This window comes from Canis lupus, chromosome 2 (genome assembly GCF_048164855.1).
Source record: "Canis lupus baileyi chromosome 2, mCanLup2.hap1, whole genome shotgun sequence".
Classification (NCBI taxonomy): domain Eukaryota; kingdom Metazoa; phylum Chordata; class Mammalia; order Carnivora; family Canidae; genus Canis; species Canis lupus.
This window is the reverse complement of record NC_132839.1, coordinates 63858722-63998164: the sequence shown is the minus strand read 5'-3', so window position 1 is coordinate 63998164 and position 139443 is coordinate 63858722. Positions and strand designations below refer to the sequence as shown.

The 139443-nt window shown below is 56.6% G+C and overlaps 4 protein-coding genes and 1 long non-coding RNA gene across 22 annotated transcripts; 1 reads left to right on the top strand and 4 right to left on the bottom strand.

Moving 5' to 3' along the window:
* Nucleotides 1-37631: 37631 nt before the first annotated feature.
* Nucleotides 37632-71239, bottom strand: FAM53A (family with sequence similarity 53 member A). 11 transcript variants are annotated; one of them, XM_072804580.1, is made up of 6 exons: nucleotides 70431-70768; nucleotides 61063-61170; nucleotides 60571-60810; nucleotides 53750-53804; nucleotides 51383-52056; nucleotides 44081-44943 (listed from the first exon to the last, which is right to left on the bottom strand). In XM_072804580.1, exons 3-6 carry the CDS (start codon nucleotides 60646-60648, stop codon nucleotides 44638-44640), a joined length of 1113 nt encoding a protein of 370 aa, XP_072660681.1. In that variant the 5' UTR covers nucleotides 60649-60810; nucleotides 61063-61170; nucleotides 70431-70768; the 3' UTR covers nucleotides 44081-44637. The 11 variants fall into 11 exon arrangements, with proteins under 11 accessions (XP_072660704.1, XP_072660681.1, XP_072660662.1 ...); XM_072804561.1 differs by lacking the exons at nucleotides 61063-61170; nucleotides 70431-70768 and adding exons at nucleotides 64938-65125; nucleotides 70123-70392; XM_072804543.1 differs by lacking the exons at nucleotides 61063-61170; nucleotides 70431-70768 and adding exons at nucleotides 64938-65125; nucleotides 65228-69751.
* Nucleotides 71240-75859: 4620 nt separating this feature from the next.
* LOC140620359 (uncharacterized) lies at nucleotides 75860-83123 on the bottom strand. Of its 2 annotated transcripts, XR_012020164.1 has the most exons (3): nucleotides 79316-82298; nucleotides 78606-78996; nucleotides 75860-78142 (listed from the first exon to the last, which is right to left on the bottom strand). It is a non-coding gene; the product is annotated as an uncharacterized lncRNA (long non-coding RNA). The 2 variants fall into 2 exon arrangements; XR_012020163.1 differs by lacking the exon at nucleotides 75860-78142 and having other exon boundaries at nucleotides 78190-78996; nucleotides 79316-83123.
* Nucleotides 83124-83895: 772 nt separating this feature from the next.
* Nucleotides 83896-98257, bottom strand: SLBP (stem-loop histone mRNA binding protein). 2 transcript variants are annotated; one of them, XM_072804512.1, is made up of 8 exons: nucleotides 98101-98257; nucleotides 97885-98001; nucleotides 94012-94116; nucleotides 91320-91379; nucleotides 90714-90851; nucleotides 89939-90088; nucleotides 88242-88323; nucleotides 83896-84847 (listed from the first exon to the last, which is right to left on the bottom strand). In XM_072804512.1, exons 1-8 carry the CDS (start codon nucleotides 98157-98159, stop codon nucleotides 84731-84733), a joined length of 828 nt encoding a protein of 275 aa, XP_072660613.1. In that variant the 5' UTR covers nucleotides 98160-98257; the 3' UTR covers nucleotides 83896-84730. The 2 variants fall into 2 exon arrangements, with proteins under 2 accessions (XP_072660613.1, XP_072660624.1); XM_072804523.1 differs by lacking the exon at nucleotides 94012-94116.
* A 618-nt stretch (nucleotides 98258-98875) lies between these two features.
* Nucleotides 98876-104023, bottom strand: TMEM129 (transmembrane protein 129, E3 ubiquitin ligase). 4 transcript variants are annotated; one of them, XM_072804486.1, is made up of 4 exons: nucleotides 103626-104020; nucleotides 101181-101655; nucleotides 100420-100693; nucleotides 98876-100308 (listed from the first exon to the last, which is right to left on the bottom strand). In XM_072804486.1, exons 1-4 carry the CDS (start codon nucleotides 103828-103830, stop codon nucleotides 100060-100062), a joined length of 1203 nt encoding a protein of 400 aa, XP_072660587.1. In that variant the 5' UTR covers nucleotides 103831-104020; the 3' UTR covers nucleotides 98876-100059. The 4 variants fall into 4 exon arrangements, with proteins under 4 accessions (XP_072660587.1, XP_072660589.1, XP_072660591.1 ...); XM_072804488.1 differs by having other exon boundaries at nucleotides 100420-100579; nucleotides 103626-104006; XM_072804490.1 differs by lacking the exon at nucleotides 100420-100693 and having other exon boundaries at nucleotides 103626-104023.
* A 315-nt stretch (nucleotides 104024-104338) lies between these two features.
* Nucleotides 104339-116601, top strand: TACC3 (transforming acidic coiled-coil containing protein 3). 3 transcript variants are annotated; one of them, XM_072804482.1, is made up of 16 exons: nucleotides 104339-104497; nucleotides 106220-106382; nucleotides 106533-106675; nucleotides 108202-109134; nucleotides 109880-109946; nucleotides 110152-110269; nucleotides 112263-112315; nucleotides 112606-112709; nucleotides 113064-113163; nucleotides 113259-113363; nucleotides 114022-114098; nucleotides 114176-114219; nucleotides 114702-114862; nucleotides 115874-115980; nucleotides 116095-116215; nucleotides 116398-116601. In XM_072804482.1, the coding sequence occupies exons 2-16, from the start codon at nucleotides 106221-106223 to the stop codon at nucleotides 116461-116463; spliced, it is 2361 nt and encodes a 786-aa protein (XP_072660583.1). In that variant the 5' UTR covers nucleotides 104339-104497; nucleotide 106220; the 3' UTR covers nucleotides 116464-116601. The 3 variants fall into 3 exon arrangements, with proteins under 3 accessions (XP_072660583.1, XP_072660581.1, XP_072660582.1); XM_072804480.1 differs by having other exon boundaries at nucleotides 109880-109955; XM_072804481.1 differs by lacking the exon at nucleotides 104339-104497 and adding an exon at nucleotides 104524-104677 and having other exon boundaries at nucleotides 109880-109955.
* The last annotated feature ends 22842 nt before the right edge of the window (nucleotides 116602-139443 follow it).

The window sequence follows — 139443 nt, the reverse complement described above, 5'->3', positions numbered from 1 at the left end:
ACAGGGCAGACAGGGGACAGGACAGGGTGGCTGCCCTGCCTTCTGGGTCCTGTCCCTGCTGATGTGGGACGTGGGGGTCCCTGCTCCTGAGCCTGGCTAAGGACCCACAGAGACAGGCCAGGAAAAGGAAGACAACACGGGCTCAGGGCCATCCCAGGCTGCACCATAGAGGCACCCTTGGGCTCCCGGTAGGGGGTCGTGGCACAGCCCCCATGGCAGGGCTGGAGGGGACCCCACATTCCCCATGCACACCTCCCAGAGCCCCACCTACCACTCAGCTTCTCCTGCCAGTACATCCAGGCTGTGGCCAGCCCTTGGTTCCTCCGCACATTTGCACATGTGTCCCCCACTAAGGGGAAGCCGTGGGGGTTGAGCCCTCTCCACACCGCACACCTCTGGCCCCCAGTCCCCTGCTGGGCCACCTCACCCTCTCTGGGCGGCCTGCGCTGCCTCTGGGAAAGGCGTCCAGGAGCCGCCAACACACAGAACAGGGCAGACACCTGGGGGCAGGTGAGGGGGGCTCCAAAATCCCCTCCCTATGGGGCCTGAGCCCCCCAGAGCCTGGGGCTGTCCACACCGCAGAGCATCATGGGGGGCTGAGTGGGAGCTCTCCATCCCTGGGGTGTCTCACCTGCTGCTCGAGGGCCTGGGCACTGGCGGGTGGGGTGCTCTCCCTCTGTATGTTCACTTCTTACTACCTCTGAGGTAGTACAACTTGCTTTTTGTTTTCTCCAACTAGCTTTTAATTAACTTCTTATTTTGAGAAAATTATAGATTTGCATGAACTTATAAGAAGCTGTATCTGGGCAGCCTGGGTGGCTCAGTGGTTTAGCACCGCCTTCAGCCCAGGGCCTGATCCTGGAGACCCGGGATCAAGTCCTGCGTCAGCTCCCTGCATGGAGCCTGCTTCTCCTTCTGCCCGTGTCTCTGCCTCTCTCTCTCTCTCTCTCTCTCTCTCTCTGTGTCTGTCATGAGTAAATACATAAAATAAAATAAAAAATAAACAAACTGTATCAAGAGATCCAATGTACTCTTTGCCCACTTTTCTCCAAGACTACCGATCCCAAGGGCAACCCCAACATGGCCTCGATGGGGAGGCAGAAGGCCCCACGGGGGTCCCTTAGGGCCCACTCCCTTGGCCCTCCAGCAGCAGACACACCTCTGGGACTGACTGCTTCCTGGGGAACCCCAGCCGGGCTCGCCCCTTCTCACCAGGCTGCATCAAGGCTGGGGACACCTCCCTGTCACTCTCTGCAAGACATAGAGCTGCTTCCAGCTTTGTGGCGCAGGTCTTCTGAAATAACACTTGTTCCACAAGGGGACAGGGACATGGCATCAGGGCCTTTAAAGATTCATGCGTGAGCCACACCAGTCAGCACTCTGCCCTCTGCCAGGTGCTCCATCGGCACAGCTGCCACCCCTGCCCACAAGGCTCTGAGGGGGGACAGCCCCTTTCTGAGTCTCTGGTGGGCCAGGCAGCTCCTCTGAGAGCCCCCCACAGGCCTGGCACAGAGCAGCCACCCCGGTAGGCTCCCCAGGCCCCAGAGGTCCAGCCCCCACCTCAGGACATCTATAGGTGTCTCCCCACCACCTGGACCCTGCCGGGGTGCTGCTTGGGGCCCCTGCTCCCCCTGCCCCCAACCCTCTGCAGGTGTCTCCCACCACTGCCCTTGGGATACCAGGGCTTCTAGACTCCCATCCAGCCCTGCCCCTCCCCACGGGCCCCACCATGAGCCCCGGCACGTGGGACCCAGTCTTTCCCCGTGGTCACGCCCTCCCATGGCAGGGACTGACCCAGTGCTGACCTCCGGCCCACGACGCACCTCAGGACTGAGCACATGCAGACGGTGCCTGTCCTCCGCGGTGGGCAGGTCAGAGGAAGGGGCAGGCATGGCCAAACCTCCTTGGGGACCATCAGCCCCCCAGGACCTTGGCTCCCACAGCTCTGTCAGGCAAGACCCCCACACACCCCCTCGAGGCTTCAGAGGTGACTGAGGTGGGGGGCCATGTCCGGCTGGTTGTCTCCAAAAAAGGTGAAGCTCTTGGTGAGAGGGACGGCCACAGCCAGTTCCCCAGCCCTGCGGCCCCCGTGCTCAGGCCACGGCATGAAGACGGCCAGGGAAGCCGCTCCACGTGGCTCTGGGACAAACCGCACCGTGACCGTCACTCTGCACCCACAGACAGCAGCAGGAAGGGGACAGCCAGAGGTGGCAGCGTTTGCGAAATCTGGGGACAGACTGCACACACGGGGTGGGGGGGCAGACTCCGGCTCCCAGCCGTTCCCGCCTCCCATCCTCAGACCCGGGGCTGCTCTGGAGCAGGTGACCCCAAACCACGAGGGCAAGAGCAAAACTGGAAAAACACACAGAGGGAGGGGAGAAGGGAGGCGCAGAGGGCGCCCTCGCAGGCAGCACGTCTCCCGCAGACAATTTTTAAGCGTGAAGAATTACTGCTGCCGGATCCTTCTGGAAGACCCCCTTCCTGCGAGGGGGACTTTTCTCTGCATAGTAATGTGTCTTTAAAAAAACAAGAGCCACTGATATATGTTACAAGAAGTGTATCTCTTTCACCGAGACAGAACATTTTAATTCCCCGACACCTTTTAGTGATTGCTTCAATTTCCGAAGATTTTGATAAAATCGTGCGGTTTAAGAGACTCGGGAAGGAGCGCCCGGCGCGGGCAGAGCGTAATGAAATGCTCCGGCTTCACAGTCTTCATTTGACACAGCCCAGCTCCGGGGGCTAATAAACGCTGCGTGATAAATGTTGGAGCCACGATTGTAAAAATATACTTGTAATTGAGTTAATATGCCTTAAAATACTGCCCATCAGTTACCTTTCTTTCTCCTCTTTGTGGCGTGCGCAGGGTGCGTGTGGGCGAGGCACCGCCTCTAGTCCCACCCTGGCCTGCTTTTCTCCTGCTTCCCTCCGCCCTCCCCTGCCTGGCCCACCCTCCAACACCCTGCTGAGACCATCCGGGGGCGCTGGAGGGCCGAGGTGCACCCCAAGCCACACTGCACACTCAGCGGGAGCAGACACCTAGTGGGACATGGGGGCCAGGTGTCCTCAGGTGGGAGAGGTGGGTGCTGGCCCCATGACCCTGAGGCGTCAGTAAGGGCCTCGCTCCCTGGAGCGGGGGATGGCCCTGCTCGCAGACTGTGGGGTCTCAGGATAGGGCCTCCTTCACCCCATCCTGACTCTGGACTGTCCCGGAGGACCCCCGGCTGGAGACCCACCAGGTCTTGGGTATGCGGGAGAGGCAGATGGGGTTGTAAGCAAGGGCCCTTTCCTCTCTGCTCTGAGGGGCAGCCCAGGCAGGAGCAGGGCCACGTGCCCAGGACGACTGGGCTCTGCCCCAGAGCAGGGGTTAAGAGAGACACACGCAAGCTGAATTGAGGGGCTCAGATGGGACCCTAGGTTGGACCCTAATGACCCCATGGTGAAGGCACCAGGCCCAGCCCAGCCCTTCCACCTCCCTGTTACCTGTTCCTGCAGGAAGAGGTGGAGTCATGAGACAGTACTGTGTTCTGTCAGTACAGTAGCTGAGACCTTGGAACTCACCCTCTGGATTCCCAGTGCCTAGACCATGGCCCCATCAGGGTCCTACACGTTTATGGACTCACTGATTGGATGGGTGGATGGATGGATGGTTGGATGGAAGGATAGATGGGTGGATGGACAGATAGATGGATGATGGAGGGAGGGAAAAAGGAATGGTGGATGGATGGATGGATGGATGGATGGACAGATGGGTGGATGAAGGGATGGATGGATGATGGAGGGAGGGAAGAAGGAATGGTGGGGGAATGAGTAGACAGGTATTTGAGTGGGTAGGTGGGTGGCGGTGGTGGTGGAGGGAATGATGATGGATGGCTATCGTGCAGCTCTATGAAGCACCTAGGTTCAACCTGGAGCAGTGGGAGAGGTTGGGAGCTACTTTGTGGAGGCCAGAGTGTTGGGAGGGCCTTGACTAAGACCAGGAGGGGCTCCCTCATGCCCCCAGCTGCCTGGCCCCTGCTGCCAAAACTCATAACTCACTCCCATCTTGTTCCCACTCTGGTCCTGCTCTCAGCTGACCCCCTGCCCCCACGTCCCTGAGGAAGCAGATGTGTGAGCTCCAAGATGCGGTAGAGACTGGCAAGGACCAACTGGGGCACCCAAGGAGGACCAGAGGCTCAGAGCCAGCTTTGTGAGGAAGGGGCCCCTGGCCAGTGGAGCTGGTGGAGAGGAGGGGCCACAGAGATGAGGGGGGGTGGGAGTGGTCAGCAGAGCCACAACCCAGCTGTCTCAGCTCCACCCTGGCCTCACTAAGACATCTGGAATCTTCTGGAAGCTCCAGCCCTGAGGGATGGGCCAGCCAGCTGGGAGCCCACTGACTGGACTGTTCCCTGGGCCAAGGTAAGAACACATGACCTGCACATTTCTTGGTCCATTTCACAGACAAGGAGGCGAAGCCAAGTGAGTAAACTCTGTTGCGAGGCCTGTGGACCTGCCAGCCTCACCCAGCACCAGAATGTGTTCTGAATGAAAAATAATCATGTGAATGGCAGGATATGTTCAAGAAGGACGACTCTAGCCTCACCCTGGATGATCTAGGGCCTATCCAGCCCATTGCTCCTCTACAAGAACTAGAGCGATGCAGGCAGCTTGGCCCTGCCAGGAGGTCACACTCCTTCCCTGGCACACACCCGACAGACAGACAGACACACACACACACACACACACACGCACACACGCACCACCCTATCATTGCAGGGCCCTGGTTCTACCCCACAGACACATCCGGCTACTCTCACCCAGGCCTCCCACCCAAACACTCACCCAGCTGGGACACCTCAAGCCTTCTTCTTTAGCTAACTTCTGGGGAACCCTGTGGCTTCCAACAGTTTCCCCCAGAAAGAGAAGCTTCGAGGGGACCCTGGAACAGCCAGAGCAGATGGGGGTGGGAGGGGACAGGCAGCAGGTAGGAAGCCGAGCTGGGCACACCTGGGCCCCCCCCTCAGCCTCACCCCAGACCAGTGGGCACAGAAGGCCACACATCCCACCCAGAGCCCCTGGGCCAGCCATCCCACTCTGGAGACTCATCAGACCCGCTATTGCCAGCACCATGCTAGGGCTTCCTCATGCCATTTTGGGGCCAACCGGGCAGGTGGGCAGGTCCCACAAGGTTTAAAGAGCAAGGGGCTCTGGCTGGGCTGGCCCTGCGTGTGCCTGGCAGGGGGGCTGCCCAGGAGAGCAGGGATCCCAGCAAGGGTCCTGTAGGGACCAGAAAGGACTAGGCCATGGCTGGGATGTATGCTCACCACCCAGTGTCACCCAGGAACTGGGGGGTAGAACCCACATCTCAGGGCTGGCTCTCCCTACTACTACCCACCAGGGACAGACTGCAGACAACCGGGCACTGGGCAGCCCAGCGGGCAGAGAGCAACTCTCCCTCATTCCGGGGACCAGGCCCTGTCACTACCATTCTGGGCCAACATCAGTGGCCTGGCATGATGCCTGAGGCTCTATGGATCACCTGCTAACTATAGGCACTGGGGGCGGGGATGATCCCACAGGTGAGGGAGGCAGGCTGGTTCCCTGTGCTGGGGCTGGGGGAGCCCTGCCCTCTGTGGGGGTGCCAGGGGAGAGGAAGAGATAGGCCAGGCATGTTACCCCAGTGGGGGTCTCAGCACCCAGGAGCACACGGAAGCAGATGCTCGTGTGAACAGGTGGGTACAGCAGCCCCACGGGCCAGAAGGAGCTGGAAACACCACATCTGCAGGCAATCTCAATACTTCTGTTGTCCCCCACAACCCGATGCAGCCCTAGTCCCAGGGAGCTGCCACCCAGTGCACCTCCACCCTGCCCTCTAGTCCCTCAGGGACAAGGCTCCCAGGCCAGGCATGAGCGGGGTCCTCCTGTCCATGTGCTGTGGACCATGCTGCCCGGACCCCCACCACATGCTGCCGACCCCGTGCCCTTGGGCCCCATTACCCCACTGCCCTTGCCAGGGCCACCACATTTGTGGCACCTTCCTGCCTTCCAAGCATCCCCACCTGCTGCTGTAAGTCATGTCCAGAGCAGGTGGGCTGTAAAGACAGATCCATCAGGCTTAGGCCATGCAGTGCACTAGACATCAGGGACCCCAGAACCCAGCCCTGCCCTTGGGGCCCGTGGTCTGGAGGCAGGTGGAGAGGGGGCATGAAGCCCCCACACCAGCGATGGAGATCTCCCAAAGCCCCAGAGGCCCCCCAGCGCCACCCCTGGAGGCAGCAAAACAAGAGCCACCTAGTCTCTGGGACCCAAGCCATCTCCCCAGTCTAGGCTTCACTGCGGGGTGGTCAGCCCAGCCCTGCTCTGGCCACTGCAGAGACGCAGCCCCCCGCTGAACGTGGAGGGATCTGCCCCCTTCCTGTCCTTCCCTCGGAGCCCCAGGCCGCCCCGGCCCCACCCGCAGCCTCGCATCACATCTGGGGCCAGTGCAGCCCCGCCCCAGAGCCGCCCTGGTGGACGAGGATGAGGGGCCAGGGGGAGGCAGAGCCCAGGGCAGGGCAGGTAATTGGATAATTCTGTCTTAAGAGACCAGGCAAACGAAGGGCCACGGGGGGCTCTGGCTCCCAGAAAGGCCTCTGAATGAAAGTCTGTGTAGGCTGGGGAGGCGGGCAGTGGCGCAGGTTGCCTGGGGCGAGTGGGAGGCTGCGACCCACCCACAGGGGGTGACGGCCTTGCTGTCGATTCCCAGGCCGGGAAGGAGACGACAGGCCGGGCCTCTGGCCCACACAAAGGCAGCAAATGAAATGGTGTTTGCCTGCTTATGTGCAGTGATGAAACTTTAAATGAATCGCTGACCTTTCTGGAATGACAGGTGACCCGAGCCATATCTGAGGTGGGTATCGAAAATTGCCACTGCTGCCCGAAAATAAACAATAAGACAGCAAATGTGGTTTGAAAGAATTGACTCACTTCAACACGGGGTGAGGGGGGTGGAGGGAGTGAATTATTTCGGCAGCTGCTCAGAGCCCTCAGCTCGGGCCCTCCCCTCGAGCCACCGAGGCAGGCCTGCCAGGAGACTACCCCCCCCAGGGCCTCACCCCCAGGCCCCAGGGTACTGGCTGCCCAGCACGGGAAGGAGGGGGCAGAGGGAGGGGACCACGTGCAGCCCCGAGTCCCTGAGTCTCCCAGAGACACCTTCCCGGGAAGGCCTCTCAGTTCCCGGTGGAGACTCTGCAGGCAGAGGTGTTGGGGGGCCGGCGTGGGAGCCTCCTGCCCAGGTCACAGCCCAGCTCCGGGAGCATGACCCAGGGGAGTCGAGGACCGCTCTGCGCTCTTCACTTCCCTCCACTGAGCCATGGGCGCCAGTGCGTGGGCTGCTCCGAGCAGGGAGCTCAGGTGAGGGGGGCCCCCTCTAACGGCGTCCATGTCACATGCCAGGAGGCAGAGCCAGCGGGAACCTAGGGGCAACCTAGCCTCTGCGGTCCAGCAGAGGGCTGAGGATGCCCCCTGCACAGGTGAGCAAAGGCCTCTGAGAGGTCAGGGGCCCTGGGTGCGTGGCAGAGGCAGGGCTGCGCCAACCACGCCTATGGTCAGAGCAGGGAAGGCAGAGGCAGGTGCTCTGCTGGGTGCCCCGATGATGGGCTGGTCAGGCGTCCCCCTGGGAAGGCAGGAGCACAGCATATCATCCTTCTGCCTTGGGTTCTCTCGTGCTCCCCCTGCCCCTCACCCTCCGGAGAGGCCCTGATCCCTTGCACCAGGACCCAGAGGGGTCCAGGCTGGCTTCCCTAATGCAGGCAGCCCCCACCCCCTCCCGAGGGTCTCTGATCCTGGTGCTCCAGCTCCCACAACAGGAGCCCCCTGCCCTTGGCAGCCCATATCACCTGCACACGACCATTGGCATTGCCCCTAAAGCCCCCACCTGCCCCCCTCACCACCTCCTCCATCCCCTTCCTGGGGAACTGGTTCTGACAAGTGTCCCAAACCTGATGGCCCTGCCAAGGGGGCCATGGCTCCCAGGTAGGCCTGAATGCAGGACCCAATGTGGGGGGGGTCCCCTGGGGGCTCAGTGGAGGGAATCATCCCCCCACCCCACCAGAGCCTTTGGATGCCCTGAGGTCATCCCACACCCCTCCTGTGGGGTCTCCAAAACTGGCAGCCCCCAGGCCCTCCATCCAGGTTGCTATACCCAGAGATGGGCCAACCCAGGTGAGCCCCTGTCCACTTTGTCCCACAGGGCCGGGTCCCACCAGCGGCCCTCGTGTCCTCTGCAGGGACTGGCCTCCCCAGTGGAGCTCCTGAGCACACGGCCGAGGGAAGGCCTCCCCTGGGCAATGGCTACAGCCCAGGGACTGCATAAACCTGAGAGCTGCCAGCCAGCTTCCCAAGACCCCCAGAGCCCGGGCCTGCATGAGCGGCTTCCCGTCGCCCACCATTCCTGGTTCCATGGCCGCTGGCCACATGGCTGGGCCTGCAGGGTGTGCATGTTCCTACTCTGTCCTTCAGCCCAAGACCCTCAGAGCTCCCCCACGTGTACCTCCACTCCCTGAGGGCAGTGCAGCCACCTGGAGGGCCCCCACCTACCCCAACTTGGGCCCCAGGTCTGGCTGTGGGAGTCCTGAAGGCAGGACCCACACACACAGCAGCAGTCCTGGGGCCTGGCCCACAGAGCCATAACATTCAGGCTGCCAGACAGCCACTTCCCCGGCCCTGTGGTCCACCCACGGGGCCCACGAGGCTGGCGTCCTATGGGCTTGGGCATTTCCACATAGGACTTGGTGGACACTTCTGGCCACTTGTCAGAAGAAAGGATTAAAGCAAATTTAAAGAGGAAGAAGCCATGTCACGAACTGGGCTCCCCAGGGAGAGGGAGGCCCCCAGGGCAATGGCTGCTGCTGTGAAACGTGGGCAGTGAGGTCCACCCCAGAGTCTGCGGCAGCCAGCACAGCACAGCATCACCTCTGTGCCCTGCCAGGAATGCCCCAATCTGCCAGGGGCTGCCACCGAATCGCCCTCCATGCCCAATGCCAAGCAGAGCCCATGGAGCAGCCGGACAGTGGACAGCAGGGTCCTTCCCCAGCCTGGCTGCCCACCCAGGCAGAAGACATTGGGCACCCTGCGGGCCAGCAGAGGGCTGAGGACGCCCCCTGCACAGGTGAGCAAACCCCCACAAGGGGGTTAAAGCATGTGGATAGGCATGTGTCTGCCTCTCCACATATTGGGCTGCGGGTGGGAGCCCCAGAAAGGCCTTGCAGAGACCCAGGACGGTGCTCAATTCTGCTTATGCCCCAGGCCCTGGGCAGAGGGCACCTGGGTCTGCAGGCTGCCCTGGCCAAGGGTTCTACCAAGGCACCGGGCCCCACACTGTCATGAGTTTCTGGGGCATGAGGCCCCGAGGCCTTGCAGACGAGGACACAGAGCTCAGAAAAGAGGGGAAGCATGGCGTAAGCTCAGGTTGGGGGGGGCAACAGCTTGCAGGGAAAGAGGTAGCACCCCCAGACCGGCACATCCCCATCAGATGCCAGGGAGCACCCCACACACGGGGCCCTTGCCCTGGAGCCCATCCTCACAGCACACACCCGCGGCCCCTGATGCCCCCAGAGAGTCACACACTGGCAGCTGACCCCCTTCACCATGGCCCTGTCCACCCTGGCGACTCTTGCCATGGGGGCTGCCCCTCCGGCAGCCCCCTGCCCTCCAGACAGAGCTGGCCCATCTAGAATCTCCAGCCTCCAGCCCTGCACCAGACACCTTGTCCCCACCCTGTCCCATCTACTCGGCTCTCAGCATCTGCCACCCCCATCCTGTCTATACAGCCTTTAGCCTCTGCCCCCCTACCCCATCCTGTCTACACGGCCCTCAGCCTCTGTGCCCCCCTCCTGTCTACAAGCCCTCAGCCTCTGCCCCCCACTCGTCCAGCACCCCTACAGCTTCCCCACAGCTGAGGCTCACCCCCTCCAGCTTACCACTACAGCCAACCCCGCTCCTCTCAGCTTCAGGGGCGCCCAGTTCTGTGCCCTCTGCTCCCCACATGTGTAGACACAAATGCCCCGTGCTCCCTCCAGCCCTCTCTCTGTCTACACTAGCCCACTGGTGTCCCATCATCCTACTGCAGCAAACAAGCCACTCCCACACCAAGTAGCACATGCCGCCAACTTAGAAAGCTCGCAGACATGGTCAAGAGCCCAGACAAGACCCAAAAGAACCACCTGGCTCTCTGTCCCCAGTGTCTGAGCCTTGACTGGAGAAGCTCAGCGTCTGGACCTGACACGAGGCCAGGGCCAAACCCCTGCAGTATTGCCCCAGCATCTGCGGCTGGGACCTCGGGTGGGGCCGGCCACAGCTCCCAATGCTGCCACAGGGTGCCAGGCTCCCCCCCCGCCCACCGCACGGCCTGGGTCCCAGGAACCCCATCCTGAGAGAGCCAGGAGGAGTGGTCACCCAGCTGCCAAAGCCCCACCTCTAGGGTCAGGGGTCAGGCCACAGGAAGACAGCCTGTGGGGCAGAAAGCACCCTTGCAGCCATCTACAAATGGGAGTGACAAGTTCGCCCTGTGGTCACGGCTCCCCCAGGGTGCACAGGGGATGCCCCTCACCCCAGACCCCCAGAGGTCATGACGGCTCCAGCCCACAGTACCTCACCTCTGTGTGTCCAGGTATGGGTGGCACTCCTCAGGGTGGCCCCAGGGGACATCCCCAGAGTCCTGCCTTACAAGGGTGGCAGGCAAACAGCGGGCACTCGGCCTGCAGGGGACCCATGCCTTCCTCCCCGGCTCCACAGCTCGCGGGCTCTTGCTCAGCCCTCTTGAGGGCCCCCCTGTTTTTTAAAATGCAGCCCACATTAGTTACTAAGGGGTTTCTCATCTTGCTTCGGCCCAGGTTCAGGGGCCATACACAGTCTTCATTTTGTGTCATCTCTGCCCCTTTCTTTCCCAACAGGAAGTGCTTCCTCCTCTTTGAGCCACTTTCCTGAAGAGTCCGGCAGCCACTTGGGCTCCTGCTCCCGGCCTCCTCCCTCAGTGGCCTCTTCAGCCAGAAGCCCCGATGCTCTGTTCCCTGCTGCCTCTTCGGTCTGCACAGTGGTTCCCAGGGGGGTGCCCCACCTCACCTGAGCCACCGGCACAGAAGCTGGTCCACAGGTTAACGTGGACACATACACTCATGCTCCAGAGCATTGCATCACCCGGACAGAATTCACATACCATGTACTTCACCCATTTAGAGTACATAACCCATTGGCTTTGGATATATTACATTAGTTTTTTAATTGTGGCAATATATATAATATTTTATAATAAAAATAAAATAAATATCAATAAATAAATATAATGGATATATATATATTTTTTTTTTTTAATTTTTTTTTTTTTTTAATTTTTATTTATTTATGATAGTCACAGAGAGAGAGAGAGAGGCAGAGACACAGGCAGAGGGAGAAGCAGGCTCCATGCATCGGGAGCCTGATGTGGGATTCGATCCTGGGTCTCCAGGATCGCGCCCTGGGCCAAAGGCAGGCGCCAAACCGCTGCGCCACCCAGGGATCCCGGATATATATTTTTTACCACTATAACCGTCTTTAAGCGGGAAGTTCCATGGCATCAGGCACACTCATGGTGGACAGCCCCACCCTTCACCCCCAGAACTCTCATCTTCCCAAACTGCCCCCAAGAAACACAAGCTCCCCACCCTCCCCCATCCCACCCCTGACACCCACCACCCACTGGCCCTCTCTGTGGTCTGACCCCTCCGTGGGCCTCAGAGAAGTGGCATCACACGGTGTCATCCCTGGGTGGCTGGCTCACCTCACAGAGCAGTGTCCATGGGGTTCATCCAGGTGGTGGCAGGTGGCAGTCTCCTTCCTGCTTAATGCTGAGTAACACTCCATCGTGTGTATTGTGTGTCCATTTTGTTTATTTATCTGTCCATCCATCTACCAATCCATCCATCTGTCCAAGCATCTATCCGTTCATCTACTTGTCCAACCGTCCCTCTATCCATCTATCCATCTATCCATCCGTCCATCTATCGATCTGTCCATCTGTCCATCAGTCCCTCCAGCCATCCACCCATCCGTCCCTCCATCCATCTGTCCGTCCATCCGTCCATGGACACATGGGTGCTTCCATGTCTCAGCTGCTGTGCCTAATGCTGCCGTAACCATGGGGACCCTGCCATCCGTTCTGGGAACATACCCAGATGTGGAATGGCTGGGCCCTGTGGTCATCCTGTGCTTCATTTTTGAGGACTGTCCATGCTTCCATGCTGTCTTCCATGGTGGCTGCATCCCGTTACCCGCTGCCCCCGCCCCCCCCAACGGTGCTCAGGGTCCATTTCCCCACGTCCTCGCCAAGGCTTGCTGGTGTCTGCTCCTTGGGGAGCAGCTGTCCCACAGGGGGTGAGGTTCTGACCTGCACTGTTACAGAAACACTAACCATCCATGGAGTAGAGAGGTACGTGTGCCCTGGACATGGTGCCTGCTGGGACCCGGTCTGTCCCTGGCCCACCTCCATCCCGGGCTGCCTGGAAGGGACTTCTCCACACACCCTTTCATCCACATGTGCTTCAAGGTGTATTTCTAAAAGCTAAGGAGACTTTGACCGAAACGAACCACAACACCATCCACTAAAAACGAGCCCCACTAACTCCCCAGTTGGGGTGGTGACCAGTGCCTCCTGATGCCCTCCCGCCTCCATACCAGATGCCACCTAACACCTTCCCTGCAACTGAGAACCAGATCCCAGGATCCCTGCTGCCCCCATTCATCCTACCCTGAACCACGTGGTGTTGCAGCTGTGTCCGTGTTCCCCGCCCCCTCCCCAGGGAGATCCTGGGGGCAGGGTCCCGGGCCCCCTGGGCCATGTGAGGTCAGAACCCACCAAAACTCCAGCAGGACCCTAGCCACAGCAGCACACAGTAGGTGCTCAATAAAGGCCCCCACATTGCCTTGAAAGGTTCCAAACCTCCAAGCACCGTAGGCTTGGATGCAGCCAGTCTGCCAGGGGACCTGGGCCAGCCCCGGACGGGTGGACAAGTAAACAGAGAGGCCCCTGCACCTGGTATAAGGGGCAGGGGGCTGGGAGAGGAGGCCGTGAGGGTGCTGGAGGCAGGCCTGCCACCCAGAAGCACTGCATGGTTGGGCACTCTGCCCCCAAGGCCCTCCCAGCTTCCCAAGGGCCAGCAGAAGTCCCCTGCTGGTTCCCATACCCCGGGTCCCTGTCAGATCAGCGGTGCCCCTGCCCACAAGGCACCTGGATCCCACCCCCTCACCCCCCACCCAGCACTCACCTAGCCAGGTAGGAGGGCTGAGGGCGGGCAGGGCCTGGTGCTCTGAGTTCCCGTGGGCATCTGTAGGCCTCTACGGAGGCTGGGACGTTTATCACCCGCCGTCCTTCACCGGCCTCCTGCTCCTCGCCTGAGGGAGAGCCATTTGGACCTGCCCAAGCTGAACAATACAATATTTCTGTTGAGCTGTGAAGTTGATTAATAATTTGGAAATGAAATCAATATGGGCTCTGCTTTTCATTCCTGGAGTATCCCCGCACACAGGGACGCTGCCGCCTTGCTCAGGCAAGGGCCACCAGGCGGGGCTGGGGCAGCTGGCCCTGACAGGATCTGCTGACCAGACTCACCTCTGGCGCCTGGCCTTGGGGAAGGCAGCTGTCCAGACTCCGTGGACAAGTCGGTGGCAGGGAGCCTCTACTTGGAGACCTGGCAGGGACTCTGTCCCCTGACCCATGTCCCAGCAGGGCCCATGCCCTCAGCTCACCGGGATCCCCTGACTGCACCCCCACAGGGGTCTCTCGAAGCCCGGGCTTCCACAGAGGACATCAACATGGGTAGCTCAGCCGCATTCACTGGGGCTTCCCTAGGCCTGTGGTCATCTGTGACCCTGGGGGTCCCTGCTGAAGCCCCCTACCCTTCCTCACTGCGGCACTCATGGGCTGCTCACCACCCCAGGACCCTCCTACACCCCACCTGCTGCGCTCACTCCGCAGGCACGTACAGAACGCAGGCACACAGCCATACCTACGCCGCTCCCTGGAGCCCCCACACCTCAACCCACCTGCCAGCTCCTGACTCATGGTCCTTGTCGGACAGGGTCAGGGTTAGTCCTCCAGAGCCAGAGCTGCTTGAGGGAAGACCTGCAGGTGCACCCCAGGCACAGAGGAAGCAAACAGATGAGGGGTGAGGGAATGAATGAATGAATGAATGAATGAGTGAATGAATGAATGAACTAATGAGCAAAATACATCCAAGAGGTTGAGGGAAGGGTCCAGAGGATCACAGGGGTGGGGAGGGGGGGGCCAGAGGAGGTGGGCAGGTCCTGGGATGGGGGAGGGGAAAACAGCCTGAGGGCCACCCCGCCCCCGCCCCAGGGTTGGTACACTGGAGCCATTGCACCTGGTCCAGAGGTGGGGCCCTTGAGTCCACAGTCCAAGGCCACTGCACCGGACGCCCCTCCTGGTCACCCTGAAGTCCCTCCTCATCATGTCTTCCACAGCTGACTGGGCTAGCAGGAGGGGCCATCCCTCCTACAGCAGTGAGTGTCCAGCAAGCCCCTGTCCAGGGCGATACATGGAGGCTGTCGGGCTTCCAGGCACTGTGATGGCCACCACGGTCCCTCACGATGCTGCCCAAATGGCCCGGCCTCCCCTGTGCATGCCAGCTGCACTGCATTAGACTATACCTCATGACTTTGCCCCTGACCAGTGGGCCTCCAGCAGGTCCCCGAGGCCCGGGCCACCTTCCCTGGGAAATGGGGGCACTACACAGAGGCCCGGGGCTACCCTGCTCATGGGTTTCACACTTAGCCCAGGCCAGGGGCAGGAAGCACGTAGCAGGGACAAACATTTCTTTCCTCTAGATCACTGGCTCAGCTCGGTCGGGGTACAGGGGGCTGTGGGGCCCAGCCCTGGACTCTCCGGCTGACAAACACCCAGGCTGATACCTCACGTCCGCAGTCAACCTCCCCACCTCTCAGAGCCCAGCCCTCAGATCCAGGAGGGCGGCTCTGGCCCAAATGCTGCTTTACCAGCTCCCAGGGTGGTGACCCATGGGCCCGACCAGCACAGTGGATAGGGTCTCTGCAGAGGATCCTCAGCCCAAGAGAAGACAGACAAGTTCCCAGCTAAACAGTCCTGAGTGTCCCCTGGGTAGGCCCAGGCTGCACTGTGTCAGCTGCAGGGCAGGGCTTCCAGGAAAGCCCCCCACTCCCCGAGCCGTGGGGTCTCGTCCACTCAGCAGACACCAGGCCAGCACGAGTGGGGAAGGGCTCCCCCACTGGCCCCTGGGTCAGCCTGAGACTCTCGGTGGGCTGGGGCACCAGGTCCCCTGTGCCGGGTGGGCCTCAGCACATGCAGAGGCCAGTGACCCCAGCCGAGCACCGCACCCATTGGCCGGCGGCTCCCCGAGAGCCAAAGTTCCTTGACCCGCGCCGGGCGGGGGAGGCGGTTTTATAGGAGCCATTGACCGGCAGCATTGATCCCCGAGAATGTATCGCACAAATCATTTTGCACTAAACTGCGGAATCGATGGAGAAATCTCCCGGAAAATTTATATTAAAAGTCTCTGTTTGCCTAAATGAGTTCTCTGTGCCCCATATTGAATATTTGGCTGATGAATTGAATGGGTTTAAATTTGAACATTGCAGACCCATTAAAGAATGAATTCTTAAATCAAACCCTGCCATTTATGATTGAAATGAGATTTCCTCTGTGATGGGCCAGCCGTTATATAAATCAGCTGTGCATTTTATACCGAACCATAAACAAGATATAATTCTTTTAATACACAACAGGTGCCTTAAATCTTTTGATGCATCTTGTATTTATCTGAAGTTGGGATTGCTGTATTTACACCAGGTCCCATGGGGGCCTCTGTTGGCGCCGCCCAAGTGAAGGTGATGGTGGCCATGGCTGTGGGGTCTCGCCCCAAGGGCCCTCCGGGGCCCCCCCGTCACTTGTGAACAGGCACATACACACATGCTCATATGTGCCACGCACAGGCCACATGTACACACACATGCGCACACACAGGCCTTGTGCACGTACACATGAAAGTGTACACAAGCACATGTGTACCCACGTTTGAATGTGCTTGACTCACCTGCAGGCATGCACATATGTCTGTATAGGTCAACAGTGTAAGCAAGTCCTTGTGTGAACAAGAATGCACACACTAGCACGTGTACTTGGGCACATGTACACACAGAGTAGATTCACAAACACACACAGGTACATGCTGCCCCATTCTCCTGGACAAACGTGCATGTGCATGCAGGTCACTCAGGCATGCCCACAGACATGTGCTTATACTCTCATATGTACACTTGCTGGCACACACACACAAGGCAGCTGGCCAGGTACACATATGTGCACAACCTCACAGATTCACTAACACGGGAATGCACACACGTGCACGCATGCACTTGCCCCAGGAGCCGTGCAGTGGCAAAGCAGGGCCACGCAGGCACTCTCCACACTGACCCTGCCTCATCTCGAGCTCAGCCCCTCCTCGGTGTGGTGGGCTCTACACCCACCTGGCCTGGGCTTCTGGGGGCTGACAGGAACCCCCCACTCCATCAGTACTGAGCTAACCCATGGCCCATGCCTGGCAGGACCTACACACAAGGGCCTCCAGCCCCCATAAGCCTCACCCTCCCACACACCAACATGTCCTCTGAGAAGAGCAAGGCCGGACACCAAAACCTCCAAGTCATGAGAGATGCCAGCTGGGCACCCAGGAGAGCTTCCCGGGGGAGGTAATGCCAGCATGGAGCCCAGGGATGAGTGGTCTCCCTCTCTTGGTTCAGGGGCAGAGAAGGGCTCCAGTCCAGCAGGCATGTCTTTCCTCTCTCCTGAGCTTCTCTAGCCAGACACCACTGCAGAATTAGTATCCCCCCAGTGCCCGGGCCTTCTACTCCTGGGCCCTCACCACCAGTGCTAAAGACCTCAGGTGCATGCCCCCAGTGGCCCCAGAACCCCCACTGTGTCCAGCCAGCACCCCAACCACTGCACCCGGCCAGGCTGATTCTCTGCCCCAAGCCTACTTGGCAGAGCCCAGTCCTGGTGTCCTCACACCCAGAGCTATACTCACACTTCTCACCGCTCACCATGGCCCCTCACCCAGGTGGCCTTCCAGTGCATGGCCCCCAGAGCAAGTACTTAAAAGGCCATCCAGAAAATGCATCAAAGTGGGTGTTTTGAAAAGTCCACCCTCCTCTTTGCAAGGCCCCAAGCCGGCCTGCTCCCAGGCTTCTCCGGTGGCTCAGATCTCCCTGCCCACTACAAGTGGCTCCAGAAAACAAAAAAGGGAAATTCCCACCTGAGTTCACAAGGTAGGGATGACCCCGCTGCCAAAATAAAGCACCTGCAGACAGCACAGAACAGAAAATCCGAAGTACACAGATACCTGTGTGCACACGTGTGTGTGTGTGTGTGTGTGTGGATATGCATGCACATGTACAGATATGTGTGCATACAGGTACACACATGTGTTTCACAATTACAGATGTACACGTTTTAAGTGAAATGCTTCTAACTTCTACCTTCTGACCAGCAGGTGTCCCAAGGGGCACCTCATGACCACGTAGGAGGTGCCTAAGGAAATATGTCGTCGGTGTGACTCAGCTCCGCCAGGAGCCTAAGGCAGAAAAACCACATGATCATCTCAAAAAATACAAAAAGTGTACTTGGTAGACATCTCTTTCTGTTTTTTTTTTAACCTTTCAAACACTAGGAATGAAGGGTGATTGGATCATTATATGGAGAACAACAGAGCTGACTTCAAGCTCAGACCTTAGGCGAAGATGTAGGACTAAGGCCACATCAGCAAGCTTTGGAAACTGATATGAAAAAGCTGGAAAACTGAGCAGAATAAATGAGCAGGTAACTCACAGGGGGAGGCAGACCCCTTTGTGAAGAGGTTGACCCTGACGGGAGTCAGATTCATGCAACATCAGCCACACCAGTGCCCAAATGGTAACACTGGCAGAGCCTTGAGGCCTGGCCAATGGGGTGTGTGCACTCCTCACGCTGGGTACACTCCCCATCCAGGCCCATCATGTGTGGGGTCACTGGCTGCCTGGTATCCGCCATCACCGGAGGAAAGAGAGAGTGCATAAGATGCATCCACACCAGGGATCTTCACTCGAAGGTCACGTGGAAGGTAGCAAAGGGTGGCCCCACACCACACATGAGTTCAGATGGTGCAGTCCATACTCACACCCCACAACGGTCACACTCCGGAACTGGGAACACAGGAGTCCTGTCCATTCTCACCACACACGTGGTCACAGCCCAGAACTGGGAATAAGGCAAACACGGAACCAGGGCTCCTGGGGAAATGCAGGGTCAGCCTCCTGGGAGCCTCTGGTCACAATGCTCTTACCAACGGGTCAACACAGAGCCCTGTTTCATGTGGCTTCCATTTAAAATCGCCTCATCAAAGACACTGAAGATGCATAAGGAACCCTTGCACCAGCATCACCGACCTCAGGCCTGAACGAAACCCACCTAGCTCATGGTTTTCTCCGCAGGTCCATCACAGCCTCCCGTGCTTGGGGCCTTGGTGGATCTTCAGCACCACGCAGGGGGCAGGTAAAACCATGGAATCACCAACCAAAAGCATGAAAATGCAGGAGAAGTGGCACTAGATAGACCACAAAAAGGACACTCGTTTCCAGCGTGAGCTCGGCTTCGTCTCGTTCTGCTTCTGCCGGAGACACCAGGTCACTCTCATTTCTCGCTGCCAGGTGCATGTCCTCAAATGACCATGGAAGTGCGGGGAGTGTGGACTGTGGACTTACAGACAAGTGTTCGTGAGTGGGCAAGTTCGCGATTCCAGGACCCATGAATATTGAGTATCAGCCACAGAAACAGCACGTACTATTTCAAAGAGCAGCATGCAGAGCGCAGGGAGGTGGCGAGGAGAACCTCAGCCACACACTCCCCAAACTCGGTCAAGTGGCCATGAGACGGACCACAGGCCAACTTCAGGGGCTCTGTTTTGAAAAGCAAGGAGAGGGCGGATTCCCAGAGGACCGTGAACCACAGTCAAATGAAATATAACACGAAACAAGAAGTGGGAGACGGGACCCTCGCCGACTGGTGGGGGAAGAACCACAAGTGTGATTTGCTCTGCTCTCACCTCTGCGCCCAGAAACATCGCCAGGTGTGGCAGGCGACCCAGCAGGTGCATGTGCCAGGGTCCTGGGGCAATGAGGGAACTGCCCCAGGGAGTGGTTCGAAGGCCATTCATTATTTTCCATGTTTGTTTCATTTAATATCCAGATTTAACCCCAGAGCGCGTGAGTTTTGATGTGTAATGTTCTCAATATCACTAGTGTCTAAATTGCCTTTAATGGCTGGGCTTTTGTTTCCTCTTTGAATCAATGGTTATTTAAGGAATAAAGAAAGAGATTAAATTTTTAGCTGGCTGTGAGGATGTTTAGTTGGTTCAGCTTTCGTTATTGATTCTTAGCATTATTATATTGTGGCCAAAGAATATAAATGGTGTTACTTCTGTTTGAGGAATTTGCTGAGATTTTCTTTGTGGACCATTAGATACCTCTTTTTATTTTTTTGTTATTTAAAAGATTTTATTTATTTGAGAGAGAGAGAAAGTGCAGGTGTGAAGGGAGGGGAGGGCAGGAGGAGAGGGAGAAGGAACCCCCAGCAGGCTCCCATTGAGAGCAGACCATGAGATCAAGACCTGAGCCAAAACCAAGAATCAGAGGCTTAACCAACTGAGCCACCCAGATGCCCCTAGATACATCTTTTCAATTAATAATGTTCCTTAAACGCTTAAAGTAAAGGTATTCCAAGTGTACAGTACAAGGTTTGACGCATCTTCATGCACCTCATCTGGCCAGAGCCTCTCACTACACTGTCCTCACTAGAGTTTCCTCTGCTGTTATAAGAGCTGTTCTTTAAAATACTTTGATGCTGGGGCACCTGGGTGGCTCAGTGGTTGAGCGTTTGCCTTCGGCTCAGGTCATGATCCCAGGGTCCTGGAATTGAGTCCAGCATGGGGCTCCCCACAGGGAGCCTGCTTCTCCCTCTGCCTGTGTCTCTGCCTTTCTCTGTGTCTCTCATGAATAAATAAAATCTTTTTAAAAATAAAATATTAAAATAGAATACTCTGATGCTATATTGCCCATCACATCAAAATTTATACCTCTAATTTCTTCATTGTGGATTTTACTTCTTATCAACATAAACTGACTTTTTCTCCATTTTACTGCTTCCTACCTTTAATTACACTTGGTCTGTGGACATTCTTAAACACCTACAGATGCTTCAGAACTCTTGCTTTCAGGACAAGGCATCTAATTCCTGTCCCCCGAGTGTGGACTGGACACAGTGACCCGCTTCTCACAGAGCAAAGGACAAGTGATCACATGTGACTTCAGAGATCATGTGGGCATCCCCTCCAGGAGGCCTCAAGCCAAGGGATGACAAGGTGAGCAAGGCATCTTGGGAGCAGACCCCAGTCCCAGCCAAGCCTTCTGATAACACAACTGACAGCTTACCCATCACCCAGCGAGAGACCCTCAACCAGAACCCCACAGCTCTATGTCTCCCCAATTCCTGACCTGCAGAAACTGTGAGGGAATCAAAGCTTACTATTTGAGCAGCTGAGTTTTAGGGTTAATTTATGGCACAGCAAAGGATAACTACTTCAGTTTGGTGACATTTGTCCCTCCCTTGCTTCCTCCACACTTGGTGGGATATAACTCTGTCTGGGGTGCAGAGATGGGGATCCCAGTGGGAGCATGTGCTAGAGGGGCATCTGCACAATTGCTTGAGCCAACGCCAGCACACTGCACCCTGCACAGCGGCAGATGCTCACCACCTGGGCACAGACACAGCCGTTATGTCACAGGCACACTTAACTCACCCACACTTGTCCTATCCCACAGGATTCTTCCACACCTGGTCCTTCGCACTTCCCATTCTCTCCACTTCTGCCATTGGCCTAAGAGTTATGATGTTCTTGCTTTTTTCTCATTCACTAATGAGAACAAATTTAAAAAGAAAAGAATTAAAAGTAAACATGCATCCTGTGTTTTAGAATTTATGTGTGGTTACACTTGCATTAAGAACGTGACCTTAAAAAAGAAAAAAAAAAAAGAACATGACCTTGAACTCCATTTCTCTGTTTATAAGTTATCCTGATTTGAAAAAAAAAAAAAATAAGTTATCCTGATTTGGATTCATCATTCAGGAGAACATCTTTAAGTGATTTTTAAGGGAAGGGTACACAGAGGGATATTCTCAGAGCCCTTTCATATCTAAGAGCATATTTCAACACCTGTACACAACATGGAAATGATTAGATCATAATCTTGTTTCAAGATCTTATCATTTATTCACTGAGGACATTCCCGCTCCCGTGGAATACCACGGCCTGTGAAGAAGACGATAAGACACTGCAGTGCTCACACCTGACATGCTCTCCCTCAGTGTGCACTGGATCTAGTGACCAGCATCTAACAGACAGAATCATGCAGGTGACAGGCGTCACTTCTGGGATTCAGCCACAAAAGACTGTGGCTTCCTTCCTGAGAACCCCCCCTTTGGCCACTCAGCTGGGGAGTAGCAGCCATGTTCAAAGGAGGGCTCCAGGGGGGCCTCAGGCGGGGTTTGGAAGTGGATCCCCATCCACCCCAGGGGAAGCCATCAGATGAGACCATGGCCCAGCCCACAGCTTGTTTTGTGAGACCTTGAACCAAAGGCCCCCAGTCAGGCCATACCTGCTATTGACCCTTAGAAATTGATATCACAAATAGCTATTGTTTTAAGCAAATAACTTCTGGGAATGATTTGCCAAACAACTATAAATAACTAATATAATGGGGAATCCACAAAACAATGAATAGAACTGACAAATGCCTCTAGTGAGATCACAAAATACAAGGTCAATACATAAAAATTTTTTTTTTTAAGATTTCATTTAAAAAAAATTAAGAGGGCAGCCCCGGTGGCCCAGCGGTTTAGCGCCACCTTCCGCCTGGGGTGTGATCCTGGAGACCCGTGATTGAGTCCCACATTGGGCTCCCTGCATGGAGCCTGCTTCTCGCTCTGCCTCTCTCTCTCTCTCTCTCTCTCTCTCTGTCATGAATAAATAAATAAAATCTTTATAAAAATAAAAAAAATAAAGATTTCATGTATTCATTTGAGAAAAAGAGAGAGAGTGCACACAAGTGGGGGAATAGGCAAAGGGAGAGAGAATCTCAGGCAGACTCCCCATGAGTGTGGAGCCCAACATAGGGCTTGATCTCATGACCCTGAGGTCATGACTGAGCCAAAGGCAGAGGCTTCACCAACTAAGCCACTTAGTTTTATTTACATAAGCGGTGTTAACAATTAGAAAAATGAATTTTTTAAAATCTATTGAGGGGCACCTGGGTGGCTCAGTCAGTTAAGCCTGTGACTTTTTAAGATTTCTTTTATTTATTTATTCATGAGAGACACACAGAGAGGGGCAGAGACATAGACAGAGGAAGAAGAGGGCTCCCTGCAAGGAGGACTCGATTCCAGGATCGAGTGATCATGCCCTGAGCCAAAGGAAGATGCTCAACCACTGAGCCACCCAAGCATCCTAAGCCTGTGACTCTTTTTTTTTTTTTTTTTTTTTCCTAAGCCTGTGACTCTTGATTTCAGCTGAGGTCATGACCTCAGGGTCATGAGATCAAGCCCCATGTTGGGCTCTGCACTCATGGGGAGTCTGCTTGAGATTCCCTCTCCCTTTGCCCCTCCCCTATCTGTGCTCACTCTCTAAAATAAATAAATCTTAAAAAAAAAAAAAAAAAAACCTCCTTAAGTCAGCATCAAAAATAAAATGCATGGGAATCAATCCAACAAAACATGTGTGAGACCTCACATGGATGACTGAAATCACAGAAGACAAAAATAAGCAGAGATACAAACCGTGTCCATGTGTTGGAAAACTCAATCACATTAGGACAGAAGTTCTCCCCTAAACTAGTATGTAGATTTAGCATAATCCCAATCAAAATATGCACAGACTTTTTAAATGGTAAAACTTGCTGAGTCACAGGGAAATCCAGAAAGACTAGAATAGCCTACACTGTTTGAAAGAAAGGAAAAGACTGAAGGACTCCACTATCAATTCTACCACAGGAGTCCAGGCAGGGCGACAGGGCAGGCATGGCCAAGAGATCAAGGCCACGAACACGGGCGCAGGTACACACACGGCCCATGTACTCCGGACAAGACACCAGTGCTCGTCAACAGTGCAAAGAAAGTCTTTTCCAAAAATGGTGTTGGGACAACACACAAGTGTGTCACCTCCCTCATTAACACACCCCTGATTACATCAAGACAGGCTGAAGATCCAAACCTAAAGCCACAGGAGATTATCTCCATGACTTTGGGGATCACATATGGGTGATCTAGAATGATTTTAGGTGTAACCCTTTATAGACCTCTTTAGGTTGTTATTTAGAGGTGGCTCGTCAGTTTGTGCGTGTCTACACTGGGCCAGAGTGTTCATAGAGAATCACACCTGTGCTGTGGTTGGGCTGCAGCCATGGGAGGGAATGCAGGCCTCGGGGTCAGGATCAAGGGCCAGTGGGGTGGGGGGGGGCAAGCCCTACAGGCTTACAGCTGCCACACCCCCTGTGCCTCCCGCCTGACTCAGGCACAGCTAGACACTAAGCTGGTGGCAAGGAGGCACCTGAGCTGAGGCTGGGCTCCAGGGTGCAAACCTGCTGACAGTTTGAGCCCCAACTCAGCACCCCAGATGTCCACAGGAACACGGCCCACCCCTCTATGCGCACAGCAGGTGGACCCCGACAGGTGAACCCCAGACCATGGCCATGCCGGCTGGGAGAGGGTCTTGGAGTGTGGGGAGACAGGAAAGGCTGCTTGGTAGCTTAGGTAGACTGGCCGGCTGCGAAGTGGTCACCAAATCCCTCCCTTGTCCCCAGCACGGAGCGACCCCTACAGTCTGGTGTGAACAGGAGAACGTGCCAGAACCACTGACCCAGTCCCAGAACTGGCCGTGCACACCTTCCGGTGTACCCCTGGGAGGACCCTGGCATGACCTTGGGGGTCTCCTGTTGGCAATGTGCCTGAGCAGCAGTGCCCTTGCTGGGCCACACTGAGAGGAGAGACCCTCCTCAGGTTGTTGGGACCCCAAGGGCTCAGGGATGATATGCAGCATCTGTGACGCATACCTTGAACTGATACAACAAATAAGCAGTTTCCTGCTTCAAACACAGGACACCCAGGCCTGAGTGGGGGCCCGGGGAGGCTGCAAGGAAGACAGTGGGTGGTGCTGAGGGAGGGGGCAGGCGTCGGGGACCCCAGGGCCACCCTGGCAGCTGCACCAGGCCATGCCCTTCATCCTCTTGTGAGGCCCCAGAGGCGCTCAGCCACCCTCTGGACTCCAGCACCTTCTACACTAAACAGCTCACTGGTTCCAGCAAACTGGGGAGGGGGTGTTCTCCCCCCTGCCTGACGGATGAGGAGCAGTGCGTGCTGGGTGCCGTCCAGCAGGTCCCTTCCCCAGGCGACAACCCAGTCCTCACCCCCACCCTGAGCTCACAGGATGAGGTGGGGGATTGCCCAGAGCAGCTGTGTAGCTGCTTCTGCCTGCACCCAACCCCCCAGAGCCAAGGCCCTGAAACCATGGGGTGAGGTAGGGAGGTAAGGAGGGGGAGGTACCGGCTGGATCCTGGGGTCCCAGGCTGAGTCCAGGTCAGGGGCCACACCAAGGCTGTCTGACCCTTCCCAAGTGTTCCCAGCCTTCATGCCACCTCTGGCCTGGGGATGCAGGTGCTTCTCCTCTGGGACAAGATCCCCTCCCAGCCACCGCTGGCCACTTCTGCTCCTCCCATCACCTGGGCCCTCAGCCCTTCCCATCTCCCCCACACCTTCACTCCCCCACCGGGCAGCCATCCGGGTTCTCCTCCAGACCTCCTGCCACCTCCTTCTGCTGCTGCAGCAGCCACCCCCCTACCTGCACCTCTGTCTCTGACCAACATGGCCCAGACAGGAGGGGCCGGGGACCTCCCACAGGCCAGGGAAGCTACCTGTCCAGAGGGGACCAGGAGGGAGCAGAGGGCCCTGAGCCAGGAGAGTGCAGACAGGCCAGCTGGGGTGGGGGTGGGGGGCTATGGCTTCAGTGTCCCCACAGGTCCTGCAGCCCATGGCATCCCTGTGACCCGAGCTGGCTCCCCTCTGATGTCTCACGTAGACACCTCATCTCCACGTTTTGTCTCCACGTTTCCTGACATTGTGTTAAAAACCCAGTGAAGCCTCCTACCACGTGGTTTGTTTCTCACAGTAGACTGGTCCTGTGCTTGGCCACTGCCACTGAATGAAAGGATCCCTCCTTCTGCTGAATCTCCCACAGGACCCAGCCCGTGCGTGTTCCTCTCACCCTGTGCCGACAAGGGAAGCCTGTCCAGGGAGCTGTGTTCAACATAGGGTGGAGTGTCTTTGCTTTCCTGCCTCAGTCGGGAACTGTGCTAGCTTGATCCCCCACCAAAAACATCAACACCAGAAACACACCAACCAAGTGGCTTCAGTAAGTAATGAGTTCATTTCTCATGGAGGCAAGAGCTGGCCTGGGTCCCACAGTCATCAGAGAGCCAGGTGCCTCAGTCTTTCTACTCCCTCTCCTCATACATGGCTTCCTGCCTCAAGGTTGCCTCCTGGGGCAAATGGCTGCCAGAGCCCCAGCCATCAAATCTCTGTTTGGGAAACAGGAAAGAAGAAATGCAGAGAGTAGGGGTGCTTTTCCCAGGTGGGTCAGACACTTATAAGTAGCTTTCCCTAAAGTTCTGTCCAACACTCCCATGTGCCAGAAGAGTCACACAGCCCCACCCAGCTGCAAGGAAGAATCAGGAATGCGGTCCTGGGAGGGTATCTGGCTTGACTGTGATGAGCCTGCCCACCAGCTGCAGAGAGCAAACACAGGGTTGGGATGAGCCCCCACGGGGTCCCAGCCAAGGACACAGAGCCAACACCAGCCCCTTCCTGCAGGAAGGGTGGGGACCCCCATGTCCTCTTCCTCACCGACTCACAGCCCCATCCTCTCCAGCACTCAGGCCCCAACAGGGCCCACAGACTGGGGCAGATGTCAGGGCTTGCACAGTCCCTATCGAGGCACACAGGGCTGACATCCCACCAACTCCAGTGTGACCCCTGCGGTCAGCTCAGGATACAGGCCCACCCTCGGGTCACGCCACTCAGCCAGTGTGATGGTGAAAGCTCTGGACTGGATGCCTGGACTGAGGGGGCTCTTGGCCCCTCGGGTTCCCAGTCAGGCCCTGGAGGGGTGGCACCCCACTGCCTCATCCCCTGGGCCTCAACCCCATGCAGATCCTGCCCACAGCCATTGTGCCTCATTCTGGCCCAGCTCGGGCTCCAGCCTTTGGGGTTCCACAGCAGGCACCACACTTCCAACCCCCCTGAGGATCTCCAGGACCCCCCTTGAGGTCAGCAGGCAGTGCACAGGCCCCCCATGGGTCCCAAGGCAGGAGTAGGACAGAAGCTGCCACCTCCCCTGCAGATCAGCAGGCAGCAGGAGGGACCTGGACAACACGAGCCAAGAGGAGAGGCCCCATGCAGGGGTTCGGAGTGTCCAGAAAGAACCTTGGGCTTCGCGACCACCTTACCACCAAGGGGAGGCACGATGCTCTTCCACTTTACAGGAAACCAAGGCACAGAGTGCTAAAGTAACCCACGTGGTCTCTCGGCTGGACCATCCCCATGGTGGTCGTCAGCCAGGTCTGGCCCCACGCTGAGAACTGGCCACCTGCGCTGCACCTCACGCTGTGGGTCATGTCCTTGAGTGACTCCTTCAGGATGGTACCTGGTGAGAACATGTGGGAAGGAGCATACCTGCTTCACTAGGCCCCAAGGGCAGCACTGGCCAATGCTGGGGTGGCATTCTAGGCCAGCTTTCTGGGGAAGATCCAGCACCCTTGGGATCCCTGGATGGCGCAGCGGTTTGGCGCCTGCCTTTGGCCCAAGGCGCGATCCTGGAGACCCGGGATCGAATCCCACGTCGGGCTCCCGGTGCATGGAGCCTGCTCCTCCCTCTGCCTGTGTCTCTGCCTCTCTCTCTCTCTCTGTGTGTGACTATCATAAATAATAAATAAAAATTAAAAAAAAAAAAAAGATCCAGCACCCTGGCCCCTCAGGCCTGAAGGGGGCTCCTGGAGATCCTCAGGGGGGTTAGAAGTGTGGTGTCTGCCACAGACCCTGAGGCCTGGCGCCCAAGCTGGGCCAGAATGAGGCACAATGGCTGTGGGTGAGATCTGCTTGGGGAGGAGGCCCAGGGGATGAGGCAGTGGGGTGCCACCCCTCCAGGGCCTGGCTGGGAGTCCAAGGGGACAAGAGCCCCTGCGGAAGGGCTGTCAGAGCCTGTGCCCATCACGGCTGGGTCACTGGGAACCAGTCAAGACTCTCAGGACACAAGGCAGCTGCTCCATGCTGGTCAGTGCTTCTCTAGGGATGAGGCTGGCACCCCTGCCCCTTCTTGAGGGTGGCCGTGGGTATAAACCCAGATGGGCTTCTAATCCCTCGCGAGGCGCAGCCGTAGCCTTGGGCAACACGGCCCTGCGGCCTGCTCACCTGGCTTTTACTGGGCACAGCTCTGTTCCGTTGGCCGCCGGCCGGGCAATTTTCGGGAGTCCACTCGGCCGCCCACCTTCCCGCGCATCGGAGGCCGGGCCAGCCCCTCCCGCGGCGGGTGGCGGCTGCGCCAGTGACCTTGTGATAACCCGAGTGCCATCCGTCAGCGGCCGGCCGCCAGGCTCCGGAACACTGCGGCAGCTCATCTGAATTCAAATTACCCTGGGAGACGCGCGACGGTGCCAGCCATAACTCAGCGCGGCAGGAGGAGCGCGGCCCGCCCGCAGATTGGACATTACCATACATTCCTGGGGCGTCGGACAGGGCTGCTAATGAAAATATCAATCAAAAACTCGGCTGACTTAATGGTCAATTTAAATTAATTAATTGGGGAGGAGAAAAAAGTCGAGGGGGCAGCGCTGACGGGCTCCGTCTCCAGCGGGCAGTGAGAAGCTCGGTGCCGGCTGGGCACAGCCCCCGGCCCGGGAGACAGGGTGTCCCCCCTCCCCGGGTGGTGCGAGGGCCCAGGGTCGGCACACCCTGGGAAGGGGTCTGAGACGGGCCTTCCCATCCCAGCAGCTCCTGGTTGGCTCCAGGCAGCCTGTCGGACTGTCCAGCTTCAGCAGCACAGGGACAGCCAGCTGCCTCCTGCCACATCCCCTCCCAGGGCCGAGGAGTAGGGAAGCCACATAGCCCACAGTACCAGGGCAGAGTAACGCTGGGTGAGCCAACCCCACGTCAAGCCCCCCTGGGAGCTGGCCACCCTGCCAGGCCTTACCTCCGCATGTACAAAAGGGATAGGGGCGCCCACTGCCAGGGCACTGCAGGGTGCAGGGCCGAAGGGCACGGCAGGGCTCTCGCAGTGACTTCTGAGGTCGGACACCCCTGGGGCTCCTTGGGAGGGTCAGTAAATTGCTTTCAACATGCAAAGAGAGGGGGCAGATCCGCAGAACACAGCCTCAGTACGGCAGCAGCCGCTGGAGCCCACGCGTACCCAGCGTCCCTCTTAGCCAAGTGGGGAAAAGCCCCATGGGAGCCCTGGGTGACAGGAGGGCAGGGCGCCAGGCAAGTCCAGGTACTCCACTGCCCAAGGAGGACACGGAGCTTGAAGCAGCGACGACCCAGGGGTGGCAGGCAAACCACCAGCTGCCAGAGATGGGGTTCGGGAGGAACTGGATCCCAGCCAAGCCCACCAGCAGATTCCCACCCCGGACCCTCCAGGAGGTTTTCAGCCCTCAGAAGCAACAGCACCATCCTACACATGAACCAAAGGGGAGAGACAACAGCACCCCTGCAGGGCACGGGCCAGGCTGCTGCATCTTCCCCAGAAAGTTAGCCTAGAATGCCGCCCCAGCATTGCCTAGTACTGCCCTTGAGGCTTGGTGACAGGAGGAACACTCCTCCCTATGGGTTCTCACTCGACACTGCCATTCATCCAACAAAGGCTAACAGAGTGCCCAAGGCAGGGATGGGGTCTCTGTGTGTGTCCCCCAGGCTGCCACATGGGCAGGCTGCCCCAAAGCCAGGCGCTGGGACAGGACAGGCACCCAAGGCTTGGCCCACAGAAGCAGAGCAAGGCCCCCGGCTGAGAGCAGGTCACCGGATCCGGGGTTGGGACTCCCCCCAGGCCCCCAGGCCCCCAGTGCCCCCAGTCTGTCTCACTCCATCTCCACAGGCTGCAGCCACAGTCAGGATGTGGGCAGCCCTCGCTTGGGAGGCTGTGGGGAGAGCAGAGGGGGTCCGGGATCCGGGAGTAGTGAGTCCTAGTGAGTTTAGCAGAGGGTAAGATAGGTTGGGGTGGGCTGGGGGTGGGCTGGGGTTTGGAATCAGCACTGGGGCCGCTGCTGTGGTTAGGCCGGGGTCCCAGGTGGGCCCCAGGTAGCCCCACCACCACACACACACAGGAATCTTCCAAGGGAAAGGCCCATGCTTCTGCCGGACCCAGTGCCTCAGGGAGACCAGGTTCCAGAGAGGGTCACTGAAGGACTCACGGAGGCCTTGGTGTCTGGTGCTGGGTCAGTAGGGCGCTGGAGGCCACATCTGCCCATGAACTATTAGGCCCCTGACAGGCCTGCAGAGGCTGTGGCTCCCTTGCCCAGTGCCCACCCAGCCCTGCCTGGCCTGGCCCTGAGTCCCCCACACAGTGTCCCTGCACCTGGTCCAGCAGGTGGAAGGGACTCCACCCCAAAGTGCTGTGTCTGGTCTGGCCAGACCTGATCCTGCCCAAGCCACAAGCGCTGATCAGCTGGTCGCTGACTAACTCCTCAAGTGACAATTGGGATCAGCCATGGACCACCTATGGATGGCACACTTCCCTGGACCCTGACATGTCATGGCCTCTTCTCCAATAGCCTCAGGATCAGTGGCATCAGGGGTCCCAGACTGAGGGAGACTGTGGGGTGCCTAGCCTGCTGCCCTGAGCCCCACCTCCATACGGCCTGGGTCTGATCCTACTTGTACTCTCCTGCCCATGACAAGAGCCAGTGTGCACACCATGCCCAAAGGCCAGAAGCTGCAGCCAAAGCTAGCTTGGAGTAAGGAGGGAGCCTAGGTCCCCAACTGGCATCCGCCCTCTGCAGCACCCCATCCAGAGGTCCCAAGCCCCTCAGGCCTCCCCTGTGGTCCCAGCAGCAGACCCTCCCAGGGTCTCCCCTCAGTGGGGTGGTTCCTCCTGAGGTCATGCTGCAGGTCAATGGGAGCTTAGGGCTTGAAACTCAATTTTCCCAGAACCCATATGGCTCCCACAACCATGGAATGATCCCTAGAAGATTCCAGCTCTGCTGTGAGCTACGTGGCTTCAGGCAAGTCATCTCAACTCTCTGGGTTCAGGGTCCCCTCCATAAATTATACCCACCTGGGACCACCTCCACAGCCAACTGGGACCACAGCCACAGCCCACCTGGGACCACTTCCACAGCCACCTGGGACCATAGCCACAGCCCACCCTGCCCCACCCCACCCACCGCTGGTGCACTCAACAATCCCCTGGACGGCTGGGCTTCCCTGAGGGGGCTGTCTCTTCCCCATCCATGTGCCCAGGATGCCAAACACCCCTCTGGGGACAGCGCCACATTCGCCTCCTCAGATCAGCCTTGCCTAGGGAGTAGAAAGAGCCACCAGAGAGCTGGGGTCCTGGGACTGGCGGGACTGATGGGAGTCCCCAGAGGGTCTGTGCCCCCAGCCCCTGGGCTCCAGGCCACACCACAGGCCCTGCCAACCCCAGGCAGGCTGAGGGGGAAGGTTCTGCCAGGGGCGATCTTTGCTGCCACCCAGCGGCTGCCAAGGGCAGCACGGCTGCGGCCACCAGCCACCCAGGACCACCCAGCCCCAGGGTGGGAGACGGTAGGGGCCTCCCAGGGCCTCCCCTGGCCTGGACCATGCACCCTAGAGGCCATGTCAGAGGACACCTGGGGCCAAGGTTGGGGCAGGTCAGACCAGCTCTGGGCAGAACAGGACACCGCCCTTCCTCAGCTTTGGCTGCACTGTGGGGGGGGGGGGGGGGGCGCCCCCTCCCCCTTCCCCCCTTCCTCTGGGAAGAGAAGGCAAGCCCCCTGCTGCCCAAGGCGTGCACTCTCCCGTTCCTGCAGTGTTTGCTGCCCCTGGAGCACCAGACTCCACAGCACTTGGCATCACACACACTCACACGTGACAGGCATATCCATACTGTGACACACACAGCCCCCAATAGAGCAGCAGGTTCTTGGAGACAGGGGCCCCCATGCCCCAGCCTGTGGGTGACTCCTGGCCCTTAGTCCTGAATACACACCTCAGGGACATCACCCCGCTGCACCCCCATTCTGAGGATGGTGAGGGAGCACTCCCATCATGACCCCAGCCACCCTGGCCTTACCTGCCTCCCAGCCTGAGGGGCCAGGATATCCATGCGCTCCTAGGGGAGCATTTGGGGGTGGGGGGATAGACCTTATTCACTACAGAACCCAGCTGTGAGGGAGCCTCTTGTGGCCACAGCCTGAGATGCTGACAAATCTCCCCCAGCCCAGCTCAGGGGGGCTTTGGTAGGCTGGGGGATATGGAAGAAGCACAAGGTGGCAGCTGATGCCCAGCAGGCAAGATGAGGCCCAACATCCCCCCACCCAACCCGCAAAAGGACAAAGCCCAATATTCACAGCCTGCAGCCCCATGCTGGGGCTGAGCCACCCCTATGGCCACAGTCTGCACATTTGAGTGGCCCCCCTGTGCTCAGACACCAGTCAGGATTCAGCTCTGGCTTAACCGCAGCCTCCTGGCATGGCCCTGGGCCAGGGTGAGGCAGCTAGCCTGGAGCTATTCTGGCAGGGGAGGTGTTGCAACAGGAGCAAGGTAAGGCCTTAGGGCCTGCATGAGGGACCACAGCAAGTTCTTGTTCCCCAAGGCCCCCATGATGGGACAGTGCAGCCTGGCCTCACTCCCAGAGGTTAGAGCCATCCCCAGCAGGCAGGAACTGGGGCTTGCCCAGGGTCACCCCGCACGGCCAGGCCACCTCCCATAGGGTCAGGGCTGGCTGACCCGGGTCCAGGATCCTGTGTCCCATATCTGGCAGGAGCTAAGCCAGCAAGGCAGTCATATGTCTGGGAAGGCACCTGGGCCTCCTGGCAGCAGAGGCTGGGTGCCTGAAAGGGCACAGCGTTGACCCAAGGGTTGGCAAACTTAGGCGTCAAGAGCCAAAGTCCATGTTTTCATTTCACGGGCTGCATGGCATCTGCCGAGAGGCACAGACCATATGCAGACTGATGGGCACATTCCCATAAAGCCCTCCTTGCTAACACCCCAGTGGGCTGGGATTGGCCTCAGGGCCATGACCCAGCCAGCCTGGATGGTGTGAGGACATACCACAGGAACAGGTTTGGATGCTCAGCCCAGAACCGCCCCCCCAGCACAAGGCCACCACACCTGAGCTCCCCACCACCACCCACTCTCCAGACACACAGGCCCTGCTCCAGTGTCCACTCCTGTAAAGTGTCTGGAACACGCAAGGGCAGGGGGACCATGCCTCAAAACCAGATGGTGGTGGTGGCTGCACAACCTGGTAAGCACACGAGATGCCACCTTAACATGGTCAGAGCTGATTTTATGCCATGAATTTCACCTCAAAAATAAGTTTTTAAAAAAGGCAATTAATTTGGATGTATCGTAATGTGTAAAATTATTACTGAAATCAATAAATCCCTGACACGCTAACTATAAAAAGGATGTTTTCAATAAATGATTGTTAACACTTTAAAATCACAATAATGTAACGGACAGAGGATGGCTTCTGCCCTGGGGCTGCTGCGTTTGCCTGGCCCAGCACCCTCCAGCGCCCTCCAGCCTATCACTTGGGCTCCCTGGGGGGCCAGCAGTGGGAGCCTCCCCACACAGCTGCACCCTGCAGTCAATAAGTGTCCCCGTCGTTCCCGCTGCATAGGTGCAGACTTGACTCCCAGGCACCTGTGACGTGCTCTCGCCCTCTGCAGGGCCGGACTCATGGGGTCTCACCTCTCACTTGGCATCATGGCTTTCTGTTCCCTGAGTGCCTTACCAGATAGACAAGGAGCTCCTCGGGAAGGGCCCAGCATGCAGCACATGGTGGGCAGTGAGGTCCTCTGAGTTAAGAGAGCGTTCACCAGAGACAGGAAGGCTCTGTACCTAGGGCACATTGGGTGGCCTCTGAGACACCCAAGGACCCCACTTCCTGGGGCTCCCACTGAGCGTGGGCCTCATCCAGTGGCTTGTGTCCAAGCAAACTGTGTGGTAGGGCCTAGGCGTCACTCCCGAGATTAGGCTGCATAGACCATGGCCTCCATCGTGGGGGCACCATCCCTGCTGGCTAGCCTACTCTTCCTGGGGAGACGTGGCAGGGACCCAGGGCAGCCTCAGAGGAAACATGCACACGGGAAGCGCAGGGGATGTGACCACAGCAGAGAGCGCACAGGGACACCAGATGGCACAGGAGTGGCAACATCTTGTGGGGTTGAGAACAAAACTCCACAAAACACAAGGGGAGAGTAAAAGCAAGAGGGAAGCGGCCAGAATTCAAGTGAACCCAGGTTCTGGTTCTGTCCAGGAGGAAGGTCAAGACCTAGGTGATGACCTTAACACTTTATGACGTGAGGGTGCTTGTTACTATTTCTGGCGTCCCCACTTACAGATCAGAAATAGAATTTATAGCATCACAAATAAAGAACAAAAGGCACCAGCTCAGGTGACAGAAGTAATACATGCAAACCCTGCCAGTAGAAGTTGAAGGCCAGGTTAAGAAAACCACTCTAGTCCACCAAAGACCTACTGTGTAAGGCTCCAGAAGACTCAGCAGAGGAGCATGTAAAGTGTACACCTGCTGAGTTCCACTCCTGCTTAGAAAGGCGGTGGAGCCCTTGGTCTTGTGGTAGCTGCAAGAGAGACGCTGCCAAGTCAAGCCCTGCCTTGTCACAGGGCAGGGGAGGGGCTGGGCTCCAGCGAGAGGGCAGCATTTCCCGGCGAGTGGACGGGGTCTCATGAGCAGCCTCCACACCAGGGCAGGCACCCAGCTGGCCCTGCACCTGCAGAGACCAGGGGAGTCAGCCAGGCTTGAGCCACATATGTGAAGCTGGAGCCCAGGGGGAAGAGGAGAGGGGTGCTGTAGAAAGAAAGCTACCCTGAGCTAATGCAAGATCATTCCCAAATATGTCATGGCCAACTTGCTGGAAACCAAAAAAAAAGTAGAAAATCTTAAAAGCTTCCAGGAACAGCAAAACAAAACAAACATTATATACAGGGAAAACTAGGAAACCACCCACTCTGACTTCTCATGGAAAGCTACCCAAGCCAGAAAGCAATGGAACTGTTTCTTTAAAACACAGGAAGGAAGAACCAGTCAGAATTCTGTATCTGGCAAAGCTATCCTTCAAAAATTAAGGCAAAAGGAATGTATTTTCTGATAAATGAAGGCTGAGACAGTATACCTGATCAAAACTAACGTTAAAGAAAAATTTTCAAAAAAAAAAAAAAAAAAAGAAAGAAAAATTTTCAGGGGCGCCTGTGTGGCGCCATCGGTTAAGCATCCAACTCTTGGTTTCAGCTCGCCACATGTCAGGCTGTGTGCTGAGTACAGAGCCTGCTTGAGATTCTCTCTCACCCTCTCCGTCTGCCCCTCCCTCTGCTTGCTCGCTCTCTCAAAATAAATAAGTAAATAAATCTTAAAAAAGATAAAGGAAAAAATTTCAAGGGCACCCAGCTGACTCAGCTGGTGTGACTCTTGATTTCAGGGTTGTGAGTTTGAGCCCCACACCTGGTGCAGAGATTACTTAAAAACAAAATCTGAAAGAAAAAAACAAAAAAAACCAAAAAATTTCAAGCTGAAGACAAATGATACCTGAAGGAAACTCAGATCCACTGGAAGGAATGAAGGGCTGGCAAACATGGCAACCAAAAGAAAGAAAGCGCATTTACATCAACATGAGGCCAAAATAGAACATAAGCAAAAGTATCACTAGAGACAGACAGGGTCAGCATATAATTAGAAAAGGTTCAATGCAACAGAAATACATAATAAGGGCAGCCCGGGGGGCTCAGCAGTTTAGCGCCGCCTTCAGCCCAGGGCCTGATCCTGGAGACCCGGGATCGAGTCCCATGTTAGGCTCCCTGCATGGAGCCTGCTTCTCCCTCTGCCTGTGTCTCTGCCTCTCTCTCTCTCTCTCTCTGTGTCTCTCATGAATAAATAATAAATAAAATCTTAAAAAAAAGAAATACATAATAATCCTAAATGTGAAGGTAAGCACAAGCCACCAGGAAAAATACACCAATCAGCCACCAGAGTCTAACCATGATCAGCTAGACAAAAAACCCAGTAAGGATGTAGAAGATCTGTACAATCAACCTGGACCTTACAGACATATGGAATGCTGTAGATATTTTTAGAATATCTCTTCAAAAGATATTTTTAGAATATCTCTTCAAACACAGGTGGAGTATCTATAAAAATTGGCCATGTTAGGCCATACAGTTTCAATAAATTCCCTACTATAACGCAGCTAAGTTAGCTATCCACAACAAAAAAACCTCACAGACCCACCTCACACCCCGTGGGACAGCTGCTCTCCAAGGCACAGACACCAGCAAGCCTTGGCGAGGACGTGGGGAAACTGGACCCAAGCACTGTGGGGGCGGGTAACAAGGTGCAGCCAGTATGGAAGACAGCATGGACAGTCCTCAAAAATGAAGCACAGGATGACAACATGGCCCAGGCATTCCACATCTGGGTAGGTTCCCAGAACTGAAGGCAGGGTCCCCACGGTCACGGCACCATTATGCACAGCAGCTGAGACATGGAAGCACCCAAGTGTCCATGGATGGATGGACAGATGGAGGGACAGATGGACAGACGGACAGACAGATGGACAGATAGACAGGTGGACAGACAGATAGATGGAGATATGAAAGGATGGATGGATGGATGGATGGATGGATGGATGGATGGATGGACAGACAGTAGGATGGATGGATGGATGGATGGATGGATGGATGGATGGATGGATGGATGGACAAATGGATGGACAGACAGTAGGATGGATGGATGGATGGACGGACGGACGGATGGATGGATAAACAAAAGGGACACACAATACACACGATGGAGTGTTACTCAGCATTAAACAGGAGGAGACTCTGCCACCTGCCACCACCTGGATGAACCCCATGGACACTATGCTCAGTGAAGTGAGCCAGCCACCCAGGGATGACACCGTGTGATCCCACTTCTCTGAGGCCCACGGAGGGGTCAGACCACAGAGAGGGACAGTGAGTGGTGGGTGTTGGGGGTGAGGACGGGGGGAGGGGTGGGGAGCTTGTGTTTCTTGGGGGTAGTTTGGGAAGATGAGAGAGTTCTGGGGGTGGAGGGGGGGGCTGTCCACAACACCATGAGTGTGCCTGATGCCACAGAACTGCCTGTTTAAAGATGGTTACAGTGGAAAATGTTATGTTATATATATTTTACCACAATAAAAAAAAATGGAGATAGGGTCTTTAAAGCAGTTGTTAGGGTAAAATGAGGTCACTGGGGTGGGCATTAATCCAATCTGACCTGTGTCCTTATAAGAAAAGATTAGGACACGGACACACACAGAGGGATGATCGCATAAAGACATGGAGAGAGGATGGCTGTCTACACAGCATGGAGAGAGGCCTCAGAAGGAAGCCACCCACCCACACCTGGATCTCAGCCTCCCAGCCTCCAGGGCTCTGAGAGAATAAATGTCTGCTGTTGGAGCTCCCTGGGCCATGGTCACTATTACAGCAGCCCTAGGAAATTCATATACAGATTAAAGAGGAAATATCATATGGTCATCTCAATAGATCAATAAAGACAATAAAATTAACATCAAAACAAATAAAATTAACTCATCATCTTGTATAATTAGCAAACTAGGAATTAAATGAAACTTTGTTTGAAAATCGCCCAGGTCCTCTCCAGCACTGCACTCACATGCTCAGGCTGCTCCAGGTCAGAGGGACCATCTGAGCCACCTGACAAGCCTGCCCTCTGCTGCAGCCTATGCCTGACACCACCTCCCCTGAGTCACTCAGTGACAGGCCCTGCAGACACCTTGGGGCCCTGTCAACAAGCAGACTGGGCCACCCAGCCCGAAGCAGGTGCATGGAATCAGGTATACCTGTTGTAAGCACAGGGGGGTGCCAGCTCCACCATGAGGAGGCAGGCCTGTCAGCCTTCCCCCAGAGACACAGGATCAGGGAACAAAACTGGAGTCCTCTCCTGGAAGTCCTTGACAGGGTGGCACTCGCCTGGTCAGAAACCACAGAACATGCTACATGCCCATACATGTATACGTGTGCAAGCATATGGGCAGAGCTGTACACACATGCATGGGGACGCATGCATGGGCGTGCATGCATCTGGCACACACACAGAGTGTGCACATGTGTGTGCTTGCTCACAGACACAGGTGCACACACATGTATGTGTACCTCACTACCTTCTGAACAGTAGAACATTTATAGGCCTCATTATTTAAACCAATACAAGAACCTAAACATTAATAAAAGGATCTAAAAGAGAAGCCAGATGATTTGGAAATTCAAAAGTGCTCGTCTAGGTCAGAGAGTAAATAAAAGTTGCCAGGACAGGCGATTTACAACCATCCAGAAAGGGAGACTGCACGTCCGCGGAGCCCGCTTCAGGAGGAGCTGGCGGGGAATTCACACCCTTAAATGCTTTTATTACCGAGCAAGAGGGACTGATAATAAATGCACTAAACATTCGACGAAGGAGGGAAAACAGAACAATAAAGTAAATCCACGGGAGCAGGAGGGGTACAGATAACAGCGAATTAATGAATTGGAAACAAGAAAAATGGAAGAACTCATCAGTAAATCCAAGAGCCGGTCCTCAAAATAAACAAAATAAAGCAACGCTGGCCAGAGAGGGAGAGAACTGGCGCCGTCAGGGCCGTGACAGGGAGCAGGAGCCACAGAGGCATGGTGACAGGCACTGATGGCTAACGTTCTTGATGAAATGCACGATTTCCTAGGACAACAGAAATTAACAGAAGTAACTTAACGAAGCTTAAAGAAGCTACATCCACAACTGCAGAAGCAGAGAAAGCATGGGACTTGCCATGGGGTGACAGGGACGGGCTTCCTGACCAAGGTGGACACCTGGGTCGGGGTCGGGAGGCTTCGGGGGGGCCCCGGGGGCACAGATGGCGGGCAGGGAGAGGGTGTAAGGGGCTCAGCTCTAGGGACTGGCACCCCTGCGGGGGAACCAGGGCTCCTCCCCAGCTGTCAGGACTGCAGGGCCAAGGCAGCAGGAGCCAGACCCTGCTTGCCCATGACCTTGACCCTGGGGTGCCATGGGAGCGTCCAGAGCTGCTTCACACACCTGGCCCCCCACACAGGTGGCAGTGGAGCAGGTGGGAAGGGTGGCCTCAGGGCCTACTACTTGGTCAGGCCCTGCTGAGGCTCCCGACGACCCCCAGTCCCATCCATGCCATCCAGAAGTCTGGGGAGCTGGGAGAGAGGGCACTCAGGGGCCAGGCCCAAGGGGCTTCCCCCTCCACCTCAGCCACCACAGCAGGCCCCGCCCCTGCCCCCTTGGCCCATGCTCGGATTTAGTTGGGATCACCCTTGTGGATTTTGCAGGACTTGCCTCCAAAGTCGGCTGGCGTTGTGCTTTCCTCCTGGGAAGGCATGAAACCACAGCTTCCTCAAAGGATGGTTCCCAGGACCAGCCCTGGCATCTCTGCTCTGCTCAGTTGTTGACAATACTTTCCCAGAAACATGTCCATCTCTTCCAAGTCGCTCCTAACACCTCATTGTGCTCATGGCCAGTCCTCGTTCCTGAGAACCTACTTGGCCCCTGGCCCTGGTCAGTGCAGCCCCCGCTGCAGTGGTTCCCCACGCGTCTGTTCCAGGCACGGGGTCCCCTCCCCCTGGTTTCTCGTCTGCTTCACTCGCTGCTGCTCTTAACGAACCTTCTCCTTCTTTTCCCTTTGGCCTTAACTCTTTCATTCCCCAAATTCGGGGATCAGCACATGACGCTGTGGGGATGAAATCAGAGGGGGGAGGAGGGGAAAGAATAGACCTGCCATCCTCAAAACCCAGAATATCAACTGTCTGGCCCATTCAAGGAAGTTTGCTAACCTCGGCCTCATTCTTTTTTTTTTTTTTTTTAAGATTTATTGGGTAGCCCCGGTGGCCCAAGGGGTTTAGTGCCGCCTTCAGCCCAGGGTATGATCCTGGAGACCCAGGATAAATAAAAAATCTTTATTCATGAGAGGCACACAGGCAAATGGAAAAGCAGGCTTCATGCAGGGAGCCCAACGTGGGACTCAATCCTGGGTCTCCAGGATCACACCCAGGGCTGAAGGTGGCACTAAACCACTGGGCCACTGGGGCTGCCCACCTTGGCCTCATTCTTAAGTTGGATGTTCGCTTGATTTCTGACTTTTATTTCTTCTAACTAGTCATGTAGAGTTATAGATGTCCTCTATTTTTATCTTTTAAAGATTTTTATTTGAAAGGGCGTGCATGAGAGCGTGAGACAGTGCATGCATGTGTGCACACAAGAGTGGGGGGTAGGGGCAGCAGGAGAAGCAGACTCCCCACTGAGCAGGGAGCCCGATGCAGAACTCGATCCCAGGACCCTGAGATCATAACCTGAGCTGAAGACAGATGCTTCACCAGTGGGAGCCCTCCAAGCGCCCTAAATGTCTTTTTTACAACTTGGTATATTTGGTAAGATTTGATACGGACCATTTTCACAATCATTCAGTTCTAATACCATCTAACTTGTATCCTGGTTTCTTCTTTGGTCTATGAGTTACGTAAAGTGCATTTCTAAATTTCCTAAACACATGAGGTTTTGTTTGCAATCTTTTTGTTATCGAGGCATGGCAAGAAAACATGATCTGGGTGATACCAATTCCTTGAATCACAAGGACTTCTTTCTGGCCTGTTCACGGTCAATTTTGGCAGCTTCAGCCCATGCTGTTCCCCGTTTTTGCAGGTGCGCTCCACAGGTGCATGGGCAGCTGGAGTTCACCCCCGCAGGGGGACCAAATCTGGTAAGTCTGTATTGTTTACTCTTGGGTCTATGTAACTACTACGAGGGGATTAATAAAACTCTCCAACGAGAATGTCAGATTTGTGAGTTCCTACTGGTAATTGTTAGGTCTTGCTATGGACATATAGCTTCTGGAAATAGTTATAGTTGCAGGTTTCCCTTATGCTCCCTGGAAACTCTGGTCCCTTTTCTTTCTTTCTTTTTTTTTTTTTTTTTTAAGAATTTATTTATTCGTGACAGACAGAGAGAGAGAGAGAGAGAGAGGGAGAGACACAGGCAGAGGGAGAAGCAGCTTCTATTCAGGGAGCCCGACATAGGACACGATCCCAGGACTCCAGGATCACACCCCAAGCCAAAGGCAGATGCTCAACCGCTGAGCCACCCAGGCGTCCCTCTGGTTCCTTTTCATAGAGTGTGCAAACCAGTGTGTCTGAGCTGACTATTCCCCCCACCCACCCCCTCTCCACTCAAGCCCCCAGATGCCTCCCACCTCACGGCTCTTGTTCGCATATGGAACAGGATTCCCAATACCTGCCCTGGTTCACCTGCTCAAGCCGCTGCAGTGCCCAGCCATCATTCAGCAACATCCACCCAAAGAGCAAGTACAGGAGTTCCTGAGACCTGCTCTCTGATGTTCCTACAGAGGGGTCTGCATCTGCGTCTCTGGCCAGGTGTCAGCCAACCACTGGGACCGGCAAGGGTTCAGGGTCCTCCAGGGAGTCCAGACAGGCAGGGGGTCACCCGCTGGGTGGGATGCCTGCAGACACTCTGCTCAAGGTGTTGCCTGGCTCCAGTGTGGAGGATCTGGGCACTGGCACTCAGGCAGAGGTGGCCAGAGAAAATCCAGGACGAGGGACGAGAGGTGGGAGGGCAGGGTCCACACATGAGGTGGACTGTCCCCGCTGGCCCCAGGCTGTGCCCCTGTCCCTCAGAGCCACCCCAAGCCACCTAGTGGAGGAACCTATACCTACAGAGGCACAGATTTGGCCAGGACCACAGCCGTGGAGGGTTCAGTGCACAGACCAGCAAAGAGGTGGCTGGTGCTGTGGGCAGGGGTCTCAGGGCTGGCCCATCCCCAGGGGGCTGCCTTCCCTGAGCCTGGTTTCCCAAGGACACTGAGGGAGTCACAGTGGGCCAAAGCAGGGAGGGGACAGGTACTGCAGGATCAGCCCAGGAGTGAGGCCAATCCTCCAGGGGGGCTGAGGGTGATGTATGAAGGCCTAGACAGGGATACAGAGAGCCTGGACAGTGAGGGCTAGTGAAGGGGGCTGCTGTCCAGCTCCTCAGCAAGAGGCCCCATCTCCATCTCCCTCTGCCCCCTGTGCTCTGTGAGGCCTAGAGTGGGGGAGGGGACAGGGCCTCCAGGAAGAGCAAGAGTCCTGGGGTGGGGGGGGGGGGCACTCTCTGCAGCCCAAGCCACCAGGTGAAGAGGGGCCTTTCGAGACTCCCAGCCCAAGAACATGACTGTCCCCAAGGGCCCGGGATGACCCCTGCCCACTTCCCAGGGCCATGGTGTCTAGCCCTCCAGTCACTTCCACCCAGGCAGGGTCTGCCTCAACCTGGAAGGCCTGCTGAGGAATGACTGCTGAGGTAGACCCATGGAGGCCCCCACTTGGCTTTTCATGTGGCTTCAGTGAGAGGACTGCAGAACCTCAGCCACTGGTCCCACGGCCAGTGTAAGGGCCCAGGGAGGCCACCTGGATCCCATATGGCTGCAGGGCCACAGTTAATGGAAGTGAGACCCAGGCTAAGATAGGAGGGGCTCTTTATCCTGGCCCCCTGAGCAGGGCATGGGGGGAAACTGAGCGAGAAGTGAGGAGATGCACAAGGAGGATGTGCAGAATGGGGGAGGCAGTCAGGCACAAGCTCAAGTGCTCCTTGTGGGGGGCATCACAGTCCCCCACCCCCCCAGCAGGAGTCCCCTGGACAGGTGCTGAGGCAGGACCCAGGGGCCAGGCGGGGCCAATTCACATTCAGCACCCTGTCCCTCACTACCTCCTGCCCAGGGCTGGGCTCAGAGCCAGCTGCATACGGCCAGCAGGTCCTGTCCTGGGTGGGGACACAGAACAAGCCCACCAAACCCTCTGTCTGCTCCTGGCTGAGGGAGGGTTCCATTCACAACAACAGGTGGGAAGTACTCTAACCCCAGTGCTCCAGGGGCACTGAGCTGGGGGTGCCTCCCCAAGCCTGCTCACCATCCAGCAGGAGGGGACACTGGGCAGACCCCTGGAGGGTCACCAACAGGGACAGCAGGGTTCCTCCATGATGCAGGGGATGAGGGGCCCTCAAAGAGGACTGACCTCTGGGCCCCTTGACTGCCATGGCCCTACAGTGTCCATACTCCTGCCACCACACAGCCAGACCTGACTCAGCCTGCCCTGGCTCTCCCCCCACCCACCTGCCACCTGCCCAGAGTGCCCAGGTCAGGGGGGCAGCTGGGCTTCCTCATACCTACAGTACAGCCCCTCTGTGTCTGATCCTCTCCTGTTCTTTCCCAGCCTGGGACCTCAGCAGACACAGCCAGGCCAGGACCCCCACCCAGCTGCGGCCAAGGAGACATCCCAGGCAGGTTCTCCTGCAGCCTGACGCCACCTCCATGATGCCCCCCAAGGCTCCTGTGGCTGTCCAGGCTGCCCCATCCCGGAGGGCATCAGTGACCTTGCCCACACCCAACAATCTGGTAGCATCACCCACCCCCCACCCCATCGGATCCACAGGTCAACCCCAAAGCAAAGTTCTGAGTTGGGACCACTGGTTTTATGCAGGTAAGTATACAGAGCCTATCTCCAGAAATTCAACCCAAAACACAACCTCCTAGTGGAGAATCTGGCATTTGTGCGGAAATTCAATGCACGGGTCCCAGGGCCCAAGTCCTGTGCCCACCAAGAGCCAGTCTGCAGGTCCCAGGGGCTCTCTGGGCCCCTCCACCTCATGTGTAGCCAGGTGGTGGCTCTGGGGATGCTGGTGACACTCTAAGGCACCAGCATGACCCCAAAGTCCCCTCTCAGAAACCGCCAAAGGCACCTCTGCATTGCAAGTGGCCCTCTGGCTCTGGTCCCACTCCAGACCCATACTCAGCCAAAGGTCTGCCAGCCCTGGGATACGCTGAGCCACCCATACCACTTCTCTATCCTCTTCAGGCTAAACCCAGACGGCTGCAAACAACACCCCTCCCCTGCCAGGCAACACCCCAGAGGGGCCCAGATGCCAGTATTTTTGTAAACTCCCCCACAGTTGAGAGCCACTAACTAGACAGGGGGACTATTCTAGAACAAAGCACAGGTGGCTTTCTGCACCTAACTCTGGCCACAGCACACCTGCTGAACCTTTTGCCCCTCCACACAGATGCCAGGCGCCTGCTCCCTCAGGAGGCTCGCCAGCGAGCTAACAAAGTGGAACTGGGCACCTCCACAAGTCTCAGGGACCCTCGGACTACAGCCTAGAGCTTAAGAGGAAAAACGTTCTCCGACAGTCATCAAGAAGCCATCGTGGCCACTCCTGGCTCCCACGAATCAGTGGGATTCGCGGGAGCCAGCCCCATGTCAGCCCCGGTGCCACTGGCTTTATCCCACGTGATGGGAGTTCAGAGCAGGGCAGGGCAGGCTGTAGGACCCCCCAGCCTGCAGGGAAGGGGCCAGCAAGCAGGCCTGAGAAAGCCTGGTACCTCCTGCCTCGTCCTCCGCCCACCGACAGTCTACCCAGGGAGTTGGACACCATTAACAGCTATGACGTGAGGAAATGTTCTCAGGGAGAAAAAAAACATCAAGATCTCCCCAAAGGTTCTTACTGTATTCTTTTGCTACCACAACCTGCGTCCTCTTACCCAAAGCTCCTGGGGTTGGAGTCTCTAGTAGAAATCCCCATGTCATTAGAATCAGGAGTGAAACACCAGAGACAACATGCTCTGTCCTGTGCTGCACCCACACCTGGGGCCCAGCTGCTTTACACCAGGAATCAACACAGCAAAGTAAACGTTTTTTATTGAAGTCATATCTGGTGCCGCCAGGACCACCATCCTCAAGGCCCATCCCACAGCTCCTGGTGCAGAGACCACTGTCTACCGCCCCCAAAGGGCAGACAGAAGGAGGCAGGCACACATGGAGGACAGAGACTACTGGAGGGGCCAGACACCTCACCCAGACTGCCATCTGGACCCCCTTGCCTGGACCCTCTACCTGGACCTCCTAGACCACCCACCTGAATCCCCTGTCCAGACCCCGCCGCCCAGACCTCCCACCCAGATCTCCTGGACTCTGCCCGGCAGGCATTTTACAAAAGGAACACAAACCCACAAACCCACATTGGGATCAGCCCATGGGCCTCCATTCCATAGAATGCCCTTCTAAGAATTCATTCAAAATGGAGCAGCTCTCTCTAAAAGCATAAAAGCCATAAAAATCCAAAACACATCTTTAGGGAAGACTAGATCAAAATGAGACCTAATGTTTAAAGTTATGCACAGCCCCGCTTCTGTCCATGTGCTGGGAAGAGACCGGATACCCAACCCACCTGCCTGGGGTCAATTGTTCTCAATCTGCCCCAGGTCCAGCTCACCGCGGCTGGGAGGGAAGACGCCTTCCTCCCCAGCACTATCCCAGTCACTGGGGTCTCCACTGCTCCCACCCTCTCCCTCAGTGGCCATGGGCTCCCCAGAGGCCCACGGGCTGGGGCAGCAGGGCCTGGGGCACACCCTCAGTGGGTTGGAGCCAGGTGTGACAATGCCCGTGAGGCCGTGTGGGTCATACGGGGTCAGCTTCACTTGGGCGTCATCCTCCTCTTCATCTTCATAATCAAGGGAGCAAAGGCTTTTTGAATTTTTTAAAGTCTGCAACAGAAAAGATATCAGCTTAAAGCATTTCCAGGAGGTTATGCAGGAGGCAGCATCCTACTGACCCAGGGTACTGCCCCGCTGAGACCCAACTCCCCAGCTGGGCCAGCACTGCCACTTCCTGCCTCCTGCAGCCAGTTCTTCCCCATGCTGCTAAAGATGGGGGCTCCCAGGGCAATCGCTGCAGAGCCCTGTCCACTCAGGTGGCACCTCTCCTTGGCTAGTCCACCAGGGCCCACGACCCAGCAGGCCACTCCACCCGTTAAGGCTTCTGCTCCAGGGCTACACACCAGCAGTGTGTACTGGCCTCCTCCCCTCCACCTCCTGGCCACAGCCTACCTCCAGACCACACATGACAGCAGCCCCCCTGGCATAGACAGGGCCCCTGGTACATCCCCACCATCCCCTGGTCCTGCACTTTTGGGTAGCACCTGTGTGTTGCCCACTGCGCAACCACACCTCTGCTGGAGCAGCCTCTCAACCTGGCCTAGGTGTGATCTCAGCAACCCGAGGATCGGGCTCCCCTCCTGGGCCACACCCACAGTGCCCTCAGACAGGTGCCACCACACGGTTCAGGGCCTTTAAAGGGCATCACTCTCACCCAGCTCCAGTACACTGGCACCTACAAATGTGGGCTCAGAACACAAGCTGACTGATGCCACACAACCCAAATCCAAACCTGCTGGAGCCAGGACATGCCTCATACAATCTGTCTCCATGGTTAGAAAATGTGCTGGAAACAGTCCCACAGTGAATTATAGTAAATAAACACTTCCCTTAGGGGAGCAGAGCTCCTCTTTGAAATCAGCACGTTTAAGGAAATTATTTGGCTCTATAAAATACACTGACTTCTCTTGTGCAGAATTACTGACTGAGAAGTAAAATTCTAATGATTCCATCTTTTTTTTAAAGATTATTTATTTATTTATTCATGGGAGTCACACACACAGAGAGAGAGAGAGAGAGGCAGAGACACAGGCCGAGGGAGAAGCAGCCTGCATGCAGGGAGCCTGATGTGGGACTCCATCCCAGGACCCCAGGATCACGCCCCAGGCTGAAGGTGGCGCTAAACCACTGAGCCACCTGGGCTGCCCTAATGATTCAATCTTTAAAGGTACAATTGATCACATAATTTGGTCACAAAATGAGGATTCATGAAATAACTTCCTCTTTATTCAAATCAAGGTGGATTTGACAGGTAAGGTCACTTCTTTATGCAAACACTTGGCCCAGCATGTCTCCGCAGGCTGGTAGTGACATAGGCAGAGCACGCAGCCCCTCACCAGGCTCCCCCGCCACCTACTCTCGTTCCGCCCCTGCCCTGGTCCACATGTGGACAGCGCTCACCCCACAGCACACCCACGAGCTAGCAGGAATGTCATGGGGCAGTGACTGGACAGGTGGCAGGAGAGCTGCTGTGGAGAGGTCTTCTGTCACTGGGACATGAGCCCATCTACAGGTCACAGATGTAAAACCAGTCCACTCCAGCCACTTGTTAAAGAGATGTGGTGGCCGTTCAACAAAACTGCTCGTGCAGAGCTATATGAACCTGCTCTAGGCAGCAACCACCTGGCCCCAAAAGGGGTGCCACCTGCCACCTCGCATAGAGGTGCGCCATCACACAAAGCTGGGGATGACAGGAAAGCAGGGTCTGAGGCCCACTGGGAGCAGCCTGGGGCCATGCTGATATGTGTGACCCTCAGCACTGGACAGTCCTGCTTCTGCTACTGTCATTCTGGTTTCAGGTTCCCTGAATCTAAGCAGATGAACGTAAGATATTTTTTTCAAAAATCAAAGGTCAAGACTTTGAATTCTAAATCAGGGGCTCTAGATTTTAGAGGGTCCACCAACTTGTGTACCTCTGCAGCAGCCCCAGAGACAGGCCCCGACTTCCTAGGGCAGTGAGAGCACATGCCCAGTGCCTCCTTCACCCCAAGCCAAGGTCATCAGCTACAGGTAAGCTGATGAGATTCTGCAGGAAAAACAGAATTGTGCCTGTGAGCCATCCCAAATTCCTTTCAAGGAACATCCAGCACCTAGCCAGCCACATGTGCACTGGCAGAGGCAACAGGCCATCTCCAAACCAGACCACATGGTTCTGCATTCCTAGACAGCTCACAGCATCTCTGCTCAACCAGAGCAGACCCTGCCCATGAGGTCACATTCATCCCAAAGGCGAGGGCTGAGCAGGAGCCCTGGGGGGTCTCCAACTGCCTGCAGGCGCCTGGACCCCAGCACCCATCTGGTTGTCGTGTCCAACCAGGGCTTCAGCTATGCCCCAGAGAAACCAGAAGCCCCACAAGGCAGATGTGGCAAACCCAGGCGCCTTCCTCAGCCAGCAGAGGGAGAGGGAGGCCTGGCCCAAGCCACAGTGGCTTGCGGGGCTTGCAAAGTCCACACCACAGGTGGGGGCAGAGACAGCCAGAGGTGGGGGTGTGTGTATGCACAGGAGCGCTGAGTGTGTCTGCATGTGTTGGGCGAGGGAGCTGTAATAAGGAAGCCAGCTGACAAGCAACTGATCCCTAGACCTCCTCCCTCACTTTGGGGTGAGTGCCCTCGCAATCCTGCAAGAGAGTGGAAGTCGTTCACACAGCAGGGATGGAGGGGGGGGCTCAGCTGGAGGAAAACCAACAAAAACCAGCACGCTCACATGACAGAGTGATAGAAACCTACAGCTGACCAACAATGCTCAGGCCTCCCCAGGCCTGCCAGGCCACACGGGACAGGCAGGTGGCTCCAGGCATCTGGAAGCACACGTGCACACCCCTTCCTCTACCCCCGGCTACAACCACCCTCCTTGGGACACCAGGCCAGGGGATAGGGCTGCATCTCGGGCTGGCAGGGAGCTACATGTCCCAACCACAGGCTGGAGCACTCTTCAATTACACCATAGGCAGCTGAGGATCTCCTCTACATCATAAAAGCTTCTGAAAACATACAATTTCATGAAAACTGGTACCTGTTCCCATACCCTACTGGAACCATAACTGATCAGCACATTTTCAGTAATGATATTTTAATTTCAATTTTGAGACCTAGCTTTGCCAATAAAAATAGAAAATTCTGTATGTTTTCCCGTATAAATAATCACTCAGAATGAAGATTCAGGTGGCAGTAGTGTCCCCTCCCTGATGACCAAAGCCACCCCTCAGGCCCTGCTTGGCTCAAGACAGAGCAGATTCAGGGGCTACTAGGCACTCTGCATCACATGCCCACTGTAGGGGGCAGGGCAGTGGGCTGCTCAGCACCCAGCACACCACATCCAGGCCCGAGGTCAAGGACCCTGTGCTCCCCACCGCACCACTTCAAGTTAAGACACAAAACCAGTATGCTGATGTCAGGACCACCAGGCTGGAGTGTGCACACGCAGGATGGATGTGGTCCCAACTGTTCTTGCACAGAAAGCGGGAGCCACAGAGAATCTCCTGGCATTGCTCACTGCCACACTGTCACATGGACACCTGACACACCTGAAGGCAGGTCCCAGGGCTTTGCCCGTGCCTGCTCTGAGAAGTCTCATGTAGAAGTGAAATCACCTTGAGAGGAAACAGTTGGGGTCTCCATTTCCCAGAGGGGACACCACGCCCCTGGGCAGGGTGCACAGGATGTCTAGGCACACACGTGGCACCTGGCAATGCTCAGGGCCTCTGCACCCCTTGCTGCCTGCAGAGCCAAAGGCCTGCACCTACCTCCCACTCACACAACAGCCGCCTACACATGGCTGGTCCTCTAGGGTTCAACGGTCACATCCATGCTTCCAAAGTATTTTTAAGTCTTCTGCTCCCTTCCATTTGCATGCTAACCACAAGTACCCATGAGTGCCCATTCTACTTGTAGGTGACAGTGAGTTGAACACGCGGCACCACAGAGAAACCTCATGGGTCTCGCCCAAAACATCAAGAGTCACCAAACCTGGCCACTTAACCATTAACAGCTAGACTACCGCTTCTACCTCCTTGTATGTTTAAGACAACCAAGTTTCCTAGATCTGTGGTGATACAGTAAGAGGTGCGTAGCTGGCCTTTGTTCATTCCTGGTTCTGATCCCTACAAACCTTGGAACTTCCTGAGTGATAGGGTGAGGACCATCTTCTGTGATTCATAAAGAGCCCCATTCAACCACACCTCAGTTTAGGTGAATATGACCCCTGTAGGTCCCCAGCCAGTATTGGGGTAGGGCAGTGGACAGAAGGATCACACCAGGCTTAGTGAGTTGGACTTTAAGTCCCCCGCCCAGAGGATGGAGAACGGAAGGAGACTCGGTCCATCTCCATAGCCAGTGATCTCATCAGTCGCACCCGTGCACTAGAACTTCCATAAAAATCTCTGCACACTTGGTGGGATGAGCACTGGGTGTTATGCTATATGTTGGCAAGTTGAACTCCAATAAAAAAAAAAAAGAATTAAAAAAAAATCTCTGCACAGAGGGTTGGGGGATCTGGAGGTGGGTGAGCACATCTGGGTGCTGGGCACTGGGCACAGATGCTCCCAGAGAGGTGTGGGGGCTCTGCACCCCCTGCCCCATACCTTGCCCTGTGCGTCTCTTCCCTCTGGATGATCCTGAGTTGTGTCCTTCATGATAAATGGGTAATTAGTAAGGTGCTTTCTAGAATTCTGTAAGCTGTTCTAGCCAAGCACAGAAACTGAGGAGGGAGTCGTGAGAACCCCAGTTTGTAGCTGGCCAGTGGGGTACTGAGGCATCTGAAACAGGGGTGGTCTTATGAAGCTGAACTCTTAGCCCACAGGTCTGCATTCTCTGCAGCTCATGTCAGAATGGTGCCAAACTGTCAGACACCTGCCAGTGTCTGTAGAGAGCCCGGGATCTTGGGGTATGAGAGCCATACACAGTGCACAAGGAGGGGTATGAGTAGAAACAAGCCCTAATGGTGACCACTGACCATAGCTGCACATGAGATGCCTTCTGTCTCCAGAGGCAGCCAGGAGCTGGTGAAGGACGGGGCTGGAAGCTGGCCTCCATCCCCCAGGTCACGATCAGAAGTGTCAGCCAGCTATCATGACTGCTCACCATGCCTCTATCTGCATACAGTTCATCATTCACAACATCAGGAATAAGAGACAGTGAGGGACACACCAGCTCAGAGACTTTCAAAGTTCTAAGAGATACAGTAAGCAACTTTGTGCCCCAAACTGACACCTTAAATGCAATGCCACTTCCCATAAATGTGTAACTTTGGAAAGCCTTAGCAGATTCCCCCAGAGACACTGAGCATGCAGGTTTGTTCACCTCCACACCACACCCCAGGCCCAGATGGCTTCCCGGTAAGCCCACAGCAAATCTCACATGTGATAGCTTGGAAGTAAGTGGCTCGTCCGGCCTGTTGAGCCTGCAGGTGACACAGCCCTGCAGAGCACGAGCGTGCAGGGCACCCTGAGCAGAGCCACCCAGCTGAGCTGCTCCCGGACACCTGACCTGTGGAAGCCATGTCGTAACAAATGGGCATCACTTACAGCTGGTAAATGTGGGCTGTTTGTTATGCAGCAATCCTGGTGAGTGCCAGGCTAACCAAGGCAACAGGCCACTGAGGCCAAGGAGTCAGGCAGTCAGAAGCCTGGGGCAGGGCATGGGGAGCTCAAGGATCCGGGGGCCAGGGAGGGGGTCACAGCAACATACCAACAATGAGGGAAAATGTTCTAGAAAGATAAGCGGGAGGGGGTGGCGCCGCCCAGGTGGCTCAGCTAGTTGAGCATCCGATGTTGCTTTTGGCTCAAGTCATGATCTCAGGGTCATGAGATGGAGCCCCACATGGGACTCTGGCTCAGCAGGGAGTTGGCTTGGGATTCCCTCTCTCCCCTGCCTCTGGCCCTCCCCAGCCCACCTCATACCACTCACACTCTTTAAAAAAAAAAAAAAAAAGACAGACAGATATGCAGGCTTCTCATCTACTGGGCTTTGTTTCTTTTGGGCTGCCAATATCAGCACCCTGCTGACTCTGCACCCTGTCCTTCTGCTTCTACTGGGCCAGCCCACCTGACCACTGAAGCCCATTCAGATTTGCCCTGTCCTGTACCCTGGCTCACCGATTTTGCTCCACAGCCTCCCATACAGACAGGTGGTCATAGCCATCCCACACCCCAGGGAGCACAGGGGACATGAGGACCATGGGAACCTGGGGGCTGGGATCCTGACATGTCCACCTGCACATGCGCACCCACATGCACACACACACCCACACGCACAAGCAGGGCTGAGGACAGCTCACACCTCACCAAGGCAGGCAGGTTACGGGCCATGGGAGCTGGCGCTGGGGACGCTGCAACCTCAAGCCCACCCAGGCCCAGAGCGCAGCCCAAGCAGTTCATCCCCTACAGGGTGCAGAGGCACCGAGACCGCTGGCAGGCCAGTCTCACCACAGAACCACCCCAGGGTGTGCGCAGCACCAGCAAGCCGAGGACACCGGACACAAGACAAGCCTCACCTGTGTCATTTTGAGAAAGTCCAAGGATGGGCGCGGCCAGCGAGTGCCCTCCTCACGCCTGCGCTTGCGCTGCCACTTCCTCCCGACGAGCACACACGGTTGTGAGCAGCACCGGAGCAGGCCCAGTCGCCGGTCCAGCTCGGGGGTAGACGAGGGGCTGCTGCTGGTAGAGGGCAGTGCCGTGCCCACTTCTGCCAGGTGCTCCTGGGACAGCGACAGGCGGTGCCTCCAGGATGGGACGCGGGGTCGCCTAGGCAGGCCCGAGCTGCCCTCACAGCTGTCCATGCAGCCGCCACTGGCTGAAGATGGCTGGGGTGCTGGGGGCGAGGTGGGCCCAGCCACCAGGAGGGTGCGGTCGAGCGGTGCAGCATCCCTGGGCAGACTGGCACCCAGGCTTTCCTGCAGCGTGGCATTCCCACCGCTGTGGCACCACCTCTTGGACACCGGCGTCCAGACCCTGGAGCAGCTGGGGCGCCACAGGGAGTGGCAGTGCGCCAGCTCCGACAGGGAGCGGCAGTGTCGCTTGGTAGGTGGTGCCGAGGGGGGCCCTGAGCTCTCCTTCAGGTCTATGGTGCTCACCGCACCCAGGACTGTGTTGGGGCCCCACGTCCCTGTGGCTGTCTGATTTCCAATGGGCCATCCGCCACTTAAGACCTTCCAGGGGCACCTGTCTTCTGAGGAGACACAAAAGAGAAGAGACAAGTGAACAGGAGACAAGGCACGGTCTTTGCTGTGCCCTGAGACACCTGCCCAGCTGGGGACACTGCCTGACGCAAAGCCTCATGCCTTGCAAGAGCTGGGGGATGTGGTCAGCACAGGCCCCACCGGCATTCCCTGGTCAGACAGCTAGCCATTCCCTGAAAATGACCAGAGCATGCTGTTCCCCATTCAGTTTCATGAAAAGACTGGCCCCACATCCCCTACTTCTCTGCGGCCAAGTAATCTTATAGGTATGCAAGCAAGCCCCCCACCAAGCCGCTTCTTCCAGGAAGCCAGTGCCACGTAAGCACTTGGGCAGAGCAGCAGCTATGGTGTCCCTCACCTCCTGTCCTCCTGAAACGTGAGGCACGGCCCCCAGCACACATCAAACAGGGACCTCTTTCCAGCTTCCACTCCCCCACTCCACACAGCCACCAGGAGGGTCACAGGAGACACTGAGTGTCCAGGGGTCAGCACTTGGCATCCACATGTGAGAACACACTGTACAAGCACAGCACAAGGGGCTCCCTCTGCCCACCTGCCTCCAACACCACAGAGTAGCCCACCCGACCACCTGAGGAAGGTCACCTTCCTCAGACCCTTCACAAAGCCCTTGGGTGCCCAGACCCTGAATGTGCCCATCAGGGCCGCCATCACAAGCTCTGCTGTATCCCAACTGCCATCGAGGGCAGAGCAGTATGAATGGGTCTCCTCTGACTACTCATGTGGAGGCAGGGTGGACGGCAAAGCCTTGACTCCCACCAGCCTGGCCATAAGTCTTTTCAGCATCTCCCAGCCTCCAGTGGGTATGGAGGCAGTGGGACCCAAGGGATGGGGCCAGGACCCCTGTGGTAAAAGGCACAAGCAAAGGATGATCCTGCTGAGGACTGGCCCCGTGTACAGATGGACCACCACTGAGGACACAGTACCAAGGACCGGTGCTGGCCTCACAGTTTCTACCTCCACAAGTTCACAAAAGAATTTATTAAAAACCTTCACTTTGGTAGTCTGGAGAGCCATCTAACACAGTGAGTGCTTTCCTACAGCCACGGTGACCAGGGCCGGCGGGGGAGGACTGGCACTCAAGTCAGGCCTGTCTGTCCCTAAAGATCACAACTAACATGTTCACCACAACCCATGACATGGAGCCAAGGTCACCAAGAGTGTAGGGCAACAAGCTCTGCACACCCAGGCTCAGTTACACACTCGTGTGGGGTGGCCTTTCCAGTCATAGGCACACGTGTAGGACACATGCACTGGCAAGAGGTGTCCTCCGTGCTCCAGGGCCTGAGCCCCAACCACACCAATGGCCCAGAGTGTGCCACACCGGAGCTATACACCCACCGCGTGCTGAGCCCAACCCCACCGTGTTCTGCCCTCAATGCCCACAGGCCCCCCAGGGCGAGCCTCCACCTCCACACTGCCAGGCGCCTTTCCAGAGGGGCCCGGTGGCCCGGCACCTGCCGTGTCCTAAGGCAGAGGCCCAGCCATGCCCTGACCCATAGCCCAGCATGGAGAAGACTGCTGTGGGCAACCTTCACTGTGCGGGTGGACTTTCTTGCAGAAGTCAGCATCATGTGCCAGTTCCACTTCCCTCACCTTCCGTTCCATCCCTGGCCCATGGCCACAGAAGCCCAGGAAGACCAGCAGGGACTTTTCAACACTTACCATTGCTCTCAAAAGAGAACACATGGCCACTGCTGCTCAGTGTCCTGCCAGAATGCTGAAAATGTTAAGAAAAACCAGCATGAACACAGTGGACACAGATGCTGAGCTCACAAACAGCACAGAGGTAAGGATAACGCTGTATTCTCATCCCTGCAACCAATTCCACTCTTCCCCAACACTGCCTTTTTTGGAGATTAAAAAGAAAAGGACTGACCTCAGAATATGTTTTTTTCTTAATCAAAATTCTTAAAAGCCTAACAATACTCCAGTGAGTGAAGGGAACCCAAGTGTTGTGCATGTGCATCTGTGCTCCCACAGCCCGAGCAGCCCTTGCCGCAGCCAGGCCTCCTCACAAACCTCCCCACTCAGCTACGCCACCAGGCCCTCCCCCACATGCGCCAGCCCCAAGGCCAGGCTCCCCAGGGCAGTGGGGCTTAGGAGGGCTGGAGCCAACAGATGGCTGCCCTGGGGCTGCATCACCCAGCAGCTGCACAGAGCTAGAGAGACCTGGCCATGCTCAGGAGGACCAGGTGACCAGCAGTTCCCCAGGCCCAGGACCCGGTCAGGTGACAAAATGAAGAAACAGCTCCAAAACTCCCAGGAAATTGTTGACACACAAGCTGGTCATCTACATCATCAGGGAATCCTACCTCCCTCTTTGTTGCTATAAATACCCCTGAAGAACTATGGCCCAGCCCCCACCACAGCCCTTCCAGCACCCCCAGCACCCCCAAAGACCCCCACAGCCCTCCTGGCACCCCCAATGCCCCCACAATGCCCCCCATGGCCATCCCAGTGCTCCCAGCACCTCCAACGCCACCACAGCCCTCCCAGTGCCCCCAGCACTCCCCACATCCCTCCCAGTGCCCCTAGCAGCCCCACAGCACCCCCATATCCCTCCCAGTGCCCATAGTATCCCCATGGTGTTTCCCACAGCCTTCCCAGCACCTACAGCACCGCCACATCATCTCCCATGTCCCCCCACAACCCCTCACAGACCTCCCAGCACCCCACCCCACCACCTACCCCCAGACCAGGTTGGCCAGCCACTGTCCCCCAGGTGAGTAGCAGGCACAAGCACCCTCCCAGAGCTGTGATCCCCACACACAGCAGGACACCTGAACAGAGCCACTATCCATCAGGGAAAGGTTCCAATGGCTCCCACATAGGAGGCCCAGGTTCCAGCTCAGTGCAAAGGTGCACAAGCGGCCATGGGGAACAGCCAGAGGACATGGGTTTTATGGACAGCACCCGTGCTGGGGCGCAGAGCAGGGTTGGCCCGGGCCTCTCTATGGGAGGACAGCTGTGGCGTCGAGGGCCTCCATGCCCGGGATGGGCTGTATAGTCTGCCTCACGCTGAGGAGTCCTGACCAGAAGAGGCCACCAGGGGGTGTGGAGACCACAGGCCGGCCCCCAGGCAGGCCTGGCCACACCACATGCACCCTGACACCGTCCAGCATGGAGCCCAGGCATAGCCAGTGCAGCCTGCGGCCTGCAATCCACTGCCCTGAGCAGCCCTGATGGGGGCAGCCTGGTTCCTCTGTGTAAGCCTTGGTCTCCCCACCTGGGGCTGGAGTGAGAGTGGGACGCACATGTGGGATGGCTCCAAAGCTCTGTGACAGTGATGGAACCCATTGACGAATGGTGCAGCAAGCACAGCCATTTCCAGAAAGGGCATGGGGTTCACCACACATCCATGCAAGAAAAAAGAAAACCCACTGTTGGCCTAGTCTCATCCCACACACAAGACTCCACTCCAGAGTATAGTCTTTGAACTAAAGTAACACAGATGCTTCTAGAAAAAGACACAGAAGAGCATCTTCAAGACGCAAGGTAGCAAAGGTTTCTTAAGTGAGATACAAAACACACCAACTTACATGGATGCTTCCATCCACATTGAAATGAGAATTTCTGTTCATTGAAAGTCACCCACAATGAGGCAAACCACAGGACAGCAGAAAATATTTGCAAAACATGTATCCAAGGGCAGCCCCGGTGGCTCAGCAGGGCGTGATCCTGGAGACCCAGGATCGGGTCCCACGTTGGGCTCCCTGTATGGAGCCTGCTTCTCCTTCTCCCTGTGTCTCTGCCCCTCTCTCTGTGTCTCTCATGAATAAATAAATAAAATCTTAAAAAAAAACAAACATGTATCCAAGAAGAGACTCGTGACAGGACCCAGCAATGACTTCCTACAGATCAATAAGGAAAAAGGCACATGACCCAATGGCAGAGATCTGAAGTCACTCCCAACTGGCCAGTGAGCAGAACATAAGGTGTAGATCTCCCTGGTTATCCAGGGAATGAGGTCAGAGCCCAGACGACATGGCACCTGGTGTGACCAGTGGCCAGGCCAAGCTGCAGGCCTGGGTGCTGCAGGCAGATGCCTGCGGGCAGCCCCCACCAAAACCTGGGAATGGCCCAAATGTCCCTCAGCAGGGACACAGATTGCACGGCAGAGTAAGCCACACCACTTACATCGTGAGTCTCTGAAGAGTTCTCGTCAGGGAAAGAAGCCAGAGCACAGGCCGCGCAGCCACGCCTCTGTGATGTTCTGGGACACGCTGCACCATGTGGGGCAACCAAAGGGTCAGAACCTGTCCAGGTGATGGTGACAAGGCTAGCAGTGCACACCACCTGCAGAACTCATCCAGCTGAACATCACCCAAGCTGCACGTTCACTGTATGAAACAATACCTCACTAAAAGAGCACATTTTTGACAAAGTTTTTTAAAAGCCAAACTCCCCACCACCCAAGCCTGCACCTGTACAGCTGGACACACAGCGGATGGTGCTGAACCTCCTGACCATCCACCCCCCACCACCACACTTCCATCCCACAACCCACCCCTCAGTCCCCCACACCCACTCCCACCCCCAGGTGCACGCGGCTCTCCACCCACTGAGGGTCGGGTCTGGCCCCAGCCGCCCTAGGACAACTCTCAACACCCTCACACCACCTTCTTATTCTACTGTCCACCAGCACAGACTAGGGGGCCCCTTGGCTCTCTGCTTACTGAGACAGCACGCTCCCACCTGACATCTGGGGCTGCCCACCTGATGGCTGCTCGTCCTCTTCCCGAGGCCCCAAGCGTCCACCTGCCCACCAACAGACAGACCCCTCCCGCCTCTGCAGTGCACAGTCTGCACCACACCTCCCAACCTCTCTGCCTCCCCTGCAGCTCCACCAGACCCTGGCCATGGTCCCAGGGCCACTGTGTCTATCCTCTCATGAGAGCACAAGCCCCTCAGGGACAGCATGCATGTCCACTCATGCATGGTGGCGCCATGGCCTCAAGTCGTAAACGAATGAATCAGGGAACCTACAGCTCATTTGAGAACTCTAGAGTCAGCCTGCCAAGTTCCACAAATATTGTAGTGGGATTTTTATCGGAATTACAACAATCCTTCAATGGGTAACTGGTACACCCTTACACGTGTGTTCCTCAGCAACCCAAAGGAGTGAACCACTGAACCACAAAACCACCTGGATGCATCTCTAGGGCATCGTGCTGAGTGAAAAAACCGTCACATACTCCGCACAGATCATTTTGGAAATGACAAATCATAGAGATGAAAGAGCTTGTTTGGAGGAAACCAGGTGTGGCTACAGAGGGGCTACATGAGGGCACAGCTTACGGCCACTGAACACCCATGATGCTCTCCATCTGCGCTGCCCCATGGGACAGCCAGAGCCACAGGCTGCTGCTGAAATTTAAACTTCAACTATATAAAATACAAATTCAGCTCCCATCACCCCAACCAATCTCAGGGCTTAGTAACCACATGCTTTAAGTAGCTATATGCTTGGACAGCGACAAAGGAGCCTTCCTATCAGCACGGAGTATGCTCCTGAACAGAGCTGCCCCAGGTCCCCCATCCACACTCGCTGACAACCAGCATTTGCTGACATGACCCAGTGCACTAGCTATGGAAAACACCAGAAGCTCTGCCCTGGTTCTCAAGGCACTCACTGTCCTGTTTGGGTAGGAGACACAAACCCATGTGCTTCTAGGCCTTTGTGGTCAGTTAGACTAGCCTATGTCCCCCAAGCATCACAGAGGCAAAATGGGAAGAGCTGACCTCACCCTGGTAATCAGAAGACTTTGTAAGATACCAGGAGCCTTGACAGGAAGTGGGAATTCACTTGAGGCCAGAGAAAGGAACAGAGAATAAAGAGCCAGCCACACTGAATGGGTGAGGACAGAGAGGACATGGGGTGGCCCAGAACATCCACGAGAAGGCGCTGAGTGCAGCATGGCCACACAGTGGACACTAACAGGGCAGAGACCTCAGAACTGGATGAAAAGCCCCCCTGGGCCTCCCACTCCCAGCACTTCCTCCTGACCAACAACCTCCTCACTTGACACTTGGCATGTGGCAGTGCCCAGGGAAGGACATGTGAGTGACCAGGTTGGCACATGGCTAGAGAGACAAAGGCAGAAAATGTTTAGTGATTTCCAACTTTATTTACATTTAACTATCTTAAATTTTAGCTTTAAAACTAATAATCCAGGGATCCCTGGGTGGCGCAGCGGTTTGGCGCCTGCCTTTGGCCCAGGGCACGATCCTGGAGACCCGGGATCGAATCCCACGTCGGGCTCCCAGTGCATGGAGTCTGCTTCTCCCTCTGCCTATGTCTCTGCCTCTCTCTCTCTCTGTATGACTATCATAAATAAATAAAAATTTAAAAAAAGAAAAAAAAACTAATAATCCAATTTTTTAAAAACTTTTCAGTATGCTTATTAGAACAATGGCAGGATGTGAAATCTACTTTTTCAAGTATAAATTTCATGAAATCTAAATACAGATCAAATATTTCTATAATGAAAAACTGGTGTCCAGGAGCACCTGGGTGGCTTCGTAGCTTGAGCCTCTGCCTTTGGCACTGGTCATGATCCCAAGAATTCGCTGCTCAGCGGGGCATCTGTCCCTCCCTCTGCCCCTCTACTTGCATATTCTCTCTCTCTCTCTCTCTCTCTCTCTCTCAAATAAATAAATAAAATCTGGAAGGAAGGAAGACTGGTATCCAAATGGAGATCTGCTGTTAAGTGTAAAACATACACCAGGTTTCAAAGACTTTGTTTTTGAAAATGTAAACTTTTGACAAGGGTGCCAAAGACCATTCAAGGGGAAAAAAAGAGTCTTCTCATCAGATGGCACTGAGACAACTTGAATCCACATAAAAAAGAATGAAGCTGGACCCCTACCTCACACCACACACAAAAGTAGCTCAATAGGGATCAAAGACCTAAATGTGAAAGCTAATATAAAACTCTCAAAGAAAACATAAAAGTAAACCTTCATGACCTTGTTCAGCCAAGGACTCTTAGATATGACACCAAAAGCATGGACAACAAAAGAAAAAAGACCAACTGGACTTCATCCACACCCCACCATGCCAACCCTGGTGGTGGCCTGCCCTGGGCTGTAGGTCACTCTGCCATGCACCAGAACTCTGCTTCCAAAAGCAAAATGGCTCTTAAAATTCAGAAGACGCGGATTTGGGAAGAGGAAAGGTCAGCACTCCCATTTCAGGAAGAGAAACCTACCACGTTAACAGGCCATCTTTTAAAAAGCACGTGTCTAGCCAAAACAAACAGATCACCACCAACAGCAACAGAACGGAGCTCGGAATGTCCCTGGGCAGCAAAGGCGGGAGGGGGAGCAGGCTGACCGTGTAGCTGCACCTCCCAAGCAGGGTCTCACAAGGGCCCTTCTCTGTTGTGTTAGGACCAGCCTCGAGGAAGCAGAGCACGTGGAGCCATGTCTGCACCACCAGGGGGGCCCTGCAGGCACGATCCTTAGCCCATCTCCCCAGGAAAGCCACATAGCACCTGGCTGCCTACACTTTGCCAAACATCCTAAAGGAGCATGGCCATCTGATGACACGTGTGCTGCACCACATTCTCAGTCTTGGTTAGAGTCTCCACAAAACAGTTGCTGCATACAAGCACAAGTGAAGACAGGAGCAGGTGCATGGTGTGCTGCTAGGATCCCATCAGGGCTCCGAGCCCAAGGCCAGCAAGCAGCACACTGCAAAGGCCTCTGAGCTCCCCCAACCACCCTGGGCTGTAGACACAGGCCCAGCTCCTGTCCCTGGTGCTCCTGTGTCTAACGCTGAGCCTCAGAGCCTCAAAACCACCTGCTGTGACTTCAGGCCACAAGCCCAAAACAGAGGCTTGGGATCCACAGCTCCCCACCACCTTGCTTGCCTTGGCACACCAAGGGACTACAGCCAGACCATTCTGGGTACCTTATGTCACTGGGACCACTCAGGAGACCTCCAACCATCATGCAAGGGCCATACGCTCAGCCTCCTCTGTCTGGACCTACGACTGAACCAGCACTGGGCTGGTGTCCTGAGATTCACATTAACATGACCCTAGAAAAACGGTTCCACCTACACGAAGTTCAAACCCAGGTGACTAACCTGTGGTGACAACTCAAGGCAGAGGCTCTCTCAGGGGGGGTGGCGCCTACATGAGGGGCATCAGGATGGGTTTGAGTGCTGCTTGCCCAGAGAGACATTTAACAGGTATGAAAATGTACATGCTATGCACTTAGGATTTGCATACTTCTAGGAGTAGGCTAGATGCTCACTAAAAGTTGGGTTGTTTCAACAATGCTGGAAACCCATCAGAATGCTAAGGAGATGTGGGGGCTGCGTGTGCACAGCACAGCCCTGGGACACAGCCCCCTCAGCCCTCCTGCTGCCAGATCCCCCCAGGCCTTGGCCACACATCCTCCATCCAGCTTGGGCCATCTCCCCTGACCCTTGGAGGAGGCCAGGGTCCTGCCCATTGCCGCTGCAGCCAGCTTACCTGGCCGGCATCGTAGCTCTTGCAGACAAGGTCATCCAGGCTTTGGTTCTGCAGCTTCTCAGTGATGAGTGTGACCATGGTCAGGGCCCTGTGTCCTCCGTCTGTACCAACAGACAGTGGGGTTCAGCACAGCAGGCTTCAGAAGGCCTGGGCCACTGCTGGGTCAGAGCTGACCCTCAAAGTTGATTTCCACTTTACAGGTGAACAATCCATTTCCAAGGACTCTTCAGAACTCTGTGTCTGTGTTTTTGGTAAAGAGAAAGAAGTGACTACATGCAGAACCACTGGGCGGGTATCTGTTATATGCTGAGTACTGTGTGCTGAATATTTCTGTCACCTCCGCCTGACGAAAACCCCCCTGCTTTAAAGACCACTGTGTGAGCTCTCTCCTGGAAATGGTACTAAAAGTGGCATTCTGAAAAAATAAAAATAAAAAAATAAAAATAAATAAAAGTGGCATTCTGGTTGAAGGATGGCAGGTTAAGTGCCTACCTGAGATCTAGTAGTCCTGAAGCCCCAACCGAAGTAGCAGTGAGGCCACCTCACCACCCACCCCTCGAAGTGTAAAGCAGATGGAAGACAGCGACAAGAAGCCAAATTCTACATACAAGAAACAGCTGGCTGTGAACCACTGGACTCTCACTCACCACTGTCCCCTGCCCTCAGCAGCTACACACCCCTACCTCAGTCCAGCCAGCTGGCCCCCAGGGGAGGGTACAGGGGGCCCAGAGCCTGGCCCTAGGCTCTCAGGTCAGGGGTAGCAGGGGAAGCCCAGTGGGGGCATTGCAGGCTGCACCCAGGACCTGGTTGCCCAAAGACACCAGCAGGGACAGGGCCCTGAGCCCCTGTGCAGCCTGTCTCCCGCCCGCCATTCATGGCTCCCACTCTTCCTAGCAGCCCGCTGCTGAGCAGGAGCAAGGCCACCTGCCTGGGAAGCCATGGACGGTGCCAGTCAGGCAGGAGGGCCCCAGCCACCCACAGGAAACAATCCTGCCCTCAGAAGAAGGTGCCCAGCCCACAAAATAAGATCAGAATACCCTTAAAAAGAAGTATTTAAAGAAAGAGAAAAGAGCTCTCAGAAATTAAAAAATGAGAGCAGCGACAAAACCTCCAGAATGTCCTAACCACCACCAGACCCTGAGCCCTCCCCCCTTCCCAGAGGCCTCCTTGGGTCCAGCAGACCATGCACAAGGCAGAGGGCCACAGGGTGGACAACCAGGCCCCATGTCACACCCACTAGGTGACCCTCTAGGGCAGCGTCACTTAGGACATCTGCCCGAGAGCCCAGTGTGTGGAAGCAACAGCACACACACAATATTAGAAGCACCCATCCTGGCAGGGAGTGCAAGAAGCACATGGTTTCATGGAAAGTGCCAGCAGAGCTCATCCGCAGACCAAGGAGAAAACCAAGGGACCTTTGCACAGATGCTGCCAGAGGCCAGAGAGACTCACACTCGCGGGCACCCCTGAACATGCGCACACTCAACAGGCATTAACAGACACTGCCTCGACACCACACCTAAAGCCAGCCTCACAAAGTGGGGCCAGAGAGGCATCCAGCAAGCATGGGGAGGACAGCCCACCATCACTGGGTACCTGGGCACATGTTGAGGCAGCTGAGAAACGGCATGGGGCTCTCCCTTTGGCAGAGCATGCAACGGGCTCACCCAGGGCCCTGGAATTCGTGAGCTCATCCCAACCAAAGGTATCGTGCACACTCAGGCTTCCTCCAGGCTAGGCGAGGCACTCACTGTCAACACTCTCCTGGGCTCCCACCATCCTAGGCAGGGACAGCCACCTGCTCCAGCACAGCCAGGGACCCCAAAGCCCAGGCCAGGGCCAGTTGGTTCCTCAGGGAAGTATCTCTCTACCCTGGGAGTGGCTCTACATAAATGTGTATAGAACCAGGGAACCAGGGATCCCTGGGTGGCGCAGCGGTTTGGCACCTGCCTTTGGCCCAGGGCGCGATCCTGGAGACCTGGGATCGAATCCCATGTCAGGCTCCCAGGGCATGGAGCCTGCTTCTCCCTCTGCCTATGTCTCTGCCTCTCTCTCTCTCTCTCTCTCTCTGTGACTATCATAAATAAATAAAATAAAATAAAAATAAAATTAAAAAAATAAAAAAAAAAGAACCAGGGAACCAAATAGAGCCAGCCACACCTCCATGCCTATACCACTCACCCCCAGTCACCTAGGCAGGTCCTACCACCTGCAACCTGGCCGGGCTCTCACTACCTCTCCCCATAAATTCACCCTAAGCCCCAACTGACAACGTTTCTCCAAGTACAGAGGCTTTACAAGGACCCCTCCACCCCTCCACTTTTGCTGCAACTGCACCCTCCCACAATGGCAAAGGCCCTGCCATGGGCCTCCTGTGTCCACCACCCTGTCAGTCCTCCTAGTGGCACATAGCACACACCACACTAGAAAGATTACAGCAGCCACAACAAAACCTGAACAAACTACGCTATGACTAGCATTTCGCTTGAGAAACAGGCCACACATTCCCTGGGGACATCGTTGATTTCCAGGACCAGGGCTCGGGCAAGATGCAGTGGGAGTGTCTCAAAGGCACCAGAAAGCCAGGACGTGTGCAGAGAATGGGGCCTAGCTCCCAAGAGGCATATGTTCCACTTCACAGAATAAAATACAAACCCGTGAGTCTGTATTGATGGAAACAGCTGGAAAAGATCAGTAAGTAGGAGGGGAAGTTCCTCCTCCCAGGCAGAGTGCAGACCAAGGAGTGCTGACGAATGACAAGATTCTTTCCTTAAGTCAGCATGTGACAAACACCCTGTGAGGTTTCAGGCAAGTATCCTCCCTGACGCCACCTGAGATTGGGTGTGCACCAGCCGGGAGGGGACAGAGGAGATGGGACGACCTCACCCAACTGCTGAGCTGGTCAGAGAACAGGCTCCAGAGCACGCATACCGCGATCCAAAGAAGCGCCATAGGCTAGAGAGCAGACAGAAGTCCCACAGGCCACACAGCAGCCCCTAGGGCCAGATAGCAGTCCTGAGGGCTGCACAGCCCCACCATGGGCAGGACAGCAGCCCCACCAGCAGGACAGTACCCTTGAGGGCTGGACAGCAGCCCCAAGAGCAGGACAGCACCCCTGAGGGCAGGACAGCAGCCCCACGGGCAGGACAGCACTCCCAAGAACCGGACAGCGGCCTCGAGGGACAAAGAGCAGCCCCGCAGGCCAGACAGCACTTCCGAGGGCCGGACAGCAGCCCTGTGGGCCAGACAGCAGCCCCATGGGCCAGACAACACCCCCAAGGGCAGGACAGCACCCCCGAGGGCCGGACAGCAGCCCCATGGGCCAGATAGCAGCCCTGTGGGTCTGAAAGCAGCCCCAATTGCTGACAGCAGCCCCAAGGGCCAGACAGCAATGCCACACAGCACAAGATCCCCAGACTTTCCTGCTTGGGCCATGCTTCTGTCAGGCAGGAGCATGGGCCGCAGCCTACTCAGACACAGTTACATCAAACATGGCATACTCCATCACAACTCACAGAAGGTCAGAAGAACAAAGAAAACATGGCATGCTATGTCTGTGAGGGCTGGCCAGCGTGACCCCGGTGAATGGAGGGCCATGGCACGGTGCAGTGTGCACCTGCTGCACAAAAGCAGCAGAAAAACCAGTGGGTGGAAGGACTGCACGGGGCGGCTAGTGCGGCCCCTTCAGAAGCCAAGGTGGGTAAGGAGTGCCTGGCAGGAGAGAACCCAGACCCAGCCATGCAACAATTTAATCTCCTTCAAGGACATACACATGTCATCAGGTGTTAATGCAGCAATGCCCCACACTGCAGGGACACCAAGCCCCCAAAACACCTGAAATCGCAGACAGTGCTGAACCCTAAATATACTATCAACCCCTGCACAACATTGTTTGAACTACGCAAGCCCACTCACATGGGGCTCTCTTTCCATAAGTACAGGACAGCACCAGAAATGTCTTTTCTCTTCCTTATGATATGAATAATACATTTTCTTTTCCCTCCCTTCTTTGATCATAAGAAAACAGCAAATAATACATACAGCACACAAAACAGCTATTAATGAACTGTTTAGGACATCAGTAAGGCTTCTTGCCAACAGGAGGCCATTAGCAGGTAAGTTCTGGGGAATCCTAAGTTCTACATGGATTTTTTTTACTCTGGTAGGGCCAGCACCCATGACCCCTAGCTGTTCAGGGACCAACTGTACTATGCTTCCTCTCATGCATACGAACATGTGATAAAATTTAATTTGCAAGTGAGGCACAGCAAGAGATTAACAAGAATAACAATAAGCTAAAACGAGTGTAACAGGATACTGTGATAAAAGTTAAGTGAATGTGGTCTCTCAAATTGTCTTGCCCTCACCCTTCTTCTTATGATGTGAGATGATGAAGTGCCCACATTTTACCATGGGGGCACCGAGGTGGCTCAGTCAGTTGAGCAGCCGACACTTGGTTTCAGCTCAGGTTGTGATCTCAGGTTCATGGGATCGAGCTCCATGTTAGAGCCCCTGCTCAGCGGGAGTCTGCTTCTCTCTCCCCCTCCCCCACTCTCTAAAAATAAAAATAAATAAATAAGAGATAAGAAATTCACCCATGTGAGACGTGGGAGGGGAGTGATGTGGGGCTGTGACCTAGCACCAGGCTACAGCTGACCTTCTGACTACACGTCAGGAGCAGGATCATCAGCTTCTGGACCACATTGACCATGAGTGATTGAAACCACGAAGGCAAAGCCAAAGTTCAGGGATCACTGGCTATGCATTCAAATCTAAGTGCAGTAGCTTCCTGGTGCTGCCATCTCTAAGCACCTTGACCTGGAGGCCAGAGGTCAGAAGTCGAGGTGTGGGCAGGGTCGGCTCCTCTGGGGGTGCCTCAGGACAGGGGTTCCCTGCCTCTATCCAGGCACGTGGTGGCGGCTAGTGATCACTGTGCCCCCCGGCTTGCAGCTGAGTCACGTGTTCCCATGGCCGTCTACCTGCACGTCCTGAATCTCTGTATGTCTTCTTGGTAATCGGATGGGGGTCCACCCGAATACAGTATGGCCTCATCTTAATTTACATCTTTTTTTTTTTTTATGATAGTTACACAGAGAGAGAAAGGCAGAGACACAGGCAGAGGGAGAAGCAGGCTCCATGCACCGGGAGCCCGACGTGGGATTCGATCCCGGGTCTCCAGGATCGCGCCCTGGGCCAAAGGCAGGTGCCAAACCACTGCGCCACCCAGGGATCCCTTAATTTACATCTTAATTACATATGCGGAGACCTACTTCTAAACAAGGTCACATTCACAGGTCCTGTTAAATCTGTTCTTTTAGGGGACACAATTCAATCCACAATGCCCAGCCAGCTCCCTTTACAAGAAATCGAACATCAAGATGGACCATCACGGTCACAAAGTATAATACACAGTCACAGTCAGCAGGAGAGCCAGGCCTGGAGCAGCTCAGGACAGCATCCTGGCCTAGAGGGAATGTGCGCTGCCCCTGGGAAAGGCAAGACACAAACACAATGCCAGCGGGCGGCAGATACAAGGAAGCAATAAGCACGGCGCCCTGTTTAGGGGGTACTCAGAGAAGGAAGGCAAGACTCAGCCTGAGTGGGAGGTGCCAGGAAACGGGGAGCAAAGCCAGGACTCTGGGCATGGAGGCCAGAAGCCTGGTGCCTGGTGAGAGAACTGGCCAGCCCCAGGGACAGAGGCTCCACCCCACACGAGCACCACAGGGACCACAGAGGATGTGTATCTGGGCTCACAGGCGCTCGTGACACCTCTTGTAGCTCCTGCCTGCAAAGCAGTGCCCTGTGACCCCACCAGGGCCATGCAGTGAGGGTCAGAGCCTCCCCACTTGCCACCTCCAAACCTCCAAAATAGCTGTATGGCCACCTCAGATGGTATCATGTCCCCATAAATAGCATTCCCAGCTGAGCCACACAGAGGAGTCTGTTCCCCAAAGTTCACAATCCGCCTTTCCTCACATGCAGTCCCTGCCCCCTACCAACTCCTCCCCACAAGAATGGTAGAACTTGACAAACAAACTGGGGACCCCCAGCCTCCACTCAGATGTCACTCCTCCCTGGACACCTGCAGTGCTCTCGGGGTCCTCCTTCTCCCATGTCAGGTGTCAGAAAATGGCAAGGGCACATGCAGCAGGGTGTGCCCACCCAGATCTGCTGGCATCACTGAGTTCTTCCCACCCAGGGCCCTGGTCTGCCATGCCGCCTGGGCTGGCCTCCCTCACCTCCACCTGCCGCTCTGCTACTGCTGATCAACCTCCAGGAGTGACCCTCAACATCACATTCCATGCCTTCCGGGAGACGCTTTATCCCAAAGCCCCTCCGCCCTGCCCAGGACCTGCTGAGTCTGTGTGCTGCCCATGCGGGCCTACGGCTACATCACCCCAGGGCATCTCTGCTCCCTCGGCCTTTCTGCCTGATGTGGTCTCTGCTTCCAAGCCGGAGGCTTCCTCTGTGCCGTCACCCTGGCCCCTGACATGAGCTGAGAGGGAACCTTCTGGCAGAGGGACCAAGGGGCCGTGTCCCCTTTGGGAGCCACCTACAGCAGACTGGCTGATATAAACACTCGTAGAATAAAGGAACTTGGTGGAGCACCTGGGCAGCCCTATGGGTTGAGCATCCAATTCTCGGTTTCTGGTCAAAGCAGGACCTCAGGGTTGTGGGATCAAGCCCCGTGTCAGGCTCTGTGCTCAGGAGGGAGTCTGCCTGGGATTCTCCCTCTCTCTCTGCACCTCTGCCACTCATGTTCATACTCTCTCCCTCTCTCTCAAATAAATAAATAAATGAAACCTTCAAATATATATAAAATAAATAAATCAAGGAACGTGCATGGACAGCCAGGTGCCACAATAACAGGAGCCTGGTGTATGGACCAAGTCATCTCTATACACAGCCTTTCTGCCTCCTGAGTCCCAGGCAGAGGCCTGGCTACACTCCTCTTGGACCCCCTCTGCTGGCTACTGGCCAGATACCTGAGCCAAAATCTGGGCTCTGGACAAGCTACCCCAGCTCCTCCATGCTGGTTTCCGGAGCACGAAACTGGAGAACAGCTTTAAGTACCCGTTCAGTCTGTTGTGCCCAGAGCCTGCCCCAGCGCACACAGTCAACAGGTGTCCCTGTAATGAAAGAAAGCCTCCCCAGAGCCAGGCCCATTTCACAGCCCAGAACCATCAGGTGCCAAGGGTGGGTTTTCACAGAAAACAACAAGAAGCCCACCAACACTGCCTGACCAAGTACCTTCCAAATTCATTCTGCATGAGTACCATGCAGACTCATAACACACTGCTAACACATTAGAACCAAGTCCAGGTTTCAGAGCCGTCTCTCAAAGAGCACTCACACAACAACATGGTCTGCTTGGACGTTAATTTTTTTTTTTTAAGATTTTATTTATGGTATGCCTGGATGGCTCAGTGGTTGAGCGTCTGCCTTCGGCTCCAGTTGTAATCCCGGTGTCCTGGAATTGAGTCCCGCACTGGGCTCCCTGCAGGAAGCCTGCTTCTCTCTCTGCCTGTGTCTCTGCCTCTCTCTCTCTCATGAATAAATAAAATATTTTTAAAAATAAAATAATAAGGACTTTATTTATGTATTTGACAGAGAGCAGGAGAGCACAAGCAGGGGGAGCAGCGGAGAGAGAAGCAGGCTCCCCACTGAGCAGGGAGCCCAATGTGGGGCTCGATCCTGGGACCCTGGGATCATGACCTGAGCCCAAGGCAGACGCTTCACCAACGAATCCCCAGGCACCCCATGGACATTAGCCAGCCATCAGTAATGTGCTGGTCTGAGCACACGACTGCAGATCCTCTGGCACTGCTCCCGTAAAGGCAGACTTCAGCTGCCCCTGAATATGGACAGATGCTCAGTGACTTCCAAGACTGAAGTGGTGAAACCCTACAACCACATGGCTCTCTCGGAGGACACACCTCAAAGCCACTGCACTGGGAAAGACTGAGGGCCCAGGGGCCCCTGCTGCTCAAGCCTTCTCAGCCCAGGTACCAGACGCCAAGTGAGAATGCCCACAAGGAGACACTCCAGCCCCAGCCGCCATCTGACCAACCAGCACAAGAACCCCAAGCCAAGACCTCCCAGTCCGCTGCTTGGGAATCCTGGGCCCCCAAGACCATAAGCAATAATAAGTGATTGTTGCTGTCTGAAGCCACCAATTTTGGAGGCTTTGGTAATGCTGCCAAAACAACTAAAGCAGTGACACTTTAACAAAGCAAATGGAGCCAAACGTCCCTCTGGCACTGCTGGAGCCAGGCCTAAGTATCGCCACCTCTTAACATGGAGGCGGGGGGTAAAGCAAAAGGGGCCGTGTCCTCACACTCATGGCAGGGTATAAGCCACAGAGGAAGCTAATGTGGACCACTAAGATCACTCAGCTATTCTCAGGTGCTGGAGCCAGGGGTACAGCTCTGCCTAAGGGGCTCAGCACCTTCTCTTAATAGAGCTCACTTGGGTGCTGTGTTTAGCGGTTCCTGGAAAAGCCTATAGCCAAGTCCCATGCTAGCACCATGAAGCTGGTAATGCTGACAAACTAGATATCGTTCTGAAAAAACTTCAAAACAAAGGTCACCTGTTCTGATGAACCAGCATCGTGCTAACGTTAACACCCACAACTGGAGGCTCTGGACAGCCACACATGGAAGTTAAAGGGGCACGGAAACCTCGTTTGCAAGTCAACGAAGGAGGAGAAGCTTGCATCCCAAATGAGATGATCGCTGCTCTCTCTCCACTGCTCTGTGGAGACCATACTGAATTGAAAAAACACTGCAACAAGTAATTTTCTTCTGAGAGGAATGATGTAAGGAAGGCCCAGCAGGCTAGGAGAACAGGGTTCCGACAGGCTGGGCTCTCCCGGATGGGGGCTGCACCCCTGGGCCTGCCTTTCCCCACTGAGACAGTAAAGAACCACACACTTCATGAGGCCACAAGGAGTCAAATGACTGAACACATGTGACAATGCCCAGGCTCCTGGACATGTTTATAATTATGCCTATGCATCACAAACGCTCAGAAGACTGTGAAAGTCAACTTTCCTTCAAGAAATATTACTGCTGGGACACCTGGGTGGCTCAGAGGTTGGGCGTCTGCCTTTGGCTCAGGGCGTGATCCTGGCCCCAGGATGGAGTCCCACATCAGGCTCCCTGCATGGAGCCTGCTTCTCCCTCTGCCTGTGTCTCTGCCTCTCTCTCTCTCTGTGTCTCTCATGACTAAGTAAATAAAACCTTTATAAAAAAAAAAAAAAAGAAAGAAAGAAAGAAATATTACTGCAGGGACACCTGGGTGACTCAGTGGTTGAGCATCTGCCTTTGGCTCAGGCTGTGATCCCAGGGTCCTGGGATTGAGTCTTGCAATGGGCTCCCCAGAGGGAGCCTGCTTTTCTCTCTGCCTGTCTCTGCCTTTCTCTGTAGTCTCTCATGAATAAATAACATTAAAAAAAAGAAATATTACTGCAGAAAAAGCCAAAGGGCTTTCTATAAAACTCCATTTGCTTTTTTAAAAAAAAAAAGTTGGTCTGGAATGTTTGCAAGGCACCTGTGAAAACATCGAAGTGTCCGCTTGGCTCCAGCAGTGAGTGTGCCCAAGCAGTGCGTGTAACTAGGGACAGTGACAATAACTCTGGTGTTTCCTCTCATCTGTATTTCCAGGAGCAGTAAGAACTCTTTTTTCTATGGCTTCCAATCCAACATAGGTCAAGAAAGCATACAGCCCGCGCAGTGGGCAGAGCCGTCCTGAAGGCCCCCTTTCACCAGCGCCCCCTGCCGCCCTAGCAGGGTGACCCTCGGGCGGGCAGCGCCGCAGAACCAAGGCGCTCTGGGGCCGTGGCGGGGCGCGGGAAGCACCTGTGAAGCCACGGCCACTGCCCACAGCTCAGGGAACCTTAGGAGGGGGTCCCCGGAGGGACGGTTACAGAAGACCGCAGGTGGGAGGACTGTGTCAAAGCACCCTGTTCAGACTTCCTGCAAACTAGCGCGGCTTGAGGAACAGCCACGGCGTCTAGTGCATTCCGGCTGCCGGCGGTCTCCGGGGAGGCCACTTCCCTCTGCACCTGCCCCACCAGGGACGGTGCCGGGCGGCTGCTGGAAGCAGCAGAGTCCAGACCGTCTCCACCACGGCCTCGGGAAGCCGGACGCCGCTCCAAACCCGGGCTTCCGGGTGGGAGAGGGACACGTCCCTTCAGGCGGCGGGGGCTCCGGGACGGCGAGGGGGCGCCCCCGAGCCCTCGCCCCGCCCGGTCCTGGGGTACGCCGCCGAGGAAAGGCGCACACTCCCGGCGGGCACCGAAGGCCGCGTCCCCGGGCGCCGCCGGCTGTCCGGCCCAGCAGCCCGCCCGCGCGTCCCGGCACCGGAGCCCCAGCGCGGCCAGCAGCCCCAACGCCGGGTAACGAGCCGAAAGCGCTCCGCGCCTGACAGCCGCGGGAACCGGCGGCCCAAACTCACGCGCGGCCTCGCGGGCTCGGGGGCGCGCACGCAGGGCTCGGGGGCGCGCGCCGGTCGGGGCCGAGGCCGGGCCGCGTACCTGAGGGCGGCCGAGCGGCGGCGGCCACGGCCGGACGGGGGCAGCGCGGGAGGCGCCAGCCCCAAAGGCCGCGTTCCCCGGGCGAGAAGCCAAGCGCCTCCGCTGCGCGGAACGCCACCGGGCCGGCGCCCCGCCCCCAGCGGCCCCGCTCCTCGGCCCCCGCCGCAGCCGCCGCGCGCCCGTCAGCCGGCCTGCGCCCCGCCGTGCCCTCAGCGCCGCGCGCGGGGGCGGGGCCTGCGTGGGGGCGGGGGAGCGGCCTCTCGACGCCCCGCCCGCAGCTCCGCCCGCCGTCGGCCCGCTCGGGATCGCGCATCCGCGTCGGGCGGCAGGACTGCGCGTGCGCCGCCAGGCCCCACCCCGGGCCGAAGCCCCGCCCGCCGTGCGCTCTGCCTGCCGGGGAAGTGACGTCGGGGTACCGGGCGGCGGAGGCTGGCGGCGGTGGCCTGCGGCGGGGAGGGGGCGCGGCCACAGCCGGCGCGAAGGGTCGCTTAGGGTTCCCCACTCCTGGCCGTACGCTGGGGCGGCTCGGCGCGCAGCCGGTGAGCTGCCTGCGACCCGCTGTGTGACCTGGGGCAAGGCGCTCGCCCTCTCGGGTCTCCGCCCAGATCCGCCTGGAGTGACCGGCAGAGCAGTGGGAGCCGGCCGTGGTCCAGGGCCCCTCCCGTGGTCGTCTCCCTCCCCGCCGGCTCCCGCTCCCTGGGGCCGCCCCGGGGCGGCGCTCGCGCGTTCCTGGCGGGCTGCAGACCTTCCTGGGCCGGGAGGGGCCTTTTGGGACGGTGCGGTCGGTCCGGGGCTCCTCCGGGGAGGCCCCAGGCTCTGCATGGGGGTGTAGAGAGGGGCCAGATAGGAGTCAGAGCTCCCTGCCTGTCCGCTCTGCGCTCCCCTCGGCCGGGACACCTGGAGGCAGAGGGCCATGTTTAGGGAGAAAAGGGAGTGGCACTCGGGAAGGGACCTAGAGGAGGAGCGAGCATGAAGCACCCAGCATCCTGGGGTTGGGTTAGAGAGTGTCAGGGATGCAGCTCCCCGACCTGACGGGAAAGATATGGCCTGGTGTCCTCTGGAAGAGCAGGAGGCCCCGCGGGGCTGGCACAGGGGCAGAGCCAGCAGCACCTCAAGGCCTGGGGGCAACTGCTGGGACGCAGGTGCTCTGGCCATTCCCATAGGCAGGCCTGCAAAGCCACAGAGGTCTTCACTGCTGTCCTAGGGCTTCCAAGAGTGGATGGGTACTGGCCAGGTTAGCCAAGGATGCATGGGTCTGTGACCCCGGCCAGAGCAGGACTCACAGGGGAGCTGGACCAGTGACACCTCAAGTCACCAAAGCCTGAGATGAATCAGGTTCAATCCACCTGCCCCTCAGCCTTTACTGGGATCACTGTGGAAGAAGAGAGACAGACAGCCTGTGCCACTTTTGAGTAACTTCTCTCATCGGGCTTGATCTCATAAACCTGAGAAGCGTTTCAGAGCCCTCCTGCAGCCAGGGCCCATGTTGTGGGGACAGAGCAGTAGAGCAGAGGTCACAGTGGGAGCCTCAGGTTCAGGGCCAGGTTTCTTGCTTTGCCAATGGATGGATGCGAGTTCCACCTGCCATGGTTTTGTTGAGGGGACCCACCCCTGGCTGGGTGTCAGGCCCCTGCTATGTGAGAGCCATGGGAAGGGTCCAGCCCTCCCCCCCCCCCCATTACAAGAGAGCCAGCTGAGCTTAGAGCAGAGGGAAGCCAGAAAAAAAAAAATGAGACCTTAGGTCAAAGGAAATGTGTTAATACATAATTTAATCTATTTGCCTTTAGACCAATGCCAGCTAAAATGCAATTTTTATTTTTTGTTGTGTTTTTGGAGGAAGGGACCTTGAATAATGTGTCCCTGAAGGGGTAAATGCAGAGGTGCTGCACCGCTTCTCACCCCTATGGGGCTGGACCTTGGGGCCTGGATTCCCCAGGACAGCCAGGGACAAACAAAACAGCCTTGACAGCTTGGCAGAGTGGACTGAACCTGGACCATAGGCGCTCTGAGGCTGAGGCCCCCTGGGAAGGCACCCTGGCTCCTTGGCACCTGCCTCTGCCCCTGGCAGGGAAAAGCCAAGTTGTCCTTGATAGACCCCTCCCTCCAAGGAGAGGCTGTCCACTCTCTCTGGGGACATGGTTTCCTAGCTCTCTCCATGTCAATCCTCTCATGTGACCTTTGACACAGGAATGAAAACCGCATTTGCAAAGAGGAGGCCAGGGCCCTGCAGGTCAGGGTCATAACCCCCAGTGTGGGGGCGAGGGGCCAGGGGCCTTGTTGTAGCTGCCCCCAAACCCCACACCCCCTGCTGCTGCTGCTGCTTCCTCTGCTCAGGCCTCCGTGTTCCCAGGCATTCGGCTGCCAGCTCCCCCCACCACTCACCAGCCCTTACCCCTCACTGGGGGACATAGTGGGCCCACTGAGGCCTTGCCAGGCAAAGGGAGAGATGTCCCAGCTTGCCGGTGGCCATCACCTGACCACCACCTGCCAAAACTGCCAAGCACCAAACAAGCAAGAGTCAGGTCACTTGGTTTTGAGCACCTTGCTTCCAACTGGCAAGTATGGGAGGGACCCAGAGAGAGGGAGCTGCAAATGGGGACATGAAGGCAGAGTGCCTTTCAAGTGACTTGCCCCATCTTATCCCAAAAGGAGCCACAATATAGTATTTTCAGCCATTCATTCACTGTGCTGCCATAGGTGTTCACAAAAGAAGTCTTACCATCCATTAGTGTGGGGGACACTTGGCAACTCCATGTTATACTGGCTCCCTTGTTGCGGGACTTATCAGAGCCTTCAATCTGCAGTCAGTGGACTGCTGTAAGGAGATGTGGAATGCAGCTTTGCCAGAATTAAGTGAATTTCTGATCCCAGAGCATCTCTCATGCTGACTTTGAGGGAATCGTTTTAGAAATGCCACAGGGATAGAGGAGAGAGAGCAGAAACAACTCACCTGACTCGGGAGCTAAGCTCCAGGAGAGAGAGGAACCTGGGATGCCCCGGCCTGCCCTCGCTCCTTTGCTGTCCCCAGCATTCATGGAGCAACCTGCGATGCTGATGCGAGGCTGGGTGCCTGTCAGCATTGACGCCACTGACGCTACCTCTTTGCAGAGCGTCCTTGCATCCAGTCAATCCTGTGTGTGCTCATTTCCCACTTTACAGATGAGAAAACTGAGGCCCAGAGAGGTTGTAACACTTGTGCCAGAGGAAGATGCAGAAACCAGCACCCGGCTGGATGGCCACCAGAGTGGGGAGGGAAGTGCGCTGTTGTCTGGGCTACGAGAGGGCTTGGCCACAAGTCCAGGGCACCGAGCACACACCTGTGCCACATGCAGACCCTGGGGCCTCCCTCCCGCACCTGCCAGCCCTAGAGCTGTGGTCCTGGCGGGGAGTGGACATAGGAGCTTAGGGGCTGGGCTGTGGGGTGACCCTCTGGGGTAAGGACACCCTCCAGAGCAGGAGCACCCAGGGAATGGCAGTAGTCTTGATTTGTCTGGAGGCTCACAGGGAGCCCTTGGACAAGGGCCAGGCAAAGGCCCTGAAGCAGGTGATGCTGGGGGCCCAGGTGGCAGGGGCAGAGCCCTCAAAGCTGAACAGCCATCCAGAGACACCCACACAGGCTGGCAGCGGGCAGATGTGCGGCTTTACCCCAGCCATGTCTCTGCCCCAAGGGTTGGCCCTCGCCCCCCCTGCAGCCCAGAATCTCCAGGTCACACTGACAACTGCAAAGATGGAAGAGCCCAATGCCTCACGGAGTGTCCCCAGTGCACACAACTGTGGAGGAGGTGCCATTGGCAAGGCCACTAGCAGAAACTGTCCCTGATCACTGACTAAAAGGCTGCGGGAAGCCGCCACACACACTAGAGCAGCTATCAGCTCCAGTGCTCGCCCGCACCTGGGGGCAAGCGGGAGCTGGGGCACCCTGGGCAGCAGCCGGCCTCATGCACAACCCTGGTGTGGTTCATGGCAGGGGAGGGGGGGAGGCGGACCTCACCATGAACAGGAGCAGCTCCATGTGTCCACGTGGCAGGGTTCTTGTGACCCAACCTGAGCCATGTTGCTCCTGCCATCAAAAGGATGGCAGCCATTCCTGTCACTTTCCCACAGGCTTGCTCAGGAGTGTTTCCCTTAACACATGTGTATGGTTTTCACTTAACACGTTTTCCCTTAACACACGTGTATGGTTCCCCCTCCTTACTTTGACGAACTTCCTGGCCGTTCTCCATCGCTGACACGAGGCCGCCTGTGCTTCTCCCTAATGACTTTTCATCCTCTCCCCCTGGGAGCAACAGAGGTAGGAAAATAAACTGCTTACCTGCGGGAGCTGGACTGGGGCCATCAGGACTGAGAGGCTGCAGAGCTGGGGAGCTGCCAGGCAGCAAGACTCTAAGGGGAGGAGGGTCTTCAGAGGGATGGAAGGACCCTAACCAAGGGGCTCAGAAACACGCAGAAGTGAAGCAAGGAAGAGGCAGACCCTGTCCCACGAGGGGGATTTCAACATCCTCCTGGACTGTGGGCAGCAATTATAGAGCAGTGGACATAAAACAGGAAGGATGCCCTGCTCGCCACCACCGCCAGCCAGCAGTTTCATCAGAGTGCTTTGCCCTCCCACTGGGAACCTGGGTCACCACCTCTTTAACACACCTTGAAGGATAGAAATCCCACAGAGGAAAAAAAAAAAAGAAAAGAAAGAAATCCCGTAGAGCCCATCCTCTGACCGCAACAGACGTAAACAGGAAGTTAGTAGCAAAAACATCTATGTGTAAAGATTTTATTTATTCATTTGAGAGAAACAGAGCAGGTGCAAGTGGGGGAAGGGAGAGACAGGGAGAAGCAGGTTCCTCACTGGGCAGGGAGCCCAACGCAGGACTTGACCCCAGGACCCCAGGACCGCAACCTGAGCCAAAGGCAGTTGCTCAACCATTGAGCCATCCAGGTGCCTTAGACTATTTTTAGAGCAGTTTTAGGATTAGAGTAACACTGAGAGGGAGGTGCAGAGGTCTCCCATGTGCCGCCATCCCCCCCAACCTACACCCAAACCAGAGTGGGGCATCTGTGATGGAGACGTGTCATCACCCTGAGGCCACAGACAGCGTCAGGGTCACCCCCTGGGGGTGCACGCTCTGTGGGTTTGGGTGAACGCATCATGACAAGTGCCCACTCCCACAGTATCCCACAGCGTGGCGTCACGGCCCCCAAAGCCACCATCTTCCACCTGTTCACCCCCTCCTACCAACCCCGACCACTGCTAACCCAGTCACTGTCCCTGGAGGTCCGCCTCTTCCAGAAGGCCTCACAGCTGGACTCACTCATTTTTTATATTTATGTGATAAAGAAATGATGTGGCTTCTTTTTTCTGGCTCTATTTGTTCACTTTATGATTACCGAATCATAAACAAAAGGTACTAGGGCATCAGCCTCAGGGACAGAGGTGTATCAGGCCCCTGGGCAGAAGGCCTGGGTTACACCCAGCGTTGTGGAGCATCAGCTGGGGTCTGGATACACCAGCTCCCCCTAGTCAGCCTCAGGGCTCAGGGTTCCAGGGTCCTCAAATCAACCCACTCCCTCTGCCTGCCTTCCCTGGTGCTGGTTAGGCTTTGGCCACTCTCCTCTCCCTGTCCCAAAGGTGACAAACCTTTTCCAAAATCCTCTTCTGATATCTTGTTTACATTTAAATCTGTAACATATCTAAGGCTACCTAGGGCCAGCCATGCTCCCCGGGGGTGGGTGGGCTAGCCCTGTCCCTGTGCACCCCCTCCCCCCCCGCACATGGCCCCTTCATGTGGGGCAGCCGCCACCATCATCTCTACTCTCCTTTGCAGCCGACATTTTGGCCGGTTGCCCTGTGCCTGGTGAACGAGCTATGCAGGCCAGCCAGAGAGGTCCGCCAGCGGCCTGCGGCATCCTGGGCAGCAGGGACGGGAGACCCCAGCCACACAGGCCCAAGCAGGGGCCAGACTGTGCAGGCGAGGGTTCTCAAGCCACTGAACAGTGCCCTCTATTTTTTTTTTTTAAGACTTTATTTATTTATTCATGAGAGACACAGAGAGAGAGAGGAAGAGACACAGGCAGAGGGAGAAGCAGGCTCCATGCAGGAAGCCTGACGCGGGACGTGATTCCCAGGTCTCTGGGATCATGCCCTGGGCTGAAGGCGGTGCTAAACCACTGAGCCACCAGGGCTGCCCATGAACGGTGCCCTTTAAACAAGCAAACTGCACAGCGTGTGGGCAGAGCCCCCAGCTTGTGAAGTCGCCCTTAGCCTGACTTTAAATCCTTGCTTCCATGGCCTGAGGCAACCACCCAGACACTGCCTGTGTCTGTACGTTATGTCCCTTTGGCATCTCGGACCACAGAGGTGCCCTCTGTCTGGTCTATACTGCTGAAGGAGAAGGGCCGAGGGGCCTGTCCCTGCAGAGGCCCACGGCCTGGACATGGCTGTGTTCTCTGGGCCAAGTCTGGCACAGTCTCCTTCGTCTCATTTCCTGCCCACCGGCAGTCATTCCCAGGGCCTGGGTTGGACTCCACTCTGACTCTACAGGTCACACTACGGTGCTGGCGGGCCAGGCCGAGGCGGCTCAGATGCCAGGCAGTGCCACTGGTGCCACGAGATCTGAGCAGCCATTGGCACCTGGTGCCTGTCAGGCTGCACATGCTGCGCAGACAGTCCAATTCCTACTTCTGCGCTTATCAGCTAGAATCCTGGTATAAACACCATCCCACGTGGTGCCCCCGTGAGAAGTAAAGCATCCCCCACACTGAGAAGGTGCTTTAAGACCAGATGACGCAGGCCACTCCAGACCGTCTCCAGTTTTATTCAGGGGAACTGGCTGACAGGACATCGGGCAGAGGATGATCCATGGCAGCTGCAGTTTTTCTCTGAAAATCCACACCTGGAATGCCTGGGTGGCTCAGCGGTTGAGCATCTGCCTTTGGCCCAGGATGTGATCCTGGGATCCAGGATCAAGTCCCACATCAGGCTCCTTGCAGGGTGCCTGCTTCTCCCTCAGCCTATGTCTCTGCCTCTCTCTCTTGCTGTATCTCTCATGAATAAATAAATAAATAAATAAATAAATAAATAAATAAATAAATAAATAAATATCTTTAATAAAAAAAGAAAAGAAAATCCACACCTTAGTCCTGGACCTCAGAGAGCACGGGGACACACAGAAGGGTACTGCGGTGCAATCGGGGTAACTGCACGCGCCTGACAGCTAACTGTAAGGAGACTTTGGGCATGACCTGTACCCCAGGAGGGGAAGGTTGTCATCTCTAACAGATTCCTGGGGGCACAGCCAGCCTCCTTGCATTCTGGCCTTGGCGGGCATTTCTCAGGATGTCTATCCATCTCCAAGGGGCCCAGATACGTCACTCACTCCAAGAGCACTCAACCAGTGAACAGGACAAAGGGCCAGAGATGGAGCCAGTGTTGTCAGCAACCCTGCAGACCCCGTGGCACGGTTCATCCAGGTCAGACCAGAGACTGACCGTGCCCTCCACTCACCGGCTTTCAACAGAGAACTGGCTCTCCTCATCTTCCAAAAGTGGTCCATTCCTTGCTTTTTCCAAAATATCGTTAGAAATTTAGGAATTTGAAACATTTTGATGGGTTTTAATCCGTTGCAATCCTTGTCCCCATCGAAGATCAAACTGTCCCAGTTTGGGCCAGTGTGAGGGTGGGTCTCTTCAGGTCACTGCTGAGTCTTGGGGTGCGACCTACTGGACTTTCAACACAGGGGTGATTGCCATGATGCAATGCCCAGATTCATCACAGACACCCCACGCCTGGGGTCAGCCGTGTTTCCAAGAGTCCCTTGTAGTGATTAACCGTATTTCAAGACCACAAGATGGGGCAAAGGATGGTCACCACACTGGACTAGTCACTGTTTCTAGAGCTTCTCAGCACAAAGAGTGGGAGGGGAGATAAAGATGACACAGATTAGATATGGATATGGATAACTATAAGCTAGTTATAGATTATAGGTAAGATTCAGATCAGATGTAGATACGATCCAGACATAGACTAGATACAGTTACATGTAAATGAGACACAGATACACATCACACACACAATCCCTGGTAGTCATTCATCTCTTCTCCATTTCTCTAATTTTGCCTTTTTACCATTATATCAAAGGAATCACTTTGGACTGGCTTCTTTGCTCAGCAGGACCCTCTAGGGACTCCCTGGGGCTGCATGCATGGACAGCTCACCCCTTTCTGTGGCTGAGCAGGATCCAAGGTCGGCTGACACCACCCCAGGCCAAGCGCTCACTTGCTGAAGGGCATCTGCATTGTCATTCCCGGTTTGGCTATTAAACATCCATGGTGCCTCCTGGTACTTTCCACGAGGATCCAAGATCACAGTGCTCTTCTGGAAGCACCTGTCCGCTGGGTGCATGTGTGTCCTTTCCCCTACATGGAGGACATGGGAGATCCTGTAACTACTCCCTGGGTTTCCCCAACAGTGTCAGAGCGTTATCACTACAAACATGATCCTCACATCTGCTACCCTCCCTTGCCCTTTCCAACAGCCGCCGGAGCAAACACCCAAGTGCCATGCCATCTCCACCGGAGCCTCACTGTGTCTTGGCGCTACAGCCAACAGCACATGTTGCACAATGATTGCTAGGAAAATTGTGTCGTGATCACGCTAGCCGTCAGAGCTCATTTTCCAGTAGATTCCTCAGGAAGGGCTCCCGGGAGCAGGTTCTCAGCATTTGGGGTTCTCCCATGTGGATAACAAGGCCCTGTACCATTTATATTGTAAAGTTGATTTTTCTGGGGGCACCTGGATGGCTCAGCCAGTCAAACGTCTGCCTTTGGCTCTTCAGCTCAGGTCATGATCCCAGGGTCCTGGGACTGAGTCCACATCGGGCACTCTCTCCCTCTGCCCCTCCCCCTACTTGTGCGCTATCAAATAAATAAAATCTTTAAAAAAAATAAGTTGAGTTTTCTGGATATAAAATCCTTGGTGCACATTTTCTTTCTTCAAATCTCTTAAACACGCTACTACTCTATCATGTCCTAGCATAAGGTCTTTTTGTCAAGAAGTCTAACAACCTAACAATGCTTTCCCTTATAAATAACGTGCTTTTTTCTCCAAAATGTCCAAAGGATTTTTTGTTTGTTTGTTTAAAGTCCAGTAATTTTGCTAGACTCTGTCTTGGTGTTGGTCATTCTGGGCCGATATTTTCAGGAATGTGGTATGCTTTCAGTGTATGGTTTTGAATCTTTTGTACCTTGGAAAAGTCTTTGTGGATGGTTATTTGCCCCTAGGGTCATATCTGGCAAGTTCAGAGTACGCTCTGACCTGGGAACACAGGCACTGATGTAGGCAGTCCATGCTGGGATGCTGCGTGCTGCCCCAAGCACTCGTAGTTTCACTGTTCACCTGCTCAAGGGCACCTGGGCCGTCTTTTTTGGGGGTGCTACAATTACAAGCACAGTGAACATTCACATACATGTTTTTGTGTGAACGTGTGGTTTTACCTCTGCGATTAATACCCAGGGTCACAAGTACTGGGCTTTCACGGTGGCTATATGTTCAGTTTTTTTTGTTTTTTGTTTTTTTATTTTTTTTTTTTTATTTATGATAGGCACACAGTGAGAGAGAGAGAGGCAGAGACACAGGCAGAGGGAGAAGCAGGCTCCATGCAGAGAGCCTGACATGGGACTCGATCCAGGGTCTCCAGGATCACGCCCTGGGCTGCAGGCGGCGCTAAACCGCTGCGCCACCGGGGCTGCCCTAAAATCATCTTTAAATAAAACATGCAGACCTGCTGATCAAATCCACCAGCCCAGCTTCAAAGACAACAGCCCAGCTGTTAACGTGCAAGGCATTTTTAGTTGCTAAGTACTGTGATAGGACGTTCCTAGCAGGCTTTCCAAATTGACCTGCATGGAATAAAAAGTCCTCTGTTGATCCGAAGAGCCACCCATATGGGTCCAGAAAGCCAAAAAGTGCAGCCTTTTGGTTCAGGCAGAGACCTTAGAGACTCCATCGACCTCTTCCCACTCAAGGGAAAGGATCCTGAGAGACCAGCCAGAAACAAGAATGGTTTTCCAGTGCACAAAAAAAGGTAAGCTGGGGCACATAGGATGACAACCCTGATAAGCTGACCACGTCTATGCACGGGGAGATAGGAAAATGAATCACCAATGGAAACGAGATAGCAATCAGCCTGCAATTGTGAAGAATTAATCATGCCCGACAAACTTAATTTAGTTCTGACACTTCTTGGTTCGATGTACAAGAGTCAAGAATAAAGACTACTCAATCCTAGCCTATTGGTTATTTGTAACTCATATAGAAAATACTAGATTATGTTAACAGCATTAAAAGGCAAGAACTAAAGCCTGAAGATTGATTTCCTTGTTGCTTAAGAGCATTCCAAGAATTTAAATGTGAAGCAAAACTGGTAGCCAGAATGATTCTTCTAGAACCTAAATCAGATGTCATGTCCCCTGCTGCCCTGCCCGCCTCACTCAATAAAGCCCAAGTCTACATGGGCAACGCCCCACTCCCCCAGACTCTAGCTGCCTCACCCTTGTCAAAGACCAACCCAGTCCACCCTCTGACCATGAATTAGGGACAAGTGCCCCAAGATCCCCAAGTCTCTCTTCTCAACACCAGCTGGAAGGCCAGAACCTCCTTTTCAAGAGGGGCTCTCCTGGCCTGGAGTTCCTCAGTCTGAAGACCTCTGCGTGAGAGATACCTTCCTTATCTGCTGTTCCCAGCACCCCCTACATACATGCACACACATGCACATACATGCAGAAGGTACACATGCACTCATACAACAGAGACGCACACACGTGCACTCATGCACATACAGACATGCATACACATGCACACATGCATGTACGTGCACAGAGGCACACACGCACATACCATGCACGCACACACACAGACAGGTCACAGCAATGGGCCAGGCCTGGACCCCGCTGTTCAGAGTGGGTAGAGGCACATGGGGGCCTCTGGCAATGCAGCCCCTAGACTGGGCCTGGTCCTGCCCCATCAGGGGGCTCCATGCTTCAGGCTCTGCCTCTGGGCTCCTGGGTCCACCCTCTGAGTCACTTTTTTCACAAAAGGCAGCCTGCATGGCTCAGCCGGTTAGGCAGCCGGACTTGCAATCTCGACCCGCTGGAGCCACAGGCCAGCTAGGCACTGAGCATGGAGCCCACTGGAGATTCTCCCCCTGCCCCTCCCCACCCTCCCAAGGGAAGAGAGAAAAGCAGGCCATGTGTGCCTCGTCCTCCTGGTGGAACAGGAGGGTCGAGGCCCCAGTTCACTCCCTACCTGTCCCCATCAGCACACACCAGCAGCTGACAACATAATTCTTTCCAAAGTTTTCTGAGCTGCCCACGAGGCCTCCTCGGGCTCGGTTCCTTCAACAAAAGCTGACAGCACGGGCCTCCCTGAGCTAAGCCCGTCCCCCGAGCCACAGTTTCATCACAGAGGACACCTCCCCGGACGTCCCATAGGGCCAGCCTTGGCGAGCACACATCTAAACAGGAGCCTTGTGAGGCCCCAGAAAGCTGAAGGCAGTGGAGCCCCCTGAGTGCAACCCCCTCACACCCAGCCCTCCCTGGGGTTCCCCTCGTTCCCCTTACCCTTCAGCCTGAGCTTTGGGGGGACGCAGAGGGGCCTGCAGTGCCACCTAGGATTCCTGCCCAGACCATCCAGGCTGTCATCCTGCACATCTACCCCACATGGTGAACTCTGTCGCCACATGGCCAGGACCCACTCTGCTCTAGTTCCTAATAATCACACACCTTCCCAGGTCTCCTCAAAGCCCCAGAGGCACCCACCAGCACTTTCCTCCTCACAGCCCCACCAGCTCCAGCCCAGCTACAGTCTCTCCCACATGTGAGGATTTTGCCAGTAGTCTATACACCAAACTCCTACTCTCAGGGCCTTTGCACTTGCTGTCTTCTGAGGCGGATGTTCCTCTGAGAGCATGTCTGTCCAGATGCCACCTCATCAAGCATCTATCAACTAGCCTATAAAAAATGGCAACTTCCCACCTCCCAATCACCCCAAACCCCCCTGCCCATCCCCGCTCCTACCCCTTAACCTGACACTGTATTTAGTCTTGTCCCCATTAGAGCATAGGCACAGACTTCAGAGCACCCAGTCTCCTGCAAGTCTCTGATGTCTACTAGACCTGTGCCTGACACAAAGCATGGGCTCAACAAAGTGAACAAGGAAGGGTTCCTGCCCTTTTGAAGGACAAAGCTGCCAAAACTCATCCTTTGCTTGAGGCAACTTCAGCATCACTTCTGAAGGACCATCCTCGGGCACATGGCCAAGTCTGTCAGCAGAATTTCCAGGGTTCAAGAGCATGGCTAGAGAAAACAAGCAGTGGTCAGGGCTGCCCCTCGAGACCCAGGTCTGATGCTCACCCTGCTCCAGGGCAGACTGCACAGCCCTGGTCCATCTCAGCAAACAGGGAAAGGCCCTGCCACCCCAGTTGCCAAATAAGCATCAAACTGAGGTCCACCTACTTCCTCCATGAGTCCTGGGTCCACGCAGAACGCGACCAGGCTCTGCAGTGATGGGAGATCTAGATGTGGCTCTGGCCTGACCAAGATCCCCCATCAGAGCTCCAAACCTATGACATGAGGTCCTCCTTGCTGGGTGGAGTTTAATGAGCCTGGGCCACGCTTCCTTCACCATGCATGAGGTCCCCCCAGTGCCATGCATTAAGAACAGATACTCGGGTCCTCCAAACACAGGAATTAATTATCTCAGCAGTGAATCTATTTGGCAACATAACAAATCAACTAAAAAAGGTTCTTTTCTTTTTATTTTTGCAATATCATTCCATACAAAAGCAATAGAAACATAACAGTCTTAACAAGAAGTTTACAATTGAATATTTGAACAAAAAATCTGTACACATTATCATTTACAGCAATTTTACATGGTAAATTAACTGACTGTAAAAAAATGTTCTTTCTGAACCCCTCTGCTGCCTTTAACTCTTGGAGTATTACAGGTAGAAGGCCTACCTAGTGCTATTTACAAAGACCAAATTAAGAATGTGTAACTTACATAAAATCCATTAACAGCTGAATTTACTATCTTTGACTATTCAGTGCTCTGAGGAAGAAACACACCTTGACGTATTGACAAAAGGCCCAAAATTAAGTTTCCGTAAAGATATTAAAGCTATCCAATGATGAGAATACTCAGATACCAGTAAAGAAAGCTGACACACAACTGGCCCCACGGATATGCGGCTAACCCCAAACTAGCCACCTGACAAGTGGCAACTTAATGTCTAATGTACCGGTGTAAAACCAGTTATTAAATATTAAAGTATGCTTGTCAGGTTAACTTGGAGAATGGTAAGGATTAAAGCAATTAAGTTTTCAAGACTGCTCCGAGTTCAATTTTCCTTGGATTTCTTTCCATTTACAATTTAAAACATGCAAAATACACTTACTATACATAAAATTAACGCTTAAGGAAATAAGGCAAGAGTAAATTCACCGTGAGATAATGCGAAGACGAACTGTGAACAGAAACCATCCAGTTACCAACGCAGGACATGCTTGGCCGGCCCCCAACCTGCCAGGTGGAGCCAATGCTCATTCCCAGTGGCCTCCAGGTGGCATCAGTTAGCTCATGGCTGAGAAATCTTTCAAGGGCTCAGTTAAACAAGCTTCCAAATCAAACTCGTCCTCCACACGGCAGTCCACGTGCCTGACTTTAGTGGGTGTACCAGAGTACACATCCTAGAAAACAGGAATACAGTCATGCCAGCTCCCAAGACACATGGGACTTACTGCTGGTGGCACTAAGCACAAGGCTGTGCACCCCGACCAGGAGGCAACTGCATCCTCCTGTGCCCACAGCACCACAGGACTAAGATGCAGTGTTACCAAGTGAAGGTCTATGCAGCTGACATGCTTGGGAGAGAATTCAAAACCATTATCTAATTAAAATTTACAAGGAACATCAATCTTTCTTCTAGGTAGAAAAAATCAAATCCCTATCCACTAACCAACCTGGTAGAAACTAACTGACCCTTTATGGTGTCTAAGCCCCAGCCCTTTGACTCTAGGGGATTACAATGTGGCCTGGGTGCACCAGCACCCGCTCCCCACAACAAACCACTGAGCACATGCTCAGCAGCCAAGGGGGATCTAGCTTAGCTGCTCTGGCACTGGGGGGAAGAGCACAGACCTCTCCCCACCCCATAACTGCACTCACTTATGATTCCCAGTAACTATGCTACCAAAGGGATCATATATGACGGATGCAAGGTACTGTGTGAAACAGAAAGCTCAGGTGTGTACACCCGTGTACATCTTCTAGAAGCACAAAAAAACTGCTCAAACACTAGACAAAACTGAGTAGTGGCTCTTAGGGCAGGAGACAGCAGTGTTTAATTTAGTATATTTCTGCATTGCTAAACTGGTTTTCCTTTTTCGCTATAAAAGCTTAATTACAAGGTCATACTAAAGCTCAATGTTTATACCAACTGAAATCAAAGTTTTAAAAGAATGTTTAAAAAAAAAAAAAGAATGTTTAAAAAAAAGTTACTGGGGACACCTGGGTGGCTCAGCAGTTGAGTGCCTGCCTTTGGCTCAGGGCATGATCCTGGAGTCCCAGGATCAAGTCCCACATAGGGTTCCCTGCATGAAACCTGCTTCTCCCTCTGCCCGTGTCTCTGCCTCTCTCTCTGTATCTTTCATGAATAACTAAATAAAATCTATAAAAGAAAAAAAAACCTAGTTCTTTTTTTTTTTTTTTTTTTAAAAAAACCTAGTTCTTAAAGAAACAGAACTCCCAAATGAGGAACTGTGCATTACAAAACTAGCCTCAAGTCTTCCCAAAAAGTCAATGTCTGGGAGGAAAAAGGCAGGGAAACTATTCTAAGTTAATAAAAACATAAGAAATGGCAATTTAGACAAGTAATTCTTGATCAAACTGTGGATCAAAAAAGAAAAAACTGGGATCCCTGGGTGGCGCAGTGGTTTAGCGCCTGCCTTTGGCCCAGGGCCGCGATCCTGGAGATCCGGGATCGAATCCCACGTCGGGCTCCCAGTACATGGAGCCTGCTTCTCCCTCTGTGTCTCTGCCTCTCTCTCTCTCACTGTGTGCCTATCATAAATAAATAAAATTTTAAAAATAAAATAATAAAACAAAATAAAAAATAAATAAAATATAATAATAAATAGAAGAATGAATGAATGAATGAATGAATGAATGAATGAATGAATGAAAAAACTTGTAAAAAGAACGTGTTCATGGCAGCTGGGAAGCCTGACCACCACCGACTGCTGATCACACAGGAGTGTCTCTGTCCTGTCAGCATTGACACTTTTGAGTGCGGTGTCGCCGTCATGGCTGCATCCAGCATCTAGTGGGGTGGCTGAGGGATGTACTAAATAAAGTGCTTAGGCCCGGGCCTCTCTTCCCTTCAGCACATGTGGCCATTTCTGAACCACCTCCTCAGGGACCCTGCACAATCCCCACCATGACTCCTGCCTCACATCTCCATCTGGCTCCCTCCCCTGGCTCCTGGGCCTAAGCATCTGCCTCTAACTCTTGATTCCACAAGTGGTATGTTCAGAACCTGTTTCTTGAGCTGGGACAAGGATTACTCTTGACCCAAACTCAAGATGCCACCAGTTAGATTTTCATGGGCTCCTTTTCAGTCCTACACACATGTAAATATCCACAAAAACTGAGATCATTCTATCATTAAATATCCTGCTTTTATCTCCACAATTTTCCCATATCATTAGTCTTCAAAAACAACCTAGAATAGCTCTGTTCCTTATGATATAACTTTGCTACTCCTCTAGTGTTGGACATTTGTATTATTCCTAACCTGGCAGTCACATGCTATCAGGCCCAAGTGTGAAGGGGGCAGCTGGGCCACGAGACTGGAAGGACACCTACCAGGCTTACGAGGGGGTGGGGGGACAGACAGAAGGCAAAAAGAAAGAAAAGAAAAAGGTCACTATATCCCTTTATTGTATTGGCTTCTCAACCATCCAAATTCAGTACAAGATGATCCAAATAAAGTCTAAGTACTTCACAACAAATATTTGCATTTCCTAGTTTCTATCAGTTTTTTCACTTATTATGCTGGGTATTTCAATATGCAAATGTCAGGGTGGTCTCTTTTATAAAAGTAATAAAGGGCTCCTTTTATTATAAACTGCTCACATGGGGCAGTCCGGGTGGCTCAGGAGTTTAGCACCGCCTTCAGCCCAGGGTGTGATCCTGGAGACCCGGTATCAAGTCCCACGTCAGGCTCCCTGCATGGAGTCTCCTTCTCCCTCTGCCTGTGTCTCTGTCTCTCTCTCTCTGTCTCTCATGAATAAATAAATAAATAATCTTAAAAAAAAAATACTGGGCAGCCCCGGATGGCTCAGCGGTTTAGCGCCGCCTTCAGCCCAGGGCATGATCCTGGAGACCTGGGATCAAGTCCCACGTCGGGCTCCCTACTTGGAGCCTGCTTCTCCCTCTGCCTGTGTCTTTGCCTCTCTCTCTCTCTCATGAATAAATAAAATCTTAAAAAAAACAAAAACAAAAAAACAAAAAAACAAAAAAACACTGCTCACATATGTTTGCTTGTATAGGTGCAGAAAAGTCTGAAAGAACAAGCACCCCACCTACAACTGCAGGATTAGATGAGGTAATTTTATATGTTGTTTTTCATCTTTGTAGGTTTTCTTCCTCAAAAACATGTAATTCTAAAGTCAGCAAATGTGGGGGAACCCATAGGCCCAAGAATACCTTTATCTAGCAATAATCAGCAAATGATTCTTGTGCCAGCAAATCACCACCACGAACAGTACACAGCCTATAAGGCTACGGCCGAGGCCTACAGACACACTGGGAGCACAGGAAAAAAGGCCTTTCTCTTTTAAAATGAAAGTGGTAGGACTGATTAGGTAGACTGACCCAAAAAAACTTCAATTAGGGCCACTGCCTAGGAATGCCATCCAGTTGGACGTCTCAACAATGCCATACAAGGGAGAAAAGAGCCCCTTACTCACAAGCACCAGAACCAGATTTCAGCTTAAATGTCAGCTCATTAGGTGGCACACGCGGTCAGCAACTGCCCACAAACAACCATGGGGAGAGAGAAAACCAAGAAAAGGTACTTACGAAGGTATCCTGCGAGCTGGTCTGGGACTCAGAGCTGCTTTCTGCAGACCCGGTCTCCATCTCCCCGAGGTCCACAGGGTGTCTACGGAATGAAAGCAAACAGATGCATCAGCTGCCACTGAAAGCGAGGAGGTCTCTGAGTCCGTTGACGGAATACAAGCACCAGCAGTCCTGTGCTGCCTCACAAGAACACTGACTATCGAGTGGAGGGATCAAGACAATTTCCAGTGAGACTCCCATCCCCACCTCTGCCCTGTCCACCAGGTAGAGCTGGAGGCAGTTAGGGCCAGGGGAAACATTCACCTAGCTCAGAGCACACACCTACCCGTTCTCAACTGCAGAGTGACTGTTCATACACCCACAAGCATCCTTCTAAGGAGAAGCATCAATATAAGCCCAGGAGACGGTAGGGCAAGGGATGAACACCGAAATTGCTAATTTTCCAATTTTCTACTCATAGAAAATGGGACAACAGTGTCACGGTGGGAAAAAAAAAATCAGTATGACGTTATGACATCTGTGAGGCCAAATCTGTAAAGCCATGTTAGAAATCATTTCAAGGGATCCCTGGGTGGCGCAGCGGTTTAGCGCCTGTCTTTGGCCCAGGGCGCGATCTTGGAGACCCGGGATCGAGTCCCACGTCGGGCTCCCGGTACATGGAGCCTGCTTCTCCCTCTGCCTGTGTCTCTGCCCCTCTCTCTCTCTCTCTGTGACTATCATAAATAAATAAAAAAAAAAAATTAAAAAAAAAAAAAAAAGAAATCATTTCAAACATAATAGTTTCTAATCAATTTCCCCAGTGCAAATCAGAAGCTCAAGTATCTACTGAATCTATCTCCGAGGAAGGGAAAGGCTCAGGTCAGGAGGGGTCTGAGAAGATGTGCCCAAAGACGGGGTGAGTGCAAGACCAGCCAGTCCACGTCCCTGTTCAACAAGCATCCTAACGCTAGGGCAAGAACTTGGGCCTGAGGTCTTTCCAACTAGGCTTGAGTTTAAAAACCAATAGTGAGGGGCGCCAGGGTGGCTCCATTGGTAAAGCATCTGTCTTCAGCTGAGGTCATGATCTCAGGGTCCTGGGATGGAGCCCCACAGGCTCCCTGCTTGTTAGGGAGGCTGCTTCTCTGTCTCTGCCCCTCTCTCCCACTCTTGCTCTCCTCTCAAATAAACAAATAAAATCTTAGAAGAAGAAAAAAAACCCAACCTTTTATTTTCATAACTCAACATAAATTACTCAAATGCCTTTTAGGGGATCCCTAGGTGGCTCAGCAGTTTAGTGCCTGCCTTTGGCTCAGGGCATGTTTCCAGAGTCCTGAGATGGAGTCCCGCATCGGGAGCCTGCTTCTCCCTCTGCCTGTGTCTCTGCCTCTCTGTCTCTCTCATGAATAAATAAATAAAATCTTTTTTTAAAAGTCTATTTTAAAATTTAAGAAAAAATGAACAACAGCCCACGTATTACTAGGTTTACTGAGCTCCATTTTCTCTAGCTACAAAAAATGAATTAAATCCAGTAAGCATGTTCCTACCTCCACCACCCATCCAACAGGACAAGATAGGATGCTGTGACAGCTGGCTACTCTGCTCTCTCAGAACTCGCAGGGGGAGTTAACACCATGATAACCTGCCACCCAAGCAATCCAGCACTTTCAGTCATGGCACAAATCACAGAAACAGAGGATAAAAATGCAGCAAAGACATACATTTCTTGCAAATCACATCCTTCCTCAGCTGGAGGATCCCAAAAATGCAGAGCCACCTTCCAGAGTTTGATCTGCTGGTCCCATGATCGCCGACTATACTTCTTGAATTTGTTGGGAGTCTTGGGGTGGATGCCGGGTTGCCGAAGGTGTCTACAGGGAAAAGGGAGATTGTCCTAGTACACACCACCCACACCTGTACGTTAGCTTGAAGATTAACCAAACTTGGGAGATCAGAGTTACCAAAAAACTAATCAACCGAGACTATAAAATGAACAAAAGTAATATATAAAAAAAGCACTACCCTTTTGACTCTGCTATTCCTTTGCTATCTGTGCTCCAAAAAAAAGCACACCTAAACTCCAGTCCTACCGAGAAATGGATGCCCTCTCTTAGCTTTCTTTGCAACCCTGTGCGAGAGCAGACCAGGGAGAGCATGCTGCTGGGACAAAGGGGCAAAGCTCATGTTTTTCTCCAAGAACATCTTTACAACCTGCTACCTGAACTTTACTCTTCCCCCATCACACGTTAATAGCCTTACATTTCTGAGGCTATTGGAGTTCTGGGACCTGAAATGTTCTCTAATACCCTGAACTATAAGCATTGGTTTCTTATCTTCGTATCCCTTCCTCCTCATTCATGTAAGTGCCTCAAAGTTGTTCAATGGTCCTCAGCAGTTATGAAGGACACTCAGAGTCAGATTCAGCACGGAAGCAACTAGACTCTAGACTGCGGTGCCCCATGACACCATCAGGACGTGCCAATGAGACAAGACTACCTCGGGACTTCCTTAATATAGCGGTCATAGGCGATGGTGTTCTTCCCATAGTTGATCTGCTTCTGCCTTCTCATCAGGACGCTCTCATCCGTCTCTAAGTCAGCTGGCACCGTGGGCCCCACCTCCTTGGAGTCAGAGCTAGAGACGAGATGGACAGAACGAACCACAAGATTAAAACCACTACAACGGCGGCCCCGTTGGCACAGTGGTTTAGTGCCGCCTGCAGCCCGGGGTGTGATCCTGGAGACCCAGGATCAAGTCCCACGTCGGGCTCCTTGCATGGAGCCTGCTTCTCCCTCTGCCTATGTCTCTGCCTCTGTGTGTGTGTGTGTGTGTGTGTGTGTGTGTGTCTCATGAATAAATAAATAAAATCTTTAAAAAAAATAAAAAATAAAAAATAAAACCACTACAAGAAAATGCTGAAACACAGTGGTGAAAGAACATTTGTTCTCTGGATTGCAAACCATATTAATCCGAGAACGGTCCACACATCAGATACAGACTCCAAAGGAGGGAGCAAAGGACCCAGCATCCCATGCGCGGTTCTGCCCCCTAGCCATTGGCAGGTCTATTAGGTTAGAGAAGAAACATTTATGTGGCACTTACCTTCCCGATGAGGATTTTCTCTCTCTCCCAAAATCATTTATGAGGAGTTTTCTTTTATATCTGAGAGCAAAATAAATATTCCTGGTTTAGAAAAGTATACAAATTAACTGAACACGATGCTTTTAATACTAAAAGACAGCCCCCAGCATTCAGGCCTTGCCCCTGAGCAATGTGGTCTGGTAAGCGAGTCAGGGCAACAGCGCACGGTGGTTCCATTTATTTCCAATCTCCCTCGGGCATCTGCTCTCATAAGATCAGTTAGAGGTCACACTTGTACAAACTGCTTAGGGCAACCAGGCTCTGGGGGCAAATGATTACCTCAATTCCCCAGGCACCACCATATGTAACAGAGAGGTTCTAAGTTTAAAAAAAAAAAAAAAAAAAATGCCCCTAACAGTTTTTCAGGCTAAGTAGTGAGATTTGTTTTTTGAAAAAAATAAATGTAAAGCTGAAATACACAATCTTTATTTCTAATACCACAACTACTTACGTGTGTGCCCACTGGGTTCTACTCTCCTCTAATTTTGGAAGGAGACCAAACACCACCCCCCAGGCTTGTTCCTCGTGGATTTCAGGAGGCATCTAATTTCTATCACAGCAACTACCAAAACCCACCTTTGCCAAGGTACGTCAGCCAAAGAAGTGCAGCACAATCTAACACCAAAACCATGAACTACCGCAAGCTAGAAATTCACGTCTAAAACAAGTCATATATTACTGTGTCTCCTTCCAGAATTGTCAGCTCCCAAGATTTGTACAGTTTGGATAGCAGGAATGAGTTTCCCTCTGTGTACCTAGGAAAGCACCAATTCTGTATCAGGCTGTGAGAACTGACAAAGCAGGCCCTCAGTACCACTTTCTGTAGGGGCTTCATGCTCTCCAGACTCCAGGTGAAAAAAACTGGCTTGAATTATGATTAAGATGCATTTTCCGGGCAGCCTGGGTGGCTCAGGAGTTTAGTGCCTCCTTTGGCCCAGGGCGTGATCCTGGAGACCTGGGATCAAGTCCCACAGGCTCCCTGCATGGAGCCTGCTTCTCCCTCTGCCTGTGTTTCTGCCTCTCTCTCTCTCTCTCTCTCTCTCTCTCTCTCTCTCTCTGTTTCTCTCATAAGTAAATAAATAAAATCTTTTTAAAAAAAATGCATTTTCCAATTTTCAGACAGCTGGGGTGTGTATAAGGCTCCCTGAGTATAGTAAACTAAACTCCGTTGAGAAGGCAGAGTACCCGAGCCTTCCTAAAGCAGCGGTGGCCCACAACAGAGCACGCCTGTTTTGCAAAGGAGAACAATTTTTGGAGACAGACCTGTGAGACAACTGAGGAACAAGGCAGAGCCCATCAGAAGGTCCAGACAGATGAGTCTCCCTACAGAGCGTAAGATCAGCAAGGGTCAGCACACATGGGTATTTATGAGGCTGTGTGAGCCCTGAGAGTAGAGCACACAAACTGCACAGACCAAATCAAACATCCTAGCTCCACAGCTGGGAAAATTGAGATCTTTGTAAATAAAGCTAATTCAAAACACTGAAGGGGTCCGTGTCTGTCAATTTCCAGTTCATTTTTCTACCCAGGCATGCTGCCCACCCACACACATACATCTTGATGCTAAAAGAAACTAAAGCAGCCCTCTGAGTGATCCTAACCCCAACGTGTGCCTGTGGCTTTCCTAAGGAGGCAGCTATAAATATCATCAACCACTCAGAGGTGGAACAGACAATCTGGCCCTGCTTCCCTGCTGAGGACACATTTTCTCATAAGAACTAAGAACCAGGGATTCCTGGGTGGTGCAGCGGTTTGGCGCCTGCCTTTGGCCCAGGGCGCGATCCTGGAGACCCGGGATCGAGTCCCACATCGGGCTCCCAGTGCATGGAGCCTGCTTCTCCCTCTGCCTGTGTCTCTGCCTCTCTCTCTCTCTCTCTCTCTCTCTCTGTGACTATCATAAAATAAATAAAAATTAAAAAAAAAAAAAAAGAACTAAGAACCACCAGACTCAGTTCAACATACTCCAAATGATTATGAGCTACAGCATTTAACTCAAAGCTCAATCATCCAGGTTGGATGGCATATATCAAATGGGAGGAAAAACTGAAAAATACCAGAGAATGTAATCAAGAGAGATAAGCAGTGTTTAAGGGTGCATCACCTGAACCATAATGAGTCGAGGCAGTAGCTTGGAGTTTGTGAGAATCTGGATATACACAAGAATTTTGGGTACAACTGCAACGGGTTCACAGGCCCCACTTCAGGGACCCCTCTGTGCTCCCGCACTCCTGAGCTGTTACCCAAGCCAGATGGCAGACAAGAGTGCGCCCCCTTTCCAAAGAGAGCCACACACTCTGCTGGAGTGGTAGAACCCTATGTGGTAGGTGAGAACCACATGGTAATCCTCTGCCGCCCACGAGCACCATCTCCCCCTGCTGTCACGGTAGAAGGACGGCACCTAAGACTGCAGAGAGCAGACTCATCTGGACTGCTTCTTTAAGACACGGCTGGACCCACCCCAAGTTTCCCATTCATCACCCATTCTGCAGTGAGGCCCGAGGATGAGCACTTTTATAGTAAGTTCTCAGGCCCTGCTAATGCTGCTGGGATGGGGACGGACTCTTAAAGAATCATCCTTCCAACACATACCTCAAAGCTCACATAGAATTAAAAACACCACAGAGAACACTTCACAATGTTCCAGAATATATACCTTGCAATTTCTTTGTTAACTCTGGTCCTCATTTCATCCTCTTCAACTGCACTGGCCCAATCTGTACATCTAGAACGGGGCTTCGGGCCTTCAGGAGTCGTAAAACTGCAATACAATGAAAACGTGCACTTGAACCACAGCACCTACTTTCAGTTCTCTTTCAAACAGCACATCAGGAGATGTCCAGATGTTGTCTAGAGAGGGCCAAGGGAATGGGCTCCTGGATCATCTCTTGCTCCATCACTTACAAGCTCACTGAGTTTGGACAATTCACTTCAAGCCTCTCTGGGGTTCATCTGTCGAACTTCTAGGCACCCACCATGTGCCAGTGTTAGCTGAATCACTAGGAAACAGCCCACTGGCGGGGGGTGGGAGGAGGCAGAGAATGGGGCCTAATAGTTTGTTCTCTAATTTACAAAATAAGAAGTTATTTTCAGTGTATTAAAAAAATGCTATTTCATACTAAGCGAAGCAACTAGCACATAAAACATCATTAATGGGATGTCTGGGTGGCTCAGTGTTTAAGCATCTGCTTTTGGCTCAGGGCCTGATCCCAGAGTCCCAGGATAGAGTCCCACATCAGGCTTCCTGCATGGAGCCTGCTTCTCCCTCTGCCTCTCTGTCTCTCATGAATAAATAAAATCTTAAAAAAAAAAAAAAAAACCCATTGTTTAAAAAAGGAAAAAAAGTCCTTAATAAGTGTTGCTGTTTACCTTTAAATGCACAATGTGTCACATAATGAAAATGGGGAATGGGAACATACAGTGAGTCCTTGCTATATTAAGACTTACTATACTGGTAACAGTACCCCCTAGAGTTGGGTTAAGAGTAAACAGGGAGCTCAGGTCTATCTATCTAGAGATCAAGAGCTCTTTTGTCAAGAGCAAGCAATCTGAAAAACCCTTAATGCCAAGAAGTCTGGCAGTCAGAATTGCTGGTATGCCTATTATCTGTAGATTAGATGCAAACTAAGACGTTTTTACTTTTCCTCAATTTCCTGCTGGCCACCATTGATGCATGAAGCTAGACACAGCTTCAATTACCACTCTAAGCAACCGGATACACCCTAGCTGCAAACCACAAGGTACTTTGAAAACACAACTGCAGGGACACCTGGGTGGCTCAGCGGTGGAGCGTCTGCCTTCGGCTCAGGGTATGATCCCAGGATCCAGGATCAAGTTCCACATTGGGCTCCCTGCAAGGAGCCTGCTTCTCCCTCTGCCTATGTCTCTGTGCCTCTCTCTCTCTGTCTCTCGTGAATAAATAAAACAAGTTTAAAAAAAAAAAACACAACTGCAGTAACAGATGATCGATCACTGTGCACCATTAGCATTCCTTGTCCTATAGGTACCTCACCCAGAAAAACTAAAATTAGATTTCTAAAACTAAATTTCCAAAATCTAAAAATGATTGGCAGGCCCTGAAATCAACTTAATGAGCCAAAAATTAATGTGACTCAGTAACTGTATCCCAGCTACAGAGGAACCAAATGGAGGGTTGTCCAAAGCTGGACCTCACTAGCGGACCACGAGGCTCAGGTCTGGGCCACGAAAGGATCCTGAACTCTTAAAAGGAGCTTACAAATGACCTTCCACTACATCACAAACTTTCTCATACAACGATAGAAAATACCTCTTGTAGAACTAAAGCCCGTGTTTTTTAGAGTAAGCACATTGTATTCACGAACTTATCCTACGCCTTAGCAGAGGAGTCCTTTCAGGGAAAGTACCCACATTCTGCAATAGAAATGCACCGGGCTCTCCTGCAGGTATCTCTATGCATCTCCCGGGCACCACCACAGTAGACGGGGCAGACAAGCACTACCCACAGAGCCAAAAGCAAGAGCCAAAGGCATTGCTGCCACTGTAGATGAGTAAGGAGACCTGTGTGGCTAACTACTGAGCTAGAGGGGTACCTACAGGGATACAAGAAACTTCTAAAGCAATGTAAGGATTTAACATTTTCTCCTCAGCTAAACGGGAGACCCCTGAAGACTCAGATCTTTATCTCAATGGTGTTTAATGGCTTCTCTTAACATCCAGCTCCAGCACCGTCCAGACCGTCTCCCACACTCTGCATCTCTTCCCACATATATCTTCTGGCCCCAAATCTCCAAAAGGCTGAACTATGCGCTGAGAGGTCCCACTCATGCAGAACGTGAGCACTTCTGCATCCAAACTCAAGCCTCATTAACTACCAATGCCTTCCCCATGCCATGTCTGCTCTACCCCCACCCTCTTCATCTTAGCAAATGGTCCCACAAGGAACAAAGGTGTTTAGAGTGAAACACAGTTATCCTAGACCCCTCTCTGAACCCCGGCCCTGCCCCATGAGCAAGTGTAAGAACTGTCCTAAAAAGTCTAGTGTGCACCACACATTCTTCCCCACCTCCCTTTCCCCTTGTCCTTAAGTCAGGCTTCAGACAGGCCAATCATGTCCCCTGTTGAGGGGCTTGGCACACAGACTCTGATCGTCACCTGGTCACCACACAACGGTTGCCAACAGAGGCATTCCCTGCCCGTGGACTTCACCACTGCCCCTGGTTTTCTTCAACGGTTCCTTGTCCCATGAGTAGCGGAGCCACCCACATCAGAGTACAGAGACAAGAAAACGGGGGTGGGGTTCGCACAGTGTCCTAGCCTCCCCAGCACATCACCGAATAAAGAGCTCACAGGAATGCTGCAGCAAAGGCTCCTCGGAGAGAAAGTGCCAGGGAGCGCCACAGGGAAAAGGAAAGCGGAACTTAAACCCAGTTTGCATTCTGCATACAGACGCCTTTTCTGACTGTGGGATGACTATCTTTAAACTGATTCTTCAGGAGACCAACCTGACGAGCTGCACTGAAACATTCTAGGAAATTCAGGGCAGCCTCCCACGCTGTCCCAAAAACCCAAGAAGGCTCACTCACTGAGACCAGCTCCCGTTGACACCTGTCACTAGAGACCTTCATGACATCTTCAACCACATCACATGACATGTCAGTACCTTAATAGTCAAATGTCAGAAGACACAGGCTTGTTAATTAGCCAAGCATTTGAAGCACAGGGGCCTTAACTAGTCAGATACAGAGACCAGCAGGCACCACGACTAACCAAGTGTTGTGAGGCAGCGGCCCTATAACTAGTGAGGTGCTGTGACGCACAAGCACCTTGATCAATCAACTGATGTTGAGCCACAGACACCACAAGTGGTCAGGGAGGCCACCCACAGCTTCCATAACCAATCGGGTAGGGGCCCACAGGCGCCTTAACCAGTCAGCTGGGGCTCCCAGGCGTCTTTACCCAGTCGGGTGGGGGCCCCCAGACACCTTAACCAGCCAAGTGGGGACCCAGAGCCTCTTCAGCTGGGTGGGGGATCCTTGGGCACCTTAATCAGTGGGGTGCGGGCCGCAGCCTCCTTAACCAGTTGGGTGGGGACCTACAATCACTTTAACCAGCTGGGTGTGGACTCTCCAGGGGCCTTAACCAGTTGGGTAGTAACCCACAGCCTCTTTAACAAGACAAGTGGGGAATCCGGGCACCTTTACCAATCGGATGAGAATCTTTGGGGGCCTCTACCAGTCAGGTGGTGAGCCACAATCTCCTTAAGCAACCAAGTAGGGACCCTCGGCGCCTCAACCAGCCGAGTGCAGACCCCATCTACTTAATCAGCCACACAGAGACCCCTAACCCCGAGTCGCCTCGAGCAGCCAGGAGGAGAACCCCCACCCCGCGACACCTCGAGCAGCCATGATGAGGACCCCCACCCCCGGCGCCATCGCTAGCCCGCTGCAGGCCCCCAGGCGCCTCAAGAAGCCAGGATGAGGGCCTCCCTCCCTCCCAGTGCCACCACTAGCGCCCCAGACCCCCAGCTTGCGCAGCGCCCCGGGCCCACCTGTCGGGCCTGCCGTCGCCCTCGGGCTTCACTGGGCCCTCGGCGTCCTCGGGCTTCCTGCGCTTCCCGTCGGCTCTGCGCTTCCGTCCAAGGCTCCATCTGGCGGGGGTCGGCGGGCTGCAGACGAGAGGCCGCGTCAGGGGTAAGGCCGGCCGCGAGGACACCCCCCACCCCTCGGCCCGCCCGGAACGCCCCGGGGCGCGCGGTCCGCCTCACCTGGCGTCGCCGTCGCGGCGGCTCCCGCACCCGGAAGGGCTTCGCGGTCGGCAGGCCATCGAGCGCGGCGGCGGCGGGGTCCTCGGGCGGCGGCGGGGTCCTCAGGCGGCGGTCCCAGGGCCGGCGGCAGCAGCGGCGGGGGCAGCGGCGGGGGCAGCGGCGGGGGCAGCAGCGGGGGCAGCGTCCTCTCCCGCGCCGGCGCTGACAGGCTCTGCGCGCGCGCCCCGCCCCCAACCGCCTTTATGTGCCGGCGGCCCCGCCCCTCGGAGCTCCCGCGCGCAGCGGTGGGCGAGACCATCGGGCCCAGGCCGGCGGGGGGGGCCCAGGCGGCGGCGCGCGCTCCGCGCGGGGACAGGGACCGCAGCGCTGCCACGGCCTTCCGGGAGACGGCCGAGCCAGAAGAGGCCCGAGGAACGGTGCCCCCCACCCCCAAGCCTTGGGACGGCCCGGGCCGCAGCCTCCGCGAGCAGGGCGTGGGGAGGGGAAGGGGCCTTGGCGGGAGATTCGGACACGCGCGCGTCGCAGGCGCTGAGCGGGGCCGAGGAGAGAGCGCGCGCCTGATTGGCCGAGCCTTCCGTGCAAGCGGGAAACGGGCACCCGGAAGGGGAGGACCCGGAAGGGGCGTCCCGGTGCCTAGGCCCTGCGGCGGCAGCTGCCCTGGTTTCCCTGCCGAAGCCGCCCGCCTCGCCTGCAGCAGCCATAGCCACGGCGCTTCACTTCCCAGTTGGCTTCTCCCGGGCCCAGGGCGAGGATCAGGAAAGACAGGACATTCCAGTACGGACTTCAGACGAACATTTATTAAGAACCGTCGCACTCAGCTACAATAAATTCCCCTTTATAAAACTTTCCCTAGTAGTAAAAATAACCCGACCCGGCCTCCTCTGGCAGCCCGTGAGCCGGGGCTGGGGCTGGGCTTGCCGGCCCCGCCCCGATGGCCGCCAGCTGGGTCCCTCACCTCAGCGGACACAACAGCTGGGGGGGGGGGGGAGCGCGGCTTAGGGCCCCACGCGTGAGCCCCCACACACATACACCCACAGCCACGTGGGCCGGGCTATTCCTGCCCTCCCCATGGGCCACCAGGAATGGGGAAGAGGCACGTCATTCCGCTCCAGGTGCAGAGCTGTGGTGGGCCCTGTGCTATGTCCCAAAGCACTTGTCCGGATGTAGGATGTCTCAATACCCATCTCCGGCCAGGAGTCAGGCCTGGCCTTTTTCGGGGCTCCTGGGGCAGCAGGAGGCATGGAGGTGCATGCCCTCCAGGAGAAAGGCAACCCCCGCCCCCCGCCAAGCATGCAGCTGAATTACAGGAGTTGATGGAAGCCAGCCCGACAGGAAGTCCAGAACCTCTGGGGAGGGGGCGTAGATAACTAAGTAGGGGCCACCCCACCCAGGAAGCCCACATAGTGCTCTCACCCTGAACTTGCACCCCTCTCTCTGCATCCTCACAGCAGCCTGGTGGGGTGCAGAGGGGACACTACCACAGGGCCAGCAGCCAGCCTGGACTCAGAAGCCTGGAGGACAGACTGCAACCAGCTTAGATGAACCTGGTTCTGGTGTGTAACTGAGAGGCAGGTGTGCTGCATAAAGTTAAGGCAAGTGGTTCAGGGTAGGGCCATGGAGGCAGACCCCTGGTCTCCCAGAAGATAGCTCAGGCAGCCTCAGAATGCTCTGGAAATGGGCCCCACGCCATACCGTGTTCGTGTCCAGCACCTGCCTCTACCTGGAGAAACAAGCAGCAAAGGAAGCAGAGGCACTGAAGTCCCATCCCACTGCCACTGCTGCAAAAAAAACTTCCTTTTTAAACAAAAACCCTCAAGCTCCATGAGGCTGGGAAAAGAGTCCCTGGCTGACAACACAAACAAGGGCCTGGAGCCCTGGCTACTCCTCATGGTGGCTGTGGGGTCCCTGGTAGGGCTTTCAGGGACCCCCAAGGCCACTCCTTTGCTGCAGCCAGAAGGCTCAGCGCACAGCACACACATCCAGGATGCAGAAGCGTGCACGGCAGGTGGGGCAAGGCACTCTGCTGGCAAGCCAGGTATCAGGGCGCTGCGGGTCTTGGCGGCTGGCAAACCACTTGCCCATGCAAGTGAGACACCACATGGGACGACAGTAGCACTGCTGGCACTCGCCCTCAGCTGCCTCTTGGCAGGTCTTCACCAGCTTCACACTGGCACGTGTCTGCATGCAACCAATGCATGCCTCCAGCTCCTGTGGGTGGGCGAAGAGGGTCATGGGGATCCTGGCCAAGTGGCTGTGGGCCCCCCCCCACCCCAGGGGGCCTGGCCTATGGGAACCCATCTGCCCCCACCCAGCCCTCACCTGGCTGCTGGGGACTGAGTAAGTTGGGTTGACCTCCACCAGAGAAGCAAATGTCTCCAGGAACAGGTCGCCCAGGCTCTGATGGATGACCACGTTGGCTGCACTGCGGATGGGTGCGCGGAGTTTCTCACACAGCTCACCATACTCCGTGGAGTTCAGCCTGCACAAGGTGGGGGCTGCTAGGCTGGGGCCAAGGCCCCTCTGCAGGGCAGGGAGGGCCATCATTCTTGCTGGGGATGCTGACATGCCTCCAGGAGACAGGGCACTCACAAACCTCACAGAACACGGGGATGGGGGCTCAGGTGCAGCCCAGTTGCCAGGTGAAGACCAGCCAGCAAAGATAGCCTTGAGGCTAGCACCCACAGAACCAGCACCGCCGACCTGCCCCCAAGGGATGCAGGGAGGGGCAGAGAGAGTTGGGGGATTGCAGCAGAGACAGAATGCCTAGCTTTCAACAAGTTCAGGAACAAAGCAGATCACAGGAGGGGGACAACAGACAGTCCACAGTCTGAATGGGAGGAGAAGATCTCCGTTTGGGCCCCAGAGCCAAGGCAATCACCAAACCTCGGTCCTCTACCACCCCCAAAGATCCCTAATGTGCTCCCCCCAGAAAAGAGCCACAAAAGGTACCTACGGGGGTGCAAGGGATAAAGAGCCTTGAGAGTCCCGCTGGAAGGGTGGCTAGAAGAGTCTGCTCCACGTATTATCGCCTCCTAGAGTGGCCCCAGACTCATGCTCACCCTGGCCATAAGTGCACCTACCGGATGTCGAAGGCCTGCACGCCAGGGCTGGTGCCAGCCACGTGGATGGTAAGGAGCTGCACAGGCAGGTTGGAATCTGGGGAGAGCTCGTGCTGCTGTGACTCCGTCACGGTCAGGTGCACATCCTGTTGCTGAGCCACATGCACACGGTATGTGGTCACCTTCATCACCCACGTGTCTGTCACGATCACACGAGCACCAGGTGCCCCCGTGGCAAACTTATCAATCCGCCGGAACTCGGTGTTGACTGAGGAGGCCACAGCCCACCAGTCTGACTGCGGGAGGGCATAGAGGGCCAGGGTGCGGGCCAGTGGGTGGCGGGCCCATTGATCACAGGACCAGTAGTAGATCACGGTGCTGGCGATGGTGGGCAGGGTCACTGCCAGCAGGAGGAAGAGCTGCCAGGCCTCCGGGGCCTGGCCAAGAGAATACAGCTGCTTATCTGAAGCGGCAAAACACATGCCCACGTAGTAGCCTACAAAGAATGGGGAGGGCCTCAGCAGAGATCAGGACTGCCAAGCCATCGTTCTCCCCCCCATAGTGACCATAGTCCTGTCCCTGTATCTCCGGAAGGGGCCACTTACCCTCATCCCCAACCCTGGCCTGGCCCTCTGCCCTGGTGGGCTCCCAGGGCCAGACCACGGTAGCCTAGGGCAGGTTGACCTTACCTGCCCTCATGGCTGGCCCAGCTCAACCTTTGCCCACGATAGTAATACAATAAATGAAGAAAAAGTGTTTTTAATTTGCTAGTTTAGTTTTACACAATATCTGATTAAGAAAATAGGAAAACCTAAAAAATGCAAAAACAAATGCAAGGATTTGGTGTCACCCAATGCAGAGGTACACACTGGCCCTCCAATGGGTGGGATCTTGGCGTCTCAGCCCCACCCCCTCTGAGGAAGCAAATCAATGTGGCCCAATCCCAGAGCTCAGATTCGTGTGCCAAACAGTAAGCAAAGAATAATGGGGCACAGCCTGTGTGAGACAGCTCCAGGGCCCCTGCTAGCCAGATCCAGGGCCCTTGCTAGCCAGATCAGGGCCAATCTGCATGTCCAAACAACTGAAATAATAAAGCAGATAATGGATACGTGTGCAAGCACGTTTAAGGCTGCAAAATAATAGTAAACATTTACTGTTGATTAAATTGCTACGTTTAAAGTAGTTCATGCAGCAATAGATAACACATACAAACTCTCAAAGCTGCTCAAAATGAGGTCAAAAGAAAAAGACCCCAGGATCAGTCACCAGACCAGGCTCCACCTCCATGTGTCACTGAAGTCCTCCCTAAGTTCTGGTTTCTCCGTCCATGTGTAGCGTGGTGACAGCGTAGCCACTCACAGGCTTATAGAAAAGGTTGCTAAAAGGACTCCAGAAAGCTGTGGGGACCCTTAGTTCCCAGGTCAGAAACCCTACCCATGAGCCTCCCGGGAGCCCAAGTTCTGAGCCACACATTCCACATCTGAGGAATGGGCTAATTAACACCCCTGCCTCACAGGGCAGCTGAGAAACCCATATAGTTATCCCAATAGCAGGCAGAGAGACCACCAATCGCCAAGAAGGCCCTGTGTCCGTCTCAGCATGAGCCCATCTGCTCCTCTTCCCAAAGAGGCAGGCAGTTCTCAAGCACATGCCTGGCCTCAGCCCAGCCCCCTCTAGGCTGCTCTCCACTTGGCCCAGGCTGCTGAGCCCTGCTGCAGCAGGAAATTCTCGAGTCCACTGAGCCCTAGAGCAGGCCCCCTACCAGCCACCTGCCCTTCCAGACCTGCTTCTGCCCTGTATCCTCCAAAGAACCAGTCCCTCACACACACACCTAGTACCCCACTTTCCAGCCAGTCCCCTGTCCAACCAGCTGACAAGCCAGTCTTTCAGAGGTCTCCACCCAGGCCAATCCCTGGGCAGCGTGTGAGCCTCCTGGCCCGCCACACACCCCATACCCTCCCAACCTCTGCACCTGTGACAACCCCATGGAGTCACCCATCTCTGCCTTCTTTCCCACCTTCCCTCCTTTCCAGAAGGAAGCTGGGACAAGGCCACCTGCTCTCCCAGGCCCCTCCACCTTCCTGTTGCAATCAGTTAACTCCTACCCTTCTCCTGGGAACTGCCCCCACGTAGTAACTCACGACCTACCCCAGCTGGGTGAAGCATCCCCCCCATGCCCGCCCCCCAACATCCTAAGCCCACGTTTCTTCCACCTACAAGCGGACAGCTGCCGCCAGCACCTTCCTCTCCGCTCCCGGGAGCAGCGGACGCGAGAGGCACAGGCGGAGGGCCCACAGCCACGGCTCAGAGTGGCCGCGGGTCCGCGCTCCCCCGACTCCGCTCCACAGGTTTGGCTAGCTCCAGGGGCCCAGCCGCCCCCGGGGCCCCGGAACTCGGCCGCGAGCCCGAGGGGCCGCTTCCGCCCACCCAGGAGGGCCCTCCATGGGGAGGGTCCGGCCTGCTCACCGAGCGGCAGCAGCGAGTGGCACAGCAGCGTGGCGGACGTGCGGCGCAGGTGGTAGGGCACGAAGGCGGCGTCCTCGCTGCCCAGCCAGCCCGACAGCAGGTTCTGCACCGTGAGTCCGGCCGAGTGGAACTCGGTAGGCGTGAACACGAAGCACACGGCGAACACCAAGTAGGCCAGCGTGAAGGTGACCTCCGGGCTGTCCATCCCGCTGCCGCGGCCGCCAGGAGGCTGTCAGGGAGAGCCCTGCGGTCCTGGACGGGAAACAGACACCAGAACGCCCACCCGGTGGGCGTCGGCAGGCGGGCGCCGGGCCGGCGCGGGGTGCTCTGGGAGATGGTGTCCCCGGCCGCGGGGCATTTTGGGAGACGGGGTCCCGCCCACAGGCTTGTGTGGGGCGCGCTAGGAGACGTCACGTTGGCGCGGGGCACCCTGGGAAATGGAGTCGCCACGCCCAGCACACAGCCCGACGTGGTGAGACCGCGACGGTCCTCGCGAGGGTTTGGCTCCATCTCACGACCCGCGTTGGGGGCGGTTCTACAGCTGGTCCCATTTTACACCTGGGGAAACTAAGACCGGGGCAAAGGCTGTCAGGCCCTGACCTCTGGGCGTGCAGCCGAGTCCGACAGCCCAGCAGCCTCCGCCCGCCCGCCGGCCGTCCCTCCCTACCGATGGCTTCCGGCGCGCGTCACGCCCCGCGGGCCCCTACCCCGGAAGCGGGACGTGGGCGTGGCCGCGGCTTCCGTGCGTCCCGCCCCCGGTCGCGCGCTGATTGGCCGCGGGCGCCAACCGTCGGTATTTGAATCCGCGGCGGGCGGACGGTCTCCCGGACTCGGCGCCTCCCGCTCCCTGGGCTTCGCGTGGCCGCCGGCAGGTAGGCGGCGGCGGCGGGGTCCCGGAGTCCCGGAGTCCCGGGGTCCCGGGGTCCCGGGGTCCCGGGCTCGGGGCTCCATCCACTTTCCTCCCCCAGCCCCCGGCCCCCGCGGCATCAGGGCGGCGTCTACCCTTGACCGACATTCCTCCCCGCTCTCCGCGCTCCTCCCGTGGCCCTGAGGTGCGCTGGCCGCGCCGCACCAGCCCCAGCGGCCGCCCGTCCGGGGATTCCTCCTCCCCGAGGTCCCGAGTAGCCCGGTTGCGGAGCCGCCCAGCCGCCCGGTGGGCTGCGTTGTGGCGGTCCAGGGGGCCCGTGTGTCAGGGTTTCTCCGGCCAGTCCGCTGGCCGCCCCCTCCTCGTCACCTCCTGAACCTGTCCAGCCTCCAGCACCACTCGCTTCCGAGCCTTGCACACGTGCAGCGCCCACCCTCAGGCCGGCTGCGCAGTGTCCAGGGGTCCCACCACTGGACCCCAATCCGCAGCCTTTGGGGGCAGCTTCCTACTATTCCCTCCACGCTGCACCTGCGAGCCTCCCTGACTGCAGCTGCCCAGCCCTCCCGGTGCTACCGATCCTCCCCACCTGCTGGGGCGGCTCCTGCACCCACCTCCTGTGCTCCGGGGCTGCCTGGCCTGGCCGCCTCTGCTCCGGAGCCGTCTCCCCGCTGTGGGTGGAGGTCGAACCCAGGCACCGCGGGGGCTGTTTACCCCCTTCCTCACGTATCCCACAGCCATCCAGCTCCTTTCTGCTTTACCCAGGTCACACCAAAAAAGAATTCCCCTTGAGTTGTGTTTCACTCCAGCTTCCACATCCTTAAAGGCCTGCTGGCCAGCCAGGGCCGACAACTGCACCCCTGGCTGGCTGCAGAAGCCTAGGACCCCCTACTTCCCTCCTCCCTTTCCCTGGCCTCCACATTCCTGCCAGGGCATCTTGTTACCCTGACTCACCTCTTTCCAGGCCAGCCTCCTTCCTCTGCCCCAGCTGCCCTGGCCTGGCTCCTCAAGCTGCAGTCTCCAGCATCCCCAACACCAGAAACACCTGTGATACTCCCACAGATGGGTCCTCTGGTGACTCCTGGCTTGGGAGTGTCACACTGATGACGTGACCATCATGAGGACCTTGGGGAAGGAGGAGTGGGGGCTGTTCTAGAACATTCTGGGCCTCTGTGTAGGTCACTGGTGCATGTTTCTAGACTCCAGGTCTCAGTGTAGTCCCCATCAAGTCATGCTGCATTTTGCTGGTTGGTGCCTTGTCCAGCTCTTTCTCTGGGGCTGGGCCCTCATGAGCCCCCAGGGTGCTCTCTGTTTCCCAGCCTGTGATGGGAGAGCAAGCCACAGCACTCTTCTGTTTCTTGCGCTCAGCTGACTTAGCAGCCTGCTGGAGCTGTGCTGTGGCCTGTTCCTTAAGCAAAGGCCTGAGGGGAGACCCAGGCTTTCCAACAGCCCAGCACCCCTGTCTCCTGACCTTCACCACTAAACCCCAGTGGTTTTCAGGACCTGATTCTTCTTCCTCCCTTTACGGCCTGAGGGCCCTTAAACCTCTTTTCTTGAGAAGTGACAGCTGCCCTAAAATAGGACAAGGACTGTCTGGCCCAGGACATGCTGCCTGAGATGGGACCCACCTGTGCAGGAAGGGGACATCTCCCATGTGAGGCCAGCTTCTTGCACTGGCCATTCATCCAAACTGCACAGCCCTCCCACTGACGCAAAGTGTCTGCTTTTCCAGAATGAGTCTGCAGATCTGCAACGATGAAAACGTCACTGGTGACAAAAGTACAGAAAACCATGAGTTCCTGTTTTCACCACCGGAACTTACTGGAAGACTATCTGTTCTTCGTCTGTCACAAAAAGAAAATGTGCCACCCAAGAGCGTAGTCAAAGCTATGAAAGTAAGCATGTTTTGCCCCTGTTAACTACTGTGTGTCACGCCTTCGATCACCCTGGGACTTGCTTTCCTGGGGACTTAGGGAAGTGGGCAGGGCACTGCCGGCAGAGTTGCTCAAGACTTGAATTATTGAACAGGTCTCTTCTCCCAACAGGTGACTTTTCAGACTCCTCTTCGGGACCCACAGACACATCGGATATTAAGTCCTGGCATGAGCAGCAAGCTCGAGGCTCCTTTTGCTCTGGAGGATGCTTTTGGGTTAGAAAACTCTCCTCAAAACCGGATCCAGAAAGAGAAGTAAGTTGCTGATGCTGCTTGATGTATTGCAGTTTGTTTGGTTTGGTTGGTTGTTTTAAAGATCTTATTTAGGGACACCTGGGTGGCTCAGCGGTTGAGCATCTGCCTTTGGCTCAGAGCATGATCCCTGAGTCCCAGGATCGAAGTCCCACATCGGGCTTCCTGCATGGAGCCTGCTTCTCTCTCTGCCTGTGTTTCTGCCTCTCTCTGTGTGTCTCTCAAGCATAAATAAATAAAATCTTTGAAAAATAAAATAAAGATCTTATTTATTTATGAGACGTAGAGATGTAGGCAGAGGGATCATGACCTGAGCCCAAGGCAGATGCTCAACCACTGAGCCACCCAGGTTTCCCTGATGTGCTGCAATTTGTAACCCCTCCAGGGGATGTGGCAGGAAAATTGTTTTGTCCTCAGTCACATCTGGTTGAGTTCCTCCTAGTTTCTGCTCTGAGCTTGTGCAGTGTGTTGCCTGGCTCGCTTGCATTAGAGGTCATTTGTTAGTAGAAAAGCAAATGACGAAAAATACAGAACAAAGTTTAAGGGGTTTTTTGTTGGGTTTTTTTTTTTTTAAGGTCTTTATATATTTTAAAAGAGAGCAGGAGTGGGGAGGGGAAGAGTGAGAAGGAGAGAGAACCTCAACCTCACACCCTGAGATCACCTCATACCCTAAGATCACGGCCTGAGCTGAATTCAAGAGTTAAACACTCAACTTTTGAGATGAACTCAAATCAGACTGAGCCACCAAGTGCCCCAAATAAGTTTATGTTCCACTCCTTTACTGTGCCTTTGCCAGCAGATTGGCCTGGGTTTTGTTTCTCTAATTTCATGAAATGTCTGATCACAACTCCAAGGAAGGATGCTCTGTGGTTATGGTTCTTTATTCACACCCAATAGGGACTCCTTTCTACTTGCAAGCCAGCCTTGGGTGTTCTCAGTGTCAAACCCTGCTCTGTCAGAAGGCAGAGCTCTCGATCTTGCCTTTCTCTTTGGTGAAAATCTTGACCTTCTTGTGCCCTGTTCCTGACTGTGTAGCTAGTGGCCCTTACCTGAAAGGGGGAAATCAGCTAGCACAGAAAACCTTAACTGATTAATTATTTGTCACATCTGTACTATATCTCTTAGGAATCTGTGTGATTTAGGGGTGTTTGGGGTCTCAACTGGTGAATCTTCTGCCTTCAACTCAGGCCATGATCCCAGGGTGCTGGGATCGAGCCTTGCATTGGGCTCCTAGCTCAACAGAGTCAGCTTCTCCCTTACCTTCTGCACCTCCCCCTGCTTGTGATCACTTGTTCTCCTTGTCTTTCTCTACCTGATAAGTAAACTTTAAAACGAACAAACAAAACTTGTGTGATCTAGTTGGCCCACCAGCTTTGATTTATGAGCACATACTTGCTAAAGTTAATCCTAAAAAGAGTGTTGATTGAACATTCCTCTTTCCTGTTTGTAACTAACGTGTTCTCGTGGACTGAATTATAATTAAAAAGCTAATAGGTTCCTTAATATTAACTAAATTTGTTTCTAAAAAGTCAACAGCTTACAAAGGAGGTTGACCTCAAAATGACCAATGGAATTCTCCAGAAACCAATGATGACCAATGCCAACCCCCCTCCTGGGGATGTGAGAGCAGTCTCTGAAGATAGGCGGCATTCCAGTGGGCCCACCTCCACTCACCTGGCCAGCCTGGATCCCTCAAGCTCTCCCCAGATGCCAGAAAGTCTTGAAAATCAAGTGGCTTCTCTAGGACAAACGTCTGTGAGCCCTGAGCAAGCCTTGGAGGAAAGTGTTCGTTCTTATTTCTTAGAGAAAAGTATTATATCCACCTCTGAAATCCTAGAAGACTCTTCCCAGATGGCTCCCCAAGACAGAACAGAAGACCCTCACAGAGCTGCCAGAGAAAATTCAAACCAGGTCCCTGCATCCTCATCCGGGGCTACTTGGCCACCTGGCACTCAGCCTACAGAAGCATGTGCAGAAGGACCCTTCGCAGACCTGCCTGGCAAGGCCCCAGCCAGCCCTGAGGACCCCTTTGGTCCTAGGAACACCATCCTGGCCAGCCCTCTGAAGGCTAGAGGGGCCCCATCCCCAAGTCCTCAGAAGGAAGAAGCTGATGACCAAAGGGTCAGCTCGTGGAGCAACAGACCTATAAGGCTAGAATTTGATTTCTCTGACAATGCCACCAGCAAAAGGGAACTGGGGGAGAGACCCAGCCTTAAACCTCCTTCCGGGGTATCAGAGGCCAGACAGGAAAATGCACCCAAGGAGGCGGATGAGGAGCCCATTCCTCTTCTCCGGGGGTCTTACAACCTGGACTGGAACAAGCTGGATGACCCAGACTTTAACCCGTTTGAAGGTGGAAGAGAGGCCCAGCCCCCAGAAAGCCCCCAGAGCAGGCCAGCTGGACCTATGGCCAAGAAGTTGCATGCTGGTCCCGAGGCCACAGGGTACTCCCCTCTGAGCCAGTGAGTACTTGGTGGTGGGGGAGTAGCTAGCTGCTTGGTAGTGTGCACGCTAGAGGACCACAGACCAGAGATGCACATACATGCCCCCGAGAAGGGGTCTTGGGGCACACATAGGCTGCAGAGGCATGCTGGTCCTGGATCCCAAGACCGGGGAGGGTGCTCACAGCCACTGTAGATCGTGGAGGAGCATCCATGGCGGAGCCCCGTTCCGTTCCCTCCACAGGGGTGGGGCTATCCACATGCTTGCTAAGGGCATTGTCTATAAAAAAAAAACTGGAAATTTAGAAAGCTCTCTAGCGAATTCTGTCTGTAGTCCGAGAGCCAGTGGAGCGGCTCTCCATGCTTTCTGGGGTGCTCTGGCCCTCTCATGGTGCTCTCTGGGGATGGCTGCTTAGTGGCCACTGAGTGCTGGGTCCCAAGAGGAGCTTAGCCAGTGCCCAGCCACTTGTCCCACCAACAAGCTGCAGGTACATGTTGGGGCTAGCAGTCCGGCTAGGGAGGATTCTGGCCCTGGTAACTGGTGACCCTCCCCCAAGCATGTTTGCCAATGTCCTAATGAAACAGGACCAGTGAAGCTTTGGGGATGGCTCCCAGAGCAGACTCAGCCTGGGAGCTCCTGGCCGAGTCCCATGAGCACAGGATTCTTGGGCAGTTGAGGTAGGGAGGGGTGGCCCTGCCACTCAGGCGAGTCTTCATGAGGCAGCTCCAGGCTAGGGCACAGGCCCTGCTGACCCCATCTCTTCAGGCAGGTGCCTACAGCCTCGGCAGAGGACGCACATGAGGTGCAGACGGCGGCAGGGACCCCAGGCACGGTGGGTGAGGTAGGGCCACGAGCACAGCCCATGCCTCCGTTGTGTGGGTCCTTGGGCAGAGGGAGGCTGGTGGAGATGGGGTGGGACGCAGAGCAGCACCCAGAGCCTCCTACACACCCCTATCCCACCAAGACTGGGGGAGACACGGGTCCCACACGGGACCTCTGGTGCCCAAGCTGCCCAAATTGAGCCGGCCTTCCTGCAGGAGGGAGCAGCAGAGCGCGCAGGGGCATCCGCTCCAGCAGGCAGCCTGGGAGGTCCTCCACAGGACCCGGAGCCAGCCTCAGACCCCAAGGAGGAGTGCTTCCGAGACCCCACTGAGGGTATGTTGTCCCCAGGTCACTTGTCTGTCCCCACCACCGGGACACTGCTCCAAGCACTGGTGTTTAGAGGTGTTTTTCTGGAGACTCCGTGCTGTGACTTGAAGCAAGGCGCCCAGAGGTCACTGGTTTCTCAGGAGACGGATGCTCTCAGGATGTAGCCCTAATGTGAAGGTGTCCTGGGGCCAGAAATTGGGCTCAGGAAAGCGGGCTGGGGGTGGGGATGTGGCTCTGCACTGCATATTCATGGGTGGGGCCTTGCCAGTTCTGGGGGAAATGCTTTTGGAGGGGAGCCTAGATGGGGCACAAGCACCTCTGACCTCTCTGACGCAGCAGGCCCTGAGGTGGTTCCAGGGGGAATCTGGAATTGAACTGCCTCAAGAGCCGTAAGGCAACATGATGGGCTCCCTATTTAACCTGCACACCTAGAGAAGAGTGGAAATGGAATGCAGGGTTGGTCTGTGGAGGAATGATCCCAGGGCTCTCACCACTGTGGCACAGAAGCCACGGAGACCCCGGAGTCCTGTGAGTCCCATGTCTGGTTTGTCTTCCTGCGCATCAGGTTTTCTAGAGTCCTACACCTTGTACCACAACATCAGCATTTCCTTTCCTGGCGGGTAGCGCGGCACCGCGCAGATGGGCCATAGTTGGCACATCAGTCCACCCGTTGATGGGCGTCGGGGTTGTTTGTCCTTTTTGACGATTTGAAGGCTGCTGTGAGCTCTCACATACATGTGTTCATGTGTCTGTGAGGGTTCTGTTGTCTTGGGCATAAACCTAGAAAGTGATCTGGGTCATGCAGTAACTCTGGGTGAAACTGAGGAACCACCAGGGTGCTTTCTAAAGTGGCTGCAGCACATAAGGATCTCAGGGCACCAGTGTTTGAGGGTCCCAATTTCTCTAGGCCTTGTCGCCCCCGGGGCCACTGTGACCCGATTCCAGCCATCCAGGGTGGGGGTGCAGGGGGCCAGGTGCACCTCCGCGTGTTTTGACCTGCATCTTCCTGGTGACGAGCCTCTTTCCTGTGCCTTTCAGACCTTCTGCAGAGTGTTTGCTCTGGTCCTTCCCCTGCTGTTCCACTGTTGCGTTTTTATTGTTGAGTCGTCAGGGCCTTTGGATCTATCATAGGTGGGGACTTCTTACCAGACGTGTGACATGGAGGGAACCGTCTACCATCCTGTGGGCTTCCTCCCTCCCGATGGTGTCCTTTGAGGCACAGACGTTAACCTGAAGTCCCGTTTATCTCTTTTTTTGTTTTTTTCTTTGTGTTTTTGGTGTGAAGTCAATACCGTAAGGATTTACCCTTACATTTTCTAAAAACATTACAATTGTAACATTTACATTTGATTTTGAGTTAATTTTCATAGATGATGTTAGCCACCCTTAGATTTTTTTTAAACATGTATATATGTGTGTGTGTGTGTGTGTGTGTGTATATATATAAGTTACCAGGAATCGAGGGACTCTCTAGGGTAGTTCTAAACGGTAGCTCTTGGGCAGCCCGGGTGGCTCAGCGGTTTAGCACCGCCTTCAGCCCAGGGTGTGATCCTGGGGACCTGGGATCGAGTCCCGCATCAGGCTCCCTGCATGGAGCCTGCTTCTCCCTCTGCCTGTGTCTCTGCCTCTTTGTGTGTGTGTGTCTCTCATGAATTAATTAATTAATCAATCAATCAATCAGTTAAACAGTAGTTCTTAACCACGGCAGTTTGGTCCTGGGGACACTTGGTCATCATGCCTGGAGCGAAGCTGTTCAGCTCCTGCAGGACACAAGACAACCCCACAAAGTGCCCTGGCCCCAGGAGTCATTAGCGTGAGACCAGAAACCCCGCTACAAAGCACAGAATTGTTGGCTGCAGGTCCAGGCTAGGCAGGGAAAGGGATTGTCCTAGCCTCAGTGCTGCAGGGCGGGAAGCACTGGGCTACTGTTTGCTGTGCCTGAGCAGCAGGACCCGCCCACATGGGCCAGTAACGGCTGCCCTGACCCTATGCCTCTCAGTTCTAGGCACGGGAGCTGAGGTGGACTACCTGGAACAGTTCGGGAGTTCCTTGGTGAGTACCTGCACCTTCGTGGTGATCTCTTCCTGAGTATGCTTCTCAGGAGGGAGCTCTTTCTAGAACAGCCCTGAGCCACCATCACACCTCTTAAGATCACGATGGCCCTACTGCCCCACTGTGGTGTCCACACCTCCCTGGGAACCTCCCACCCAGGGCCCTTCCCAAGCCACACTCACAGCTTCCAATGCCCATCTCAAGCTCCCATGCCAAGGTAAACTCGAGTGCACACTGTCCTATGCTGAGGAAGGCCTCCTCGGGTGACAGTGACTTGCCTGTCCCTTCAGTTCAAGGAGTCAGCCCTGAGGAAACAGTCCTTGTACCTCAAGTTTGACCCGCTCCTGAAGGACAGCCCTCGGAGACCAGTGCCTGTGGCACCGGAGACCAACAGGTACTCCTCCCCCCAGTCATGGGGCTTCAGGATGGCCATTGGTCAGTATTTCTAGACTAAGTGGGGACATGCCAATTCCAGCTCAGGAAGGTAGACTGTAGCAGCATCCCCTGGAGCCTCTTAGGTACCCGGGAGTGATTGTGGTCAGCTGCAGCCCCTGCCTTGTGAGTGAGGCTCCGTGAGCACATGGGCACCCCCTCTCCTTCACGGTCTGCGGTGGCCTGTGCTGCAGCAACAGAGCCTTAGGCAGCGTCAGGCCATTGTGACAGAGGCTGTGGGGCCCAGGACCCAAAGACCTTTCTTCCTTGGCCTTTGGGGAAGCCGGGTACGCTGACCTTCTATTTTGGGTCTCAGCACACAGGACAGCACACAGGACATGGCCGCACCTCCCTCAGGCAGCCCAACCGAGGCGAAGCTAGTGGAGTTGGATTTCCTAGGAGCCCCAGATGCTCCCGTAAGTGATACAAAGAGATGCCTCTGGTGAAAGGGGCTGAGGGGTAGCTCACCGTGCTGCTCTGGGAGCCCTCTGAGAGCTTGTCACCCCCACAGGTGCTGGATCCGCCTCCCTGTGTCTTCGGGCCTGGAGGCCCGCTGCTGCCCTTGGGCTCCATCGTGGATGTGCTGCAGTACACCCAGAAGGACATGGATGCAGCGGTGAGGGCAAGGCATGGCGTCCACGGGCTGCTGAGGCCAACAGCTCTGAGCACCAGCTTTCCTTGGGTGGCTGCAGGGAGAACTGGACATGTCCACTTACAGGTTCCCCAGCCCAAGGACCTGGAACTCCTGTACTTCTGTCTGTTTACACGCTGAGGGTCACAGGCATCCTCCAAGGGCACTGCTCCGGCCACCTTGGGGTGGTAAAGCAGGACTGCTGGGCCTTGCACCCCCATATCCCCTTGCTGCCCCGCTGTCCCCGGGATGGTGTTTGGCCTGGCCCCTCCTGGGACCCAGGCTGGGATATGCCCCTGACCAGACACATCCAGGCCGCCTCTGCCAGCAGCTGAGTCCTGCCCTGCTCTTGGTGCCCCATGGCCACTGTCCCGCTCAGAGCTAACCAGGAGCTCACGGCGTCAGGCCCCTTCCCCTCTGCAGGTGGCTCTTCCAGCCTTGCCTATGGCTGAGGATGTCCCCCATCCACCCACACAGATGTGCTCTCCCTGGGCACTAGCTGGCCCCAGTACCTCCAGTGAGGCACCAGGTCCTCAGCCTTCCCCAGGCTCCTCACAGCCAGCCCCTCAACTCTGACACGTTGCCCCAGAGACCCTGGGCACAAGGTGGTACCCAATGTCCATGTGACGTGTGGTTTGTGCAGGTGGAAGCCATGAGAGAAGAGAACTCCTTGCTGAGGAGCAGGTGTGACACACTCCATGCGAAGAATCTGGAAATGGGGTAAGGGCCGTGGTGGGCTTGGGTGGCTTGGGTCCACCTGCTGCACGGGGTCACTAGCACGTCTGTTCTTCCCACAGGAAGATAATGGACGGGTTTGAGGGGATCGTGTATCAGGCAATGGGTGAGTGCTGCTGGCCTGGGCGCCTCTGGCAGAGCAGTCGAGGCCAGTGAGGGAGCATCTGGCAGTCAGGAGAGCGGGTGGTGCTGGGTGGGCATCTGGGGCCTCAGTGGGTCGGTACCCATGGTGTCCAGCTGTGGATGTGTCAGGCAGGCTGAGCGTGAGTACCTCACCTTGGGCGAAGCCTCAAGCTCTGGGGGGCCCCTGGCCTGGGGACCCACTCCAGAGCCGCCCCAAGTTCCTATGATCCCCCCCCACCCCAAGGGCTGGCATTGAGGCAATGGCTGTTTCTGGGCTCTCTTGCCCCTGTCCCCCAGGCTCTGCTCTAGAAGGCCACGTTGGAGAGGGGCCCTGTCACCCGGCCCTTAGTGGGACCGGCTCTCCTCCACCACCATGCATCCCCTGCGTCCAGTTTGCCATAGTCTGTGGCACAAGCACATAGGGTGCTCCTCTAATCCCAAGAATGTGTTTCTCTTCCCTTCAAGAGGAGGCTCAGAAACAGAAGGAACTAGCAAAAGCTGAGATCCAGAAGATTCTAAAGGAAAAAGACCAGTTGGCTGCAGACCTGAGCTCCATGGAAAAGTCTTTCTCTGACCTCTTCAAGCGGTTTGAGAAACAGAAGGAAGTGATCGAGGGGTATCACACGGTAGGTGGCGCTGGGTGGGCCTGTGCCCGTCGTCCAGCAGAGGGTCCCAGAGGAGGGGAGGGCTTGGCCCCCAAGCCAGCCTGCCTTGTGTCCTCACCTTGGTGGGGGCTGCAGGCTGCTCTCTCTCCAGGAAGACCACGCAGCTTGGCACTTGGCTGTGCCCAGGGTCGGGGGAGGTTCCTATCCATCAAGGGGCGCGCAGCACGAGCTGTGGGGCCTGGACTGGAGATGGAGCCACAGCAGGCCGAGCAGGTGCCTTCTGGAGGAAGGCCTGGGCCACACACACCTCAGTGGTCCCGCCACATGCACCCGCAGGAGTCGGGCCACACATGGGGTGACCTGGCACAGGTGGATGCGTTCTGGGGACACAGCAGGACCAGGGCTCCCCTGCGGCTGACCATTTCTTCCTCTGGGAGGGGAGGGCGCCTAAAGGAGCTAGTCTCTACCCAGAGGACATAGGGAGGCACATGTGTGGCTTGCAGTGACTGTGTAGTTGCTGGAGGGGCCTGTGGGGTGGTGGGGGAGCCAGAAGGTGCTGCCTGATGTGTTGGATGGAGGGAAGCAACGGGCAGAACTGACAGGTCCCTGTTGCCATGAAGGACATTAGGGCCTCTGCCTCCAGCCTTCCCCCTGCCTACAACCTCCCTCCACCTGTGCCTCTCAGCTGTTGCTTTGTCATGGCCTGAAGCCAGAGCTCCGACTGCTGTGGGGCTGTGGTTACGTGGCCCTCGGGACAGCCCCAGTCCCTGTCTACATCTTCCCTCCTGTGGCCAGCGATGCCCGCCTGAGGCCTGGGTGCTGCGTGACTGGCAGGTTGAGGGGATGGGGGGAGCTGTAGACAGCGGTGGCAGCTGTGAGGGGCTGGGTCCATCCTGAGCCACACACTGGGGGCACCAGCAACATCCTTGTGGCCTTACTCGTTGGGCCCGTCCACACCTGACCAAAGCCAGGCCTGGGGGGGCTCTGACAGTGGTGCCCTGCTGGCGGTTCATGTTCACTCATTCTTCAAAGAATGAAGAATCTCTGAAGAAGTGTGTCGAGGATTACATAGTGAGGATTGAGAAGGAGGGCCAGCGGTACCAGGCCCTGAAGGCCCATGCAGAAGAGAAGCTCAAGCTGTGAGTGCAGCTGGGAGAGCCCCAGCGGGGCTGGAAGTGGGCGGAGAAATGTCCAGCAAGTCTGGGGAGGGAGCTCCTGTGCTGACCTCTCAGCCTTGTCCTCTGTGTCTCCAGGGCCAGTGAGGAGATCGCCCAGGTGCGCAGCAAGGCCCAAGCGGAGGCCCTGGCCTTCCAGGCCAGCCTGAGGAAGGAGCAGATGCGCATCCAGTCACTGGAGAAGACAGTAGAGCAGAAGGTGGGTTCATGGACCCACAGCACCTGGGGGTGGCAGGGACCTGGAGCAGAGGCTGTTGGCCGGTACCCAGAAGCAGGGACTCAGGGCACTCGGCTCTCATCTTGGGCTCAGCCCCACGGCGGATAAAGGGGTGACTTAAATCCCAGTTTGTTTTCTTGAAGATTTTGACTTTTTTCTTTCAGACTAAGGAAAATGAAGAATTAACCCGAATCTGTGATGACCTCATTTCCAAGATGGAGAAGATCTGACCTGAAGCCCCTCCCCCCCTTTCTGTATATCTGTCTGTCTGTCTGGGGAAGGTTTTGTGTTCTTTCCTCTCACTTAACCTCTGGTTTTTAAACTAGACTACTTTAAGAAGAGTAAATAAAGTTTCCCTTAGGTTCGCATGTTTAGGTTGCTTGGTTTTGACTATAGTACTGGTTTCTGGCTTTGGCCAGAGGGTGACTCGACCCCTGCTGCTGTGACCTGTGCACCTTGCGGTTGCCTGTGAGTGCCAGCCCTGCCCTTGACTTCACACCACCACGCAGTCCCCACGGGGAACCAGTAGCGCCCCCATGCTGGTGGCTGGGACGTCAGTGCTGCCCACCCCCACGAGTGTGGGTCCTGCCCATACCTCCCACAGCAGGCTGGCCTTCTGGCCATGCCCTCACAGCATGGCCCCTGGATGCAGCCAGATGGATACCTGTCCCCAGGTGGTGCTGGGGTGCTAGCGCTGTCCTCAAGCAGGCAGAGGGCACAGGGGAGAAAACACACCCCTGGACGTAGGTAAGGAGAGGCTCGTGCCCAGACCTGAGGACGAACGGCCAGCAAGAGGGAGCAGGGGCCCCAACACCAAGCCCAGGGCGGTATTGCCTGTGAGGAGGCCTCAGCATTCCAATGCCACCCGGGGGTGGGCAGCACTGACGTCCTGACCCCCAGTAGGGGCGCTGCCAGCTGCAGGCCTTGGCACAAGGTCCAGGGTGGGAGGTGACTATGGGGCCAGCCAGCAGAGCATCCTGGACTCCCCAGGTGGAGAGCATGTTTGTTCTGAGCATTTGAGGGGACGTGCCTGGTACTGGGACAGAGCCAGGCTGGGAGCAGGAACTGAGTGGCCCCCGACTCCAGGCCTCCCCTGTCCCCCATCCTCTGCCCTCATGACCTTCCTGCCCGCAGTCCCAGGATCTCTGCCCTTGTGGCACCTCCCATCCGTAACCTCCCTCACTCAAGAACCCCCAGGACTGGCCCGGGCAGGTGCTGCCCTACAGCCATCACCTCTGCTCAAAAGCCACTTCTCAGAGTGGCCTCCTTGACATCACCAAGCCAAACCAGGTGTGTCTGGGGGCACCGGTGTCCGGGAACTCCCTTGCTAGCCCTGCCCAGGCCCCTGCAAATGAGGCCTCCACTTAAGTGTTCTTCCCACGCAGAGGCCACCCCTTGCCGCCTCCCAGCAGGCAGGCCGGGCTGACCACCCACAATAACCCGACAGGCTCCTCCACCCGGAGCTCTGTGATTCCTCTGTACCACTGGCCATGCCCCCGTCTGCTCCCCCGTTCCCCTGCGAGAGGTTAGGGTTAGGGCACGTGGACCCTAGAAGCCATCCCCTTAAGAGCAGAACTGGGTGTCGCAAGGTTTGTGAACAATCAGCTGGCCCTGGCTGGCAAGGGGGTGTGGGCAAGAAGCGTGGCACCACCCAGGCTGGCCCAGCTGCAAGGCCTGCCCCTCTGAAGCAGCGCTCTGGGCCATCCTCATCATACCAGCTCTTCCCCAGGATGACTGGGGCTCCTGCTCTTGACATACAGTCCCTCCCACCCTACTCCAAACCTCGTCGTAACCTCTTCCTTGCCCGCCACCCCTCGTGTCAGCCCTACCCCTGTCCCTGGGACCCACCTACCTGCCCTACACAGGAACCTGCCCCACCATACTCCTCCCCTGCACAGGAACCCCTGCCACACTCCCACCGAGGAAGAGCTTCAAGAGCCTACTGAGGCCCACAGGGACCAAAGGCCACAGTGGGAGAAGAGGCCGGGCAGGGCACAGGTTGTGGGCAGTACCTCTTCTGCCTGGGGACAGGACCGGGCAGCCCGGCAGCCTCATTGGCCCCGCAGGCACGTCTGGCATGGGCAGCACGGTGGCCACGTGGCAGCAGGGCTCTTGCCTCTCTGCAGGGTTGGGGCTGCCCCGAAGAGGTCTGTAGGGGCAACCTCCTCACTCAGGCCTGCCTGCCTGGCCTCTCTGCCACCCCCCCTCACCGAGTGCTGCCGCCGGGGCCCTGTCCCCTGCCGGGGCCTCTCTGAGCCAGGCCAAGGAGTCTGCCCAGAGAAGGCCAGTCGGGGCAGCAGGCCGTGCTGAGGACACGGGCCGCCGGGCAGCATCCTGGGCCAGGAGCCTCTCTCCGGGACAAAGGGGCCTTGTGCGGCTGAATGGGTGTTTATACTGGAGCCTGAGCTGACTCGGGGCTGCAAGGCCGGGCAGGCCTGGCACCGGTCTTCCCCGGGTAAACACCGCCAAGCCAGGCATGCGGCGCTGCGGCTCAACTTCCGCACCCTGCGTTCCCCGCATGCGATACCCACGGCGCCTGGGGACACAGGGTCTGCCTCCAGGTCCCCAGAAAGGAGTGGGGGGCAGGGGAGAGTAGGGTCAGCAGGGTGGGTGCAGAGGCCTCGTAGCCGGGCACCCAGGGGCTGCCAGCCATCTTTCTTCTGCCCGGGACATGAGCACCCCAGGGTGCTGGACCCCCCCACCAGCCTGTGGAGAATCCTCCTCTTATTAACTGAATGTGCATCCCCAAACTCCCGTGACAAAGGTCTAACCCCCTAGCAGGATGGTATCAGGATGGGGCAGGGGTTGCTTAGGGAGGGGATTAGGTTAGGTAGGTCATGAGGGACTGGGACTCTCGGCATGGGCAGGGGATTGGCCACCTTTGCGGCCCCCAGCTGTAGGTCACCATCTGTTCCCCCTCGCCATTGCCTCTCCCTGAAGTCAAGTGCTGCCTCCACCCACAGCTGCCCCCAGCCCCAGTGGAACCCCACACTCTCCTTGGCCCCTTAGAAGGGAATGAAGATTTCTGCATGGCCAAGTGGGTGCCCAGAAGGCCCTTTCTTGGTCTGGAAAGACCAAAGGGCATTCGTGCTGTGTGTGCATGTGTGACCTGGGCTCTGAGCTCCCTCACTGGCCCCTCTGCTACCCTGGGTGTGCTGGGCTCATGTCACTCATGCCTTCTTGGGAGGTCCTGGCAGGCAGAGGCCAGCAAGCCAACACACCACTTTGGTCCCAGTGACTGCTCTCTAGCCCCCAGCCTGCTCCTGTTTCCAATGAGGCTGCATGAGGCCAGAATGCAGCCCAGATGGGGTGCACTCAGGAGGTGGGCACATGTGTCGGGATGTGTGCATGAGGTGGACAGCACGCCTGTGGGGGCTGCACATGTGGGGACATGCCCCCCGGCCCTGCTCCTAGAGGCCTCCGTTCCCAGGACCCCTGCACTGCCCGGCTTGGCTCCTCTGACCCTCCTGCTCTCTGACCAAGGCTGTGAGGCAGCCGCTGGGCCAGGAAGCCTGCAGGGGGTGCCATTGGGCTGGACTGGGCTGCCTCCTGCCAAGCCTCCACCCTGGGGCCCTGCTTAGCTGTTGGGGGCACCAATCCTCCCCCCTACACCTCCCCTCTACCCAGTAGACCCCTGTGCACCAACCCAGGCCTGCCCCAAAGTCTAGCAGGGGTGCTGGGTGAGGAACTCCCAGGGTGGGGCCAGCATCATCCCCTGAGGCTCTGGGCAAGCTGGGACCGGCGGGGTGGGAGGAGTGGACAGCCCCTTCCCTCTCTGCCCAGTCTTTGTCCAGCAATGTTGGGGGTGGGAGGCACTGCACCCTGGCCCCCCTGATCACCAGCCAGGCAACAGGGCACAATAATACTTCAGGAGTGGGCCAGACTCTTCAGAGAAAACCCTCTGCCCCCAACCTGGCCCTGGGCTCCAGGTGTCTGTAGAGTGAATACAGGGGTAGACAGACGTGTGGGCAGCAGGAAACCCCCAGGTCCCCTTGCTCTAGGACATGCCTCCTGCAGACAGCGGGTGCACTGACAGGGTGTACGAATGAGTGAGTGGGGGAGGGAGGGAAGGAATGACCCAGTGAGGGGAGGCTGTGCCCAGCACAGGAGCCAGGTGCCCAGAGGCAGTACCCTCTGACCTGGTTGTCCTGGCCAACTGGGAGAGGATGCCCCAGTCCTGTGTGCACCCAGCCCCCGCGGGCCCACATTGGGCTTACCCTGGGTTGGGATCCTAGGGACCCAGGTGTTCACTCTGCTGGGGCAGAGATGGGGCAGGCAGGGCTGTGGGAGAGCACGCTTGTGTTTATCTCAATGGGGTGACATGTGACACTGAGCTTCCCTGAGGAGGGGGCGCCTGAGCTGGGCTGCAGAGAGGTGGGCGGCCTGTGGGCCACTGGCCTGGCCTGCTGTCTATCCGTCCGTTGGGTGTCCAATGGTGCTGTGTATGCCGACGGGGAGAGAGCCAGACTTGCAGCCAGCTCACGGGGTCCCACCAGAGGGCGGTCTTTCCCTGGTGTGCCAGGCTGGCAGGGCCTTGACCGGGTGGGGCCTGGAGAGCTGCCAAGGACAGGGCCTGGGGCCAAACTGTGAACCTCCCACCCGCAGGCAGTGTCCCAGCCCTGTGGCCTGTGGGAGAGCCTGACACCCCCCAACCCCAACCTCGGGACTGCCCTGCACTAGCTGCTGAGGCCACGCCTGACCCTCTTAGGGGCCCTGGTGACTGCGAGTCCAGTCGGCAGGGCTGACTAGAAAACAGTGGTTGGTGCTAGGGGTGAGGTAGGGCAGGGGCTGGCCACCGTGGGTCTGGCCACCCAGACCCCTGACAGCCCCCAAGAGGAGGTGGGACCTCAGGCCCTGAGACACTGCACATATGCATTGTCCACACACATGACAAACACGTGTTCCAAGCCCTCTTCCAGGCCTCGGAGGACAGCCGGGAGCAGATGGGTCCAGTCCCTGCCCTGGCAAAGCCAACCTACTGGCGGAGGGCAAAGGAGTGAGCAAGTGACTACAAACCACACTGAGAGGTAGTGTGCTGTGGGCTAGGGGTGTGGGGGGAGTAGGGGCATCAGTGCACCTCAGGGATGTCCAGGCACCCTCTGCAGCCAGTAAGGTCCAGCTGCTGCTTCCCAGCCTCCTCTGCCCCACCCCCTACATGCCATGGAGACACACCCACTCCCACTAAGCTTCCCGGGGCAGAGGTGGCTGGGATACTCCCTCCCCTCCCGTGGCAGAAGCAGGGAGCATGGGACAGGGACAGGGGTGAGGCTGCCCCAACCCAAGGGAGGACTGGCCCCTGTGCTCTGCAAGGCCTGACATTCCCACAAAGCATAGGCAACCCGCATCCCCGACTGGCCCCGCGCTCCCCAGAGGGCAGATGGCTGGGGCAGCATCTATCCTGGAGACCAAAGACTAGGCTGGCCTGGCTCTGTTCCCTGCTCTCAGGACCCCAGGCAGGGCTCTCACCCTCTCTGTACTACACAGAGGTCATGTGCCAATGATCCTCAGCCTCCTCTGGACCTGAAAGGTGGCCCCCCACCATCCCCCTCAGTTGGGCTGGGGCTGGCGGGTATGTCACCCTGTGCCAGACCAAGCAGCCAGAGGAGCCCGGGCTCTGGGCAGGCCCAAGGTGGGGGGGGGGCGCCTCTTACACAAGTAGCATGCTGGGGAGCCTCGAGAATCAGAAACACATGGCTAGGCAAGCCCTGTGTCCCTGTGTCCCTGCATCCAGCCCTCGGGCAGCTCACCCACAGAGCAGAGCCAGGGCGGGAACCCAAGGGCCGGGATCCACCAGGCCTTCCCACCTCCACCCACCTATCTGCACTGGACACACCATGTGGTCTCAACCTCTCCATCACCCAGCTCGGTGGGTGTGCTTCCTCTGCTTTGAGGCTCCTGCCCGTTCACCTGGCCTCATTGACTGAAGGTGGGTCCTCAAAGCTGGAGGCTCCCAGGTGAGTGGTCCTCCCACCCCGTAGCCTGGCACCTGGAGGACTTGGGACTTCAGGCTCCGAAGGGCCCTCCTGAGCACCCAGTCACAGACATGACAGCACACCGCCGGGGGGCAGGCTCTGGGGCTCCTGTCACTGTGAGGGATGAAGGGAGCTGACCCTGCAGCTGCCTCCAGAGCAGGGCTTGGCGCCCAGGCCCTGGTCACCCCATGCTGCTGACAAGGTCCAGGCCTTGGGACGCTGCCATCCTGCTCACCACTTCTTTTCATGGGGCACTCCACTATGGGCCAGCCCAGCACCAGCGGGCTTCCTGGAGGAGGGGCTCTAGAGCTGGGTTCAGGATGGGAAGTGGGTGCTGCCAGCAGAGGGCCCCTCTCCAAGAAGAGACTGGTCATTGGGTGACCCGCCCAGCCTCTCAGCTGCCTGGGGGGTCGCTGTGTCCCCCTGGCGAGGCCCCACCCAGCCCCAGGGCCACCCGGGCCAGGCAGGCATGGGCCGGATCTATGCCCGCCCTGACGTGCCCACCCTGCTGCCGCTTCCCTCTGGGAGTGCACCCTACATGCCAGGTGCCAGCTCGCCTGCCAGCAGCATGATCTCACTTTGCTCCCCCCCCACCCCGCAGGGCGGGCCGGGGCGGCACCCCACCCCACAGGCGACGTGACTTGCCCGAGGTCCCACAGCCCTCTCAGCCACTCCCCACCCTGCCCTGGTGTTCCGCCCTCCTCTGCTTCCTGGAATAGCCCAGGGGCTCCTGAGCCCCTCCTCCCCATGTCCTCACATGGACGGTGACAACCCAAAGCAGGGGCCCTGAGGGAGTCAGGACAGCCAGGCTGCTGGATGGGACCGTAGTCCTGGCCCTGCAGCACCAGAGAAGGCGGCAACACGCGGCAGCAGGGCAGGGGCTCTAGATGCCCGGGGCGGCCCTTGTCGGCTCAGGATCCCCGGGAGGGGAGGCCATGCAGGTCCTGGCAGAGGGCAGGCCCCGAGAAGGCGGGCAAGTATGGTTGTTGTTGCTGACATGTTCCACTTCTTCTTTTGCTCCCGGGTTCCTGGGCTCCCGCAGGCAGTCCTCCGCCAAGCAGGAAGTGCTGGGGCTCTCCCACGGGCCACTGGCCAGGTCTGCTTGATGCTTCTGGGAACCCCCTCCCCACATGCTCAGGAAGCAGGAATGTGCCCTTGCCCTGAGCCCAGGCTTGTCTGGCCCAAGGTGCCCCACAGGCCCAGCCACACGTGCCCCTCCCTCCTGCCAGGGACAGCTGGGCAAGGCTGGCTTCCTGGGGGAGGTGCTCTGAGCCTGACTGCCCAGCAGCCCAGGGGGAGGCTTGCAGGCCAGGATTCTGCACAGGGACTTAGCTCTAGCAAAGCAAGAAGAGAAGAGGTGCCAGGGCTCTGGGGCCCCAGGCCGAGCTGTCATCCTCCTTATGGCCAGGCTCTGAAGCCAGCTCCGGACTCCAAGACCTGAGCTCTTGACCCACACCTGCAGGAGGGGGCGGGGACAATAAGCAGGGAGACCACACCCTCCCACAGGTCAGGCTGGCTGGGGCCCACCCTACCATGGAGCCCTGTTCTGCGACATTGGCCAGGCCCTGACTCACTGGAGGCTGGGGGCTTCTCAAAGGAGCCCCTCCCCAGAAAAGCTACCCTGGGCTCCCTTTGGCAGCCTTCAGGCTTAGGGCCAGTCCCATAGTGCGGGGACTTGGGGGAGTGCATGGGCAGGGGAGGCCAGCACCCTGGCCTTGGGACCCATATCCAGAGAAGCCGCAGAGGGTGTCAGAGGGTGGATGGCAAGGACAGTGACCTGTGGGGACTGGCCTGTGGGAGATACGGGGAGGCAGTGGGGACACCTGGAGGAGACCCGGGAAGGCCCTGGGAGAAGGATCCCCCGAAGGAGGTGGGGCATGTGGCTCCCGCAGGGCCGGGCAGGCTGCCCCCAGCCCAGCAGGGCCCGCATGCCCAGGTACTCCCCCGACAGTGTGAACAGTGCACTGCCAGCCCCCGGGGCTCATTCCTGATGAGGAGAGCCTCCCATCCCACTGCCAGAGGCCAGCAGGGATGGATGGCTGTGTCACCCATTCTGTGGCAGGGACGGCCCTGTACTGAGGGTTCTGGGGCCAGGCTGTGGGGCGATGTGTGGCTGGACACACAGAGCTCTCGGTGGGACATAGGGCCCCTCGGGCCCCCTCTGTCCTCTCACCCTCCCTGAGAGGCCACAACACTGGAGAGCCCATGGACAGGACACAGCAGCCGCTTTGAGCAGGACTCTCCGGACACGGTCAGGGTCGCCCCTGCCATGGCTTTGCCCCCAGCCACCAGTGCCAGCCCCAGGCCAGGGAGAAATGGAATGGCAGGGGGCCAGGAGGGCACCGCTGCTTGAGGCTGGGAGGGAGACAGGGCCTGAGGCTACCTGGGGTCCCTCAGAGGAGCCCAAGCCCAGGGTGAGAGGAGCGGCCCAGCCTGCAGGCTGGGGGCTTTCTGAAGGAGGCAGCGGCCCGCCCAGTGCCCTGCCCCTTGGGCTGCCAGTTCCGGAGGCTGCAGTGGGCTGTTCTCATCAGCTCCTGGAGCCGGCGGTTTGGCGGAGATGCCGGGGCTGGAAGAGCGGCTGGCCTCAGCCAGGCAGGCACCCATCCAAGGCCCCCTCAAGCCCCAAACCCGTCCTGGGCACTCAAGGCCAGGATGACCGTCGAATCTCACAGACAGGGCTGTGTGAGGAAGGGGGCCCCATTCTACAATGTGGCTGCCAGGCAGGGAGGCTTCCTGGGGGAGGCAAGGCCTAGAAGGTACGACCCAGGAGAGGGAAGGGAGGGGCTCCCAGGGAGGAGGAGCAGGACCAAACCCAGCAGTCTCACCGCCTGCCAAAGGGCAGGCAGGAGACACCCCCGAGTACAGGATCACTCAGAGGCCAAGGGGCAGCAGGCACAGGCCTCAGAGGCTCCCCTGCTACTGCCTCGACGGAGGAGGATGTACAGACGGTCAGCCCGGGCTGGGGTCAGATGCCCCCCGCGCCTACCGTCAGCGCGATCCTGTTTCATAACCAGCCTGGATTCCGCCCCAGCCAAGGAAAGAGCATAAAAACCCAATATATTTTAATTATATCTTTGAGGGCCACGAGCACAATCGTTTCCAGATGGGGACCCCAGCGATGGCTGCTCTGCTCTAGGCCTGGGGTTGGGGGAAGAAGGGGGGAGACAGGCTGGGCCCCCTCCGGGTGACAACAGCTGCCACGGCACAGGGTTCACTGCCCAGATGGGAGTAGCTCTCATGGTTCATGATTTCCATTTAACAGATGGGGAAGCTGAGGCCCAGGCCTATTGAGCAGAGTTGGTACCTTGTCCCGGGGACCTTTCCAGGCAAGGGCCTCCTTGGGGCGGGGAGGGGGTGGGGGGTGGCAGGCCTAGGCCCCAGAGCAGAGGCCAGCTTCCAGCTGGTGTGTCAGGGACGTGGTCAGCAGAGGGCCTGGACTGCATGCCCAGGGAAGGCCATCTCCATGGTGACGGGCTGAGCATCGCTCCTTCTGACTGCAACTCCATCCTGGCTCCGAGTGGCAGGGCACTGTCCCCAGGCTCCTGTGTCTGCCTGCTGCCCACAGCCCAGGGCTCCCACCTGCCCCTCCAGCTCCCTCCAGGCAGGGATGTACCAGGAGAGCCACATCCTTCTTCCGCTGCAAGAGCGCAGGGGGCTCGGCCAGGGCCAGAGTGGGAGCCAAGGCCCTGGTCCTACCTGCTCAGGGAGCCCCAGCCACAGACAGCAGGGGCGGCGGGGGAAGGGGAAGGTCAACAGGTGGTTAGTGAGGAGGCTACTAAGATTTCCAGCTCAGCCTCCCTGGCCCTTCCTGTGGACATGGTGGCCAGTGTCTGCCCAGCCCCCCCCCCACCTCACCCTGTTCTGCTGCCCTGCTGCACCCCCACCCCAGCCCAGCCAGGCTCAGAGGACGGGCAGTACAGTGAGGGGCCTAGGGGGCGGAGATCCCATTTCTGTCATGTGCTGGGCTGAGGCCGCTCACCCCATTGGCACAGGGGAGAGAGCCCAGGAGGCACAATGGCAGCTGCAGTGTCAACGGTGGTGAGGCCCACACCCCTTCAGGGCCTCCTCACCTGGCTCTGCTGATGAGCAGCGACCAGGTCGGGAGCCCTGAGGTGGCACCACTGGCTGTCCCTAGCCCGACTCCACTACCTGGCCTCAGCACCCCACGGAGCAGAATGCCTCCCAGTGTGTCTGGGAAGGTGTGGAGGGTGGCTTCGTCCTGTGGGACTGCCCTTGCCTCTCCTGGCCCTGTTCTCTGGGGAAGCTCTACCAAGACCCTATTTGCTGTCACAGCCAGCACACCAGAGGTGACCCAGCTCAGCCTGAGTCCTTGAAAGTCCCTACCAGGGGCCTGGGGCAGGGTGGGGAGAGAAGGGCTGGGCCCTGAGCCAGGCAGCCACAGCCAAGACCCGGTGAGGCCGCCAGAGGACGGTGGCGGGTGGCTTTTCCCTCCTAGTGCCCCGCCCCCCGGGTGACCCTGGAGTGACCCTGAGTGAACTGCAGCTGGCAGGGTCAAGGTGAGGACCTGGCCTAGTGCTGGGCAGAGCACCCCAACCTCCGGTGTCCGCTGCCAGGCCCCGGGGCACCTGTGGCAGACGTGATGTCATCCTGCGGCCTCACCTCCACTGGGAACAGCGAGGTGCTCCAGGGCCCACCGAGGCAGGTGTGGGACTCCCTCACCCGGACTTCCCGAGGCTGATGACTCACCCCTCCCCACCCATGAGCAGCCCTCAGCTCTGCTTCAAGAAGGGGGAGGCAGAGGCATGCCTCCCGGCCCCTGGCCAGTGCTGATGGGAGTCCGGCTTCCTGGCTGCTCGGGCCCCCACACCGCTAATACCAGCAGCCAGCTCCCAACCCGAGGCCTCCAGGCCTCCAGGCATGTTCTCCACACTCCAGATGGAGCCCCCCAGCCGCCTCCCCTTGGGACCATCACCAACTCCCAGCAGCTCAAACCTCCACACGCTCAGGGTGCCAACTCCCAGGATTCGGGCTGACACCAACTTCCATTTCCACCCTCTGTCCCCCATATACCCAGCCTGCACACACTCACCCCTGCACCATCCCACCACCCTCCACATACTCACCCCTGCATCACCCCTCCACCTCCATATACTCACCTCTCCACCCTTCCACCCACTGCACACACACCCCTCCACTACCCCCTCACCCTCCAGATACACACCCCTCCACCATATATAGCCCCTCCACACCCTCACCACCCACCTGTCTCCCAGATACCAGAGTCCCATATGCCCATCAGCCTTCCCCATCTCTTCACCCTGTGGTGTGCAGCCTCTGCATGCTACATGCCGCCCACAGACCTATTGGCTCACCAGTCAACTGTGTGCATGCCCCTGGCTACCATTCCATCACTCTGCCTGTCCCACCCTGCCACTGGACCAGTCACTGAGCCATCCATCTGCCCAACAAACATCAACTGCCCAGTCACACGGTCCCAGGCACTGTGGGGCAAGGTCGTGCTCTCAGGAGCTTCCTGGCTGACGGCAAGAAGACTGCCAGTGAATCAGCTGAGTGGGGGAGCAGTCAGTCTGTGAAAGTGAGTGTGGTGTGTGGGGAGGTCAGTAGGGGTACAGGGTCTTTAGCAGGGCAGATGGCAAGTGGCAGGTCCTGAGTGGGGTGGGGCAGGAGGCCACGAGCAGGGCAGAAGGAATGAGAGGGAAATGGTGCAAGAGACAGTCCCACAACAGACCTGATAAGTGCCTGCTGTATACCAGGAGTCTGGGACCCCAAGGAAGAAGCCAAGAGCTACCTTGGGACAGCCGGGTCTGGGGGTTTGGAAAGGATCTGCCTCTCCCTCCATCCAGAGCCCCTGCAGTCTGGGTCTGCCTCTGCCACAAGGGGTAGGGGCTGCACCAAAGGTGGGGCTAGACTGGGGGAGGGGTGGCACAGACACCCCCACCCCTCATCCCTCCAGGGCTGTAGCCTAGGGTTCTGGGAAAGCTCAGCCTGAACAGGCCTGAGCAGGCACGATGGAGGCACCCCTCCCTCCCATCCTGTTCCAGCCGCCCCAGCAGAGGGTGGACCAGCACTGGCATCGTTCTCACGACCTCCCTGCCTCAGGCCCTTCTCCAGCCCTACCCCAGCTTCCTGGCTGGATCCTGGCTAGGGGGAGACACTGGATGGTCCCCACCAGCCCCAAGGTGGAACCCACCCCCAGAGCTGCTTTGCACTCCTGCCAGTGAAGGAAAGGCTCTGCTGAAGGTGCCCCTACCATGGACCTCAAGGGCACTGGCTCAAGAAAGCTCCCTCCCCTGGGGTGTCAGCCCCTGCTGCTCTGGGTCTCCAAGGCTAGGGGAACCAGCTCAGTGAGGCTGTGAGGACAGGGACATGCCTTCCCTTAACTGGGGGTCTGAGGGCAGTGGGAGGTAGCCACAGGGCTCAGGAGTCATAACAGGCCTTCTCCCTGCCACCAGGGCAGGGGAGAGTGGCTCTGCCTCATCACCATGTCCCCTGGGCTGGCATGGTACCTGGCCCGAGGTCAGAACCTCTTTCATACCCGGGAACACAAAGACCAGGCTCTCAGTCCACAGGAGTCAATGGCCTTGGCCTCGAGAGCCACACTCGAAGCTGTGTCAGGTAGAGGGTGGACATCTGGGGGCTCCCTCCGCTGCCCCTGGGCTGAACCATGGGTACACTGATGGCTGCTCAATGGATACTTGGTGGATTCAAGGCTATCTGTGTGTAAGCCCAGGTCCCGGGCCCAGCCAAGATGGAGCTGGAAATATTGGGGTTTAAACCAAGGATGAGGGGGGGGAGGAAAAAAAAAAAAAAAAACAAGGATGAGGGATACCTGCATGGCTCAGCAGTTGAGCATCTGCCTTCAGCTCAGAGCATGATCCTGGAGTCCCGGGATGGAGTCCCGGGATCGAGCCCCGCATCAGGCTCCCTGCATGGAGCCTGCTTCTCTCTCTGTGTCTCTGCCTCACTCTCTGTGTCTCTCATAAATAAATCAATAAAATCATTAAATAAATAAAAATAAAATAAAATAAAAATAAACCAAAGGATGATTCCAGAGCTCCATCCTGTGCCCACACTGAGACTCAGCCAAGGTCCCCAGGAAAGCAGAGTGAGCCATAGCCCATAGGATAGGAAGTGAGAAAAAAAAAAAAAAAAAAAGATAGGAAGTGAGGTCCTGGCAAATCCTGGCACCCAGCCGAAGCCCACCCCTTCATGAGCAGGGGGAAGAGGGCAGAAAGCCCCTCCCTCACTCCCATGCTCTCTGGGCATCTCATGCTCACAGAGCAGCTCCCTGGGGAGCAGGGCCCTGGGACCCTAGGTGGGCTCCCCAGAGAGCTGACCACCACCCTCTTGGCTCTGGAGCACATCAGTCTTCTCACCCCTGGAGAGGGCAAGGCCTGAGAAAGAAGGGCAGGTCCAGGTTCCACAGCAAGGCTCTTGGCACCCACCCCAAGCCTCAGCCGTGCTTGACCCTGGGGCCCCCTGCGGCAGTCAGAGTGCCCCTTTCCCCATGCAGCAGATATAGTGTGTGACTGAGATACAGATAAACTTGCCCGCCCCAGGACCTGATTAACGGCAAATCCCAGGAAGTCCCCGCCCCATCCTGAAACCCCATCTGCAGCCTGGCTCAGCCTGGGCATTGATCCCGCCCATCCGGGGCAGGCCAGGCTGGGAGGCCACCACCCCTGGCACGCACCCGTGGCCCCTCCCTGAGGCCCCAGCCTTCTCCGCTGACCTTAGGGGTCAGGTGCCTGAGGGTCCTGAAGCTGCCCTGCCCCCAGGGCCTCCCCACCTGACTGCTGTTGCTGGGCCGGGGCCTCCTACATGCCTAGTGGGGCAGCAGGTCCCCAGGTGAGGGGTCTTCGAGGAAAGCTAACATAGAGTTTCTCATGGAGGTGGGCACACCGAGGAGGCCCCCAAGGAGGACAGAGGTCCCTGGAGGACCTGTGAGGGGGCAGCAGGAAAGGTGGCTGTGGCACAAGGACCTCCCTACTTCCTTTCCCGAAACTAAGGGGCCCATCTTCCCACCCTGGCCATTTCCTGGTGCCCCCTGGCAGCACCTCCAGCTCCCATGGGCACTCGGGGTGGGAGAGGTTATGGGGCATGGGGGGCAGACAGGGGTATATGGAGACAGTGCAGCCCTGGCACTAGGGCCTTGAGATGCTCAGCCAGCCTGCAGAACAAAACAGTACACTGAGGCCAAGGGGCCTTGGCTGTGGCCACCTGCCGGTCAGTGGCAGACCTGAGAGGGTCTCATGGGCAGCTGATGCTACATAGAGGATCAGGTGGGTGGAAACAGACACCTCTGATTGTGGCAGGGGGGTCCTCAAACCTAGCCCCAGCACAGGGGCTCCTGGGGCTGCAGTGACCATGAAGCATGGGCAGGAGTGGCCCTCAGCTGGCTGGAGGGGCATGTGTGGTGCCATCAGGCAGATGACTTAATCAGAGGCAGGCTTTGTCCCTGGGCGCTTGCCTCCCTGCCCGGATCCTCCACCCGGGCCGGCCGCAGGCCGCACACCCCCACCCCCCAGCCAGCTCCTAGCAACCTGCAGCCGAGCGTGGGCAAATGTGAGGAGGGCTGGGGGCTCCTTGCCACAGGGCCTGGGAACAGCGCAGGGGTGGCCGTGGGGTGCGGCTGGGGCGGATCCATCCCAGGCTGGGCTTGGGGGACGCCTGCCCAGCCCGGCCCGTGCCAGCCCCCGGAGGAGGGCATCCTGGGAGTGGCTCTGGGTTGGCATCCTGGCAGAGGAGGCGCCAGGGCCGGGGGGCCGGGGGCTTTGTATGCTGCGGGCCCCTTTCTCTTCCTGGGCCCCCACCCGGCCGATCCTGTCAGAGCCTTAGAAAGTGAGACAAAGGCCCGGGAGGCCCCGGGAGGGCCGGGACACAGGCAGGAGATGGGGTTTTAATGACCCGACTATGACGGTGGGAGTGGAGGCAGCTCGGTGGGAGTGGAGGCAGCTCGTTAACCCTGTCGGGCCCTTGCCCTGGGGCCACCCACCCCCAGCCAGGCCCCCATCACTGACCCCTTAAGATGGGGAACAAACCAAAAATCTCATCTCCGAAGATACAGGGCCTGAGACCTGGGTTGCCAGTGCCCCCACCCAGGCAACCTGTGCCCCGGTCCCCTGCCAGAGGCACTGGGTGGGATGAGGCCCTGCGCAGCAGCAGGACACAACCCAGGGCTTGGGTTATCATCACTTCCCCTCTGGGCTCGCAAGTTTCCTGCATCCTGACCTGGGACTAGGAGCTGCACTCCGGTGGGGTGTCACCTTTGCAGAGCTCCCACTCACACAAGGAAGGAAGGTGGAGCCCCTGTGGGCCACAGAGCTGGGGCAGAGATGGTGGAGGTGACAGCCACCTGCTCATGTCCTCGTCCAGGCCCTGAGCAGAAGGATGCCCCCAGCCCATTGCCCACTGCCCCGCTGCCCACGGCCATGCCCTCACACCCAAAGTACCCCCCAAAGTGCCTCCCACACAGCCTCTGGGCTCAGCATGGCAAGGCCCATCATCCACTGTGGCCTTGGCGAGCCCCCGGGTGTCCGGAGCCTCCTTCTTCTGGAGGGCCAGGTGTCCAGGGACCTGGTGCAGAAGTAGAGCGACACATAGAAGATTGCTGTCCAGGCCAAACTGGACAATCTCCAAGGAGCTCCAAGGGCAGGGGCAGGAGTGAGCAGCCCCCAGGGAGGCCAGCAGGCCTGGGCTGTTCCTGGGCGTCAGCAGTGGGAGGAGGCATCCCGGGAGCAACAGACAGGGCTCACCTCGCCCCAGTGCCAGGTGCCTGTGGAGGAGGACCAGCTTCCGCGGCACGAGCCCACCACCAGGCACTGCCTTCAGCATCCAGCCAGCCCATCCTGCATCAGCAGCATGCACTGGGCTGGGCAGGCGGGGGGATAGGCAGCTCAGGATAGGGTGCCTCTACAGGATCCTCCACAGGGTCACCCCTGCTCCTGGACCTCAGTCCTGGCAGACAACTCACCACCCACACCTCCCCAGGACCGCTCCACTGAACATACTGTGAGGCCAGGCAGGCACAGGGAAACCAGGGAGGGGCTCCTGGGGTGGTCCAGAGAATGTGGGGGAGGCCAGCCAGGGGGGAGGCCAAGATCCAGTGGGGTGCCCAGGTGGGTGGAAGGTGGATAGACTCAAGAAGGACTCAGGGATCTGGCCTGGGAGCCAGTCCGGTGCAGAGCTGCCAGTGCTCAAGCTGGGCAGTGACTGAGGGTCAGGAGCAAGGCACGACCCTGTTGAGTTCAGGACCCCCAGTCAAGATGCCCATGGGCTGGGTCCACGTGCAGACCCTGAGTAGGTGGCATATTCATATGTTCATGGTTGTCCCTCGGTGCATGTGCCATGAGTGTGTGCCCATGGGCCTATGTGTGCCAGTCCAGATCCCGGCCTGGGCCCAGGAGCATCACCAGGGTGGGGTGTGAGGCAGGCGCTGATGCTGAGGCACGCACTGTGTGTTCATGATCACAGCAGTACCCCTCTACCCGCCACCCGCCCCGAGGGGTCACAGTGCAGATCCTCCCTGGGGAGCCCTGAGCTCTGTCCACATACCACACTTGCCCTTGGGACTCTGAGCTTCAGATGGGCTTGAGACCCCCGACCCCTGTGATGGATGCCTTCCTTCTTGGGGTGGGAATCCTGGGAGGGCCACCAGTGAGCACCCCCCAAAGGAAGCCATTTCCTGGCCTCGGGCAAGCAGGCCACCAACCCGGGAACCTCCAAACGGGATGATGTTACTGTGACTCGCCTGCCTCCAGGGCCCTGTGAGCTGTGCTTCCCGGAGGACACCACATCTGCCAAGCAGAGAGGGAGACAGGGAGCTGCAAGCAGCGGCCTCCCCCGCTGCTCACCTGCAGACCGGGCCGGCGACCTGGGGGCGGTGGCCACCGCGCAAACAGCCCAGCTTGTTTTCACCCATGGCTTCTACAGAGTTTCCAAAAGTCTTAATAAGGAACGTGGCCTGGGCGGGAACGGGCGGCCGGGCGTGAATGGCGCCTGTGAGTGGCGGGGAGAGGCCGTCCTCCGCGGCCTGGGGGGGGGCCCCGGGATAAATGGCCCCAGTCATGCTGCTGCCTGGCCCAGCGCGAGTGCGCGAAGTTGAAGCTATAAATTACCCGGTGAGGCCAGCGCCACCGCAGCGCAGGCGGGGCGGCGGGAGGGGGCGCGGGCGTCCGTAAATCGGCCCTTTCACCGCTGGAGGCTGTGCACGAAAGAAAAACTTTGTTTTATTAAAGCAACATCGGGGTTGCGGCCGCCCAGCTGGGAGGCGCCAATGGCAAGGCTGGGCACCGGGCAGGCGCAGGACTCTAGCCGCACCCCGGGACCTCAGAAGAGACCCCCCGCCCTCACCGTCGGGAGGGCCCAGCTCCAGCTTTGGGGACCCAATGGCCAGAGCCACGGGCTTTCTGGGTGGCCCCACCCGGGTCCCCCCAACACAACGCTGGGGCCCCTATGCACCCCCTAGCCGGCTCCCGGGTGCACCACCTCCGTCCCTGTCTGGGCCTGGCGACGGGCCGCCTGGGGAACAGAGGGGTGGGTGTGAGGAACAGAGGGGTTGGTATGAAGACCCAGGCCTGTTCTGGGCTGGGGGTTTGGGGGAGGGGTGGGCCGGAGGAAGGGAAGGGGGTCAGGGCTTCTCAGAACAGTGGCACCCTGCAGTGGAGGCCGGAGCCCCTGGCCAGCCCTCAGGCACAGCGCCCCCACCCCAAAGGCTGTGCGGCGGGAGGGGAGGGGACTGGAGGCTTCAGAAATGCCCAGGACAGTATTGAGACAAATCAAGTGGAAATGAATGTGAAACCAGGGGCCTTATCTGTATCCCTCCCATGGCTGGAAGGCTGGAGGGTACCACACACTGGCCTTGGCAAGGACAGTGGGCAGAAATTCAGGGGGCTGTGAGTGTACTTTCTTGCCACACATCGACTCTCAAAGGAAGCCCTGGTGGCCCCCAGCCCAGCCCCCGAGCCTCGCCCCAGTAGGGACCCCCCTGACCGACACCCTCTGCCCAGCACCTCTGTGCACACGGCCTCCTCCAGGGCCTCCCCAAAGCATCCCAGCCCCTGAACCACAGTGGAGGTGCAGCCTGAGGTCCTCTCTCCCTCCTCTCTATACCACTGCAGAGCCCAGAGGACTGGGCTGAGGTGACCTCCTGCATCTGGATCCCTAGCAGGGTAGGAACCTAGTAGTAAGACCTCACGCACCAAATCAGACAAGCAAGGGCTTGTTTGGGGCACAGGGTCATCTGGCTGCTCTGCTGAAGGCGCAATGGGCTTTGGCCTGTGGACTTTCCAGACACCTCCCCTGAAAATGGGGCCAGCGGCCAGGGTGGAGATTCCCTCCGGGCTTCAGAGCCCCTCTGCCTGCACGCCCCCATGCTCTGGCTTTGGCTAGGTGCCCGCACTCTATACTCCCTGTTTGCAACAGGGGTCACAGATGGCTGATACCATCCCCTCCAATTCAGGTGCAAGGTCCTGAGAACATGACCTGCATGGGGTGGGGCTGGCCTCCCACTGAGACAGATCACAGTATATGTTAAAGACCTGATACTGGGATCCAGCAACGGGAGTTCAAGGACCCAGGCAGGGCCGGCACAGGGAGGAAGGCCCTCTTGCATTGAGACCTGAATAATAAGAAGGAGCCAGGCCTTAGTGGCCTCAAGCATGGGGCACCTGGTGGCCCAGTGGCTGGAGAACATGGACCTGCGGGGGAGGCAGGAAACGAGGGCTACCAGGCAAGGGGCACCAGGGACTCTCGCCTCAGGGGTAGAGCAGGCACTTTGGCTTTGCCTCTCCAGATGCAGAGTGGCACATGGGTGCAGGTGGCAGGGCACAGGCAGGGGCAGAGGCTGGGTCAATCATGGGGAAGGGTGATTCTAGACCCTTGGACTCAGCCTGAGTGGGGTGCTACCAGCCCCAAACCTCCTGTCTCCCCCGCAGCCTTCCCTGAGGCTCCTTCTTGATGCCTGGAGCAGCACCCAGGCTGGGTGATGGTGCCAGGTCCTGCCAGGGGGTGCCAGGGGGAAGGGCCTGGGAGGTGGCTGTGCCCCCTGGAATCATCCCGCTCCCAGCCTGCCACCCTGGAGATGAAAGGCCCTGCCTCGGCCCTGCCCTGTTTGGGCCCCCACAGTGCCCTTTGAAGGCTGTGGGAATGCCCGCAGGGCAGACGGGTGCCAGGCACCGGAGGGGGGCTGCTGGTGTTGCGGCAGTGGCCGAAAGGACCTCCTGGCTGAGCCCTGGCCACCTTCCCAAGGCCACATGGTCATGTCCTTGCCCTGTCAGAGATGCCAGCGGGCAGTGGGGGCAGGATGCACCAGTGCCTCAGTGTCCCCATCTGTACTGCCAGTAGGGACAGAGACTGAGAATGTGAAGCCAGGCTGCCTGCAGTATGGGCCTCATGGATGGCCTCATGGAGGCCAAGTCCCCAAGAAAAAGGCCTCTTTTTAACTTCTATCTTGGGGCCACCATCACAGCTCCCGGGGCCACAGGGAAGCTCCAGCCAGAACTGGGGTGCAGACCTGGGTCCCTGTGTTCTTCAGGCCAGGACCTCCTGGGAAGGACATGGCTGCCCTGGGAGAGTGGGCAGCCCTGGACATCACTCCCCGGGCTGGGAACCCCTACGGGCCTGACCCCAGCTGCCACCAGGGACCTGCTGGCCAGGCGGGGCCTGTTGCTCCCCGGGGCCACCCGGGCTGGAATGTTTGCGTTCACTGTTTGCCTGCGGGGGGTGGTGCCCAGGGACAGGGGCAGGGGGGCCCTCCTGGGGAGCCCTTCCCGGTTCCTAGGGCCCCAGGCCAGCTGAGTCCACGGGCTCAGTCAGCTGGGGTGGGGGAGGGACCCTCGGATCCGATGGGGAATTCCAGGGCCGGTTTTGACACAAAGGGGTCCTTCCTGCCTCCAGCCTGCCCCCTGGCCTCCTTAGGGACCCTCTGTACCCGCCCCGGGAGACCCCAGCCCAAAGCCCGGCCGCCAGCTCCTCCCCTGCCCACCCTCCGGCCCGGCCCGGGGCTTCCCAGCCCCGCTCGGAGATTATGCAAATCCCTGGCGGCTCCTTAATTAAATCCCTAACGAGGCGCTGGGGCCGGGCCAGAGGCGCGCTGAAAGCCGGGGTCACGCTCCGGAGGGGCCCAGCCCGTCTGCGACGTGAGGGCCCCCGCGCCCCTCCCAGGCCTGGGAACCGCCGCGCAGCCGGAGGGGGCGGCCCAGCCAGCCCTCCCCGCCCCGCCGGCCCCGACTCCGCCCGGGAGGGGGAGCTGGACCCCCACCCCATCCCCCCGGCTCCGCCCCCGGGCCTCAGTCTCCCCAGCCGGGCCGGCCTGCGCCCGCGCACCTGCGCCGGGTCGCGCGGGCTCCGGGTCCCGGGGGCGGGGGGCCGCCGGGGTCGGGGGCGTGGCGGCCGGGGGCAGTGGCCCCCCGCGCCCCGCGCTCCCCTTTCAGACGCGGGTTGTTGGGCCAACAGCCCGGCCGGCCGCCTGAAAGGCCGGGATTAGCGCACATTAGCGGCCCTTTGAGCGGCGCCCGGGGCGCCCCTTCCGCCGGTCCCGCCCCGCACAGGCCGGACCGCGGGCGGGGTGGGGTGGGGTGGGGGGGACCCCCCTCCCCCGAGGGCGTCGGGCTCGGACCGGGCGTCAGCCGAGCTTGCAGCCCAGCCAAGGGGAAGCTCGGGAGGCCCGCGTGCCAGGCCGGGGCAGCGTGGGCCTGGACGCCCAACCTGCGGGCAGGCCCTGCCCCCGGGACCCCTGTCCCCAGAGCTTCCGGGGTGGCCTGGTGCTCGGTCCCTCAACCTCCAAGCAGCGCCCCTAGAACTATAGGGCCCGGCTGCTCCAAAACCCCCTCATGCCCTTGCTTCTAACCTTCTCACTAAACTGAGCATCTCTTCCTCCCGGCAGCCTGCCTGAATTCTCCTAAACTGAGCTCCAGACTTCTAGGTCTCCAAAACCTTCTTCTCCTGGAGCCCTGGGCTCTAAGATTACCTCAGTGGTTTAGCATCCCTCCCCCAGCACCCTGCGAGAGGCTCACCCTTTTCTCTCAAAGTAATTCTGGGGCTGTGGGGCCAGTAACTCCCAGGGGGGCCAGAGAGGAGACTACAGATGTTAGAAGACTGTCCCCAGCTAGACTTGGGGATGACACAGTGGTTGGTCCACAGTGTCCCAGACACCTTACACAGATGGAACAGGGAGACTGAAGTCCTGGGTGGGGAAGGTCATACTGCCAAATTCTACACCCAGGGTCCCCTTTCTCACTCTCAGCAGCCACATCCTTCTTGGGGGGGTGGGGCTCAACATCTGCCCAGCGAGAGCAGGTCCTGGACTGGGCCTCCTTTCCTGCACAAACCCACCTGCCACCCAGACAGTGCACCAGGCCCCACATGTGCACACACGCACATACATGCACATACATGCATGTGCACCACAGCAGCGCCCCCACCCTGGGAAGAGTAAATATCTTCTCCAGAGGAAGCAACAGGCCTGTCTCCTGAGAGAAAAAATGTGGCCAAACCAGACCCAGGAGACCTGTGGGCCTCACTCTTACTACCACCCTGGAGTCACGATGGCCTCTCAAGTTTGGTGGTAAAACATTGACAGCTCCCCTCCTCCACAGGCCTGCTTCCCACACGGGGCGGGTGTTGTGGGGGGGGCCATAGTATCCGGTGGACAGGCACCCTTGTGGCCAACCCTGCCCCCAGCCCCCAGGAGGGACTCAGGGCCTGTAGGCCCCCAGGGCTGACCCATCTGCTCCTGGGATCTTGCCTGAAAGAAAGACAGGCTGCCTTGCCTGTGGGTCCACAGCTCTGCTGCCTCAGTCTCCTTGTACACCACTTCCCCCTACCCCCTACCCCCCACCCCATCCCCCACCTCAAACTCAAGGCCCACCACATACAGCGTGGGGCCTCCAGGCCTTATTGGAGAGCCCCTGGCTGTAGGGCCCCAGAACAGAGGCTCCCTGGGTCCTGGGCCCCACTGGGATCATAAGGCCAGGAGTCCTGCTGTTGCTGGTTTCAGGAGGTCATGACTGCCCCTCACCCCTTTGCCTCTGGAAAGGCAGAAGCGGGGCAGATCTAGACCCTCCCCTGCCCAGGGGCCTCCACCCGCCTGGTCGGGACAAGGACAGGCCAGGCCAGATCCTATGACTCTGGAGAAACCGCATGGAGCCTGGGGTTTGCATCGGGAAACCCGATCAACTAATGACAGGGTTGGCATGGGGGTGACCGGCTGAGGGCCCCACCACAGGCCTATGAGCAGCAGAGGACCCCTTCTCCCTCCACGTCCCATCAACAGCAGATGCCAGGAGCCAGGCCTCGAGGCCTCCTGCACCACCCTCCACTGTGTGCTTGCCCTGGTTGGGCCCCAGCCTCTCACTCAGCCTGTCCACCTAACCCCCTTGGCCAGGCCACACCATGACCCCTGCCCCAAGGCCCTTTGCAGCTTCTGGAAGCAAGGCAATGCCCCCTGCATTGTCACCTGCACCCTTCTGTGGTCCAGTGTGGCCCCCATGATCCAGCCCTCCCGGCTGCAAGACCCCAAGGTGAAGCCTCCGGGAAACCAGATGAAGTCAGGAGCCATAAAGGGCCTCAAGTGTCCAGTGGCCTGACCCAGTGGATGCGCCCATGGGCTCAGCCCATGCCTGCTGAAGGGGGCTGCCCCTCTGTTAGGGTCCAGTGTCCTACCACCTAGCCAGGGCTTTAGGCAGCTCCCGAGTAGCAGCAGGCCTGTGGGGTCCCCACAAGGTCCTAGAATGGCTGGCATACCCATACCCCTACTCGTGAGCCTTCCTTCACATACCACCCTCCCACCACGGTCCTCCAGGACCATGTCACCTAGCATTCAGACCCTGGCATTCAGTGACTGCCCTGGGTACTGCAGCAGGCAAGATGGGAGGTAGGCTAGGGCGTACCAGGTGGCCACCTGGGACTCATGGGCACAGGGTACACACAGCAGTTCTGGCCAGGGTGGGCACCGGAGCCTCCCTCTGTCACCGCAGTCCAGGCGGGCAGCTTTAATTACCACTCGCTGGGCCCACTGAGCCGAGATAATCTGGGCCCGCTGCGGGCGGCTCTGGAAGGTGCCCCCTCCCCCACGGCCCGGGCACAGGGTCCCCAGGTTCTCACGTCCTGCCGGCCCCAATTAAAGCGAGCTCGGCAGGGCTGCCGCTGCACTAATGAGCTCCGCGGGCTGCTGGGCTCCACGCCAGGGGGGCGCAGGAGCGGCGGGAGGGGGGAGGGGAGTCTTGGGACCATTCCAGAGGGGAGACCCAAGGGACA

Bases quoted from the DNA above. Each gene is read 5' to 3' on its own strand.
- SLBP (XM_072804512.1), bottom strand. From the start codon at position 98,159: ATGGCCTGCCGACCGCGAAGCCCTTCCGGGTGCGGGAGCCGCCGCGAC. The intron at 91,380-94,011 runs GTATATATTCTG...TTTTGCTCTCAG, and splicing joins GTTAACAAAGAAATTGCAAG to ATATAAAAGAAAACTCCTCA. The intron at 84,848-88,241 runs GTAAGTACCTTT...CCTGTTTTCTAG, and splicing joins CCAGCTCGCAGGATACCTTC to GATGTGTACTCTGGTACACC.
- TACC3 (XM_072804480.1), top strand. From the start codon at position 106,221: ATGAGTCTGCAGATCTGCAACGATGAAAACGTCACTGGTGACAAAAGT. The intron at 106,676-108,201 runs GTAAGTTGCTGA...GTTTCTAAAAAG, and splicing joins AACCGGATCCAGAAAGAGAA to TCAACAGCTTACAAAGGAGG. The intron at 110,270-112,262 runs GTATGTTGTCCC...TATGCCTCTCAG, and splicing joins CTTCCGAGACCCCACTGAGG to TTCTAGGCACGGGAGCTGAG.
- FAM53A (XM_072804551.1), bottom strand. From the start codon at position 60,648: ATGGTCACACTCATCACTGAGAAGCTGCAGAACCAAAGCCTGGATGAC. The intron at 53,805-60,570 runs GTAAGCTGGCTG...TAACATTTTCAG, and splicing joins AGAGCTACGATGCCGGCCAG to CATTCTGGCAGGACACTGAG. The intron at 52,057-53,749 runs GTAAGTGTTGAA...GTGTCTCCTCAG, and splicing joins GTTCTCTTTTGAGAGCAATG to AAGACAGGTGCCCCTGGAAG.
- TMEM129 (XM_072804486.1), bottom strand. From the start codon at position 103,830: ATGGACAGCCCGGAGGTCACCTTCACGCTGGCCTACTTGGTGTTCGCC. The intron at 100,694-101,180 runs GTAGGTGCACTT...GTGTTCTGTGAG, and splicing joins GTGCAGGCCTTCGACATCCG to GTTTGTGAGTGCCCTGTCTC. The intron at 100,309-100,419 runs GTGAGGGCTGGG...GCCCACCCACAG, and splicing joins ACTCAGTCCCCAGCAGCCAG to GAGCTGGAGGCATGCATTGG.